The sequence below is a fragment of the Brugia malayi genome, assembly GCF_000002995.4.
Source record: "Brugia malayi strain FR3 genome assembly, contig: Bm_v4_ChrX_scaffold_001, whole genome shotgun sequence".
NCBI classification, from domain to species: domain Eukaryota; kingdom Metazoa; phylum Nematoda; class Chromadorea; order Rhabditida; family Onchocercidae; genus Brugia; species Brugia malayi.
This window is the reverse complement of record NW_025062479.1, coordinates 3195594-3308837: the sequence shown is the minus strand read 5'-3', so window position 1 is coordinate 3308837 and position 113244 is coordinate 3195594. Positions and strand designations below refer to the sequence as shown.

The 113244-nt window shown below is 30.9% G+C and overlaps 15 protein-coding genes and 1 non-coding gene across 20 annotated transcripts; 10 read left to right on the top strand and 6 right to left on the bottom strand.

Annotated features, from left to right (window-relative positions):
* Positions 1 to 11417: 11417 nt before the first annotated feature.
* Bma-seb-3 (Uncharacterized protein) lies at positions 11418 to 15892 on the top strand (the record flags this gene model as incomplete). Of its 2 annotated transcripts, none has more annotated exons than XM_043073443.1 (11): positions 11418 to 11494; positions 11866 to 11987; positions 12334 to 12452; positions 12690 to 12944; positions 13215 to 13259; positions 13610 to 13724; positions 14064 to 14206; positions 14807 to 14892; positions 15212 to 15338; positions 15526 to 15620; positions 15760 to 15892. In XM_043073443.1, 11 exons carry the CDS (start codon positions 11418 to 11420, stop codon positions 15890 to 15892), a joined length of 1317 nt encoding a protein of 438 aa, XP_042929377.1. The 2 variants fall into 2 exon arrangements, with proteins under 2 accessions (XP_042929377.1, XP_042929378.1); XM_043073444.1 differs by having other exon boundaries at positions 15526 to 15673; positions 15760 to 15782.
* Positions 15893 to 26134: 10242 nt separating this feature from the next.
* Bma-exc-5 (Uncharacterized protein) lies at positions 26135 to 31450 on the top strand (the record flags this gene model as incomplete). The annotated part of the gene is made up of 17 exons (XM_043073442.1): positions 26135 to 26230; positions 26335 to 26488; positions 26635 to 26753; positions 26856 to 27070; positions 27483 to 27568; positions 27714 to 27997; positions 28124 to 28275; positions 28588 to 28729; positions 28885 to 28971; positions 29119 to 29229; positions 29305 to 29406; positions 29551 to 29688; positions 29976 to 30052; positions 30153 to 30261; positions 30405 to 30590; positions 30934 to 31116; positions 31256 to 31450. The coding sequence occupies 17 exons, from the start codon at positions 26135 to 26137 to the stop codon at positions 31448 to 31450; spliced, it is 2436 nt and encodes an 811-aa protein (XP_042929376.1).
* Positions 31451 to 32309: 859 nt separating this feature from the next.
* On the bottom strand, positions 32310 to 54857 carry Bma-arg-1 (Uncharacterized protein; the record flags this gene model as incomplete). 2 transcript variants are annotated; one of them, XM_043073440.1, is made up of 60 exons in its annotated part: positions 32310 to 32324; positions 32448 to 32637; positions 32785 to 33089; positions 33265 to 33436; positions 33646 to 33812; positions 34266 to 34325; positions 34642 to 34911; positions 35008 to 35141; positions 35340 to 35507; positions 35645 to 35790; positions 36341 to 36492; positions 36831 to 36901; positions 37019 to 37103; positions 37347 to 37581; positions 37855 to 38020; positions 38142 to 38349; positions 38663 to 38818; positions 38944 to 39037; positions 39241 to 39406; positions 39498 to 39618; positions 39797 to 39939; positions 40354 to 40590; positions 40720 to 40831; positions 41147 to 41394; positions 41679 to 41924; positions 42095 to 42262; positions 42433 to 42888; positions 43151 to 43351; positions 43712 to 43864; positions 44080 to 44241; positions 44467 to 44622; positions 44909 to 44981; positions 45217 to 45405; positions 45700 to 45788; positions 45973 to 46191; positions 46409 to 46654; positions 46714 to 46913; positions 47121 to 47433; positions 47558 to 47777; positions 48018 to 48327; positions 48424 to 48473; positions 48546 to 48595; positions 48678 to 48825; positions 48958 to 49050; positions 49239 to 49399; positions 49551 to 49669; positions 50102 to 50234; positions 50448 to 50633; positions 50964 to 51158; positions 51679 to 51852; positions 51985 to 52110; positions 52199 to 52360; positions 52435 to 52623; positions 52730 to 52903; positions 53104 to 53335; positions 53483 to 53721; positions 53791 to 53929; positions 54131 to 54350; positions 54435 to 54522; positions 54749 to 54857. In XM_043073440.1, the coding sequence occupies 60 exons, from the start codon at positions 54855 to 54857 to the stop codon at positions 32310 to 32312; spliced, it is 10209 nt and encodes a 3402-aa protein (XP_042929374.1). The 2 variants fall into 2 exon arrangements, with proteins under 2 accessions (XP_042929374.1, XP_042929375.1); XM_043073441.1 differs by lacking the exons at positions 43151 to 43351; positions 43712 to 43864; positions 44080 to 44241; ... (28 more) ...; positions 54435 to 54522; positions 54749 to 54857 and having other exon boundaries at positions 42433 to 42880.
* A 2263-nt stretch (positions 54858 to 57120) lies between these two features.
* Positions 57121 to 58897, top strand: Bma-ceh-53 (Uncharacterized protein; the record flags this gene model as incomplete). Its single annotated transcript, XM_001899577.1, has 4 exons — positions 57121 to 57280; positions 57629 to 57786; positions 58450 to 58555; positions 58818 to 58897. 4 exons carry the CDS (start codon positions 57121 to 57123, stop codon positions 58895 to 58897), a joined length of 504 nt encoding a protein of 167 aa, XP_001899612.1.
* Positions 58898 to 62599: 3702 nt separating this feature from the next.
* Positions 62600 to 63149, top strand: Bm4200 (Uncharacterized protein; the record flags this gene model as incomplete). Its single annotated transcript, XM_043073439.1, has 2 exons — positions 62600 to 62716; positions 63009 to 63149. 2 exons carry the CDS (start codon positions 62600 to 62602, stop codon positions 63147 to 63149), a joined length of 258 nt encoding a protein of 85 aa, XP_042929373.1.
* Positions 63150 to 64063: 914 nt separating this feature from the next.
* Bm10922 (Uncharacterized protein) lies at positions 64064 to 68488 on the top strand (the record flags this gene model as incomplete). The annotated part of the gene is made up of 16 exons (XM_043073438.1): positions 64064 to 64189; positions 64472 to 64539; positions 64735 to 64823; positions 64881 to 65026; positions 65194 to 65278; positions 65585 to 65723; positions 65856 to 65990; positions 66087 to 66211; positions 66422 to 66588; positions 66712 to 66891; positions 67003 to 67149; positions 67387 to 67443; positions 67672 to 67746; positions 67823 to 67954; positions 68043 to 68170; positions 68320 to 68488. The coding sequence occupies 16 exons, from the start codon at positions 64064 to 64066 to the stop codon at positions 68486 to 68488; spliced, it is 1968 nt and encodes a 655-aa protein (XP_042929372.1).
* A 628-nt stretch (positions 68489 to 69116) lies between these two features.
* Positions 69117 to 70129, bottom strand: Bm10921 (Uncharacterized protein; the record flags this gene model as incomplete). The annotated part of the gene is made up of 4 exons (XM_001899580.2): positions 69117 to 69247; positions 69356 to 69441; positions 69774 to 69949; positions 70085 to 70129. The coding sequence occupies 4 exons, from the start codon at positions 70127 to 70129 to the stop codon at positions 69117 to 69119; spliced, it is 438 nt and encodes a 145-aa protein (XP_001899615.1).
* A 2537-nt stretch (positions 70130 to 72666) lies between these two features.
* Bm3961 (Uncharacterized protein) lies at positions 72667 to 75913 on the top strand (the record flags this gene model as incomplete). 2 transcript variants are annotated; one of them, XM_001899581.1, is made up of 9 exons in its annotated part: positions 72667 to 72771; positions 72951 to 73113; positions 73202 to 73292; positions 73565 to 73735; positions 73921 to 74090; positions 74437 to 74628; positions 74794 to 74930; positions 75180 to 75200; positions 75767 to 75913. In XM_001899581.1, 9 exons carry the CDS (start codon positions 72667 to 72669, stop codon positions 75911 to 75913), a joined length of 1197 nt encoding a protein of 398 aa, XP_001899616.1. The 2 variants fall into 2 exon arrangements, with proteins under 2 accessions (XP_001899616.1, XP_042929371.1); XM_043073437.1 differs by having other exon boundaries at positions 75180 to 75222; positions 75767 to 75777.
* A 1950-nt stretch (positions 75914 to 77863) lies between these two features.
* Positions 77864 to 80159, top strand: Bm6776 (Uncharacterized protein; the record flags this gene model as incomplete). The annotated part of the gene is made up of 8 exons (XM_001899582.1): positions 77864 to 77913; positions 78200 to 78278; positions 78482 to 78616; positions 78876 to 79023; positions 79468 to 79517; positions 79590 to 79663; positions 79764 to 79830; positions 79950 to 80159. 8 exons carry the CDS (start codon positions 77864 to 77866, stop codon positions 80157 to 80159), a joined length of 813 nt encoding a protein of 270 aa, XP_001899617.1.
* Positions 80160 to 83835: 3676 nt separating this feature from the next.
* Bm1496 (Uncharacterized protein) lies at positions 83836 to 84395 on the bottom strand (the record flags this gene model as incomplete). The annotated part of the gene is made up of 2 exons (XM_043073436.1): positions 83836 to 83932; positions 84388 to 84395. The coding sequence occupies 2 exons, from the start codon at positions 84393 to 84395 to the stop codon at positions 83836 to 83838; spliced, it is 105 nt and encodes a 34-aa protein (XP_042929370.1).
* A 682-nt stretch (positions 84396 to 85077) lies between these two features.
* Bma-mir-239 lies at positions 85078 to 85184 on the top strand. The gene has a single exon (XR_006228182.1). It is a non-coding gene; the product is annotated as a pre-microRNA Bma-mir-239 (primary transcript).
* A 3469-nt stretch (positions 85185 to 88653) lies between these two features.
* Bm13305 (Uncharacterized protein) lies at positions 88654 to 89658 on the bottom strand (the record flags this gene model as incomplete). The annotated part of the gene is made up of 3 exons (XM_043073435.1): positions 88654 to 88678; positions 89026 to 89093; positions 89620 to 89658. The coding sequence occupies 3 exons, from the start codon at positions 89656 to 89658 to the stop codon at positions 88654 to 88656; spliced, it is 132 nt and encodes a 43-aa protein (XP_042929369.1).
* Positions 89659 to 92129: 2471 nt separating this feature from the next.
* Bma-unc-9 (Uncharacterized protein) lies at positions 92130 to 96860 on the top strand (the record flags this gene model as incomplete). Its single annotated transcript, XM_043073434.1, has 8 exons — positions 92130 to 92235; positions 93523 to 93558; positions 93790 to 94032; positions 94361 to 94488; positions 94718 to 94891; positions 95429 to 95512; positions 96016 to 96176; positions 96638 to 96860. 8 exons carry the CDS (start codon positions 92130 to 92132, stop codon positions 96858 to 96860), a joined length of 1155 nt encoding a protein of 384 aa, XP_042929368.1.
* A 2446-nt stretch (positions 96861 to 99306) lies between these two features.
* On the top strand, positions 99307 to 103000 carry Bm5088 (Uncharacterized protein; the record flags this gene model as incomplete). Of its 2 annotated transcripts, XM_001899584.2 has the most annotated exons (9): positions 99307 to 99391; positions 99602 to 99739; positions 100004 to 100117; positions 100219 to 100392; positions 100729 to 100912; positions 101051 to 101246; positions 101447 to 101512; positions 102661 to 102837; positions 102893 to 103000. In XM_001899584.2, the coding sequence occupies 9 exons, from the start codon at positions 99307 to 99309 to the stop codon at positions 102998 to 103000; spliced, it is 1242 nt and encodes a 413-aa protein (XP_001899619.2). The 2 variants fall into 2 exon arrangements, with proteins under 2 accessions (XP_001899619.2, XP_042929367.1); XM_043073433.1 differs by lacking the exons at positions 102661 to 102837; positions 102893 to 103000 and adding an exon at positions 102388 to 102441.
* Positions 103001 to 103076: 76 nt separating this feature from the next.
* Positions 103077 to 104529, bottom strand: Bma-hlh-13 (Uncharacterized protein; the record flags this gene model as incomplete). Its single annotated transcript, XM_001899585.1, has 4 exons — positions 103077 to 103135; positions 103432 to 103630; positions 104123 to 104269; positions 104521 to 104529. 4 exons carry the CDS (start codon positions 104527 to 104529, stop codon positions 103077 to 103079), a joined length of 414 nt encoding a protein of 137 aa, XP_001899620.1.
* A 1140-nt stretch (positions 104530 to 105669) lies between these two features.
* On the bottom strand, positions 105670 to 112442 carry Bma-cutl-17 (Uncharacterized protein; the record flags this gene model as incomplete). The annotated part of the gene is made up of 20 exons (XM_043073432.1): positions 105670 to 105718; positions 105914 to 106019; positions 106163 to 106318; positions 106494 to 106614; positions 106710 to 106793; positions 107152 to 107308; positions 107499 to 107741; positions 107960 to 108105; positions 108310 to 108503; positions 108729 to 108840; positions 109075 to 109140; positions 109322 to 109408; positions 109485 to 109555; positions 109806 to 109983; positions 110154 to 110272; positions 110699 to 110829; positions 111146 to 111222; positions 111347 to 111420; positions 111868 to 112015; positions 112368 to 112442. The coding sequence occupies 20 exons, from the start codon at positions 112440 to 112442 to the stop codon at positions 105670 to 105672; spliced, it is 2394 nt and encodes a 797-aa protein (XP_042929366.1).
* Between the last annotated feature and the right edge of the window lie 802 nt (positions 112443 to 113244).

Below are 113244 nucleotides of genomic sequence, written 5' to 3'. Positions count from 1 at the left end.
TCTAGCAAGTTAGTCTTGAAATATCTAGTAAGATGGTGCAGTTGCTCCTACTACCAAATGCTGTAAATATTCAATTGCTTTATGTAAATAACTGTAGTTGATGAATATGTCAATAATTTTAGTAAAAGTAATCAATCATTTACAATTATTTATTAATAAACTATGAATTTGACCTAATAATAGATAAATTTAACATAATATTGAGGTATTTTGGAAAATGTTCGAAGGAGCGAGATTCTGTTGCAAAAATTTCTTCAATCAAGTATATTTCATTAATTGCATCCACCTTATTTTAATAGCATTCTGCTTGTTAGCTTATAGTAGTTGGTTAATCATTTTCATTTCGTGAAGTACATTTATTACTAAAAAAACAAATGCAGAAATGAATTAGATAGACAACAAGAACATTGGACATTATCTGATTTGTATTATCAACTATATTTCAGAATGTTTTTTTTTTTTCTTTTTTCTTTTATAATACATTAAAAATTTACAAATATCATTTATTACAGTCTTACAAGAAATAGTCCATTGAAACAATCGACTGAAATGAATTTTAAATAAATCGAGAGGTGTCTAAAAAAAATATTGCAGTATGTCAGTGGCATTAGTTTGTTATGTTGTTCTTTCAAATTGAAGTGTTAATATTCTTAGTTTCTTTTAAAAACTAATATTTAAATGTTTCGAGAACTAGTGCAGTTGAGATCAAGCAGACACTTTCAGTTGTCAAATAAACTTCTATTTATTAATATTCTTGGCTATTTTAAAGATTTGCCTTCTTCATTATAAATGGCTCATATGGATGATTAGTTATTTAACAGAACTTTTTTTTTTTTTTTTTACTATTTCTTACAATAAACATTTTTCGGGTGCAAAATTGGTTTTATCTTTTTTTCTTTTCTTATCTCATATTTGTGTTATAAAGAAATAAGCCTGAAATATGTTAGCAAATAACTTCAATAACTTTTCAGTCTTAGTAATGACCTCTTTATTTCAATTTAACGAGTGATACAGCGACGATTCCCAATTGGAATTTGGTTAACATCGTTTATTGTTAATGTTCTATTATCAGTTTATGGTTTCATCAATAATTTTTTTTTCCTCATTCACCTTCTCTTTCTCTTTCATCATTTTTTTTTGTTCTCGGAAAATAATTTCAAACTTTTAAATCATTTAGTAATTCCTTGATTTTCCGCTTTTTTTTTTTTTTTTTAACTTTGATATTATCTAGTTTTTCTCGTAGCATAATTAACATTTCTTTGTTATCTTATGAGCTTCTCATTAATCTCACAATAATTCCACTTTTACCTCTGATTACTTCATATATCAATCGTCCTTTTCTTGTTTAAAATAATTGGAAAATCATCAAGGTTTTTTTTTCCTGTTAAATTAATGATAAGCGTTAGCAAAGATGACAGGTAGGTGAAAAGAATTATATGCATTAGTGCTTTTTTCAGGTAAACAGTGATTTATTTTTAATTATTTTATTATAAGGTGTGTGACCTCATCAAAGAATTTCTGAAGGAAAACAAATGCTTCAAATTGTATTACTGTGGAAATAAATTGACCCTTTTCTCAACTGACAGCACCACAAGAAGGCTCTGATATGAAACACAAACATGCATTAGAAATTTGATTTTCATTTTGCCAGATTCAATTTAATTACCAAAAAATTTTTATTTACTATTAAAGCTATTAAATTAAAACTGACATTGCATAACCAAAAGCAAATGTAGTGTCAAAAGACTGATCACAGATTTTTCCTGACAAATGTGACAAGAAAATCACTTCCACTCTGTTAATAAGAAGGTAAAGTTGGGAACAGAAATGTTCAATTAAGTATGTCATCAGTGAAATGGCGCATGTAGAGTAGAAATGAAATTCCATAGTATTTCATGAAATCAAATTTTCACAAATTTTACTTTGTTGTTCGTAGCACTGATTTACTTTTTAATGTGTTCAAGTTAAATCACTAGAGACACAAAATGCATCACATCCTTTCATGCAGTTATCAGAGAAAGAATTTTTAATTTTTGTTTGTCATTCACTTAAATTTTTTTTTTGTAATCATTCACTTAAATTTTCATTGCATATTTTTTAAGAATTATTATCATAATATTTCAAGATTAATAAAAAAAAAAGTTATGATATGGCGTGCAAATGTTTTTTAAAAACTATTTTAGTTTTTTAAAATTAACTATATTTCAATTTATAAAATAGCTCATATCTAACTGCTGCTAGGTACAGTTGTTGGCCATAAAAAATAATGAAAGAGATGCTTGTTAATGAATGTTTTCGCAATGCAATTTATGGTTTCTTCATGCAATATAGACTAGAATCTAATTATATTTGAATTTGATTAGGCATAATTAAAATATCATACAATTTTGGTTATTGAACATATAGAACAAATGTTAATTTTTATCTGGCTAGCATAATATTTCACTCGAATTTTTTGGAAACTTGATTTAAATGCTTTTAACATTGTGCCTTGTTTTGCACGAAGATTTGCTGTCATAACATTAGCTTGAATATGCTAATCCTTTTCATTATATCCTACTAATAAGATTCTGAAAGGTAATACAAAATTCTTTATGCACTTTATAAGGCTATTCTTCCATATATATTTAGGAAAAAAAAAATTACAAATGGTATGTTGTTTGCTTTTTTTGCACTTTTCTTGCAACTAACTTTTCAATGTGTAAACTTTATGGAAAATAAATGACTTCATTTTACGTAACACTGTCACAAAGTAACGAATGACAACATCATAAATTGGATAAAAAAAGATTTGAATAACTAACAATGCTTTATATCGTTTCATTGGTTATAATAGGAAAATATTAGTTGAAGTTGAACATATCTGACATGCTTTTCAAATGATTAACAGAGATATCATTTCAATAATCACAATGATGCATTGCGACAAACGACTATCTATATATTATTATAGTCACAGATATGTTGTAGTTTTTATCAAAGCAAGGTTATAATTTCTATAAAGTCAAGGACTAATGGGGAAAATAATGAAAATAGACCGCATAAATGTTCAAAAAAATAACCCTAATTACTTAATCAAAATTCATACTGTATTTCGTACAAATTGCGATACAATTTTTCGTTTTTTTTTTTTTTTTTTTGAGAGATAGAAACGCATTATTCAATGAATTTCAACTCAAAATAAGATGAAAGAAATGAAATTTCACTTCGTTACGAAAAGAAAGTATTATTGCTTCTGAAATTCCCTTCTAACAATGTTCATTTTAATTGTTCATGTTGGAGCATTCAAGCTGCTATGTGTACATCATGCATTTTTCAATTTAATTCTTTGGTTCTCTGTTTTTTTTTTTTTCCTTTTTTTTTTAAAAAAAAGAAATTACTTCCTTGCTAACATCATCCACTTTAGAGATATAAACTGTAGTTTTAAGGTACTGAAATTTTGCAACATTTCCGATCACTAAAGGAAGGTATAGCCAATTAGCCAATTTATTCCCCGCGGTAGTTTTTTGATTAATATATTAATAGCAAAAACAAGTCAAAGAAGTGCAGTTGATTTTTCAAATATTTGTCTTTATTTAATGCACTGGAACAAAAACTACACTATAAAATTAAATCGAATGTCCAAATGTCATTACAGAATTTCACTGGAAGTATATCTGAGTGCACAATAAGCATTTCGTTCAATTGATTTTATCAGCAACTGCTGTTATTATCAAAATTGTTACATTAATATCAATACGGAAGAGAAAATTCTGACAATAAAAAATTCTGCTGATTAATTAAATTATTGAAGTGTTTACAAATCGAAATGTCATTGTTGCTTTGTTTCTTTTCATGCTTCAATCTTTGTTAAATCTCTTTATTCATCTCCTTTAAACAATCAGTATTCAGCATTTTTAATTCCAACTTTACCACATGAAACTTTAATGCTAAAATGCGATTTAAATGCCAAAATTCAAATATATCATTAGTTAAAATAAACAGAGTTAATTTCTCAACTATTAGTAATACGTTATTAGTAATAATAAAGTTATCGGAAAACGATATTAAAAGCAATTTTTTTTTTAGCGATTTCTCCAAAAATGCAATTTCCTTTTCCGTACAACTTGTACTACACTACACCTTCCAAAATAATTTGCTGAACCAATGTCCTTGAAAGCATTCAAGCAAAATATTTTCAACAGGTATTTTATTTGGTTTACCGGGCCTGTATAATGAAGTTGGATCTTGGAAAACAAAAAGCTTTCACTTAGTACTTCATTTATCACAACATATAAATTTTCGACATTCTAAAGTTTCCTATTTATTATACAATACTTTTGAACATATTAATAACAAATAAGTTGCAGGAATTTAGAGAACTTCTTATCCAATTATTAAGGAATTTGAATTTTTATTCTAAAATCTTCTCAAATACATATTTTCGAAGCCTATTCATGTGTTTTTAAGTCAAATATTTTCTTATTTTAAAAAGGAAAAAAAAAAAAAAAAAACGAAAGAAAACTCAGCTTAAACATAATAGCTGAAAAAAGCTGCAAAGAAAAAAACTATCGTTTTTTTTTTCTTTTTTTAAAAGCGATTTATGAAGAATAATGAAAAAGATTTTATTACTCAATAGAAATGTATACATCTCAAAAGTTGTTATAGTTTTTTTTTTGGGAAAAATTCCTTTTTTTTTTTGTTTAAATCTTTCACATAGACACAAATTTTTCCTATTAAAATTTTAAAGAATTGAAACTACTGACATGAAGTATATATGTACTATGATTCAATCTTAGTGATGAATAAGGTCACTTCAGTTTGTCGAATAGCATGCGGAGACTTGCTAATGACTGCATGTCACATGCAGTCAAGTAATCAGTTTTTCTGTTATTTAGAATTGTGTGATAAGGAATGATTTTCCACATTGCTTTTTAGAATATTTTCCATCGGTTTCTTAAAATTTTGCTTACAGAATTAAAATTTTTTTTTTTTTTTATTTTTGAAATATAGCTATTATTCGAAGATTCATCAATACGTATTGACCTGACGCAATTGAAACACCAATTAAACGCGACTGAAGCATAGTGAGACATTTATAATAAGAACTCCAGGCAAGATCGTTGATTTAAACTAGTTATCTGAATCAGCCACTACTACACTACTAAATCCTGGAATTATTTGAAATAAATGAACAGAAAGCGGGAGGCGCAAATTTTTTTCAGAGATCGGCAATGAATATACGTAATGTGCTGCCATACTTTCGGTAAAAGACCGAAAGTATTAGAACTAGCTTTTTTGAGTTAAAATTCGCAAAACACTTATCAAATTATTTCGCTAGCTTCACTCCGTAATGGAAAATAATATTAATCAAGCACCTGTCAGTTCTTCACTATTATGTCAGCAATTTTATTAATCTATCTATAATGTTTGAGCAGAAAATGTTTACTTTACTTTTATTAGCAGTTAATTTAAAAAAGTTGAGAAGTAAGCAATTGATAAGTGAGTGAGTCCACTGAAAACTAACGTATAGTAATGAGCTTAATTTGTGCTTGCAGTTTTTGCGAGAATAAAGACTTTTCATCATAACATAGAAAGAAAACAAAAATAGTCAACAAAAATTCAGGATGGATGGAAGTGTGTAAAAGAAGTAAAGAAAGGAAAATGATCAACAACAAAGAATAAATCATTCACAATAATATTCATTGAAATACTGCGGTAGTAAGGGATAATCATTGAGCATATTCTTTGATCACCGAGTATTTTTTCATTGTCCCTTGAGGGTAACTTGAAAGAAATGTTAACAAAATATTGCAAGTCTAGAAAAAAAAAAGGACAAGTTGTGTTAAATAGCATGTACTTGCCAGAATCCTAAGACATTTTGAAACATAAAATAAAAAACATGTAACAGAAAAAACAAAAATCCCTGACATTTTGGAATCGAGACAAACGAACGATTTCGCAATTACGCATATCGGATGGCGAGAAGAGTTGTCTGTCATAGTGTATAGAAGAAGCTTTTCCTGATTCAAACTAAGTGATATACGGAAGCTGCTTTGAATTGAGGCTAAGTAAAGCTTTCTTTAGTTAAGGTATGATGGCGATTTTGTCGTTGTGGGCTAATTATGACTGTTTTATTGCAACCTTTTAACTAAGGCAGAAAAATATATATAGAATTTTTCTTTTAAACTAAAAACAGAGCTTTCAACATCTTTTTGTTCTGAGAACTGATACAGACATTAGCTGATATCGGTATTTGATGAATCGATATTTTGCCAGCAGTCTTCATTTCATTTCGCTATTCATTTAGATTCAATAAAAGTAAGTATGATAATGGTCATTTTGGCGAGTGATAGGATCAATCTTCTACGAATTATTTAAGACCTCTACAACAATTTCAATAGTTTGTTCCATTTTCGTTCATTAAACGAAAAGAGACCTGGTCAATTATCATTTTATGGCAACAGTTAAACGTTCTTTGTAAATCCGTCAAATAGAAGAACATGGACCCAATTCCAATCTTTCTTGGATACTATAATCAGTGCACGATATTGTATATAAGAAACATATTTTTATGTGACGCTGTTTCAAAAGATTTTAATTACTGAAATGTTGCGTTTAATGCAATTGTTAATTAGTCTATCGAATGGTTAAATTAAATTTTTTTTAGATGCGCTTTAAAATTTAGAAATATTTTCCGTCATTCTTTTCGTAATTGCCCTAACGGAATGACAGCGCATATAAATAGTTCATAAAATATCTGATCTTATCATATTATAATTACACCAGAAATTCCTGAAAATTGATAAAATTTCCAAATATTTTGAGTTTTAAATGGTTGATTTTGAAAATATAAATGTAAAGTAGAAAGGAATTCGCTGAGATTAAAAAGATAGAGGAGTATAGAAAAAGATATATAATCACTTTCAGATTAAATTAAGCATATCCATTTAAAAGAATGAAATAAATAATTCCGAAAATTTTATGTAAATATTTAAAAATTTGAAGCTCAGTTGTATCATAATTACTAAACAATCCCACAATTTAGGAAACAATAGCTGTAATCATCAATGCAAAATCACTGACTCTCGCAAGATCTTTGCCAAATCAATTATGGCAGTAGCAGCTGTTTTCATCTTTCAGTAAATGCAAGCTATCCATCTATTCATCCTATCTTGTCCTCACAAGTGATATAACACAAAGAAAAGAAGGATGAAGTAAAAAAAAAAAAATTAGTCGACGATAAGCGACTAGGAGGAACATTCATAGCTAATAGGATGAAATAAAAGGCCTATTGCATCAAGCCTTATTTGAAATAAATGCTGAGAGGTTGTCAATGCGTACAAATATATTTTGATGGTCACCTCGACTTGTCACTTCCTTTTTTTTTTTTTTGAATTTTTCGAACTGATCATTTGATCATTATTAGCTTTTCAATTTTTTTTTTGACTAATAAACTTCGCTAAAACACAGTTTTACCTAACTTAGTAAATGGAAAAAAGACAGAAGGAATTAATAAGCGAATGCAGTTGGAGAGGGATTGCTCAACAGCTGAATACACTTACATTAGAAACACATAGTGAGTTAGAACTTTTTAAAACTTTTTGTCAGTGGCTTTTTTCCAATCTACTTAGTTATCCATCACAAAATCCTTTCATTGATATGTGGTAGATTGATTATTTTCGCGCCTTCTATTGTTTTTTTTTTCGAAATTTGTTTATAATTTTATAATTAATTGCAAGTCGCTTAAAAATTTTCACAAAAAAAACTGAAAAAAAAAGTAACAATTCATGTTGCATGTAGTTATCTATGTACTTATCTTTTCACTAAAATGTCATTATTTGCACTTTTTAGCTACTTTATTGTGAGATAATTTTTTTTTTTCTTTCACTTTCTTTTCTTTTTTTTTTTACCAAAAGAACGAAAGAAAAAGATAAAAATGCTTACACAGGTGCAAACAGACGAAATGAACGGAACAGACGGGATGAACGGAATGAACGGAACAATAATTAAAATTTCATTTTTTTTTTACTTCGTAAATCTGACTATGTTAAAAGTAATTGGAGTTGCGAATGTATGTCTGAATGATATCATTTCAGGTAGTATGTTGTTGTTCCTGTAGATGACATCACTAATATTTCAATAATATCCTAATTTTGTTTTTGTCTTTTTTTTTTTGGTCTGATTAAATTGCTTGGAATTTTTCATTTGAACGTTGATAAGTATTAATTTTGTTAAAATATTGAGTACTTCGATTATGGGAATGAAAAAATCGTTGAATAATGTGAAATAATTTACCACAGTGTGAGAATAGCACGTAATAGATGCAAAATGAATGAACTTTTAATCCTTTTTGTAAAAAAAAAAAAGAAAAAAAAAATGTGAAATAAGGAAAGAAAGATCAAACATATTTACTCATTTTTTTTTTCTTTTTTTACAAAGACTCAGATGCTCTTTATCATTTATTTCATTTAAAACATTGTCCTTTCATTTTTCAACAACTTTTTATCTTTTGATAATAAAACTATATGAGCTGTGTTAAATTTAAGACGGAAATATTTATATTCAATGAATTTATCAATTTTTTTGATTGGTCTTTCTTGATACTTCATCCAATTCACTTATGATAGCTTCTTACCACTTTTGTTAAAGTGATAAAACATATGATAGATCGATCATATTTAACAAGTCACTATGTCAAAAAATTGCCGTAAATAAGCGTAAGCCTATGAATAAATTTCCCAAAATAATAAAAATAGATAAAAGTTAATTAGTGAGGTGTTTTGCTTGCTTGTGGTACTTAAGGAAAGTGAATATTTATTTAACAAAGAGCTAACAAATAAGTTTGTGCTAATCAGTGCATAACTTGTTGTTTCGATCATTAACAAGTCACTATGTCAAAAAATTGCTCTTGCATGTAAACACATTGAGAAAAATGTTAATAAATTGAATTATTCAAAAAAAAAAGAAAGAAAATTGAAATGGAATGATAACGGATCATTTGTTGTAAAGTTTGACAAAAACGTGAGACTATGATATCATCTATCACAGTTCAATGATAATAATTACACATACTATCGCCTTATTTAATCAATGTTATAATCAATTTTAACATTGTTTTCGATAAGTACAAATTGATTTCTAAATGAAATATGCAAACATCACTGTCAATGACTCATTCATTTTACATATAATTTCTTTTTATGCAACATATCGTTTGTAACACTTCAAATTTTCATGCATACTTTGCTTCTTTCCTTTTTTCTCTCTCCAATTAATCCATTATATTTATTCGTCGTTGTAAAATGCCTTCAATAACTTATTCATTTTTATCGATCTGTCGCAATTTCTTCATAACGAACGGATTTTTAGAAACACCCATTTGTTGAAACTTTCAAAAAGACCTGCCTCATGGAAGAATGAAGTAAATCCAATACAAACAACACTAACTAATAATATTCTGGCGACTTTTAAGCTTTGCAATTTTCTTGCCTTTTAACTTATTTGCTATGATTTCATTCTTTTTTTTTTCTCGAAATAATATTTAATAATTAGTATACGACGAGAAATAAGTATGCCATTCTAGGTTATTCTACAATATTTGAGAGTGTTACAAAACTTATGTAAATACGGTAATTCGTGGCAAAAATGTCAATTAGACATTGTGGTAAATTTAGTTGAAATAGATAAACTGATTCGTTATTTTCTCATGCTTGTATGTATTCTTTCTAAATTCTGACTTACCACATTACTCTTCATCTCATGAACTTCTCATCAGTACTTCCGAGAAAAAAAAAGCAAGAAAGGAACCGTTTTTATCTGATATTTCTTTTCTTATTTGGGTTCTACAAGAACATAACTAACTGCTTCTGCTATTGTTCCCTTTTAGACTAGCTCATAATTATGGCCCAAAAATAGTGCAAGTGACATTGTCAGTTACAAATTTCATCAAATCAGTGGTAGACAAAAAAAAATTTCATTGTCTCAGCATTACTCAAATAAATCCATCAGGCTCAAATGATTAGTTTACTATTTCTTCTATTGTTCCCTTTTTTCCGTTTAGGTTAGTTCATGTTATTATAGCCTAGTATAAAGAAGTGATATTTCTATTTTCTTATCCCCAATTCACATTTCATATGAAGAATGTCATCTGGAGGGTATGGATTAAAAGGCTTGGTTACTAAAAAACAATCCTCTGTTTACGTCGTGATATTTGCCAAATGGCATATCTTAAATTCATTACTTTATTTCATTCTTTGGATATTGTCGAAAGAAATCTGATAAATGAAAAATCATTTGCATATTTTATTATTCAATTAAATTTAAGAATACAATTTATGTTTCATGTATTAATCATATCAGTTATATTAGCTTCAAAAAAAAAGGGAACGAAAAGCCTGTGAAGGAGCTAATGCAGTAAGAAGCATAAAAGAATAAGACGCATTTGAAGACTGCAATGTTATATATTTTGATTTTGAACTTTAGCAACTAATTTATAATTTGCTTCCTAGTAGAACTATTTCAGCTGCTTTCATAGTCAAAGAAGTGAAACTTAGTATAAGTCAAGAAAAGATATTTTATTCTATAGCTCTTCTAAATATACTCAAAAATGATGAGTGAAAAAGCATGAATGATGTCATAAACATTAGCAGTAGTTTTACCAATTAAAAATTTAACTCTTAGTTTATCTATTTACGCTTAAGCATTTTCCCATTATATCATGACTACACTTCCTGTCAACAGTTCTTTCTCATTTCTTGTTATTATATGCTAAATGTTACACACATGGATGCTTTATTACATTCCACTTCTAATTAAACACCTATTCTTGATTACACTTTCCACTCATTAGTTGTTTTAAATGGAATGAATAAGTTTTGATAAAAAAAAAAAAAAAGGAGATGGACATTCAGAGAATTTCTCAGTTCATAGCTTGAAGAGGAAATAATTTTTGCGAAGAACAATTCCATTTTCAAGATTACCACCACTTACACTACTTTTCATTATTGTATTATGTTATTCTTACAACTTCTGGAATTTAAAGTAACTTATTGTATACAAATACCATACAATATATTTGTGGTGTATTTTCAAAAAGTTTTTCGTTTCGATACAATTAAATTTCCTTCAAATTCACTGTTTGCATCTTTATCTAATTTTATATATTTAAAAAAAAAAAATAATAATAATAAAAACCTATATATCAAATGTAAACGTATTTCCTAGTACTTGATGCAGCATTATGTTCAGCGAAGTGAATTGAACTAAAGCTAAATTTAGAGAATAAATCAAAGCCTTACAAAGGTAGATTATGTCAGCAAGTACTCTTGGCAAAGACGAAACATCATTTGAACATTTCTAATTAAATCATTTAATTCTACTATGATCAATTATAATATAATTAAAGAAAATTAAATTAAGGAACTGAAAGTCGACGTATGAGTGGAAGCGTTATAGGCAGGGAGCGAAACATCTGTTTGGAATTGGTCAATCAGTACGTCCAAACAAATTCGACGTAAATTATTGTCTGTTAACTGTTAATATATCCTATATCATGATTGATCTGAAATCTGATTGATCTTTCATTCATGCATTAAAATTTATTGGATATAAAACTTTATAACTTGCTAATTGATGGCTGATAGAACATTAACTTCATGAAATTTTTGGACATACAGACATTTCACTTCACAAATTACTTACTGGAAGCTCTTGTCATTATCGAAAATTGTGCTAGCAACAGCACATAGAGCTGATGCTGAATTTTGGATTGGATTCCTAAAGTTTTACTAGACTTCACCATTTCAAAAAAAAAAAATGAAAGCAGAAAATAAAAGTGTATATTCGGCATTTTATGAATAATTTCTCTAACCAATTAAATTTTAGGTACTGCATGGCAAATTTTGATCGATCATTATGCTGGCAAAAAACAGCATCGGGTGAAGTTGCCCAAAGGAAATGTCCATTTTCGTACTGTCAAAATGTTGAGGGTTGTGAAGAAATTGAAAGTAAGTTGATTGAACGATAATAATCAATCATTTACTTACTTTTGAAGATTTAAAAGAATATCAAATCCATTGCACTTGAAAGTTATAGAAGATACCACTAATATTTGTGATAGCCGCGATTATATTGTATAGTTTATAATATTTATTCTATGGCAAATGCCGAGATTTGAAATTTATGAAAACCTGATGTGTTTTCGAAATCTTTAAATTGAACAGGAAGCTTTTTTTTTCAAAATTCTAAAAATTCTTTACTTTTATTTTCTCGCAAATGCATTCAGACACTTTACTGCAAATACTTGAATAAATGTTTTCGTAGTTTTACAAGTCTAAAGTAAAGTCGTTGAAGATAACTATACTGTGCAACGTATCTGCAACGAGAATGGTAGTTGGGCAGAACCGATGTATGCACAATGTATTGATGTTCTAAAGTATCATCCTCACTGCATCGTTGGATTCTGTAGAACGGTAAATTATATTTGAAAATTGTTTAGTGTACAAAAGAATGCGGATGGTATTCAACTATTAGTTCCATATAAATTATAAATGGCTTTTATAGAAAGCAATTTTAAATCGTTCAAAATTCTAAAAATTCTATTAAAAAAATTTTGAAATATTCATTAGAGATTAGAAAGTTATTTCTAATTACCAAAGTTCTATTTTTCTAAATGCAATTTTATTCTAAGTTTCTTCTAATATTTTCAGTGTCCAGATTTACTCCGTGAAATGGTTATCAATGTATCGTTAACATTAAGTATTGTTTCGGTGGCATTGCTGGTAACTGCCCTAATTTTATTTAGTATATTAGACTCCATCCAATGTCGTCGTCTTTCAATTCATAAAAACCTTGCCAGCTCTTTTGTATTTCGTTTTACTGTCCTGGCTTTATGGACAGTTGCGCAGACGACGAATTTTTTTCAGGATTGCTCTTATTACAACTCAATGCCTCTATATGAATACGTTAGCTGTGTTCTTATATTTCACTCTCCTTTTTTTTTTTTTTCTTTTTTTATTTATTCATAATCTTAGCAAAGAATACTTTTAAAAACATTACAAAGTGCCTCAGAAATATTTTCATGCTGAAATAATGACTTTTCACAAAAAAAGAATAAACAATTTTAACAAAGAATTTTTTTGCTAGTACTTAGATATATCGATCGATTCTAAACTAATAGCTTTTAAATAATAAGATATAATTTTGTTGCTTTTATTAAAATAATCGATTTTCAGGAATGGATTTGTAAGCTTCTGCTTTGGTTGGTCATTTACTTTCAGGTCTGTATTTACATTAAATGACATAAATGAAATAAGTTCATGGATAAGTGTAGTCAACGATATCTGTTCTTTTCATTTCCAAAAAAAGCTAGAGAGGAGTGCAGAAGCATGTTATTATTTCTAAAACGAGAAATAGCATATTTAGGTGTTATTTCTCGTTTCAGAAATATAAAAAGTAGATAAAGACAGAAGAAAGAGAAACAAAACTAGTCATCTTGTTTGATGTACTTTTATTTACCAATTTTTCAATTTAAGTTCTCCTGTCGCTGAATTTTAAATGTTTTTAAAATATGCACTATAGTGATTAATTTCATTTCAGTTTCATTTTTGAATAAAAAAAGAATTTACAGGTTGCATCGGTTATGTGGATGCTTATTGAGGGTGGTTATTTGTATAGTCGATTCACCGTGTTTGGAATGAGAAGTATTGATTGTCCCAATTATGCTTTCCTCTTTTGTGGTTGGGGTAAGTCAGTGATTGTCTGCGGTTGAAAATTGACAGTTAGCATCAGAAATTTGAATAGTAAAGTCCATGTTAAGCATGCACTTACATTGCATGTTTGAAAAAGAAATCCACTAAATTATTAATTCTTGATGATAATAACAATGGATATCAATACTGATAGCAATCAACATTGATCCAATATCACTAATGTTCCCTCTCAGTGTTTTCGTCCTTTTCTATCACTATTACTGTTATGAAAATAAATGAAATTAGTCGCTTTCGTGATATAACATTTACATAGTTCAAGCGAATAAGATTGATGAAGTGAGCAAAAATAAAGCGATAAGATAAAAGTTATAGGTGTACCGTTTGTTGTTGTTGTCAGTTGGACCATTATCCATCAAAGACGATCGAGTCAAAATCAAAATTCATTTTGTTGGTTGCCATATGCACAAGGTGCTCATCTATGGATATTATCCGCAACGATGGGCTTAGCGCTAATTGTTCGTCCTCATTTCATTATTTACAAATGAATTATTTTCAGTGTTTATGCTAACATACTTTTAAGCTATATTTGTGAAAATTATCATTTAAATATTTCATATCCAAAACACTGCTTCATTTTTGTATTTATCTCCTTTTAGATGTCATCAAAAAGAAGTTAAAAAGAATTTCGAAATCTTAAATAGTAAGAAATTGTACCAAAAAAATCTTTTAAAGCATATAACAATTTAAAGAGCTAAGACTAATAACAACACAAAGATTTGATTGAGAAGGATTTATGAATTATGCTGAAACATTCTTGCATTTGCCACAAATTGTTCATCATTCTCAGTTACTTCTTCTTTTTTATCAGCAGTTGAACTAGATGAGAGTTAAATAAAGTAAAATTAAAAATTTGTTTTAGTTTCCATTACTAACTGAAATTTCATTTTTTATTACAAGAAGCATCTCATTTTACCAGAAAACTTATACTTTCTTGGTCCGCAAAACTCATTAGAGTAGAGCTTTGCCGATCAAGAAAATATAATTCAAAAAAAGAAATCGGGAAATTAAGCAAATTAATTGAATAGTCCATTTTGCCTTTATTCATTTCTTTCCAGTTGAATTTATTGTTTCTGTTGGGTATTGTTCTCATATTGGTGCAGAAATTGCGCGCTGAAAATACTGCTGAATCGAAGAAAATATGGTTATTCGTTTCATAACCAATATTTTGCTATCTTGTGAACTTTGATGAGAATTTTATTAGAGATTTCATGAATTATACTGAAATATTTAATACTATTTCGTGTTAGAATGAGCTATCCATTTGCATCAACTTTCGAATTTCAGAGTTCCTACACTTCTATCTTTTTTTTATTTTGTACCTCTGTACTTTCTAATTACCATCTGTACTTACCGCCACTTTTCTAAAACCACTTTATTTTACTGAACTATTTAACCGAGAATCAATCTCAAAGTAATAAATTATGCATCTTGCCATTGATACCGATTTAATACTATTTAAGGAGGACGGTGAAGTCGACACTTCTACTAGTGCCACTTCTAGGTGTTTCCAATATACCTTTATTCTACGAGCCATCACAGCCCAGCAGTGTCTACATGCTTGGCTCTGCTATTTTGCAGCATTCTCAGGTTGTTTTCAACTAGTTTGCTAAATTAATGATATGATCGAAAATGGTCATATTCACTGAAAATTCATATTAGAATCATACTAGGACTAAAAACCAATTCGGCCAAATTCTACTTATAGATATTTCTGCTTATTTTAGGTTTGCAAATAATCCACATTTTTTAATTAACAAAAAGTTGCGTTTTAAAGGGCATATTTATTGCTGTATTATACTGCTTTTTGAATGGTGAAGTACAAAATGCGATGAAGCGACAATTATTAAGGCTAAAAATGCATATCTTAAGGTATTCAACCAGAAACAGGTCAATAATTTCCAGCGCGATATGGTTTATAAACCGTATGATTTAAGCAATTAATAATTTTATACTTTTTATGGCCAACCAATTAATTATAATTCTTATGTGACAAACCATCTATTTCCAGTGAACAACCGCGTTTTGAAATAGAACGAAGTTATATTCCCGATGAGATAAATGAACTGGACAGTAAACTGGGTATGCCCATGGGTGAGCTGAATTATACAGATGGCTCGAAAAGACCTCACAATTCTCATTAAAAGATGTACTTAAGAAATTATTGATTAAGTGATCTAACATTGATACAACTGTTGCTTTTTCGTTGTTGTTGTCAAATAATGCAAACCATATATATATTTATATAAGTATATTCGTGATAGGTACTCAGGTTGACCTAATTTAGTTTCAGTTCAGCAGATAAAAAGCTTGCTGAAATTTCAAAGCTAGAAATCTTAAATTATAAATCCTCAAACCTTAAAGTACTTATCAAAAACATTAGATATAATATTGCTTGGTTAAGTTTGTGCTCACACATTTGCCCTGATTTAAAATCTGCCAAATTAAGGTAGTGAAATAAACTAAACGCTTTTTTCAAATTTTATGACTGCTTTCAAAAAAAAGTAGTTTAAAGCAGCAATATTTAAGCTCAACAAGAATTCTGGATGTAAAAGATACAAGATTTGTGCGAATATTTGTGAAATTATACCATGAAAATATCTCATTTGTTTTATTATCTGATGATTTCAATGAAATAAATGAGATATTATTAAGGCATTGTTAGCAGCAAATTACCATTTTCTTTGGTAATTATCAAAAAATAATTTGAGGCGACATTTCCCTAATTTATAATCTCTCTTAAAACGCAATATGTTCTTGAGAGGTAATAATTTGGAGAGAAAAATTGTGACATTGCAAGTTGTAAGCTTAATATGATGTCACTATATAAATTATAATTTATATTACAATATCACAATTATATCACAATAGGGAATGTGTCGCAAGAATGTTGAATAAATTTTTTTGGGTGACAAATAAGTATAACAAATAAATAAATTAGTGATGATAAAGGAACTAAATAAAACATTGTGGAGCTTATATGCTTAATGAGTTAGCAACAAGTACTATGTAAAACAGACTATACATAAATTCAAATATGAATAATAACAATGTGTAAATAAGTGAAAGCGGATTTTGTGACTTTCCAACGGATTTCTTCTTTTTTTTATTCATTGTCAATCTAGTTATTGCTAGGAATTTGGTCGATAAATAGCTAAAATGAAATTTTAAAAAATACTTTTGTTCTAGCATTATTTATATATTTGAAAACTTAAATTTCGTTTTCATTCTCATTCTATTTTTTTTTCAAAGTTCAGATGTTTGCAATTTCTTACAATAACCAATTGTATAAAATCTCCGATTATAGAAATGATTATTGAATTGTCAAATTATTGAATTTACTCGTACATTTTAATATTTGTTTTTACTTTTTTTTCGAACTCAAAAAGTCTAATCAAAAATTTGATTAATTAGAGCTTTTTTTTTTTCTTGTGATAATGAATCTTCAAATTATTCATTAGATTTTGAAAAAGTATTGGAGGATTACTAACGGCTATTTACAAATGTTTCGTCTCTGTGTTCATTCGCAAGAACAATTTCATCGTCATATTTCATTCCAAGGTTACCAACTTTAAATAGTATTCTCAATAATAATATTTGTTATTTTTTTTCAATAATAATCGTCTATAATATTCAACTATTTTACTACTTTATTTTATTCCGTTTTTTCATCTACCCACTACTAGTAATGTAGTAAAATGATATGGATAATTGATAAAGATAATCTCTGTCTCTCTCTGTTCTTCGCTACCTATCCAAACCTTTAATTGATAATGTGATGCTTACATTAGTTGCATGACAATGTTTTCCTCCAGATAATTTAAAATAAAACGTAGTAGTAAGCTAATTTCGTTCTGATTTTTGACCTTAATCACCTATCTCGAGATTGCTACTAATTAGCAATAAAGCCTCAATATTTTAATATTTTTCTGATAGTCGAGTTATTAAATTGACAAAGTTTTTCTGTAATATAATATTTTTTCTAATTTCTTTTACCTTAACTTTCCATCTCTTATCATTATTTTCATTAATAACATAGCAAATAAGTTAACACTACATCGTAATCTTATTGATTTCATTACAGACTTCCAATATTTTACAACTATCTTACGCAATCGTACTATAGAGGAAGCAAATTTCTATTACGTATTCGAAGATCAAAGCAAAAAAAAAAAAGAAAATTCTACCGACGAAATTATTACTTTCGTCTTATACAATGTATTTTAACGAAGACATAATGGATTAAGCTTCAACATACCTGCTGAGATGAATTATTTAATTCCAGTAATATCATAATTGTCAGATATGTGACAAAATCTGTGTTCTATACCAGACTTAATTGCACATAAGACATTAAACCTAAGTTAACATCAACTTATCACAAGAGGCTTGGGACCCAGTCCATTACAAACTTATAACAATCATATTTTTGTCATTATTTCTCCTTTTTTGCTTTTTCTTTAAAAAAAAAAAAAAAACATAAAAATAAGAAATAAAAATCTGATTTCAAATTATATAAGATTTTGGCCAACATCTAATTTAATATTCGAACAAACTTTGACTTTTTAATTTATTTTCCAACAAAGATTTTCTTGTGTCGCCCTTGTAATGTCAACCATTTTAAATGAATTTCCTTGTTAAAGATGTTGCATTGGTGATATCACTTACTACTATTTTTTTTTTTTTTTAATGTTATGCAACGTGTTTTATTGATAGATATTTGTTTCAAAAAAAAAAAAAAAAGTGTGTGGATTTCAATCGTTTTGATCGGATTTCCATTAAAAAATATTTTATGTTTTCATTTTAATGCTACCATTTTGCATGGGAATATTCCATTTCATGAAAAGTTAACTTTCATCCTAGGTATATAACAATTAAACTTTGAATTTATTAGTATAAACAAATTACCGTTCAATGTGATCATGAAAATATGCAACTACAGTACGATTACATTCCTTCAATGTAAATCAGTGCTTCTAAAAATGCTCAAAAAAGAAAAGATCAACTTCTAGAATACAATAACATCTCTGATTGAGCAATGTTTTTCTTTCCGGAAAAAAAAAAGGAAAATGAATTATGATATATCAAAATGGAACTGATAAGTGAGAAATTGCTTCCTTTTTCGACCATTCAATTTTTTTTTTTTTCAGTGAATAAAGCACAAATCACTGAAAGATACCAAAGAAGTGCCCACTATACAATGCTTTCTATTGAAAAAGCAAAATTTTAGCAAGAAAAGAAAAAAGCCCATTTTTGCATCTTTTTAAGACTTATTTTTTTTTTCTTTTTATAACCAATTATTCCTTTTTTTGGTAGAAATAAAAATTCGCTGTAAACTCTTCATATGCATGATGAGTATTCTTAATATCATAATTACATGCTTCAACTTTCTGGATTTAAAAAAAAAAACAAAAAAAGGGGCCAGGAAGTAGAAATCTCATTGAATAAAATTCCATGCATAATGGATAAGGAAGAAATTGTTTGCGGAATTCACATTTAGCCTACAGAACATAGGTGGGCTTATTCAAATGCTATAAGATCAGTAAATTACATTTGCTCAAGCCAAAAAGCTGAAACAAATTGCATGCAATAATTGATTTCATCCAGTGGTAATTTATTCGTTAAGGCTTTACGCTTTAGTGAAATTAGTTTTTTATTTGAAAAAAAAAAAAAAGAAAAAATGACAGAGTGTTAATTCATTATATGTTCGCTTGGTTCCTCATTTTTTAAATTTCAACCAGAAATTGTAAGGAAAACGTTAAATAAGCTTAGCTTTTACTCAATTAAATGTTCGTTTTAAAATGCGATGGATGAGGAGTCAGTTGCTCTCTCTGTGTGTGTCTGTGTTTGTGTGCGTGTGTATATATATATATATGTGTGTGTGTGTGTGTGTGTCTATGCGTGTGTGCTCTTTATCATATAACTCGACCTTACAGAAATTTCTCAAAAGTTGCAAGAAATATCATCATTTTATATGTGTACTTACTTCAAACGCACAAACGCGAAGATGTCAAGATATTCTGTCGGGAAAACCTTTTTTTTTTTTTTTTTTTTCGACTTCAAAATTTGATTCGTTTTATAAATTTCTTATTATCATACTGTCAGCAAAATGTTGGATAAGCTTAACTTTTATTAAATGATAGCACTGCTTACTTTGTATCGAGAAAGATGAATGGAATATTTGAATTTTTAAAGAATTATATTATTTGATATGCAGTGTTACAAAAATCACGAATGCTTTTTATTTTTCCAACTAATCTTTATTTTAGAAAATTTGAATTGATAATAAACGCTTCATGAGTTATTTTTAAAGCTTAAAATTGTAAAAAAAAATTTCTAAACTGAAATATTCATCGTACCATGTTGCATTTTGTTTGATGCTTTTTCTTTTTGTTTCAAAATATTTCATTAAAAATTTCATTTTCTGAATAACTTTATCTTCTCCTTATGTTTCATGTCAATACTAAACTAATTCAGAAGGTACAAGGACATCATCTTCATCGAGTGTGGATTGGTAATGTAGTGCTGTGATAAATGATATGGAATAAAACAATAGCTAGTCATGAAAGCAATAAACATCTGGTTTGAATTAAACCTTTTTAGAGCTTTGCTTGAATTCTTCGAAAATCTCTCTCTCTCTCTCTCTCTCTCTGTCTGAAGAATTGAACAGCACAGCTTTCAAAATAAGCACATTGAATGCAAAAATTTAAGGACTTGTACAAGCCTTCAGCTAACTGGGAAATCATTTTGTTCAAAGTTATACATATTTGAAGTGCTAAAACGTGAATACGTAGAGAACTTTCAGAAACTGTCGAGTTTGCTTACAGAGTTTTTTTTTTTTTTCAAACTTTCAAAAGATAAAGGACGGTTGTGGATGATGTCACATTGAGAGAGAGAAGGATGACGAGATGAAACAGAAATAAAAAATTTTGCAAGAATTTTAAGATCGAGAAAATCAAAAACATAAACACATTTACTAAAAGTCCCAGGAATGTATTAGATTAAAAGAAAAACAAATGTCATAAACTTCAACTTTTTAATTCTAGCAATATGGAATAAAAATAGTGGGAAATTCGGAAAGCAAACCATTAATGATTTGGTCGTAAACTTAGCTCGTGAATGCGCTACCAGGAAATCGTAAGTTGGATGCTAAGATATTTGCGAAAAATTGTAGCAACTAACTAGATCCATCGGTCAAGAGAACAGAAAGAGGACGTGAAGTGAGTGAGGGAGGAGACACTACTTTACGTTTCGATCTAAGCTAATAGCACAGCCATCAACACCAAAGCTCTTCAATGAATTCTTTTACCAAATCAACCAAACAGTTGGAATGCTAATCATTTAACAAATCGATTATTCCTTAGATTGTCAGCAATTCTTCAATTCCAACCTTCATCTTTTGATCTATATGCTTTTAAATGAAGTGTTTGAAATGTTTGACTTTGACTCGAAATATGTTTCAAATTTCTCCACTACTCTTTCCTCTTCCTTATGGTTGATGTATCGCTATTGATATATCGAGGGACATTTGTTCCGTTGTTTAGCTTCACAATACCGAACGAACTTTTGTTGTGCTGTTAATACTTTATTTATTTTACTTAATTAATTAATTGATTAACTTATTATTATTATTATTATTAATTGTTACCATTGCTTATATTGATCATTATCATGTATTATTTATTATTATTAATTATTGTTATTACTACTAATTATTATTCTTGTTCTTTCTCACTTCTTCTGTCATCGCAATTTGCATAGTAATCCTTGGCATTCCATACGTTTTCAAATCATTGCAACAACATTATAGAATCAGTATTTTTTACAACTGTCGCTTTAGTAACTAAAATGTCGAGATTAGTACTTGGCAGTATTTCGGAGTAATAATTTACTCATTTGAATATAATTATGTTAGGTTTCTGCAATGCTTTCATCGATTCATTTGCTTTTTTTCTTGTTGTTTCTATTTTATAAAACTTCCTTTTTTTTTTTTTTGTTAAATAACCATAAAACGTTATCATCGATTGAATTATCATAAAACATAGAGGCGAAAAAGAAATAATGATTGCGTATCTGAAGCTCAGTTAAATAAGCTTCCCCTCAGATCTTCAGGTAGAAATTATAGTCTATAACATGCAAATAGTTAAAATTATTAATTTTTAAAACATATTTTGAAATATATTAATTTTTTGAATGAAAAACTTTTCATAAATTCCATTCCATCACTTCAAGATTGACCGAAAGAACTTAAGTTTTGGTGGTAAGCAAAAAATTGTTCTTTGAATTCAAAATTTTTTCTAATATTTCAAGCCCCACTGGGTTTTGCTCCCATTCTTCTACTTCACCGTGCTTAGCCACTCTTTTCATTCTTTGCTGCAATGCCCGTATGGAAGAACGCCGCTTACAATTCTCACTAATTTTTCACAAAAATGTGATAAAATCTATTGAATAAATTCTTAGACAGTTTTCTTCATTTCTACATATCATTTTGCAAATATTTCGACCTCCCCGCTACTCGTTCCCGACGTCCTTGTCCGTACGATCCGTCGTCCTCTTCTTTCCAGGTCTCCTTCCTTCCTTTTCTTCGTTTCTTCTTTCTTCATTCCAAATGTTTTTTATACGTAACTTTATCAGCAAACTGGCATACTCTCAGGAGTTATTTGACGTTTGCGATGGCGAAATTAAAGTAAGTGCAATCTAAAAGGCTGAACAAGCATAGAATTCTAATTCACTGAAGTACTCTGATCCAATTATAATGTAACTCAGTTTTTTCTGATGAACGATTATTGTTTATTATTTAATCTTAAATATTTGTTGTGTAATATATTCCAAAAAATTTGTTCAAATTTATGATGAATTATTGAGGAGATTTGTTAAATGTAGTATGGGTCCCTGTGGAAAATAGCGAGTTACGTTATTTGAACATTTAAGATTAAGCATTCCTTTTCGCTGTGATGTGACATTTGTTAAACTGGACAAGTGAAATATTTCCAGTATTTTCCAGAAAAACGATTAACGGAATTTGCAAAATCTGAGATAAATGGATATAATCATGATGTGATTGGCATTTCAATTCAGTTTATCAAGTTTTATTCTTTCATATTATTCTATCCATTTTTATTTTTCTCATTGCTAGTAACTCTATGAAGCTATCTGTTTGAATTTGAGCCGTAACATTGTTTTGCATATCATCAAAGTTTCATTATTTCCTTTTACGTTATCTCCTCCTTCCACCTAATCACCTTCCTGTTGCCAACGCCAATATTTATCTGAGCATTTTTTATAGAATTCTCCAAATAACGAATCACTTGCGTTTATGTATAATGGGAAGATCATTGTTCCACAAATAATAATCTGTTCTATGACAAAAACTACTTATAAACAAGCGGTGAGGTCGAAAGTCACATTGGTGGCGGCGCTTATTTACATACGAAAGAACGTAAGAGGAAACAGCTTGTTTGCATAATAATCATTTCTATACAACATACACACCACATACATACATACACACCACGTACACACCAAATACAAACCACATACACACCACATACACACCACATACACATACACACACACATACATATTTATATATTCCTCATATAACAGAGAGCCTTTTTGCTGTTGTTGAGTCATGCTCGTGGAGGATAGTTATGCCTCTTTGCTTTTTCCATAGGGCCATTTAGTGTGTTGTGCTTCTTTAGTAATATTGCGCCCTAAGCCCTGCGCCGTGTGCCATGTGCTGTATGCTTTTGGCGGTGTATTTCTTCATCTTATCATTGATAGGCTAATGCCTATCATGTTGGCCTTTCTCGTACTTCCACCAATAAATATCATTTGTTTTGGAAATTTATTTCACCAACAAGGAGAAATTTGTCATCAACATAATTGACCCTCTTTTTCTTGCCAATTAATTTTTCATTTTCAATTCTCTATAGACAAATAGATGTTAAAAAGAAATGAATTGTGGTTAAAGATGAAATTGACCTAACTTCCAATCTCACTTCATCTTTACCCTTTTCTAAATAAAATTAAACATCAAAAATTTTCGGTCAACATTTACCATCAACCCTTTCCCTCCTTTTTTTTTCCTTTTACTTTTTGATTGATTATAAGCTATCTCAGAAGGGAATTTCACGAATATTTTCCATGAGCTTTAGCAGTTAGTCTTCGATCACAACCATACACTTATAGTCGGCAATACTTGAAAAGGATATGTGAGACATTTTACATATTGAACCATTCAATTTTGAGAAGTTTTGAAAAAGTTTCATAGTTAATCACATGTTTCGTAGTTAATCCCTATTTTTGGTTAGCATTAGTTACTCCCTAAGGGAATAAGACGGGAAAGATGCATGTGTTGATCCGTTTCCGGTTCTTCTTCATCTCCAATGAATGATATGTTAGTATCACATGGAGCAAGTTGATGCTAATTTACCTCCTTTTGCTCTGCTTCCCCAGTTTCATCAAATAAATAGAGTCCATGTTTATACTTTTCATTAGAGGGGAATGCTTCATTGGTTCATTTTGTATTATTCTGCTTAATTTTTATTTTATGTCTTTTGAATATGGCAGTGATTTATATATATATGTGCATGCAAACATATTCATGCTTATTAGATCTTGCTGTAACGCACCATTTGTCTCCGTTATTTGAAGATATAAATTACTTCATTAGAAGTAACTAAGATAAGAACAACCGTTATTTTTAGGGAAATAATTTGTTTCTTGACGATACTTATAGGAAGTTACAGAGAAACGCGGGAATTATTATCATTTGATAAAAAGTGCGAAATTAAATGTAATAATAACACTGTTTACTCCTGTACCGTTAAATTTGTATTTACCCATTTAAGCAATATACCGTTCTCAACTTTACAATTATCTTTAACTCTATCTTTTTTTAAGTAATAAAAATCTCCTACTTAACAAACCGATCCGGCGATGACAGTCATCGTTTCAAATCACTTCTCCGATATGGTTTTGAAAACCGGCTGCTGTATATCACACCATTCATTCGTTTCGATCAATGATATAAGTATCAACAGACGACCACATGTTGTGGTATTGAAGAATTAGAATAGAGCAAAATAGAATAGAATTGATCATGATAGAGAGGAAACGGAAGAACATGAGAAGGTAGGTTGAATGAACGGCAAACACGAATGAATACAAGAAATGAAATTTGACAGAGCTGAACAAATGTTTAAAAATGTTCGAGTTTTGTTGTTGGTTGATGAACGACAGTGTTGTTTTTCCCTGCGCATCATCTTATCCATCATCATAGTGCATCTTTTTTGACATCACTTTTCTTGTCATGAAGGAAGTAATTGCTTGACTGATTGCTTCATTGATTGATATGCTTACTTTCATGGGACATTTATTTCTTTTCCTTTTTTTCAGCTATTATTACTGAATTAGAATTCTCATCTTATTTTCAATAGATATTTGCCTCATCATGTAATATTCATTTGGATGGTTTGATTTCACTTCGATGAACAAATTCTAAGATAAATGATAAGTGATAAAATGTTCATTCACACAGTCAAAAATTTTAATACATTAAAATGCTTGTTAAATTTATATTTAAAAAAATTGAAATTGTTCAGAATTGGATAAATTATTACAACTAAAAAAAAAAAATACATCACAGTCAATTGATGGAATTTATTAAGGCCAATGTATATTTCCGTTTTCATGAAAATATCCCAAAAGGCAATCAATTAATATGGTTGGTAGAATTTGATCTAAATAAAAAAGAAAAAAAAAAAAAACAAAAGCAAAAACACTAGTTGTTGTTTAACATTAGCACAATGTTAAATAAAAGTACAATTTTCAATCTTTCAGGTAGGCAGGCAATACCGTAGCATTTCTAACTTTGATATTCCAGCTGCAAAGAAAACAATTTCCTCTATATAAATTATGCAATATTTATCGATATCTAATTGCAATTGTTTACTTGTTTACTACATTGTCGTTTTCGTGATATCATGCGACATTAGTTTATCACCTTTTCTATGGAAATGCCACTGGAAGAGTCAACTATTGCTGTAGTAGTAATCCGGAAGTTTGAATACCTCTCTGATAAAAGCTGAATAGATTCTTCATAAGAATGACAGGCTCTTTAATATGTCTCTTTTAAGCTTGCCGTGCTTTCAGTTGTAAACGTTTTTGTTTATGATTTGTCCAATTACAAAATGATTTGCAATTACCGCTCTTTGTGAAATTATAAAATGGGAAGGAGCGATTTTTGGGAATTTTGAACAAAAGAGCGATTAAAAAATGTAGGGTAAAATAGCTGTAAAAAGATTTATTTGCAGGAAGAAGAGGTGACACGTACGTAATCCGAGCAGCTAATCTCATTTCCCGCTGCTTAATCTAATGTAAACATGGCTACCACTCCAGATGGATCACTCATTCTTCAGAAATTATCTCCACCCGCTAACGTAGATTTGCAAGGTGGAACTTTGCTGGATGTAAAAGAGGTTTCTTCTATATTATTGTGGTTATGTTGGTCAAAGTGCTCCCTAAATTCTAAGGGTTGGTTTACATGTTTGGGAGGCTTTTGATAATTTCAGACTGTTTGCAGTTCGATGAAGTTGATGAGACAGATGGATGCAAGGTACACGTCACCGAGTATCACATTCTTTCTGCGGATGGTCAAGAGGAGATGACGAAAACTTGTCGAAGAAAGTTAAAAATTGAATGCAATCAAAGCACTAGGAAAACCGAAATTGCTAATGGTAAATACAAATAAACCAACCACTTATTTTGTATCAGTTCTGTATTTAAATTAGTAATTAGCGCTAGTTTTGATCAATGTTAACAATAAACTTGGTGGAACGGTCGCATTTTTCAATGCTCTGAAGTTTGAGCATTGTGTTTTTAGGTCGGGAAGCTTTGATCGAAGAAAAAACAGAACGATTATTTGGTGATATCGATGGTTTCCGACAGCCAATAGTCCTCATTGATAGATCTAAGGCTCTTATGGATTTTTCTAATCCTGAGGTGTTACCGCATAGTTAGCAAGGAAAAAAGTCTAAACTCATGATTTTTTTTAATGCAAAATTATGGTTGAGGAAACAAGCAAAGTAAAAAATGAGTTTTCAGGATTCAGCAATTAGTGCCGTATTGCAAAAGACACAGGAAAAATTTCTTAACATGTTAAATGAACAGAAAGATCAGCTTATAAATAAGTTTCCTGAACTATTTTCTGAAATGAGAACAAGTTCATCGCTTTCGAATACTCCACAAACTGAAGTTGAAACGGTTGTTAATCCAGATGGTAGCACCACAACACGAATGCGCTCTTCCAGAGCCTACAGGTTAATTTAATTGATTATTGCACAATGTTTTCGAGCAAATAGTTATAATGGGAATAGTTCTTCATGTCGTGCTATAGAATGCCACGGGCCCACAATTTTCTTGAGAGAATTTTAGATTCAGATGTTTATGGACCTGTTCATCTTTTCGAATTTACTGGTTTTATTTAAAATTTTCAATCGTAGTAAAGCGTCAAACATATTAAAATACATATCGATGGAAGAAACATATTTTTGAAACAAATTGAGCATTCCATTCGTTTGTTTTTAAAAGTTTGGAGAAGATTATAAGTATTTCACTTCTCTAGCATAATTTCTAATGTAATGTATTAAGCAGAATTGCTGTATTGAAACCAATCATTTCATTTCGGTTCAAAAATTATTTGTGATTTTTTATAAAATCTCTCACTTGCAGTACACGTTTTTCAAAGCATGAAATGTACATAAATGGTGTGAAACAGGAATCGAAGAGCAAATTCAGAGCTTTCATGGAATATAAAGGTATATTTTTTCATTTATATATAAAATAAAAATTAGCTTTCATACTACGTCTAATCTTTAACGCCTACAGGTTTCTTGTTGTAGAAGTAGTTTTCATTTCACATCTAATTACTTATTATAAATAGTAGTTTTTATTGTCTTTCAGGTCCAGATGGAGGTTTCAAAGTGAAACTACGTGATACCTCTGGAGATGATGATCTTTCGGAGGAAGAAGCAGATGATGTGAGCGATGATGTTGTGGTAGATGCACAGTCGCAAATCTCAGAAATCCCAGACGCACAGTCTGTGGTAATTTCAGAAGGAAGCATGAATCGAGTACCAGCAATGAAGGAAAAAATCAAAAAACGTACCGAAAAAGCCTGGCTTGCTGCTAAAGAACTAGTTGATTCGGAACAGCGATATGTTGACAAACTACGTCTGCTTGATGAAGTATAATTTAAAAATTGCCAATATGCTCTACTTTATTTATTCAGTGAATTATTGGTAATTGATGACCATCCATGTAATAATAGTTCTACATGTAATTTCTATACCGCTCTAGCATTTTTATTGTAGACATTCCGCAAGAAAATTGATGAGGAGAAAATCTTGGAACGGGACAGAATAACACAGCTATTTGCAAATATATCCAGTTTGCATCAGTTTCACAACACCCATTTATTGCCTGCATTGATGGAAAGTTCACGAGATTGGCATACCACTCACAGGTGTGAAACAGTTTGTTTATTATTATTATTGTTGCATTTATTTCAAAAGCAGAAATTATTATTGTTGCATTTATTTCAAAAGCAGAAATTATTGTTGCATTTATTTCAAAAGCAGAAATGCATTTATTTCAAAAGCAAAAACAAAAGCAAAAACTGCAGAAATTTGTTGCATTTATTTCAAAAGCAGAAATTTATCAGACAATTCAGATAAATATTTTGAAGATGTGGAGTTGAGTTCACAAGCTTAAGGTAGGAGGACCTATGAATTTGTACACAGCGTTATTTATACGCTTTTATATTATCGTTTTTAAGAATCAGTGATGTTCTTCGAAAACGTGCTCCTTTCCTGAAAATGTATTCCGAATACACAAACAATTACAAACGGGCGACCAAGGTTTTCGACGAATGCTTGAAAAAGAAACGGCGTTTTGCACAAATTGTACACGAAATTGAGGTTGTTGTTTTAAAATGCTTTACTTATAAAGTATTAACGTCATGCGCAAACTATTATTACTTTCGCATTATCTGACTTTCAAAAAATTAGAAAGAAAGAAAGAACCATAGAATGATTCAAATATTGAGTAAGTTCTTTCATTCACTTTTTTGCAGATGAAACCTGAATGCGAAAATCTACCTTTAGTTTCACATCTGATATGTCCAGTGCAACGTGTCATGAGATATCAGTTGTTATTGCAGGTAATAATTTAGTTTGCCATTAGTAATAATAGTTCAATCAAAGTTAGCACTGAATTTTGCTTAGTGATCCTAAGTGATAAGTAAATGTCATTCTGTTCAAAGAAATAATTATAAGAAAATTGTTGACAGTTATTTTTCTTTTTTAAGGAATACAAAAAGCATTTGGATCCTTCAGATGTTGATTATGACGATACAGAAGCTGCTCTGGGTCTGGTCCTTGATGCAGCAGGTCATGCAAATGAGATGATGCGTAAATTGGTATGTGTAGTGGCAGTTGTATTCATACCGAAACAATTTAATTGGAAATTTGAAATTAGTAATGCTTACTTTTAGGATCGTTACAAAAACGTGCTAGAAGTTCAAGAGCAGCTTGGCAGTGCAGTTTCATTGGTATCACCAGGCCGCGAATTAATCCGCAAGGGAAAGGTGATGAAGGTAAATAGTTTTTATTATCTTTTGGGAAGTAGTAATTTGACGTGTTATACCATTAGTAATCCCATGCAATAACTTTGAATCGAATATGGAAATAAATGTAAAGGTAGAAGATATTTAAAAACAGCTACAATAATTATTTTGAAGATATTGTCATCATCAGAAAAGACTGAAGAACGGCATTTGTTTCTTTTCAATGATTTATTACTTCTTGCTTCGGAAAGGACACTGCCTGGTTTTGCTAAACTTAAGGTTCGAGCAATATTCGATACAACATTAGCACAGGTCTGTTTTATTACCATTTTCTTTTTTAATGTTTAAAAAATAACACATACTATGCACTTTCTTTTACTTATGACATATGTTGCATAGTCGACGACAACCATAGCAACACATTTGTGGTTCTTGTTAAGTCTGTAAAGGAGTCTTGCTTTACGGGTCGCGGGCAAGTATTGCTAAGGATATGCAATTTAAATTTGCAAGCGATATAGCAATTTTAAAAAATGATGGTAGGATTGGGAAAAGTTTTTTCTTTCATGTTCGTTTTGAAAAGTTGAATGGATTGCTTTCAGATTTGTGAAGGTGATAACCTTGAACGCGAAAATTCGTTTTATTTGCGTGGTTCCGACTCACCAAATGGTCCATCCCGGTAAATTTTTTTTTATCTGAATTTCTTTGTTTGAATTTTTTTATCTGAATAATTTTTTGTCTTTAGTGTTTTATCATGCCTTTTGATTACTCTTTTGTAGCTGCATAGAACTGATGACCGAAAACAGCCAAGAAAAAAGTGAATGGATAGATGCAGTTTGGAATGTTATCAGTGAAAGTTTATCACGCAAGAAATCCTTCAGTCCACCGGTATCACTCAGAGCATCCGTTTAGACACGATTATGCAACATGGTTGATTTATTTGCGTCAAAGTGAATAGAAAACGCAATATTTTAGTACAATAGCTTTAGTAACTGATAAGTGCGAGTCATAGCCTAAAATACTGTTTATAGATACCGACCATCATATCACCGCGATCTGAAAATCGCTGTTGTGCAAAATGTGACACCGAATTCTCATTCATCTCAAAGGGTACTGCATGTGCTCATTGCGCGCAGCGATTCTGTAAAAAGTGTTTCGGGAAGCTGCGCAACGAAGACAAAAACATGCGTATTTGTGACACTTGCCTGCGACAGCGTGTAAGTCATATAAGATGTTTTTCAACTGAAATAATAATGTGATTATATAATATTTTGGTAAGTGTGATTACACAATATAAGTACTTTTAAAGAAAGGTATTCCGTCCATTTCACTCATGACATTCTAAATTAGCTCTTTGATGACACTTCATTTTTATCAGGATTCAGACTGAACTTTGTTCAATTTGATTAATTAAAAAAAAAGCTGTGAATTTAGGACCTATGGATTGCATAAGTCACGTTTTAATTATAATTGATTAGAATGGATAGTCTCGGATACGAATCAACTCGTCCTTAATTTATTTGGTAAACACACTAAAAAACTGCTTTGTTAAATTTTAAGGAGTATTCCCAAACAAAAGAAAATACTCCGAAAACACGAACAAACCCGCTATTAATAGGAGCTAAAGAAGGTGAAATACTGTATGCCAGTTACGTTAAATTCCGTGGTTCATTGAACAAGCCGTTAAAGAGATATTTCGTCGTGCGTAAGGACTTCTGCTTATATTCCTACGCTTCTGATAGCGTGAGTTTCCTTTATTTGCAGTTACAAATTATAACTCATTCAAATTATTAAATCAAGAGAGCTTGCAACCAAAGTGCTTTTAGCTTTCTGTATGTGGTACGGAAGTCTGTGATATTGTAATATCACTAAATAGTTACAGGCAGAGAGCGCCCTGGCAATGCTTCCGCTTCCCGGTTGTGAAGTTAAAATGAATAATGAGCGACTTACATTTACCATAAGGCATATGCAACGACAATATATAGTTAGTGTGGAGAGTGAAGATGCGCAAATAAAGTGGATGGCTGTACTGGATCTCGCTTCTAATGCTGTACTCAGGGAGAAGACTAATTCGTGATCATCATGTATAACCCTGATCACGATGTTAACCCAACTGGAAATTGCCTCGAAATGCATAAATTAATAAATTTTCTCATTCTTCAATATGAATTTCTGTGATCATATTCCTCTCTTCCCCCTCGCCCTCCTTAAGATCTTGTATATCTTGTTTTTGTTAGGGTGGTTGATAAATACCTGGAAATTTTGAATTGGGTTAGTGATCTTTCTTCTTTAAAAAACCGCAAGAAATGATTTCGTTAAGTTGCAGAGAAATAAGAGGAAAGCAAGTGCACTATTGAAAAGCTAATAACAGTTAAGTGATTGGTCAGCCACACACATACTCCTCCTCCAAAAGTATTTTCATCCAAAATTGAATACAAAAACGGTTATTAGTGATATTAGATGCAAGTTGTTGATTTACTGAAACATTCAAAAGAGCTGTTTTTCCACTATCATCTTGCATTACTTCAACTTTAAAAATGATATTTCCTAGAAAAGAAAAAAACTAGTGAGTCTGGGATTGCTTAGAACTAAAATAGTTATCCAAAATAGAATCTAAATTATTCCAGAATTTTATTTGGACCTTTTTCAGTTTCAAAACTCCTATATTCTATTCTATATGCGGTTGTTATTATAATGCATTCCAATCGATAAAGATAATTTGTATATAATTATTGATCAGTGATAATGCGATTAAATGTTAAATTCTGTTTTTCTTTAATTATTTGCAAGAAATGAAGCAAAATAATGAATGGTTTTAAAAAATATTGCATATTTTCCTCCAAGACTTTTCCATTGTATTTGGTATTTCGTTTAGCTGCGGAATATTTTTTGATTTCAAAGGTCGAATTTGATCATTTCAAGAGCATTTCAAATGGTCAGCCAAAGTAGTCCTTAAAAAATTGCATTGTATTTAAGATAAATGAATAGGTGATGTAAAAATTTTTAAATCTTTCTTCTGCTTCATCACTTCACACCAAATGTACTTCTCGTTCATAAGTTTAAATAACACACACCTCATCATCGCTTTCTTCATTTTTGTTCTCGTTGTTTTTATTTTCCTCATTCAAAATGCCACTTGTTTTTTCAACAGATATGTCATTTGCTTTCGACAGAAATAATTTGTACTCAGTGGGCTCCATGTATATCTCATCCAAGGGTATTCGCAAATTCCAGTTTCGATAAGCATCAAGCCGTCGTTTAAAGCTAAATTGGAAATCAATACATTTATTAAAATTAAAACCAATGTTTCTAGATCTCCCAAAACAAAGTATTGCTTCATAACGAACTGTTTTCATTTCCGAAGTGCTTAAAACAAGGATTATAATATTAGATATTAGAAAAAATCTTTACCTCGAGATTTGATTTTCTTCATCTGAAGCTTCTGAATCCTGCCCATAATTCTTTGGAACTATCGAGTTACACTGGTCGGCATTTTCATAATCTGCTGAATCGATGGGGAAGCCGGATGAATCCATTCCCAACGCCTTCGGATTACCGCAAAATTCAGCCCTCAATGTGGTGTCCACTTCAAGACGAACTCTTGAAATGGGTCTGAGAGATTGACTCGAAGTCAATTCACTATTTGACACGTAAGATGTCCCTTCTGCCATACTATGCAATCCATCATAAATTTCCTGATAAATTTCCACCATTTCCTGCAATTATGAACGTAGTACCGACTTTAAGTTAGTATCTCCTTATTGTGTTTATTAAACTTAGAAAACTAATCCATTTGATGAATTTCATTCATATCAAACTTGTAAATCAATACATTAATTGTATCAAATCAATGAGTGAAGCAAAGTTCAAATTATATGCTAATACCGTTACCTGTGTTTCACGATTCTTTGGAACTCTATCCTCGCTGAAGTCTGGTGTAGCACTAGTGTCTGTTGGTGTTACAGTAACAATTGGATAAGTAAAAGAAGAATCACGGTAATAATTCAGTGTGGCCATGTGCTTTAACTGTGCTCCCCTTATCTTATAAAATAATGATCGCATCCTTAAATTAGTGAATAAACTACTTATTTAGTTAATGAGTGCATTATGCACCTGTTGGCGGTATTGATTCGAGGCGATTTACACTGGATAAAAGTACTCAGAAATCTCCTTTCAGCGACTTCTCCACTGCTTGAATTAACTTATTATGCTTACATTATGTTTTTTTTTTTTTTGAGAACATAGAAATTCTATGAAAAACACATGTGAAACCTTTGTCTCTGGAAATAAAGGAGAGCAAGAAACGCAATGGCACCGATAATACCAACAAATCCAAAATTTGGCCATAGATTCGAACTGAAGTACTTACTAATATCAACATCTGAACCTGCAGAGCTCCAAAACAATGGTTTCATACATTGCCGAGGATGTACAGAACCCTAAAAATATGATGATTGTTTCTTTCAATATCGTAAGCATATCCAAAACTATTAGCATTGCGAAACACCATTTGATAGTGATGTAACGCCAGTCCCATAAGTTAGAGTTTTTGTAGTTTTATACTTATTAATAAATGTGAAAGAGTAATGGATACAACAATTTTTTTCTGCTCTATGCTATCAGCTATTCTTTTTTCTTAAACAATTTTCTACAACTATCGACACAACTGAATGGCTAATTTTAATTAATGGACTGCCAAAAAAAAGAATGTTTGAAATAGGAATTGAAACCTTAGATATCCAACGACCTCAAAGCTATGAAAGGTTAAACTTAAACTTATTAGGGTACAACTACCATTTAAAAGTTAGGTTACTCATTTAGTAGATAAAAGAAATTAATGATTCGGATTTTTGCTGTAAAAAAAAAGAAGTAAACTGTGAGAAATAACGTACCATTCCCAGAGTAATAAGAGGTTTCATACAATGTCGACATTCGGTTTGATTTGATTTTTCCTGAAAGGGAGTTTACAGAAGCGCATAAGAAATATTTTATTAAATCCAATCTTTCGTTCTATCACATGCATTTTACATCTCGAAGATTAGTCATCCTATTTTTAACGTCTACTTTTTCTTATTCTCGCGAAATATTTGAAAATCAAGTTTTGTAGATAAATTTAAATCATATACTGTCTCATTGCTACACATCATAAATACCTCACCCGAGTAGTCGTATGTAAAATATCAGTATAGAAGTTTCTATTTCTTTTTAAAATCAGTTAGTCTGAAGATTCATTTAAAAGTGAAATTATAATAAAATATCTAATATTACTTGATAGTGGTCTCGAGGACAAAGGAAACATTCTGATGGCAATGACAAATTAATATATGTTCCTGGAGGACAATTCAGCACCGTGCAATTGTTCTGACTAATGCTTCCATTATCAGGTGTTGTAAAGTAATCAGGACATGGAGTACAACGGGCTTCAGTGGAATTTTCTTGCCGATATTTTCCTTTTGCACATTTGACGCATTGAGAATGTGAGCTCATTGACATACCTGCACCACAGGTAATCGTACAATTTGAAATATGTACTGAACCCTAAACATTACCATTACTCTAAAATATAAATTTAATGCATATAAAAGACTAAAAGCTTATAAATTCACACAAAACAAGAAGACAAAATAAAAATACTCTTTTCGGTGTGCTGCGAGATTCTGGACAGGCATTACATCTCAGTTGTCCCGGTCGATCTTGATACATTCCTTTTGGGCATTTAACACAGCTTCCATCTTGAATGCTGTAATGATAACCAGCACTGCAGTTTGCTGAAATATAATGATAATATAGGAAAGTTAGATTAATACTCAGATACATGAACCAAATTACAAATTATTAATAACGGAAAGTCAATATAGCATTTACTTAAAATAGTATATATGAAGTTTATTCGTTATGAGTTATTTTTTGATGAGTTTTCTTTTCATCGACACTATATTACAGAGTAATAAACAACAAAAGCTTACTATAACAATCAAAAATACTTTGATAACCGATGTCTTTAATTATCGGGCCAGTTATTGTATTATTTGGGCATGGAATGCATTGTTTACAACCAGCGTTTTTCTTAAACGTATTCTCTGGACATGGCATACATCTATCGTTTACACAGTACATCCCAGGTGGACATTTTACTAAAAATTCATTATTGCAAAAAACTGTGAAGTTATGTGATCATAAATTTAAACATTTCATTGCTTATTCATAATTTGTTATTTTAATAAAAATGCAAACAATAAAAATATGCAGGAATAAAAAAGTGAAATAATACCACATGAACGAGTATCACTTCCAAAAATTTGAGCAGGATAATTTTTTGAAGGACATTGCCATGATGTGTTTGTCTCTCCAATCTTGTTGCCAAATACTTTGTTCAAATTCTCCGTTACTGCAGGCTTTATTGATTTTCTTGTGGTACTTAAAATTCGACTTAATTTGATCTATATGAATGTGATTTAATTTGCTCCGAATGGCTCAAACCACTAAAATAATATAAAGTCTTAGCTGGTGGCGATTACCACCTTCCACTTAAGCTTGTGAAGTATACAATGTCCGACAATTTGGCTGAAGAAATTTAATAAAAATTGTTCAAGGAATAGTGAGTTAATCAATGAACATGACTTTCATGATCATGCTGCTTAATATAATTGAAAAAATTTAACTAAGGAATTCATTTCATTTAACATACAGTTTTCTTACTTTAAGAGTCAGTTGAAGAATTATAAAAGCATTAAGAATGGTAGGACAATGTCCCGCATTCAAGTTAATAAATCTCTTTCAAGATAGGAAGAAATGGCTCTTACTGTATGTAAGTTTTGATGCTTAAGTGAAAAAAATGGATTAATGTAAAACTTGAAAAAATATCATAATCATTTATGTACTTGTCAATTTAAAAGAAAAAAAATTACTGTTTTGGATTAATAAAAGTTTCATTTATGCTATAATAAAAGAATGAAAAGTGACGAACCTCACGGTAATCGAATAATAAAGATATATATTTTGAGCTGCTTCATTGGGATGCCTTAAAACTTGATTATCACAACTTGAATTTGACCACATTTTGAGTTCTTTGGTACAGTTCGGGGTGGTGCAGAAATGATTAAACTGTTTATTGGCAGTCTAAAATAACTGACATTTTCATTATGAAATATTGTGATTAAACTATTCAATCCATTTTGACAAAATAAAGGCTAAGTTGTACTTCTAGAAACGTATGTGTATTGTGATTGCAAATTTTTTGAAGTAAGGAAAAGAATTTACAAACGTATGAAATAAGAAACAAAAATTTTAATACAACTGAACTTATCAAATAATGTACTTAGAAATATTAAAATGTTATGATATAGCAGTTGGGAAATACCTTGAATAAGCTTTTCTAATATCAATGTAATAAATAACCAATTGGATACTATCAATGAAGCACATTCTTCAGTGCCAAAATAATATTACAAACTAACCAAAATTACAGCTGTTAAATTTTTCTTATACAAATCAAATTCACTACAATTTGCTGTTACGATTATCAAACCTGAAACAAGCACAGAAGACCGATAGATAAGTATTTTCTTTGGATTGGATTTGTAATATCACCGTAAGAGAGTTTTATATTATTTTCAACTTGTATCAAATTGAAAGAAGCACTGACCACTTAATTGTTGCAGTGGAGCTCGATACTTCAAACAACTTGGAAAATAGAAATTAATTCCATGCGACCAGCGAGTCCAATAACCCTGTGAAGATATGAAATCAAATATAAAAACAATCCGTTGCTGTTTACTGAATGTGACTCATTATTATATTACAAAATATAGAACAGACTTCCTGAACACCCTATGAAACTTCTAGATTTCTTAATGAAAGAATCGGCAAGTTCAGAATTTAAGATATAGGAAAGCATGATATCATTACATAAATATTTTAAATTCTTCAGTATACTCCAACATTTCCTGTTTGATATAATTTAAAAGACTAACCATTAAGTCACAGAAATAGAAGTCAGTAACCGGATGAATAGACACATAGTTTGATTTACACTCAACAAATGCCACTTTTCGAACGTTTTCTGAATGGATATTTCGAATTGTAAAATTAATGCCATCAGTCTTTTTAGGATTAGAACAATTCATTGTTGCTATGACAAGGTCGAATTGGCAAGTTTCAATATTTCCAGCTTTATCTTCCGCAATGTACACGATGTGATATTTACCCCTGTATTACTAATATTCAGTAAGAAATCATCTCTTTTAGTAACTTTTATTTCTACCTAAACAAAACTTTCCTTTACCATCCATTGTATGAATCTTTAATTTATCATATTTTTTGTAAGCTTATGATTTAATGCCGAATCTTCGATTTTCATTTGGCAACCAAAGCAACAATACTAAATATAAATACTTTATAGACTGTTGTGAACGTAAAAATATTAGATAACAATTTGACAAGATAAAATAATACTTGTTACAAATATGGTTTACACCTCACCAAGTAAAAACATCACCACTATTGTAATTTGATGACATCTGAATGATATCGTTATCAGCAAAAATTTCATTCGATTTCGATGGAGACCAATTTACGACCGTTAGTCTGTTTTTTGAGGTTACAATGATATTTGATGGACAGTTTATTACTTTTGGTGGCACTTTATCTGCAACATTTCAGGAAATTAGCATCATGTTTACCGAGACAAAAGTTAGTTATGCATAAAAAAAAAGTTTTGTTTAGCATCTTAACTGATTTTCTTATGAAACGAGTAAAATGAAGATTACCCATAGTTGAATTGCAGCGATGAGGATTTAACAAACAATCAGAAAGAGTACATATTCCCGGATAATTACGGTTTCCATGTTTCACACCTGAGAACTGATTCCAGTTAATAAGAGGAGTTTCGCCACTCGTTACAATAGATTGCAACCACTGCTTACAGTACTGAACAGAATCATTTATCTGTTTGTTACGAAGAGCTGTGCTGTACAGCTAAAAATTGATTAGTTTAAGTAAGTTTGCCAAATGATAAAAAACTATGACAAAAAAAGTCATCAAAAGATTCTATTCATTCAATTAAATTGTAAATCATTGTTCAACTTCTCCTACAATACAAAAAGCAGTCAGAACAGTCACGAAAGACAATAATATTTAAGAATCCACAAAAATTTGTATGTGCTTTTTTTTGCATGATGACATACAAATTATTAATACCTCTTATTTCAAATTATTAATACTTCTTAAATTATAGGTCATTATAAATGATGAGAAATGCTGCTTTGTTAAGAGAAATGCAAAAGCAAACCTGAACCATACTTATTTCTCCGTGAAATAATTCCGACGACCCCAACAGAATCCTCAAACTTCCATTAACCGGTGGTACGTCCCAATTCCTTTGCCAAACAACTTCACCATTTCGTATCCACTCAGTAGCTCCATTCTTCTTTCTGCGGAAGCAAAACTAAAAGAGTAAATTGCAGACATATTATAAATTGGATAATTTGTACGCATAAAAAAAACAAAAAAAAAAAAAAAAACCAAAATTTGAAAAAAAAATTAAAGAGATTTGAAGTTAACTTGCTGTACCTGTTGCCACTGATTTCGCGTCATATTAGCCCATGCCACGTACTCGACAAATCTTACTACATTCTCTGTTATTGATAAAATATTTTTTTCAAATCTAAAATAGCTCCATACGGTTTTGAAAATGAGTCACTTTATTTTATCCATCACAAAATGAACATTTACTTTTGTTGTTACACTGCAATTTTTTTTCTTTTACATCCGCTTTAAACGCATTTAGCCTTCTACGTGATGAGGCATAGGTGAGCTAAATTTTCCGGACAAGGTCCAAAGTTAAAATGACTTATTTGAAACTAATACCCTTGTTGATCGAAACGAAGAAAAGGAGTAAAAGAATTATTTCCCATTGGCAATATCCTGATCCAAAAACATAATGTGAATTGCTTCAATACACTGGCATCAAATAATGTGGATGTCAAATTTCGTGTTTGTTCGTTAAACATAACATTGAAGTCCAAATCTTTCTCTGTAAACATTCAATAGTTAATTGCTTATCGCTCATCAGAAATGATTGATAACACTAATACAAATAAAGTAACAACAATAAATGTTTTAACTGTTTTCACATCTGCGTCCTTCATACTGATGTGTACAGTGACAGATTGGCTCAGAGTTGTTAGAAATACATTTGCCATTATTCAAACAATAATCTTCAAAATTACTTATCGCACACACATTCTGAAAAAATAATCAACTATACAAAAACAAAAATTTGGTAAAATTCAAAAATGGATTTATCTCATCCATTCGATCAATGCCTATTTCACATCGTCAGAGAGCCATCAGTTAGAATTATAACTGAGAAATATATGTAAATTACAAATCATATACTTTGGAAATATTTCAGACAAATTACCTTAACCGCAGTGCAGTTAACACCTTCATAATATTGAGGGCATGAGCAGCTATAACTTGTTAACGACAATATTGTGCAATTACCGTTATTTTGGCATGGATTTGGTGAACATAGGCTATGTTGACAATGATCTCCTCGATAACCTATTATTATAAATATTTATACACGGTTTGCTGTAAGAAGTTGAATTTATTAACGTTTAGTTGTATCCAGCATTTCACATATTTAAGTTACTGATATACAGAATATCATCACTTCCAGCATATTTAATATGTTGAAACCGGAAGTTTTTTTTTTTTTTTTTTTCCTTTTCTGCACAAATCAATCATTAACTTAATCTTCTTTCTATGTTAATCTTTGGTACACATTTGCAAAATTCATTTGTAATCTTGGTAATATATAACTTTCCAGTTACTCTGCATTGCTTATTAAAAGTGTTGCTGCCAAATGTTTTCAACTTTTGCTACACAAATATAATATTAATATTTATCAACTACTGAATCATTAAATTTTAATGTATCATTGCAAAGTCATTGTAGTGAACAAAGTAAAAATACCTGGTTTGCAATGACATGCATATCCATCATCTTTCCGCTGACAAATACCATCATGTAAACATGGATTCATTGGTTTACAGTAATCAACTGATTCATTGCAAAAAATGCCAGCTTTATTCGGAGGGCATATGCATACGTAATCGACATCTCCGTTAACTCCAGATCGGGTGATACAGGTGGAACCAGAAATACACTGCGAATGAATGCAAAAGTCTATCAGCTCAGTGCAGTACTTTCCTACAAAATGATACATGTTGAAAGGTGTAACTAAAACATATCTATGCATTAACATTTCTTTGGTAGTATTACCTAGTTTTAAGGAAAATGGATTAAAATTAATGCACACTTATTGTATGTATACAGTACCTGTCCAACCCTCTGCACATTTGCATACAAATTTGCCTTTGTACCCATAGCTCAAAGTAAGGCATTCTGAATTGAGATTACATGGTTTTTCATCACATGGATCAATCAACTTCTGAAATTTAACACTGTCAAATAAATAAATAAATATAAATTCCTCTCTATTGTATGCAATTTGAATAGCAAGTGAAGCAAAAGAGGTCCAGATTTCACAAAACTTTAAAATAAGCTGATCAAAAATTATCTGTATAAGATCAGGAAAGCTGAACTATCGATAATTTAATTTAAATATGAAATTAAGTGAAATAGATCAATGTTGACATCGCAAGAGATTTGAAGCGCGGCTTTATATGCAAATGGGCATATTGCTGTGGAAGGCCTTTGATGGTATTACAAAAATGTCTGGACCAAAGATTAAGCACTGAATTACCTCGCATTGCTTTCCTTTAAAGCCTTCATCACAAATGCACGTGTAACCCAGAAATTTTGATTTACAAGTGCCATGTACACATGGTGACGAGTTACACTGATTGATCTCCACTGAACAATCGGTTCCAGTAAAGCCAGGATAGCATTCGCAGTATGCAGTTTGATCATTTTTACGACAACTACCATGTTTACAATGAATATTTTTGTCTACGCAAGCTGCGTGTGCAGTACATTTTTCGCCATAGTAACCTGAAATCGGAATACTATTCAATCTTACAGAACACATCAACACATTGAAAAAATTAGAACTTGATTTATTGTAGGAAAAAAAAAAGGATGTTATTTAAAAGCATATTTATTTTAAAAGTAAAGTGGGCTGTAAAAGCTGACGGAGAAGAAGAGGAAGGATACGCTCTTGAATAAGATATATTTAATTCGTATTTTTTACATAAAATTTAAGAGATATTATTTCATAAGTTTAATTTTATTACATAGAAATTAGATGAAATTTAAAGAAGCAAAAATTTACAAACCTGGATCACATTTGCAGAAATAATAAGGCCATAAATGATGAAATTGTGGAATACAGATACCATGATAGCAAGGTAAATTTTTACACGGTTCAACTTTTTCTGTGCAAAAATCTCCAAAATAAGATGTCGGGCATATGCACCGCGATTTGTAATCACACACCGAGATACCATTGTTTTTGCATTGGTTCTTTTGATTGCATTCCTTATTGATCGGACACCATTGTTGTTTATAAAATGCATTTTGTGCTATAATCGTGCATCACTTAAGAAGACATTTCATATATTTATGCAAAATTATTCTAAAGTAAAGCAATTCCTCAGCTACTTCTTTCCATTAAAATATTAATCTTTCGAAATTTTTGATTATGTAATACTCTTATTGGAATCTTAACCACTGTTTAGATAAAAATACTAACCAACTGAACATTGGCAGAAATAATCGTTGCCAATATTTATGCATAAATCTTGTCCACATGGATTATAATCACAGTTTTGCAACAATACACAGTTATTATTGCCATTAGTTTTATAGCCCTCTCGACAAATACAGTTAATAGTTCCATTGATAGTAGTTATGCAATTACCTGAAGTTCAATTATTGTATATTTTAAGAATACCAGGGAATATGTTAATATTAAAAACAGCATTTTCCTCAAGAGTAGATCATGTACGCATTTTTATTCATCGTATATTCATCCATGCATGAAATGTTAGAATTAAAAATATTTCAAAAGTTGAAGAAAAAAAATCAAACCGTTTTTGCAAAAATTAAGTCTATGAGAACAAGGAGTTTGTGGAACTGCGTAGGGTGCACTGACTGCTGCTAAAGCAGTTGATGCTGCTGAAGTAGATTGAATCTTATCTCCTCCATTCTTCCATCTTCGAGTAGCAATAATTTCTGAGGAAGTTAACTGATTAGAAATAAACTGCATCAGTGATTGAGATGGATCTGATATAATACCGCGGTTTCCGATGTACATTACTGCTTCTTTGTTCACTTTCCTTTTAATTCTTGGATTTTGGCTCCTTACTGGGAGCTGTTTGGCAATTAATTTTGAGTCTGTATGTAGCCTTACTGAAATGTTTGTAAATATCATAGCTGTCAATAACGATGACTCATTCGCTGCTTTTTGAATTTCTTCATCAAGCAACTGCTTCTGCTCTTGTTGGTTCAATTTCCATAAATTTTGCCATTCTTTCATTCCTGAATCTAAAATTTGAATTTTGTACTACTTTTTAATCTAATAATTTTCACGACAATGCAATTGTTCCGTTTGCAAATGATGTTGAAAATGTTACACAATAATGCTTGAGAACTGCATTTTTGGAGAATTATTGAAGAAATCCTTTATATCCAGAAAAAGAAATTGTCTATCAGCTTGCCCTTGTCATTACGCAACTCTTCCAACTAACTGAAGAATTCCAAACAAACAAGATCAGTAATTGATTATAATTCTTCATGAAATAAATACCTTCTAATGATGAATTGTTAGTAGGAAGGCAAGAAGTTGTCACTCCATCAAAATGACATTCTTCACCTCGAGGACAAAAATTAGCCAAGCACAAATTTAGGGCTACACTGCAGTCGAGACCAATATAAAACAATGGGCAAATGCATCGCCCATTTGAACATAGCCCATTATTTTTGCAGCCTAATTTCCTACACGAAAAATCTGAAGTATTTGAACACTTAATTGCTTTATATATTTTTTCTTGTTGTCTTCTTATTACCCAAAATTTTCTCATCTTTCTTATTATGGCCATAGATAAGATTAAGAGAAAGATATTCTGTCAAGATGACAAAGACTGAGCAGGACAACTTAATTAATGGATAAATTAAATGAAATACTTGAAGAACTTTCTGATTACAAGTAACATTGACTAAGATAATCTTTGACTTAACAACTGAACTTTTCAGTGACTAACCAATCTTATTGGCCTTAACAATTCATTTTCTGCCTTACTCCAACATTTTCTTGTTTCTTCATTCCATGCAATGATGTATTCCTTTCCGTGATAAAACATAGCATTACCTTTACAATGATTATTTACCGACATCTGCTTGTTGACATCAATGATGCATGCATTGCATGTTGTTTGTCCGGCTCTATCTTGATAAAAACCAAGCGGACATTTTATGCAAGGTTCAAAACCTGTACGACTAAACCATCCGGGCCTGCATTTTACTAAAAGCATGCAAAAAGCTGCAAGTTTTTTGATTTCTTTAAAACATGATCTTAACATCTCCTTAAAAAAAATTTAAAAATGATCTTATATTTACCACATGTCCTCATAATTATAAGTTTCATTGCTGGATAGATTTAAACAATGATTTAGTAACTATACAACTGATAATGTATCTTTACTAAAACAAATGAAAATACTAATCGAAATTACATACATACGCATTCGCTAGCTGAAACTGAGCCTACTGTTGAAGTTGTGTGAGGTGATGAACAATGATTGCAATATTGTAAACCATAATGCGATTGATAAAAACCAACTGCGCATGCTTGACATGGTTCTAAACCAGTTGGTGAGAAAAAACCAGGTGGACACTGTTCTAAAATGTCATGCTAACATCCATATTTGATTTAAGTTAGTGGAAAGAACGGAGATTTTAGTTTATCTAAAAACTAAGGGAATGAAGCATATCTGATTGTATGAAGCATTGGAATTTTTAAAAACATCTGCTTTGATGTACAAAAACAAAAATACAAAAATTTTTCGCCACAAATACCTAATTAAAGTAATAAAATCAAACTAGTGCTTCTCAACTAATAATTACTTCGACATAATTTAGAGGAATATGATCCTGTCTTTGCGGTAAATGTATTCTCTGGACATCTTATACAATTCTTGGCAGTAACAGTTTCAGAGAAGCTATGAAGCGGACAAGGATAACAGCCATTTGCAGCAGCATAAAAACCAGGAGCGCATTCATCTGAAAAATTAATAATTCTCCACATAACATATTAATTTTCTATTTTAATTTTCTATTAATTTTCTAAAACAGTAATAGAACTCCATATTTTAATTATCACTTCTAATTGTAATAATTAATATTATTTAAACATAATAATGTTAAAATAAATACAGATTTAAAATCACTGTGTTGGAATAAAAGTCGATTTGAAAAGAACCTGATTAAAATAATGGCTGATTTAAAAACTAAAAACTATCAGTTATGTGATGAAAAGGATTTTTTAAAAAAAGAGAGAAAAAAAAACCTTTAAAACAACCAGTGGAATAATTTGCAGACAAAGCATTGAATTCAATATCTTTACAAATAGTCTTTAATACCTGCAAGGATGATGCATATCAAATCTCAGTGCTTGCTTGCTTGCATCGATGTAGAAAGACAAAAAGTTTTCGTTGGCAAACTATAGTACTGCGTTTCTGAATTACTTCATAGTGCTTTTTCCTGAACACAAAATTGGGTTGCTAGAGAAGGCTACAAAGTTCATTCTTCCTTTGTGAAATTATAATTTTCGAGATTTATCAGATTATAATATCTTTGTTAACTTCAAAAATTCACATTAAATGCAAGCTTTCCTTTAATGATTTGACGGACAAATTGTGCAGCACAATTCAGCGTTGTTGATGTATTTTCATGGCGCATTGTATAGTTAATAAATAGATTATTGTCTGTAATTAATAACCCAGCAAATGTCCACTTTAGCTGACGACATCCTTTAGTTTCATGCATTTCAGGTAGTTCGTGCACCTGCAAAACTAAATTATGAGCTTTATGAGCAAGCCTTGACAATAATGTTCAGTAAACTTCCAGTGCGGTGCTCTACATAAGTTAATGTAGCAAAGTCCTCTAAACCGTTAGTGCAGTTTATGATTATTCCTTGCTTGACATTTTCATATCAATATTATTTTATTATTTATGGTGCAAAGAGCGATACTTTCTGTTCCACTACATGTATGTTCGGAACAACTAAGAACCTAAATATATGAAGATAGGCAAACTTTTCTAATCCTCTGTGATTGATTATTTATAAAATTTAGTGACCTTATCAACCAATGCAGCTTTACACGATTCATTCAGATGTGAGCTAATGGCGAGATTCACAGATAAGCGAACATCACCAGCAGAACTTTCTGAAATTACAAAAAACAAATTTGAATTCAGAATAAAGCGCAGAATGTATGTAAGTAGAAATAAAAAGAAAATCAAAATGACGATGCATGAAATCAGTAAGCAAACAAAGAAACAAATAAAATATGAAGTTTGAGAAAGTGGTAACATAAATTTAAAACAAAAAAGAAACACAAAGATACTAACGTAAGCAAATTGGTGTCCGAAATAAATTTAAAGGGACATTAACAATGGACTGAGGACTCATATAACTCCATCCTTGTCCAGCCATACAATTTAAAGATGTCACTTGGCTAGGAAATTCTATTCCGGGACATTTATGTCGTCGTTTACATACTCGATGATTCACTGAACCCTCACATTCATATTCTGTTTCATTTACAGGCCATAATGGACAATCAGCCACTACAAAGATTGTACGACATGTTGTGTTTGCAAAAAAATTTGAAAATTTGTAGAGAACTGATGTAGAATTTACCGAACGTTTTTCGTTATCACGAAAGCCACACAAATAGTAACAATAAATCTACTTACACTGATCAAATAAGATGATTTCTAACATATCAGTTATGCTTCACTAGTCTACATTATTCTACTACAAAGTCAATTTAATGTGGCTAACCTTGCCCGATATACCAAAACACACATTGTGTTGAATTGTTACTTTCATTAGTTGCAGTAACCGTAACTTGTAGAGGTTGACCAATTTCCGTGATTGTGCCATTTGGTGGAGTATAATGCAATGAAACATGTGAGCCAAAATCATGATAACTAATTTCTGGAAGACGCGACCTGAACTGCAGCGATGTCGTGTTTGTCAAAAGATCAATGTATAGCGACGGACAATCAAGCACAGGCGCCCAGTAATCTACAAATTTCATCACAAACTTTATAGTTTAGGTAATACTTAAAAAAAAAAAAACAAACCTTTGCAAACAATATATGTTGAGCAATTTCTAAACTGTAGCATCCGATTAGTCGCTGTCCATATGATCACATTCCTTTCTTTAATAAACTGCACTGTGCCGTTGAAGATATTCTGATCAACGGTGAGATTGTAAAATGGCTCATAATTGTATATCAGAGGAGGTATTATTGTTGCAGTAGCTAGTAATCCTTTTGAATATCTGCAAAACTTTTTGTAGGCAACACACTAATTGTATATTTTAGTGGTACAAAAATTTTAAATAAATTTCCTGATAAGTCATTATAAAAAAAGCATGTTTCTGTCAGTTCTTATTATGTCATATAATTAAATTTTTAATTTAAATATCATCCTAAGGCTAATACGATACACTCTTTTTTTTCAGATCTTTGAATTTTAAAGAAAGTACCTCAACACTGCAATGTTTCTGGGACATATAGCTTTAAACATCGGATAAGGGCGCAAGTGTTCTCCATAAACTTTAAGCGTATTTTTCCAACTATTACAATAATCCTGTTGACAACACATTTCACAAGCTTCTTCTCTTGTCTTACATCCGATACGGTTTGCATTACATTCGTTCGTACAACCTTTCAGTGTCACATCACCTTCCAGAGTCTTAGTTATCTGCGTGAAGCAAAACTGATTCTTATCACAGAAAACAGCAAAAGAATCGTCACAGTTTGTTTTATTATTTCCCGAACAAACGTAACAAATTGGACCTAAAGATATGAATAGTTACAATAATATTTGGAACACTTTCTGCTATGCAACTTTAAAATCAATTGTCTCAATCAAACAATTTAATTCCTAATCAAGTATCAGTTTCAACTGATAGTTTTTCACCTCGTTCTACACATGCGTCATTTTCCGAGGTGTAATTTGCACTGCAAAAGCATAAGTTTGCACTTTGTGCATTATAAATCCATTTTCCATGTTGTGTGCAGAAGAGCTGTGGATGTTGGCCTTTGATATTGGTATGCGCACCGTGTAAGCATCGTCCAGAAACAATACTGCCATCTTTAGCAGCAGTTGTTTCCGGAAAAAATGCAAAGCTCACTCGTACCTGACAACAGATAATGATAAGGAATCACTATCCTTTTCATTATGCAATATCTCAACTTTTTCTCCACTTAATTAGAAAAAGAAGAAAAAAGTTTACGTCAGATTTAAATCCTCTAACACAAATGAACAGAATCAAAAATCTGACTAAAGCGTAACAAATCTAACAGGAAAACATACTAAATATAAAATATTTCTTTGATTTCATCAATTATAATAAATATTAGAAAGATTAATATTGCACCTCTGGACATTTTATGGTATAAATTTTAACGTTTTCCACTATCACGCTATTGACATCACCACGAATTCCAACAAACAAGTTTGAATAGCGTGAGCAAATTTCTTTTTGGAACAAATTATCGCTGAGATCTATTAAATCGATATTTGATACATTCAAATAAGTTGAAAAGTGGTAATTTGCTATATTTGCATTTTGTATAGAATGTGAAATTAGTTCCAAAAAGCATGTTGAACAGTTGTCTGATTGATATTTCACTTCAATGATATTACATCCATGTGGCACAAAGACAACCTGTTGAAACAGCCAACTGCTGCAACAAAAAATTTTAACGCTAATTGCTATTATCGCTATTTTGAGATGACAATGACTTTGTTACATTCGTCTGATCACTGCAATAGAAACATACCTATTAGTTGATTTTGTTCCGTTCAAAATACTACTGTTTTGCATTGACATCTAAAAAGACTTTGAAAGTATTCCAGATCAATTAATTGCACGTATGTGGAGAGTAAACTGATAAAAACTTACAGTTCTCGAGATAATTGACCACTTTGTATTATCAATGGCAAATAATATCTCTAAACAAAAAGTTCATTTCGAAAATCCGTTATTATTGATAAGCAAGATAAGAAAAGAAAATGAAAGATATGAAAAAAGAACCTTTAACTGGTTCACTGTTTTGAACAATATCGGGCCAACTGCGACCAGTTTCAAAAGTTTGGTAAACAAAAAGATCTACTGGATGTTTTTCCAACAGTTCGTTATTTGTGTCTAGTGCAACACAGTAATATCTGCCATCATCAATTACCTACATAATTAGTAATAATTAAATTCTGAGAAATTCATAAACATAAACATAATACATACTAAAGCCAAATAATCTTCAAATAACTAGCTTTCGATAATTTTATGAATTGCACCAGTGTAAATTAAAATCAACCTTGACACTTTCAAAAAACAATCCCCAACTGTCGTTTTCACCTTTTAAAGGCATGCCACTTATGTTTTGTCGATTATCACGATACCATTTAATCTAAATAAAAGTCGATTTTAGCTAACATTTGTAATAAAGCCATATTTGCTAATTAATATATATATATATATATATATATATATATATATATATATATATATATATATATATATATATATATATATGATATTAACATATCGATGTACTATGCAATCAATATTATATATTATCGAGAAAGGTTAACTTACTAAAGTAATATTAGTACATTTAGCACTAAGAAAGCACCATAACATTGCAGAGGTATTCACGGCGACATGTATATCACTTGTAGTATTTCTGATACAATTTTTAGAGTATCTTTTCTTGATCATTGCATCACCATTATCAGAATAATTTCGTTGAATATCTTCTATATGATGATTACAAGTGCTATTGCAAGAAAAAAAAAAGTTAAAATTCAAAAAAATTTCTTTCGCGGAAAACAAATCTGAATACATATTTTGCTGCATAATGCATGAATTACCATGATATTAAACGATTCAATAAAGAAGAGCAATTACCCTGGTGGATACATGCTGGAATACTATCCAAATTCCAGGTGTAGTTTTGCATGCAAAGTAAAAAAATCTTCGTTTGACCATTTGCAAAATTTGCACCATTTTTACATTTAATAAATAAACTGAAATAAAGAGCATATAAAAAGAATCTGCATAAAATAATAACTTAATGTATTCTTCAACTGATTCTTTTATCCTATAAAACCGTTGCATTATTTCATGCACTTATCAAAAATGTAAAAATTTTGTTAGCAAAATAATTAAGCAATGATTAGATATTGTCGGAACATAGCAGACTTAGAAGATGAGTCATTTTGGGTGTTAAGATCGGTAAGTCTGACGATACAATACATCAACATATTTAGTTATCAATCGTGTTGGTACTTAATGGAGAACGAACAACTAAGAAAATCTTATAAAAATGTGACATTTGTCTTCTTTATAATGATAGTATAGTTGTTAGAAATGCTATTTCACAATCCATTTTAAATTTTTCCCATATTTTAATCTTGCAAAGTTGTATGCTGTCTAAAAACAACTTTAAGTACAGTTACCTGTATCCAGGTGTATCTTTAATATGTGTAGCTGACTCAAAAAACATTCTCAAATGATCCTCGGTAATGTCTTGTTTGTTATTAACAGGAATAGTTTCATAATCATCAAGTTGCAAGCCAGGACACTGTCTTACTAAAGAAAACCTTGCTATATTTTTGTTTACATTAATTCATTCAATTAAGAATTAATTATGTAATCTTGAAACAATACATACATGAAATTCAAATTTCTCTCAATTATACTTGAAACTACTGAAAATTTGAGAGGTGTCAATTTGCTAAGAAGAACAACGTTCGAATTTCCACTCTAATTAATATTGAATATTATATGAATTTAACAACATACCAATACAATCTGGTAATTTCGACAAAGACCACTTGTCAACATCAATGCAATACGATGAAGATGGGCCATTCAATTCATAAAATTCGTCACAGAAAAAATAAATTTTATCTTTAAATTTGTAGCTTTTTTTAATAGGCCAAATCATTAGATTTTGTTTTGTAATTTCTAATGGCTTACAAGTTACATCTGCAAGAAGATTGAGAGAATATTACAATATTGTTTTTTTGGAATTTTAGGGTGATAAGATTATGTTAATCTTTTATTTGCTAGACATTCAATCAAGATAATTCTAAACCATTTAAGAATATGTTTAAACTAGTTTACTTCAGTAATCGACAATAAAGATAACTTCAACAAATTCTTCATAAAAAAAAATTTTAAGTTTTTCTAAACAAATTATGCATAAAATTTAAAAGTAGCAATTTATTTTAAATCACAGGATTACAAAATATATCTTTTTTCTCAAAATGTTTTGAGCACATTATTGCTCACTTCATAATATGAACACATACCTACCTAAGCAATCATTTAGCATTACCCATGATTCGGTCTTGTCACAAATGAAGCTCGTATAATTATGTGCAGAATGATCGCAAGCAAAATATACAATTGTACCAATTTGAACGAGTCCATTGTGATATGAAAAGGGATCCGTATATAATGGGTAAGGGATGACGTTTGGAGGAATCTCAGGTGCAGGACATCGTTTCTCTGTAACATTTCATTTCTGTACCAAAAAAAGGGAGAATCTTCCGTGAATACCGATAAAGACGCAAGTATTTCCTCTATTTAAACAATTTGACATAGTAATATGTTATCACTTATTACATGCAAAATGATAAGTGTTCTGATACAAATCTGTTACAATTTAACATGTTCTACTATATTACATGATTTTAGTAATAGGCAAATTATACTGAGTAATAATATCATTATGAATCATTACGATCTAACACATTACTGCTGTACTGTTGTAAAATATAAAATCTTTGCCATTAATTGAATCTGCTATTTCAAATATTATCATAATGATAAAGCAGTTAGTAATGTCGAATGAGGAAAAACGAAAGACATAATTTAAGTAATGTTGCAAATATACTATAAGTAAACTATATACCTTAATAAATTCATTATACATTAATCAGCAGATGGGATTCAATATGGGAATCATTTCGTACGCAAAGTTTACATGTTTACTTTAGCTTACATTTGCTTCAATAAACAAACGTACCGATGCATGTTCTATTTGGAATCAAAAATTCGGTATTGCTGACGAGATTGTTCACGCTATTTGGATCAGTATAAAGCCAATGAGTATCAGGACATCTACATTCATAAGAACCTATTGTGTTCACACATGTGAATTCGCAAAGAGAGTAGCCCGGTGTGGAACATTCATCGATATCTAGAAATAAACGTTGATTATTTTTAGGCATTCATAATATGTTTTAAAAAGTAATTTACAATATCAAATCAATATAATATATTAGTGTATTATTAAATGAGTGCAATTACTAAAGGAAAATTAAAAAGGTACCTGAACATGTATAGCCTTTGGTTGTGGAAATCATCTGAAAACCTTCATAGCAAAGACAACTGTATCCACCAATTAACTTTACACAAGTTCCATTTCCACATGAATTATAATAGCAGTAATATTCAGCTATAAATCAAATAGTTACAATTGAACAAAACTGAAATTGTAACAAAATGAAATCATAGTTAAAAAATCAAATCACTTAAAGACTAACGATAACAATAAGGTACGCCTTTCCATCTGCCAGATATACACAATGGATCAATGTCTTTTTGATAAAATCCTTCATCGCATACATATTTTCCTGCTGTACCATTTGCATAAAATTGATCCAAGAAATGTCCATATGCGAATGAAGTAGCATAACAAAGAGATGCTATAATTCAAGTTATTTCTCAAACGTACCAAAAATCAACTAAACCAGTAACCAATAAAATACATCATGATTACCCTGACAGAAAAAATCCGGATTGCTCCATGTTCCATTCTCGGTACATAACCGGAACGGTGGAGAGCTGCCTTTATGTTGTAAACCGGTTTCACAAGAATATAATGCTCGACTGTACAAAGTTGCATTTCTAGTATAACCAGTAAGAATTGCATTATTGTACACTACACTTGCTGAGCCACAACTCAAAGCTATAAGAAGTTCATCTTTAAATTATAACAAATATCTATAACTGCTAAAATAATTCTTGTCAACAGGGGACCAAATGCCAACATGAGCAATAATCTAAAATAATACTCTGACACTTCGGTTTTGGCGTCCATTCACCATTGTAGCAGTATGATGAAAAAGACTGTCCAAATGGTATCTGATAACCCAAATGACATTTAAAGTACAACTCATGACCTATTCCAAAACCTGTTACATTTACTACCGAACCGTAAGCAATAACCGGCAAAAAGCAGTACATTCCTGAAAAGAACTCAAATACATCATTAAAATTTCTTAAAATATGTATTTTTTTTTTTTTTTTTTTGACTTTTTCAGTTGCATTTATTCGATCTGATTAAGAATTTAGGGAAAAAAAAGACAATTAGGATAATATATTTACTCACCGAAGGAGCTTTTTGTGTCTTGTAAAAAATAAAACTTTAAAAGAAATGAAAATGAACCTCGTGCAATGTATGAGAACTTCAGAACAACATCAAGCATATTAGCAACTGATAGATTGGTGTTCTGAGATCGAAAAGTGATTATCACCGTATTATCAACGGAGATATATTGTTCTTTCACTGTCGACGTATTCAATAGCATTTGTGAAATAGAAGTGCTATTACTCACAGTATTATTTTGAATTCCACTAATAACCAGTTCATCACCATCTCTAATAGTGATATTAACCAGCTACAAAGATATTACTTGAGAAGGGTGATAGATGTAGGTAATAATAAAACTTATTTCCGAGAATATAAGATGAAAAGGATTCAATTAAGTCATTTATTATGTAAATAATTCAATTCTTTTTTTTTTTTTTCAAAAGTTAGAACGAACCGTTAGAATGATTTTATTGCCAACGGGTTGTCGAATGGTCCATTGACATGAAGCATATTGAGCGGAATTTATTTCAAAGCTTATTTCGTTTGTTGCTTCTTCGAACAATGTTTTGCCACAGCTAACACGTTTCTTTGAACAGCCCGCTTCATCAGAATTATCGCTACATTCCTGTATTCCATCACATCGGCCTTTTCGTGGATAACATTTACTGTTATCATTACATCGATATTGGTAATCTGTAGTTAGAATGTTTGCAAAAAGTATGAATTTAAAAGCATTTACAATCAATTTAGAAAATCGCTTACCTTCCAAACAAGCAAACGTTTCACAGATTGTTGAATGCTTTATAGAACAATTTTCCATTTTCCAACCATAGTTTGTTTGATCCGAAAAATTAGCATACATATAGATGCAACTATTTACAGCACAATTTTCAAGTCCAGACTGGAAGAATTAAGTATTTGATATGATATTTGCTAAAATATTATTTTTTTTTTTTTTTATTCACTTTCACTGCACATCTGCAATATCACCAAAAAATCCTACAGTATCAATGTTTTTTTTTTTTTTTTTGTAGAAAAAAAGTTCCACTTTTTCTCTAATATTTATTCAAATTAACAGTTCTAGAAAAGGCTTAATGAAAACCTGGTGTGATGACCAGAGGGGATTATAAATTGATGTTGTATAAGAATGGTATTTTGCATGCAGCACTGCATCATGTGCACGACAGTCCTGTCTTTTTGCATCTTTCGTGCCTCGATAATAAAATGCTGTCCAATAATTGTTTGTTGAATTAAGTAAACTAACACTCATGTCACGCATCAAAAACCAATCATATAAGGCAATGCTTCGACTATAGTTATATCTGAAAAGCGAACATTACACCACATAAAATCGGTACTTTTTAGAAATAAATTAGAAGATGCACAAATGAATGCTAACAAAATACCTCTGAGAAGCACAAAGATTGTTAGCATCTATCCAAGAGAGTTCTTGCTGAACAACTATATAGCATGAATTTCCATACAAATTCCATCCTGTAAATTTATATCTTTTTAATTTGTAGATTTTCTCTTTTTGCTTCACTTATAAATTGATTCCTTTTTTGTCTTTAAAATAACAAAAAGAAATTCTTCCTTTTTTTTCTTTAAAAATTCAAGTATTCGCTAGCTTGGAAGTGTCATTGTTTCTTATTTTGTCTCTGTACTATCATTTAACGAAATTGTTACCTTTGTCACATTCTTTTTTTTCACAGAAACTTACCTTCAATGCAAGAGAATTTCACATTTCCAATATGATAATTGTATTGAAAATTTGCCAAAAGAATGCCAAATAATACTGATAAATAAACGATAGATGAAGTTGAGATCATATCATTAAAGGGGAACTTCCACTTTTACTGCTCGAAAGGTATTCAATAAACAAGAAATGACATAAAATTCACTTTAATAATTAAAAAAACATTACCGATGTTCACCTGCTAGGCAACACACACACACACACACACACACACACACACACACACACACACACACACACACACACACACAATACTATCCTTGTCTTCACCATTCAACTAGTCACATATTTCACATATTTCAATATTAGTGTATACCGTAAGTACCTTCTTAAGCGGCAAGTTGTATGTTTTAAATAAATTTTAATTGTAAAAAATAGATGATAGATTATTCATTATTTCATGCAACAACTGATTCGGTTTTAATTAGATAGGAAGTTTTTCAAATCATTATTATTGATTACTTAAAGTATTTGCATTATTACAAATAAAAAGTTTTATCATAATGAGTGAAACAATCAGAAGATAATTTATGACATCATCCGATTACATTTTCTTACTAAAACAAAATATTTAAAATTTCAGTATTCTATTTTTTATCTTGCTTTAAATAAAGTGATGCTAGATATCTTTTGATACAATCAAATATTCAACACTGTCTTATGGACTATTGGCTTCTAACCCCAATTCCTGATCATCACCGCATATGCACAAGAGTTTCTCAAATCACTGGAATGATTGTTATCTTTTAGTTACGAGCATTTATCTTTTCAAATTCTCAAATGGATCGGTTTTTTTGACTACTGTTAATATGCTTACAAATACCGGAGCAAAGCTCTTCATTTGGTTGAATTATGTCGTAATTCGCTGATCTTATCTGAAAACAATGACTCATTAGTTCTAAATTACTGTCATTGATTTAGTTTTTAAAAGATATTCTAAATCAGTACACTTAACCTTTGAAATGATGCAATGATGTGATAATGAACACTTACATACAGTCACTATTATTTGCGAATGAACCAATAAATATGTCAAATTAGTAATGCAGTGATTATCAATTTTTTAGCTTTTTTAATCATTTTTTTCGTAATTGTTTTAATTATGGTAACTATATCTTCTGCTTTTGCTGATATGAGTTGAGTGAAATGCAAATGGCTTCTTTCATCGTCCAAATAAAATTTGCTTTAAAAACTTGAAAGCATAGAAATATTACAAAGCAGTTTTATCACTCGAATTGATGAAATTATTAGGAAGAAAGCGATAAAGAAATTGAAATAGATCTTTTAATTTTTAAAGTGAACTTCAGTTTCGAGTAGTGGAAGGTACAATGTCCACAAGAAGGGATTCAACATTTCCACTTCAGAAATTTAATTGCAAATTCATAATTATACCAAAGTTCGGTTATTCGTTAAAACTGGACAAACTTAAAATATCAAGGAACACTGATTTCAACCATATCATTCTTGTCAAGTTTCATTTTATTGGCAGATATAGAATTGATATGTTGCTTGCTGTCATAGCAGCTCCTATAATATTTTACAGTAAACTATTCAAAAAAAATTTGGAAAATATGTCTAAAAGAGTTGTCAGTATAGGATATTAAAGAAACATTAGGTCATCTTTTGCAAATAATAGACGTTTTACATCCCGACTACTTCGGAAGAAATAGAAAACTTGGGGTTGCCACAAAATGAACAAAACTAGTCAAATCAATGAAATATACTAATGTGGTGACACAAGAAAAAAATTTGTTCGATATTATCTACCATAAAGTAATTACTCTGAGTCTGAGACATAATTTTTGATATTTCTTTCTGATTCTATTTTCATATATGCATTTTTATTTCAATCCTTGCATTCCTTTTAAAAACATTGTTTTGTAATCTTTTTGCAGTATAGAACAGGATGAAAAAAAAATACTAAGAGCAGTCATGAAAAAAAGGATAACTCATACTAATCTTTTTTTTGGTGAGCAAGAAATCTATATTCTTTCTAACTTCTGGTGCTCATTGAACTATGGACTTATTTGCATCAATAACACTTGTCAAAAATACGTAATGCGCTTTGTTCTGGTTCCACCTTTAATTTATTTCAGGGTTAGTTATGTGTAGTTTTGAACTTATTTCAGTTGGTAATTTCTAATAGTGCCACGTTTGAAAAATCAATCATTTGCTTGAAGTATCCTTGAAATATAAGAAATACATAACCACCAGGATTTCACTGTATTCCTGTGTCAACAGGAGATCCTGTCCACATATGTAAACTTTGAAGACTAAAGACCATAGGCGTGGTTAGTCAACCTCTTAATGAGCACTATTCTAATTGATTGCTATTAATGAAGATCGAACCGTTGGAACTTACTTTCTTTCCTTACGACTTTTTATCAACAACAACAATAACAACGATAACAGCAACAACAACAACAACAACTACTACCACTACTACTGCAGCAGCAAACTGTAGTGCTATAATCGAGAAAAGTTACCATTCAAAAGGTAGCTTTTCTTAGATATTAATTACACTTCTTATTTATGTTTTATTAATGAAACAATTGTCATAATGTTTTCCATTTCAAGTATGTAAAGTTATAGTATTGCCTGCAAGTCACTTGTCTTTGTTGCTACTTATTTTTAATTTTAATTAATGAGGCTCTTATTTTCCTTCTTTTGTTATCCCCAGTTGTCGCTTTATCACTCAACAGTTTTTGACTTTCGCTTTTGAGAGTTATAAAGAAAGCCTATTGCCATCATACCAACTGCTTAACTCAGTAAAGGAAAGCATTCAAGGACATTCATTAATTGAAAGGTAATTTCATTAAATTTACAATCTTTGATACAAATCAGATGACGCAAAGAACAGCAAACTACCTCGTAGACGAACTGCATTCACTGATCAACAATTGTCACTGCTCGAAAATGCATTTCAAAAGTGTCAGTATCCAAAAATGGATGTAAGGATGAAGTTAGCTTCGGAAGTGCAATTACCAGAAAAGCGCATTCAGGTCTTGTTAAATCAAATATTTCAACCACTTGTAAATATTTAAACACATAAAACTACCTTCTTATTTATACACAGTAAAAATTACCAACACGTTGTTTTGTTTCTTTTAATGCTTGAAAATATAACCATTTCTGCATAGATTTCTCCCTATTAATTTAATTGTCACATATTGATATGAAAAATTAGTTAGATTAGCGTAAATTTATGCTTGCTAAGTTGCTAAATCATTAGTATAACTTGAATTCGCTGTTGCTGATGATAGTATTTACCAATGCATTACTGTACTATGCAAACAAATCTAAGCTTCTGTTGGTGGTGATGTGATTAGAGCAGATGTGATCGGATAACATCTTTTTCACAACCACTCAAGTATCTTCTATCCATCAAATACAACTGTAACTGCTCTAATTACTTCAAGACCTTCCAGTGACCTCATTTTATATATACCAAAAATTTCCAAAAGTTGAAAGGAGGATATTTTGAGATTTGTTGATTACGAAAAAAGAAAAACATTCAAAATTTCAAGTAGTAAATTATATTGGACGAATCCTTGCTTTTTCTTTCACATTATATAGTATTACTCATTATACTGTTTTTCATGGGAGCAAAGAATAAAAATATTTGATGAACGAAACCAAAATTTTTGAAATAATAATTAATTCAGGTCTGGTTCAAAAATCGGCGAGCAAAATATCGAAAAAGATTGCGAAATATTGCTGGTCCGGAAATTGCATATGATACTTCCGTCTCTAAATTCAATGCCGTAATTAGTGAGTTGTGCTTTCAAAAACGGTTTTAGTCAAAAAATAAACTGTGTTAGTATCGTGTTGAATTTGAGATTTTTTTTAAAATTTTAATTCCCCCTTTCTTTTAATAGGCTCTAAGAAATAGCTGTGATACGGCATTAGTCGATGCAATTATTTGTCAAATTCATAATTTACACTTTTTTCTAACTTACACTTTATTTCTAAAATTTAAAAGCTTAAATTCTTATTTCTTAAAGTTTTTCAGTTTTCACAACCTTTTTTATAGCATGGAAACCGAATGTTGCACTTGTTTTTGTGACATCTTCCCAAGAAGCCATGGCATGCAGAAATACATTTCTAATATAATGACCAATTAATTACTTTCAGTAAGAACTAATTAACTTTACACATTCTATTACTTTGTAGTTGTAGATACAATCCAGTTCATGGTAGCCTAGTGGGAATTTTTACACAACTTTCGTTCTAATTTAATATTAGAAAATTACATGTTTAAAGCATATTTTGTTCGTGAGAAACGAAATTCTAATTTATAGAATCTCATTCTTTTTTCAAATTTTTTCTTTTTTGTTCAATCCACATAATAAGCTTTATCTCGACGATATCCAAGCATAGATGTGTGACGCTAATTACTTTACTGACCGAAGAATTCAACTATTTGCAAATATATATATATATATATAGTGCACTTATAAGGAACCTTTTTGATTGGGTTATTTTTTATGCGTTCATTGTTTGTTACTTTTAAGGTTTTGCTAACGAATATTGATTAATAATATATATTGATAATATCCCTTTTTCCATTTCTTTTTTTAATAAACAAAACAATTTCAAGAGAATTATTTCTTTCATAGCATGAATTAATCAATGTCATCCCTATAAAACCTTTAATGACAATCAAAATTCCCAAGCTATGATGATGACATTCCAGATCTTTCAGCAAATAAATCGAAAGATTCAGTGCCTTCAAAATGTAAATGTAAATGACGGAAAAGCTCAAAAGTGCAGCCACTAACATTAATCTTCCAGCATTTGTTACCGTTTTCAGAATATGAAAAAATGATATAGTGATATCATTTATCCATATTTGAAAATGGCAATAAATGCTGGGAGACCGAGAAAATTTGTTGAAGGAAATATTTTCACAAGTGATTTTTTAAAGAATTATTCACAACATGACTTTTTTTTCACCTACAAATTTGAACTTAAATTTTTGCTTTTTTGAAACTAATGAAATACAAAAAAGACATTATATTAACAGAGCAGAATAAATAAAAATAATATACTTAATACGGAATATTTACAATATATTCCATTTTATCCTCACACTTGAACTTTGTCATAGAAGATAAATTTGCTACAGTACATAAAATGCAAATAAAGCAACAGAGACAAGCCTTGATATTGGCATCAATAAAAACTTTATTGGTTAACCTGTAATTAACCGAAATTCATTGTGATTTTTACTAATTCAAAGCAAAATTAGTCCAACATAGATCAATGATTAATACCTGAGGTTCGTCATATCCTAAAAGCCTAAAACATTAATGTTTTGTGATAACAGAAACTTATTTCAATTATTTTGAAAAATTTTTTTTCCTGTGGCGAAACAAACACTGGATTTTACTAAAACATTTACTTAAAAAATATTTTAGTGAAATCCAATGATACTATATGAAGTTCGAATCATCTGGAGAATTTTGCAAACAAATTACAATGGAATGTATTGTGTTGTATTTTTTTTTGCAACCGCTTATTTATCTTCCTTCATCTGACATGATGCACTGATATAATAAACCACTAGCAATTTCCGTCTCTAATTTCATCTAATACATATATCATTTTTGGTGTTGTTATTCTTTAACTGAAGAAGACGAAAGTTTTTTCCTTCCGCAATTGATAAAATTTGACTGTTGGTATGTTGGCAAACTAACTAGCAACTATGTAAATAACTTGACAAATGCGATTTTCTTTTTTAATGAAACTAGCTTTACTAGAAGAATTTGGTAAAGCAGTCGTAATTAGCAGACATTTAACGAGTTCACTAATTACCTGTTAGTGATAGCAAAATGAACAACTTTTACCTGCACATTTCTTCTCATCTTTAATTCCTCTTTCCTAATCATTTTCATGCAAAGCAACTGCAAACCGTATTTTTATGTTATCTCCATTTTTATAAAACTTCGTTTTGTTCAAGTTCAGAACTTCTTAACTTCAAATCATGCTATAACAGTTTATAATTTATCTTTCTCTCCTATTTACTTTTTTTCTTTCTTTTTTCTAATGATTCACAAGTGACTTCATGAAGCATAGTATGCCGATGACTATCTTGCATTTTACTTGAATCATCGTAAGTAGAAATTATAGTTCTGAAACGGGATGAGCAAAATTAAGAATAACTGCACTGATATGTTATTTGAAGAAATTAAAAAAAAAGATAAAAAATAACAAGACTTACTTTCCGAAATACTTCCCACATTCTAACTTTCAACTGTTTTATTTATACCTAATAAGAACTTATAATTAATAAACTACTCAGCTTATCAATTTTTTTACTTTCATTTTTATTTCAGTTTTCCCATATTTTTTAAATTTTATATCCATTTGAATGTTTTATGTGTAAAAGTTTAAGCATTAAATATTTTTCTCATTTTTTTATGCATAAAATTTGATTCATACATATAAATTCGATTTCAGTTTCATGCAAGCAACCAATTAAATATCCAATTAGTTAATAAGACGATAGGCTGAGAAGAATGCATGACTGATATATTAACTATTTCACTTAAATATTAGCTTAGCTGGAACACTTCATCATAATCATTATATTCACTATCTTTTCAATCAGTTTTATTGCTCTTCTTTTTAAAATGGTATTTCTGATTATCCATGAATGGAAATAACCTGAACATCAAATATTTGACAAGCATCATTATGTGATGACAAAATTTATCTCAGGAATGGAAAATTTTTTCAAACAGCTAATAGCACATGTTCTACGGTATCTGTTTGAAGCATTTCACCGCTTGACAACACTTCCATTTATTTTTAGGCATCTGAACTACTTGAAATTTCTATTTAATTCATATTTGTATGAACGGGTCGTTCACGGTATCTAAATTGATCCTCTTCCCGAGGGAGGATTTAGCTATCAACCCCTTAATCCTGTAGTGCTTAAATTTCTTACGATTCTGATTTCACACTTTCCTCTACTGCTGAAAAATATTTCACTAACTTCTAAAAAAGCATTTTCGATGGGCTACTAATGCTGGTAAGCTATTAGTAAACTCTTTAATAACATATTTCTTTTTGAAATAATTTAATGGTCTTCGTTAAACTTACATTTAAACCAAACTAACACTACCGAAGTTTAAGGATTTTAGCATTATTGCTTAGAAGTGCTTTTCACATTTTTTTTTGTTTGGTTCTTATATTTTAGAAAATGAAGGGATGAAGCTAGAAAATATCGAAATAAATTTTTGAAAAACGACTTACTTCTGGAGAGTAATAATGCTTATGCAAAAACGGAACGGGAAATGGGCAGGTACTTGTTTTGAAATTGTAAGACTTTTTCAAAATTAGTACCTATCCACCACCCAAAGCGTTCCACCTTTTTTAATTCCACCTAGCATTTTTCATCTTCCACTTCGTCCTAACTCCAAAAATTTCAAATATTTGGGGATGAAACATCAACTATAAATACTACATAATCGAAACAAATTTGTTTTAGTAGATTACAAGAAATTGACAAAAAGAATTAATATCATGAGTCATTTTTTGGGATATTAAAGAGTTACAAAATATAATTTAAAATTTACGAAATATTTTAACTTGGGGTTATACTTAATATCTACTTCTTCAGATAATTGGTCTTTGATTTTGTCTTCCCACTGATAAAGCTATTTCTAATTTACCTTATCTTCACCTCGTTTACGAACACAGTAATTTACATCATTTAAATATTTCACTTTTATTCGCTTAGAAAGAAGTACGGACGTTACGTGAATCGATAATTAAATTATTCATTGTGAAAAAAATTACTGAACAACAATGACAACAGCAATATGTTTATTAATGGTTATGATATTGCTATCTTATCGCACTGAATCTCAATATGTTTCACGTCAAGGAAATTACATCGATTATAATAGAGGTGATTTGTACATGGTTAGTCTTTCATGTACCTGCTAAACTCATTTCTTTTTTCTGAAAAAAATTCTATCTAAAATATTCCATTCTTTCTCACTTATTCAAAATTCGAAAATATAACTAAGAAATTTAGAACATTTTCAAACTCGTATCGTTAAGTTCCAAATTTACAACTTTAAATACCTTTTAAATGAAAACTGGTACTTCAGCAGCGAAATAGCAAAAACGAACGACCAGAGGGGATGATAAAAGGACATTTGATCATTAAAAATAAAATTTGTGAGTTTACTGAAGACTGTCAGTATTGCAGCGGAATTTTGGCATAATCAATCCATTTTCCGATTCAGACAGCAGAAGGATACGGTTTGACAGTTCTCGTGAGTTGCCCAAACGATATTTTGATGCACTGGCGGGTCAATCACTGGGTAAACGATCAACAACGATACTATAGCCCCCCTGTGGTACTATTTCCTCCAATCTTTGGACATTCATTCACAATGAAATGAATACCTGTTGTACCTTCGAATTAGTAATTTAAAAACTGTTGCATATCTTCATTGTTTTGCTATCCAGTACAAGCATGCTCATGAAAATATCGTTCACAATAAAAATCTAACTGTTCTTGAAATCAAAACCGCTACAAGCTTCCAATAATTCAAAATTCCGAATTCTCGAATCTTTAAACAAATTTGGAAGAGTCCCAAGCGGTACATGGAAAGTAAGGATGAATGTTCGAACGGTATGATAAAAAGTATCACATTTTAATTAAAATCAGACTAGGTAAATAGCTAAAAGTTCATCCGAAATAAAACGTATACTTTTTGGATGTGTCATTTTGTCAACCGCGAAACATAATATACTCCTCCTTCACCTCAAGCATCCATTCTTCTTCATCCAATCCTTATCGCAAGAATATCTGCCAGCTCGAACATGTGGTCAATATGCGTAAACGTAGCAATGGTTGAAAAAAAAAAAAAAAAAATGCAGCATTGAGTTTTGAGAAAGACAGAGATTAGTAGATAGCGGAATGGACGACCGATTGATGTATTTAAGGATTTTTGGTTAGAAGGGATAATTGGGTGAGAGAGGTTTTGATTTTTTTAATTAAATTTAGTTAAAGATTGGTCTGCAGTCTCGGCTGTCTTTTTTCTCCTTTCTTCCTACCTTCTCCTTCTTTTTTTTCTCCTTCGCTTCCTCTCCCTTTCTCTTCTTTTCAGTTTCTGGTTCTACAGGAAAATAAATGAAATGTAGGAATGCAAATAAAAAGAAAAGCATAGCTGTGATACTTTATTTAATTCCTATTTTAAGCTAATATTTCTGTTATTTGTCGGATATGCTATCATGTATGATTAGATGAGGAATTGAATGATGGAATTGTCGGCTAAGGAACACTTGGTTCGTTGTTTAACAGAGGAACATGATTACGCGGTCGGGAAAGCGCACTGTCGATTGGCTTCATTGTATCCTGATTTCGATTTATTGCTGTGTGATGTAAGCCTTATGTAGGTGTGCAAGACACTTTCAGAACCTTCATTTGTATATATGCATATTAGGTGCGGCTCATATCCGGCAGTCAAGATAAGAAGTGTCCGGAAGAAAAATCAAAAGTTTACTGAAGAATAATGGTCTGCTTTTATTAGGAATGTTAAAGTATATCGCAGAGAGAACTGTTCACTAATGATGGTCGACCAACTTGAACATTGTAAGCAAAATGATATGAATTAAGTGAAATGCAATTCGAGTCTTCTATAAAACTTTAGCTTTACTTTACAGATTACTGAACTACGATTTTATATGAAATGGAATCGTGCTACAGAAGCTGTCCCTATACTGGAACGGCTGTAGGTTTCCATCATTATTATTATTCCAGGATTTTACAATGGCTGTCATCATATGACAAAACCTTACTTTTTGTTATTTCTTCTATTTATGTTATCATTCAAACCTACCCATAAATTTCTAAACTTACAGAACATACAAAGATTTAAAAATTTTCTCATCTTCAAGGTAGCCAGTTACTGAGTTCATTATTTTAGTGTAAAAACACATCCATCAGATGAGGCTTGGACATTAATACATCAACTTTTTGTGAAAGCATCGTCTTCAGAGAATTCTACTGAGAAAGGTACTTTTTCAATAAATTTATTTTTTACTGATAGTGTCACAAAGAAAAAAATTCCAGTTTTGTTTACCGAAATATCAAACGATACATTTGAATTCATCATTGGTGGCTTAACAAAGCGTTTTGACAACGATGATCTTTTGAAAACAAAGTTACTCCTTTTTTGTTTACGTAATGCCGATGAAAACAAATTCAACAAACTATTGGTTAGTATAATTAATTTTTGTGTCCGTTGATTCTTTGAAAATTTATTTCATTATTTATTAGTAATAATCTTTTCTTTCAGATTCTTGCTCTTTCCAAATGCAAAAAATTTGAATCACATATTAGAATCTTACAGTAATATTAGAATCTTACAACTTTAACTTTGTAGAACCGTGCCGTAACATTTATAACGGAAAGAGCGAGCAACGACAAAGAGCTCGAGAGTGGCATTGGCAAGTACCACGTTTATTTAGGTATTAAAGTACGAAATATCAGTTTTTCATGCTAGGAATATTAAATACTATGTAGGAGTGCTAGGAATATTAAATACTATGTAGGGGTAAGACCACTGAGTGTTTGTGCTTACTGCTTAGTATCCATTCAGTAAATGTTTGTAAAGTAACAGTTCTCAATTTCGTAATATATGATAACCGTGAGCATAATAAATGATAACTATGAGCATAATACACCCAAATTCAAGGGACAGTTACTGAAAGTGAAAACAGCAGTCTTGCGTAACACTTCTTGTATATTATTTTATCCATTTGATTCTTTTTCAGCCGTCTTTGTTGCTCCTGCTCTCTTGAAGCTAAATTTTTCAAATATAACAGTGTGCAGAGCTTTGAGTATTGTTATCACAGTTCTTCAGGTTGGAATTGCTTGGCCAACGCATAGTGGTAACTGGACTAATCTTTTACGGTTATTAATTTTCGTTTCTTTTTTGCACCATAAAAATGCAGTAATATATATTTTTATGGTTCATTCGCGCTGGCTATTTTTTTGATTAACAGTTGTTTTTATTCTCTGCAAAGCTACTGCTAATCATTTCAGGGCAGTTTCAGAAAGTTATGAAGCTGAGGCACAGTATTTCTCACAAGAGAGCTTTAAAATAGGGGCTGCACTGTTCGACAAATGTGTCATTTTGTATGATCTGGGAGTATCTGTCAATTTATCTTTAAATATGAGGTATGGTATTGTTATATGAGTTTTCCTTTCAAGAAAAGCGCCGGGAACTTTACTGGACAGTATATAAAAAATATGTACAGTTTACTACAGTTTCAGTAGATGTAGCGTTCTATCAAGTATCGTGGATAATGCTGGCAGTTTAAAAAGTGAAGCTCGTAAAATCGTATTTCCATTTTTTATATGGTATGCTTATAAGCAGTGGAGGGCAAATATTGATGAAGGTGTCTTTTTACAATTTTTTTAAAATGCATTTTTCAGTTCCGAAGCTAATAGTTCTTTTAAATGAAGCATTATGTATATATTGTGACTAAGACTTTTTGTACATTTTTGGTGTATTTTGTTACTATGCATACCTGGAAATGGGAAATTCATTTTTTTTTTCTTTGAGCTAGTTTTAATGTTATCAAGATTTACATCGCAAAATTCAATAGGTGAAGTACTTGTGTGGATCCCAGAAAATAACTGGGCTATGGACGTCGACAAATTATTGAACAGTAATGCTGAGTGTTTAACTCCTTCAAAAAAAGCAAAGCTCAGGGAACGAAAGGAGGAGATGACAACATTTCAAGTAGAGTATTTGATATCGACGCGACCTGAGGTGTTTTTTTTTTTTTTTTTCCTTCAAGAAGTTTTTATTAGAAGTAAATGATTTTTTTTGTTTTTTTTTTTTTGAGATTTCTTATGTTCTTGGATATAAGCATATAGTTCTGTATTTTTTCAGTTATGTGAGGCATACGAACTTTGCTGTGCTGCAATCTGTGCATCTATAACATCATTTTCTATAGACGTTGTTGCAGAAAGTCTGTATTTTGCTTCTTTTTACAGTGACATGCGACAGTTCATCACTGAATCTCTATTATTCAAATGCAAAATCAATGAGCTAATAGCCTATGTTGACGATGTGGGTGCCGTCAATAATTTTCTAAGTGTTAATTTTTCTATATAATAGTAGTTTCATTATCGACCAGTTAATTCCGTACCTTACATTTATAACCTCATTTTTTACTTTTAGCAGCTGGAAAATAGTGATTGTTGGACGAAAGAAGTGCTTTATTTCCAACTTGCCTGTGCTCACTGCTTGGACCGGAGTTGGCCTGATGCGTGTGAAAACGTCATTCACATGCTTAATATTTCAGCAGAGAGCGATATCGGATCAAAAGTGATTTTGTGCCTGTCACGCACATTTTTACTAGTTGTTTATCCAACCAGAGCCAAATAATCTTATTTTCATATTTCGCATATTTCATGCATGTGGAGACAAGCTTCTTGAATATTTTAAACTATGTGTTCAAGTTTTTTTTTTTTTTTTTTCTTTTTTTTTTAAACGGATTTTTTGATTTTTTTTTAATTTGAATAAATTAGATATTAATATACGCTAGTATATATCCATTTGCAGCCCATTTTCGATACAGATTTGTCAAGCACATTTACTAATAACGACTCTAGCATTCAGGTTTGTGTAATTTTTCTGCATATTCCTTGGTAGAACTTGCTACACAGTAGTGTGACATTATATCATTTACAACCCATTCACTGCTGATAATGTCAGAGAAGCATTACTTGGTGTTGCCTGCATTTTATGTTAAGTGGTAAATTGTTAGAAATCAGTTTCTTATTTGGAATGGAGTGTTGAATCAATATTTTATTTCAGTACTTATTTTTACCATGCTTTTATTTTTAGCCGGCTTTCACAATAGTCAAACAAGAACGATTAAGAAAATTAGTGTACGATATTGCGTATCATATTTTATTTCGGGTACTTCTACTACATTTTTGGAATCGCAGTAGATTGCAACAATTTATGAAAGGTATAAATTTCTTGTCAATTAAAGGTTTATACGTCAACAGCAATGGATCACGATAATGATCAGCTACTGGGTGCTCTTCTTGTGTTGTCTCAAATCGATTTTGCAACAAAGGGGTACCAGTGTTTTAATCGCATTATGCGACATGTGGAAGCAAAGGTAATATTTGTGTTATGAAGAAATAAGATGTGAGGGAAGTGCAATAAATATTAACCAGTTGGGATTTTAGATAGTAATCTGATTTCAGGGATCGCTAAGAAGTGCCGGGCTTGTAAAGTACATAAGTAACATAGCAATTCTGGAAGAACTGTCAAGAATTCAGGACTACTGCTCCGAATATGTCTCCATTCTAATAGCAATACCACAAGTGCAAAGGTTGACCACTCATTTGGTCTCACTTCTTTTTTTAGTGACAAAAGTATATAGGCCGTTTAGATCACAACAAAATAAACTTATTTTGTTTACATAAGTTCACAAATACTGGAAACCTAAGATTTTTTAAATGTAAAATTTCGTGTTTCCAGAAGGATAGGACAGTCAACGCGTCATAGTGTAAGAGGGACGAAAGATGGTCAAAAACAATCAATAGAAGAGCAAATTAAAAAGTGTGGAGAAGACCCATATGTCACAGTGTCGACATATTTTACTGAGAACAAGGAGGGAATACTGAAAATGCTCGGAGCTAAGTTTTAGGAACTAAAAGCTATCACATCGATGTTGTTCACTTGCATCAGTATGTACACAACACCAGTCATGCACACTTTCTACATCATATGTTTCCTCCTTGGTATCTTTATGTGCTTGCCATCATAATTCTCATAATCATAACTTCAAATTTAGTTTTGAGAACATGATTTCATGAACTTATCTTGAACTGTGTAATTATGTCTTTTATCACAGAGAGAGCTCAGGTCGGACTTTGCGCATAGTTAGCTTTTGCTTACGTGTCCGAAAACTGTAACATGGTAAATGAGAATATGCGAGTCTGGAAGTGATAAAGTAATTTTGATCACAATCGACGACTTCCATTTGCGAATTGAACAAGCCTGTGAAACTGCAGAACACATAACTTGAGGAGTTAAAGGCATCCATTTTTCAAGGATTTAATATCTAATAGTTTCGTGACCTTGAACATAGAATTTAAAGTGGAAATAAGACTGAAGTTGTTTCTTGATCATAGCCAGTATTTAGGCCAATAATTTAAGGTAGAAACGCATTGAGGAAGTTATTTATTACATTAAAACTAATAAGAAAACGAGAATAAAAGAGACGATCAAAATACAACGAGCTAGCGAAGCATCCACACTACGCATCATTCACTTCAACAAGCACCTTCTGGTGCTGATGCGGCTCTCATTTTCCCATCGGAGTTTGAATCCATATCAACCATCGCCTTTGATTTGTTAGCTAATGATCGTTTCACTTGCTTCTTCGCGTTTCCTAGCGGGCGAACTAAAACTGTGCATCGATTACACGCGGATATTTCAATTACTTTATTAGTTCCTTGAGTGAAGGAAAAACTAGGTTTGAAAATTTGAAAGTGAAACGAATACAGCTGACCAAACTTTGTAGAACGCACAACAGTGAACATTTTATTTTTCCACCCTCCAGTCGGAGCTATAAAACACGTTTCATCATGATCCATCCTATAATGTAACCGAAAAATAAACCAATTCGTTTTATAAGAGAATAATTAATTCAATAAATCCGCCTTCAATAATTGCTTGTTTTGGAAGGATGACAAACCGCTTAGTTCAGAAGGTAGCCCAGCGGGGACTGCGAAACTCATTTGATCTGCCGGATAAGTCCTTTCCGGCAGGTTCATGATGACAATCATGGGAAGCGTCTAATTTTGCTTTTGAGAAACAATGATTTGGAGTGACAGTCATTGATAGCTGATATCTTTTTCTCTTGAATGGAAAACAGAATCTTACCACTTATATTTACCACGGTATGAATTGGCTAATACAAAACATACAAGAGTACTCTATCAAGGCCGGTATCGGGGTTTCGATACTTTAATCCTGTGGCATCCTTGAAAACATTTTTTAGTGTCCTGACATGCAGCACACCATGCGAAGGACATAAAGGAATCTCGATACCTTTGCTGCCTATAGCGCTCGACACCACAACCCACTCTTCCGGTGCACACACCTACAATTACCAAAGCTATTTCAACACAGTTCTAACACATGTATAATACTAATTAGTACTAATAATAGCAATAATGGTAGTAGTAATAATGATGATGATAGTGGTAATAATAATAATGCAAATTTAACAACGCACTGATTTTAATGATTCATCCGAGCTGCAGATCTGTTCCCCATCCATCTTACTGAACCTGCAGTAAAAGCGATAAGTTCGTCAGCTCGCTGTTCTGATATATCAATATTATTATCCCAAAAACCACATATTTTGCAAAATCAAACAAAAAAAAAAAAACGTATTAATTGGAAATATTACTAAACCAGTAAATATTTAAGTGTGATTTAATCGTATTTTATCACGTACAGAGATTTAGTCGTACTTCATTACGGGGAAATATATAATTTGCAAAACTTTTAATTATAATAACTTACCTGGACGATAGTTAAGAGAGAATGATGACGATGAAATCAACAGGGAGCAGCAAAAGCAAATTGATACAATGAAGAGCCTGGGATGCTCAGAGCATGCTCGGCGCCATTTCTTGAGATCATAGCTGAAGTTAGCGAAAAAAGAGAAACCCACATATTCATAAATATCCAAATACAAGCCGTTTGTCGAGTCCATCTCTATGTTACGTTACAGTCAATATGTTTATGGTAGACTTATATCGATAAAGTGACTAGAAGGAATTCTGCAGCATGCAATCAATTGATCAAACTAACTGGACTTCATCCGATTGATATTCAACACACTTTCCGCGGTTCACTTTGATTTCTAAGACATAGATTTTGTTATATTTGTATATTACATTTGTATATTGCCAACTATATACATTCACCCATACGAGGACCCATTTGAGTTACTGAATGACTATGTATTCCGAACGTTAGAATATCAAATAGCAATAGAAAGTATATTTGCGGTAAGAGAAGTTGTCGTAGCGTACCCGTCAAAGTAGTCCAATAATTTTGCTCTGATGCAGTAACATATTGTGTACGATCGAACACAAGATGAGCGGATGAGCGGGCGGGCGTGGGCCATCATTGATTGGGGGTTGGTGGCTCGCGGACTTTGTATGTCGCTATGACAATAATTGATCTGCGGCATTTCAGTCCTACTACCTATGTGGTACGCACACGTGTGCGGGACTCCACCATAGATCCTACTGCCAGGGCAGTAGGATGTGGCGTTAACTATACACGCACACATACACATAGGGCGCAAATGCGTTCATGTGATGTATGCGCTCGGGCAGCCTAGAATATCGATAAACCTTAGAAGGGTGAGAGGGCCAGGGTCCGCGATGTTTACATATTTTGGCCACGGAAGGTTGTTATCAAATGTGGATCTGTGCACAAAGATGTACGCACATATTTTCTTGTGATCATTGCCATTCCAAAAGCATTGAAATGTTCGGCAAAAAGAACAGACTCCATTATGGAGTTTCACAGATTGATCGTGGTATGGTGCTTGCATCAATGCTATGTGTGTATGTGTATGTGCGTATAAATGTGTATGTCTATGTATGTAATGAATATAGTGGAGTGGGTTATAAATGGATGTGACCTGGAGAGACGACACCTTCCTTTTCGATACAACCCGATTGTTGTAACAGCTAGAACTGATACATTACGCCAGTACCACGTTGGTAGACTGAAATAGGAGGAAAGGGCGGTTTGTAAACTAGTTCTTCAAATGCATTTTCATCAATTTCTTTTTATCAAGCACTCGCATTTGATTGACCGACGTAATTTGAATGACTCTTTGGATGATTGCTTTCGAGGTAGTTCTTGAGTGGGCTTGAAGGAAAGCCTTTAAGGAAGGATAACGGGAGTGCTGGGAGTTTTCTTTTTTTTTTTAGTTATAGAGCCTTTTTTGAAACAGGTTTGTGTTTTAGTTGTTAAATATCACTTCCACATGTGCTCTTTTGGTAACACATGCATCAAATAATTCTTACCAGGTTGTTATCTAATTATGTCACATTCAGTGGTGATGCCATAATATTTTCTGGATGAGCTTTATAAAAGCTTTCACGCCTACAATTGTAGGTCCATCTGTCTGGTCAGTTGTTAATCGCGCTACCGGTCTTTTAAAACAGCTGGTTATTACCTACTAGTACACAACAGTATCTTTTTCGAAGCTTCGAGTTCATGTCTACTTTAATTTGATTTGCCTCTAGCCTAGTTTGATAGACCAAGTTACATTATTCTTTTGCCATCTCAGCGTCAGTCATAGATTTTAAGGAGCAAAAAGAGTGAAGAAGATATTACTGGTAGCTTAATGTAATGACAAACTTTTCCTCAGTTGAAGCATAAATTTATTAGCACGTTTGTTGTATACAATTGCAGCACATTGGTTCCTCTCCTGCGTTGTGGTACGTCACGTACTTGATGTTCTCTCTTCCCTCGGCTTAAACAAATCAGCTTTTTATGTTGTGCTTCCCATCAGTCGATTATTGGCTTTCTACCTGTACGTTCTTTTGCATTTCTTCAGACAGTATTTCATCCATTTATTAAATCACTTGAAAAAATACACTTACACAAATTAAGTGGTGAGCTTCAATCGCATTAAAAAAAATTAAGAAATTGATTTTGGGACTCTTTTGCGCCACATACGACTGCTTTAAAATGCACCACAGTTAAATCGTCTTCTGTTCATCACTGCAGTATATATTCCATTTTTCCATCGCTTCTGCTAACTAGTCATCTTTGCAGGCAAAAATGGTGAATGGAACGATGATAGATGATTTGTTCCTTCGTTCCACGTTTGCTCGTGGCATCGCTGGATTTTTCACTTGGGCAGCTCTTATCATTACTTCTTATCAGGTACTTATTATGCAGTTAGGAAATGTTGCTGATGTATACTGCAAATCTTAATCATGGAAAATTTCTGCGGGAATTCATCATTGCGGACATTGTTGTTTTGCTTGCTTTCCTGCTAACGAACACAAATGAATTTTTTTTTATAATTTCTGCAGAAATCGTACTGTTCCAATATTTTTCAGATCTACCAACATTTACGATGGTATACTTGCCCAGTTGAACAGCGATGGATTGTGCGTATTTTATTTATTGTACCTATGTATTCATTAGATTCGTGGCTGAGTCTACTTTTTCTTTCTAACAACGTATATGTCTATTTCAATGCCATTCGCGATTGTTATGAAGGTAACAATCTCATTCAACATTTGTTTTTCACAGATTCAAATTTTTGATGATAAGAAATTGGATAGAAGTTTACTTGGTACATTTTCAGCGTTCGTTATATACAGTTTCTTGAGTTTATGCTATGAATATCTTGGTGGTGAAAGTAACATAATGGCTGAAATAAGAGGGAAACCGATTCGGTTAGTTTTCCATTTCTTACGCTGCGAAACTTTGTAAGGTTGTTTTTTCCTTTGCCTCATTTTGATTTCTTTACCGAATTTTTTAATCGCTGCAGCAGTAGAGAAGAACATAGGACTTGGATATAGACATTAGAAAGTAATGCAGTGTAAAATGGGACTATCGTAGACTTTTTTATTCTTTATCGCTTAATTCCTAGTCGTAGTTAATGATTGGGGATTTGTCATATGAAATTGAACGTTTTTTTTCATATATGATACGTAGTGACTTTCAGGCCAACTACTTACTACACATGTACATGTTGTTTAGCGGGCAAGCAATATACAATTGAATTCTTGCGCTTTTGCAAGCAGGCAACACTCCAGTTTTGTATTATCAAGCCATTGATGGCTACACTTACCGTTATTCTAATGATTCTAGGGAAATACGAAGATGGAAACTGGAGGTGAATTGCTTTCTTTATGGTGTTGTAATGCTTTCAGCGTGGGGTAAATGAAGAACTTTGTTAGGTATAGTCAATATATGAAAGTGACTTTGGAAATAGATAATGCTTCTAATTTGTCCATTAAGTACGTCTTTTTCTTTTTCGAGTCTTTTCATTGTTGAAAAATAATCTCTTTTTGCTTTCAGTGGTGATCAAGGCTATCTTTATATAACTATTGTGTACAACGTCTCTGTCTCTTTGGCTCTTTACGGTCTATTTTTATTCTATACAGCTACACGTGACTTGCTTTCACCATACCGACCTGTTTTAAAGTTTCTCACTGTTAAATCAGTTATTTTTCTCTCTTTCTGGCAAGGTTACTTGTATTGATGTTACTTTTTGAAATATTCAATGTATTTCATAGCCTTGGTTGAAATGTATAGAGCTGAAAGGGAAAAGTTTTTTTGTTTGCGCTTTCCAGTATTGGTCAAGATCATCTACGTATGACACTGAGTGTTTATAAATCATATTATTATAAATATACAATAAGCAACACAACTGTAAGAGTTATGAGGGTTTGTTAGGGTATTGGAAAGTATGCAGTCTTTAACCGTTCTACATTATGTCATGCAATAAGAACACCGTATTACTTTGTAGTTTTATATGGAATTGCCGATAGAATCTAATTTTGTTGTTTGTCACTTATTACGGTCGGCTTTCAGGTTTCTTGCTTGCTGTTCTTGGTTCTACTTCGGCTATTGATCCAATTTACGATGCGAAAGGTTATGAGGTTATATCCCGTGGCACTGTTGCTGCGGCTTGGCAAAATTTTTTTATTTGTGTTGAAATGTTTTTCGCAGCGGTGGCCTTAAGATATGCTTTTAGCATTAGTGCATACATCGACCCTAACACAGGTTTTGTTCATCTTTCAGATATTTTTACCATCTGTAGACTTTTTTCGAATATTTAGTTTGATGCGCTCTAGCTTTCTTTACATTTTTGAGTCTTTTGACGAACACGAACTAGAAATAAGGTTAAGGTCACCAGAGTTAGAAGTCAGGAATGTACAGTGCTTTTAGTGCTGAATGGTGGTGTTGGTGGGCGACCGGTCACTCTGCAAAGTATTAGCAGCTCGCTGAAAGAAACAATGAATCCTAAGGATATTATGCAGGATGCAATCCATAACTTCCATCCACAATACCAGCAGTATACACAGGTTTGTGTGGTTGTTCGCTGCTATATTAAAATAAATTTTAACAATATGACGCGCTCATTTTCTCCTGTTTATTATAAATTGCTGTTGTGCAAAACGTGGCATGACTTGATTCTTCTAACGTAGTTGGATATATTAGGATTAGGTCAGGAATATCAGAGTTAGAAGTAGAGTCATTTCGAGCAGATAAGGCTTAGTTCTTTAGTGTTATTTTTCTTACTGGGATTCTTTTTATGTTTTGTTTTTTTGCAGCATTCAAATCCGACTCGATCGGTCAGTACTAAAACGTTTCCAGGTTTTTTCTTTCAAATAAATGCTGTGTTTTTTACCTTGAGAGTGTCTCTTACACTCCCGGTGCATATGAGAGTTAGATCACCGGAACGTTTTGTTCTTCATTGCACCCTTATTATGGTGTTGCGATTTAGTGGCATACTACTTAGCATTTAAGAACTGAATACTGCAGGAAAGGGAAGTGAAAATTCGACATACTTTGCTTTGAGATTTGGGAATAATGTGGTGTGAGTTTTATCTTGGACTTACGCTCTTTGTATTTGTTACCGAATGTCTGTGGCGAATGATTGCAAGAAATTGTGTAGTGCTAGCTTTTGTTCCTCACTTGAAAACAGAATGCTGCTCTTTTTAATTTTATTTTGCACATTGCTGCAATATATTTATAAAAAATTTTTCTAGTATTTGCTGATAGCTTAATTGAGCAATGTTTCCATTTTCCTGCGGTAGTCACTGTTCATGTGCTTGCAAGTCTTATCACCTTTATTTCTTTGTTGTGTCCAAATTTTTTTGTCGTTCTGTTTGCTATGGTTTATTAATCATAGTTTCAGGGAACTGTTGAAATAGTGCCAGGAGATGGACGGCGTTTGGCCGCTTCGTCAAGCGGCCAAATGGGAGGAGGTTATTCAAGCATGGCGCACACTGGTGCTAACGGAGTAAGTACTCCAACTACACCGCCAAATGCCAGTGAATGGTAACTTTTCGTTTGCAGCCTGCATTTCGACCGCAGCATTATTGAACTGTCTATCTTTGGATGACATTCTTGGACGTTCAGTTAAAGGGTGGCTTCTTGCTTTACTATATCTATTTTTCACCGTCACGGAAAATTTGGTTTGGATGAATACTTATGAGGAAGCGTAAAGAAAGAAATTGTAATATTTTCACGGATTTCATTTCATCGAGTAACCGTTTTGGTATGCTTCTAATTATAATCAGTTGGTTTATACTTAGTTGATGAACTTTTTCTAAATTAGTAACAGCTGTGTTTCTCCATATATAAGAAAGATTTGAATTTAGAAAAAAGATATGAATTCTGGTTAACAAAAGAAAATTAGCTGCACAGAAACAGTTTTTTTTTTTATGATTCTTGGTTTGCTTTCAATTTCTTTGTAACTTACCAAACTCTCCAGTACATATTTTGTGAAATCTGTATCTTTCGTCTTTTTTTTTTCTGCTCTTTCGGTCTTGGTAATTTCACTTGCCAAGAAGTTCCTGCTATCAACGAATATGATTTTTGATATCTTGTAGTGGTGTACTTGTTATAGGTCTCAGCTGTTTTAGTTTCGGAAATATTACAGTTAGGAAAATGGATAAAATGATGGCTTTTCGAAGCTTCATACCTAATTTATCCAGTTTTAGGATGGTTGATCCTGCATGTGGCAGTTTGTGATTTTTTGTTGTTGAATGTTGACAGTGATTGTTTCTTAGATCTCAACGTGTCATCATTTCATGCGCTATCCTAGAACTGTTTTTTTTTTTTTTTCTTTTTTTTGTTTAGTATTGGATATGTAAAAGGAGGTGCAGAAACATGCATATTCTGTATGTTTCTGTGTATTTCAAGCAACTGGGCAAATCTTGAAAAAAACTGGTGGTATGTATGCTTTTCTGTGTATATCATCATTCGTCTGTATTTTATCGGTTTGCAGGACCTTCATATTTTTCTGTTTTATTAATTTGTGAGGCGGGAAATGTGTGTAAAGCAGGAATTGAATGAGTGATGGTACATTAAAATACGAAATGGCCTTTTTTATAGAATTTAAAATATGGAAGTCCGATGTATTATGTCCGCAATGCAGTATCCATTTTCCGTGTGAAATAGTGAAGATATTTTAAAAATGTGTCATTGCCTAAGGAATGGCATTTCACTGTATAATGGTACATGTTCTCGTAATATTTTCTTTGGTCATCATTTTTTTTGCTTTTGCGTTTCGTCCCTCTTTATGTGTTTTGTCTCTCTGTATTGCTGCTTGTGTATTTTTAAGCAAAATTAAAAGCAGTACGTTTCGTAGTACACCAAATAATAAACAAATGATAAAAACTTAGGGAAGGCATATGGAGAAGTACACACGTTGAACTTGTTTCTTGTAGCCATGTGCAAACCTAGTCATTCGATATTCTAGCCGTCGTTGTTAAATACCTTTTCTAATGGACGGGTCTAGTGTCTTATAACAGTGGAGGAAAATCAGTGTTGAAGTTTGAAGAGAAGGAGAAACTTATGCATTGCGGGAGGCCTTGAAGTGCAATTCTGGCTTAGTCACAAAAGAGAAATAAAATTACAAGCGGGACTTATGGATAAGTGGGATATGTTGAGGACGAAACAATCTTCAGATTTTTGAAAGCATATGAGCATGTTGCATTTGCTAAAAAATATCTTGTACTCGACTGATTAACATGTAATTGCTAAACTACCAAAAGCATATTACTCTTATTGAATGAGTCTCAGTAATAATCAATATTCTGTCCCGTTCGTTAGCAAATAACTGAACAGTAAACCATTGCAAACGAATGAGACGATTCGGATCAGATGGGATGCAATAATAGCAAAGAGAAGATTGGTCTGAAACGATGGGAGCGAGCATTAAAAAGATTGTCGGGCGTGTCGCGTTGTATTTGTTTAGGAGGTAATCGATTGTGATTGGACTGCCCGAATGGTGCCGGCCAATCAGCCAACTTGCGATGCATCGTCCGCCAATGAGATGTAAGTGGAACGCGGATTAGTAGGCGGGTGCTGGTATATGCTGTTTTCGGGCTTTGGTGGGTTTCATCCGCGGGAAACAGGAAAGAATGGGAGTTCTATCCCCATTGTTTTATTGTAGATTACTGCTTCTTTTTGACTATTATACTAATTTTTCTTTTCCTTCCATTACTTATTATTATATTATCCTCTTTTTTTATTAGTAAACTTTATAAGTTAGTACATATAGCATTATATCCAGTATTTATGCAACAGTTTATTCAGTAATACATAAGTGATTTCGGTTCAGGAACAACGACAACACATCAACACATCAGTATGCTGTTGCAGCTGGTAGTCAGCCTACGTCAACTTCGTCAATCCCTCAGGTTCATTTGGAATATCTCAACCCCTCTGGCTTTGTTTTCCTTCTGATATCGCGTGAAAAAATGTGATAGAATAGCCTAAATTTAACTGTTGTATCACATCATTTTTTGGTGGCACGTTTGTGTTGATATATTATGGCAACATTATTTAACAATCAAGCACATAGATTGTTGGCAGAATTCATTGAAAGTGAAAAAAGTTTCAGTATCAACCATGTCAAGTACAGGTGGTTAATTTGGCTACTGATCTTGATACTGCAGTAAACAGTAATGATCAAAAATCGTATATATTGATACCGAATGCACAACAAACATTTCAGCTCGGTGGAAATTCTCTGCAGGTCATTGTCATTCTGTTCAGTTACTTTTTTAAGAAGCCAATAGTAGTTGACAAAACATCCTTTGATTGAAACTAGTTTTGAATCACAATTTCAATCGCATCTTTCTTACTTGTGATCTTGATGGTAATGATTTCCTGATAGTGTTTTTCTCTTTCTGTGATTATTCGTATTACATTACATTTCTTATTGCATGTGCTTGAAAAATCTGCTACATATTACATGCACTATCATATAGCAATTATAATTTATTATGATTCAGGTATTACCTAGTAATGTTCAAGTGATCAATTTGAATGATGTTGCGTCATACATCACTTTGCCGAGTTCACCCTCGATATCTGTTAGCGAGCAGAGTCAGCAACCTTCAACATCTTCACCTATCGTAAGCTCGCCGTTTCTTTTCACAGGTATCTCATTTCATTTGACTTGCTGTGCTGAAATGATTTAAATGGCTCTTTTTGATATCGTCATTTTTCGTCATCAGAATGCTTTGTTGAGTTGTATCGAGTACTAGTTTATAAGGACCTTTGTTCATTACTCTCGTTATCAGTTCATAATAAGTTGAACGTTTTTAATGTCTTTAATTCTTTCTTACCTACTGTTTGTGATTTTAATGCAATGAATGAGTAAGGGTTGGCTCGAGGCGGGTATTGTAGACTTTTTCCAGAAAGTTTCGGTTAGTAATAGAGAGTCATGCTGGTCGTAAAACGTGCTTTGCTGAAGATTCAACTGCTTCCATTGTTCATCTGCTAACAAAAGCAGAATTGAACTAGATTACTAAGTGCCTTATGTTTTGTTTAGAAATATCTTCTGTTTCTATTTATTTTGCTTTCATGCTATTGCACTTTCAGATGCTAAGGGAATTGATATCGCAAATGTGGTTCAACTGCTAACAACACAGGTTATTTTTCTAAAACTCCCAATGCTCAAAATATAAACATATCTCGGTTTTTAATTTATCAAATTGTTGTAGGGAACGTCGAATAATCCTCTTGTCACCAAACCTGATGAAGAACCTCTTTATGTTAATGCCAAACAGTATCATAGGTGAGTGTTTTGTTACTTATTTATAGCCATGTTTTTCTTTGTGTCATCAGTTTAGTGGAGTACAATTTCTTGTGTATGTATTACACATAGGTATTTACAGAATTATAAAGAGAAGAGCAGCTCGAGCAAAACTGGAAAGCGAGGGTAGAATTCCTAAAGAAAGGCGGGTAAGTAATAATGCTGAATGTTTTTATCACTGGTAATGTTTATGAATATTTCATGAGTAGTGGAAATTATGGATACCCTCTGATAGTATGTAGTGAAGTTATGTACGCATCATTTCCAGAAATATCTTCATGAGTCCAGACATAAGCATGCATTAACGCGAGTGAGAGGTGAAGGAGGAAAGTTTGATCGTGGTTCACGTAGTTCGCCAGTCCCAGATTCATCACAACAACAGCGGCTAACGGAGCAAATACGCACAGTGTTTCGACCTGCTTACATTGATTGTGGACCGTCCAAAAATTCAGAATCGCCAAACATGGATCATCGATAAACTTTGTACATACATTTTTTCGATTAATAAGTTACGGAATATTTGAAAAGAAGATAGCCAGCGCAGTTTTCTTGATCACATAGAGATCATCGTATATTATGTGAAATTAGACTTGAAAATTCTACCATTTATGTGCTATTCCAAAGTGAATCTTAACCAGTAACTTATACAGAAGTCTACAGCTTATAAATTTTTTGGTTTGCTTCATAGAAATAAAATTATCCAACGAAATATCCGCAGTAAGACCTGGTGCACACTATGTTCTTTTCTTGTTTGCAAGTCTTTCTTATCGTGTAATAACATATTTATACTATTCAATGATTTTCGTGCCATATATCCATCTGTAGGTACTATTATGTAAGAGCTTAGGTCTTGTGGGCATATTTACCATTACTTACCCGTATGGTAGTTAAATGTAACCATTATTTATTGTCAGTTCATTTTCTCTATTCTATAATTTAGTTGGTTGATCAGTTTTCACAGCAGCCTATTTCGTCTGTTGCAGGTCATTTATTTTTATTACTTAAATTTCTTGCTAATGATATGTTTACTATGAGTTCATATAACGTTTATTTGGTTTGCAGGTTTGCAATTTTCTTAGTAATACTTGTGTCGTTTTAAATGTTTTGGGTTGTACCTCTTTCTGTTCTTTTGTAACTGCCCCTGTTGGAAGTTTAATGTTCTATGAATTATCAACAGTATCAGTTACAACGGATGTTCCATTCTGTTGGCTGACTTAAGGGTTGTTTGTTACCCACTACATATGAATTCTATTTAAATGGTTTATTTCATGAATTACAAAATAAAGCCTTTCACTTAAACATAATATTATTTGTTGTAGTGCTACTTATACATTTGTCGTCAACAACACAATCCCTTCATTACTAAAGCTGTGATTGTTCACCGCTAACTGGAACAAGATGTCAAAAATGCGTTTTTCAAATGGTACATCCTGTGTTTATCAAATTTACATTTTCCAAGATACAGATTTTTTGAAATTCTTATCGAAGTGCTAAAGCCGGTCCCTTACGATTCCTTCTAGTACCTTTTATCATTGGTGGACGAGAACTGGTGTCACGTATGCCAAAACTCTTGAAAAGTTTGAAATTTGGAGAATAAAGAAAAATTCTTTGTTTATGGAAGTTGTGAAAAAGCAACTTTACTATTTTGCTACTCACTACCATGGCCACAGCCGGAAATAATTTCATATTCTAAGCGAAGTGAGCAAGATATTTTTGTATAAATACATAATCAGGAGAGTGGGAAAAGCTCCACATTTATGTATCTTATATTTATATGTTATATATCTTATAAGTGTAGAGAATTCTTTGTGTTTTTATGATCATACAGACTAAGATAAAATCTATTATAACTTTAAGCATTTGAATGAAGAAATTGTTAAAAAAATCCCGAGAATAAGATTGTTATTTATGATACCAGTAGTTCAGTGATGAGTAACCTAGTACTTTAGTAAGGGGTTCATATGCAAATAATTAACGTGTAGATAATTAAGGAATGAACTGACTTGTAATTTTATCATTTTTAATCTTGGAATTAAATCTCAAATTTAAGAAAGAAGGAGATTTCAAGCTAGCTAAAACACAATGCATCCTTATGATCTTTGATAGAGATGATTTGACTATCAAGTTTTCTACTGTAATACCATATAAATGAGTGAGCTTGAACAATGAGAAATTTTATGAGGCATTAGTGATAGTACTGATATCTGATTTCTGGAATTCTTTTTCGAAGAATGCCAATTAATCGGTCATTGAGTATTTCTCTCTTTCCAAAAATGGTGCATGATTTCATTTTTCTTTTTTTAAGGATGTAAAATGTTACGAGATAAACAATAATTGATAAGAGAGAAATAATGTTGGAAAACAAATAAATGGTTTATAGATGAATTAACATCACTGACAAAATTGTATTGAAAAAATAGTGAAAAACACGAATGCATATGAAATGAAAATATAAGTGTGGAGTTGAGAAAACTGGTCGATGACGCCACATTTTGAAACATTTGTAAAACTACCGATTTTGAAGAAATTGTCTTGCCTTATTAATACTATGATTATCACAATGTAATAGTGTGTCATAGGAGAAATTAGGAATTACAATATCTAACTCTTACTTATCACAATTTGTAATTGTGTATCACATAAGCTTTAATTCATCATACAACTTCTAAATCTTGCAGATGATAATACCAACTTTTTGAGAAATTTCGTTGTTAGTAAAGGTAACAATACTTAACATGCGACACTCGTTTCGTTACTTTTTTAATCTCAAATGTGCTGTGAAATTTTAATCTATGAAAAACGATATTTGGATGAAACGTTTTCGTATTTAATTTATCATTTTATCAACTATTTGCTAAGTCTCATCAAACAACTTATTTCTCTTTGTGAATATTTGGTAGTTTTTATCAAAGAAGCTGAAATTGCCGATTTCTTTTTTTCTTGCAAAAAAAAAAAAAAAAAAAAAAAAAAATAATTCTTATCCAAACACATGTCTGTTAAAAGTAAAGTTCTTTTCTATTCGGCAGAACTTTATGTTCGTTATTTTATATCGAATTTCAATTTCGTATACCGATAGTTTATTTACTTGATAGATCCAAAGAATGGTTTCTTGTCATTAGTAATACATATTAGTTTAATACAATCAAAAAATTTATTCGGATATGTATGCCAAAAGTTGTATGCAAAATTTATTTTTATTGACTACACAATGCTTGAATTCAATATTCAAAAGCAATCAATAAAGAACAGAAATACTTTATCACCAGAACCGGATTCAATTCCGAGGATGAATATAGCTTCACATATTTTTGAAGTTTAATGCGAATCCTTAATGTCTCCACAAACTAATTAGGATGTAGATAATTTGAGACTATATGGCTAATATCTTTGAAATTCGGGGTGAAATATCCTGTTGCGTCATTTCGTTGTCAAATCACTAAAAATTTTTCATCATGGCGAAATATTTTTCAATAGAAATGCTAATTCTAAGAGCAATCAATTTCTATCAGATATTAGTTCTGTCTCAGAACAAAATATTTCACTGAATTTAACAATTAGTTACTAACAATATCACTTCTCTGTTTATGAATAATATCATGCAATGAACAATGGTCATATGGAGCGAAATACAATTCATTACGGGTACACTTAGGTCAACAGTACAACCAAAGGATTCCGTTAGTTCGGTTGTTCAAAAAATTATTTCTTTCTGAATTTTGTTTCATTCCAGTTTTAAATCTAATCAGGAAGAAGGAAAGCACTTCATTCAAAAAGATTTGTTCCGGAAAGCTTTCCAACTATCGAACTCAGTAATTGAATTTCAAGGTTGTTGCTGAGAACAGTTCTTTAAATATACTTAGTAGACCATCTCAAAAATTAACATTTAAAAATCAGTTTAAAGAATTACTAGAAATGAGTTGCAAAATATTTAGAACTTTCTTCTTTTCTTCAAAATTTTGCTTTTAGCGTAGAAGCATATTTTAAATTCTTGTTTCTCTGCTTGAAATCACTTCAAGAAAAAAAATCTATGTTTTCAAAATAAACTTCAAAAAAAAAAAAAAAAAAATCAAAATAAACTTGAAACTGAGAAAAAAATATTTTCAAATTCCCAATACGGATATCGAACTTCTGTAACTACGTGATTTTCCAAACCCTCAAAACATCGGCCGACTTCCCTTTCTAAAAGGATTTGCACCGTTAGCAAAATTATTTAATTGAAGGTCTTTGAACAAATTGTCCTCTTCCATTCCACTGGAAATTAAAGTTTTTAATCATATGGTTAAAAGAGTTTTAATTAAATTAAATTAAATTAAGTACGTCACGATAGTTTTATAACCAATCTAGTAGGCAATTCAGAGCAAGTAGTTAAAGTGAACGCATTCTATGGACATAACATATTCTATCTAAATCTGTAATCGATACAAATATTTGATCAGATACGGAGGAATACGACTTATTCAAAAATTTGAATTTCTTTTTTTTTTAATTTCATTATGTATATTGCGACGTTTAGCGATATAAAAACAATTTTTCTCATTCTCCACTTTTATTTGAATTGGCAGAGCTTTTGAACTTAAATGTAAAGCCTTAAAAATAACTAGATGAAAGTTTCTAATTAAGTTTCATCAAAAATGAATTGAATCTAATCAATACGACATCAATTGTAGCTATCATCATAAATCCCTACGATGATAATCAAAACTAACTTTTGCATTGCATAACCAATAGCGCATATATTTATTTCCTCATACTATTTCGTTGATGTTCTTCTGTTAGCATGCACTCTTTGGTGCAAAGGGAGTGTGAGTACCAGGTAGGATTCGTGAAACACGTCACCTCACTGCATGCATGCAATAATCGAGGAGAGTGACACGAACGGCAACAGGGAGAATTGCAGATGTTGATGATGCTTCACAGTCACGTTTAAACAAAATGGAGAGGAAAAGATGACTCATTGAGGGGGGAAGACGAATTTTTCTTTCAAAACAGGCATTCATTGCACAGGCATTGCTTAGGCCTTCCTTTCAGTAGAGATGACGAAATATTTGTCATTTAGGATGAATATGTTATATATACATATATGTATGCGTTAAACCTGGATATTGTTGACATTACGGGTAACATCGGGTATCTTCCCGTGGGTAACGCTCATTCACTTATAGAAATGCAGAAATAGACGCCCAGACGTACAGAGAACAATAGACGGAGAGACCCCCCTCCCCCCTCTCCTTCCCCCCCCCCTCCCCCGTTTGCTGTCCGCTCTCCCGCCGGGTCACAGATCGCATCTATAAAAGAGTGGGTTTACAACTGAATGATGATTCATTTTCTGGTGGAACGCTTCCCAAGAAGAATGTTCACCTGCTTAGTTGTGGTAGTTGTCGAGATTGATTACGACCCATAGCTAGGCCCTTTGTGAAGCTTTGTACTTCGGCTAAGGTGCTGCTACGGTTACGGGACAACACCTTGGCTAGGTACAATGCTCAACATATCGGCTACCTTCCCTTTCGGGTATCATTCATCCAATTAACCTTGGCATAAAGTTCTTCCTTGTCATCTATCAAATAGCCCACCCATTTCATCAACTTTTTTTTTGTTTTCAAACCAAGGCACTATATAATAAATTAAAACAATAATGCCACTTATTGCTCATTCATTTTTTATAATCCCTCAACTTATGCAAAAATGACGAAAAAAGAAACATTTAAAAAAAGGCATATTCAGCCCACGAAAATTTATCCGTTTCACAAAGCTTTAAACTTTTTCCAAAGTTAAAATTCTCAGAATTAAAATTCAAATTGCAATTCTTCTGTAATTCCGTTCAAAATACCCGGCAGATATTCGATATTCCTTCTTGTCTTTTTCATCATAATAACTTCACATTAATATTCGTTCTTCAACAGCTTTAGTCTTTTCTTTTTGGAATATCTGCTTGCTATATAGGAAAACTAAAGCTATGACAAAACATCCAAATGTCGCATTTGTCCATATGTTTTAATACATTGCTTTAATTGCGTTTGTGTTTGTTTGTATGTATGTGTGTATGTGTCCTGCTACAATTAGCTAAGTCTTTGCATTTTTAAAAACTTGCCTAGAATCCATGCATCGTTATACAGCCAGAAAATGTCATGCTACATCATAGTATTTCTTTGTTATTTGTTATTGTTACTTTTGATTATTTTGAAAAGCAATTCAAAATTTTGACATTAATCAATCATATAAATAAAAATAAAAAAGCGCAAGAAAACAAAAATGTCATGAGAATAAGCGGCAGGGACTTAGCTTGGCTAGACAATAATGATTCATTTGGACGGATAATCATGGCCAAATATACTAGAAGGAAATTACGAGTTTTCATGTTTTCTTTTTAATAATGTTTCAATTTCTTATCTAAAGAAAAATATTTTATATAATAGCAAAAAAAAAAAAAAAAAAAAAAAAAACAAAAACAAAAATACAAAAAAAAAAAAAGAAGGAAAAAACATCATTCGTGATGATACTTAATCCGCTTAATGTAAAAATATTCCCATATTGATTGGCCTATGATTCATTTGTACGGCACAATTTTTATTTCATTAATTTTCATTTTATTTATCCTTTTTTTTCCCCCAACTGCAACAATTCTTAAAATTTCACTTACTGTCTATCATTCTGAAATTAAATAGTCAATTGATTTCTTCATAAATGAATTAAAAAATTCACAAGTCAAACTGTATTACTAGGTGAAAAAATAGATTCATTCGAGTGAGCAAAATATCACAAGCATTAACTGACAAAATTAAAATTCCTGTTTAACTTATTAAGGAGGCAAAAAAAAAAATTATTATTCAATCAACATTGAACGTTTTTTGTAACATATTGACTGTTCATTACAATATATACTTATGAGTTGAAATTATGGATATTAGGCATTTTTTTTAGATTGGCAGAAAAAAAAAAAAAAAAAAAAAAAAAACTAAACAAAATAAGCAAGCGGAAGAGAAAATAAGTGAGAGGACAACTGTATGACTCATCAACAGCACAGTTTTATTTTTTATTTACGTTAGAAGTGCAACTTCAACAGAACAATTCACGATTGGTTTCTCGATATTGATGCCGTTGTAATGGTGAGTTAATGGATCCCCACCGTTTGAACACCATTCAACAGCTAGCTTAATAAAGACTGCGCAAAGTGATCATAGAGATTGAAAAAGTTTATTTTCCAGATGTGATTATCTTTATCTGCTTATCGATTTCTATTAAACTAAAATTAAACTATAGAAAAGCATCAAATGTTACACTATGAGTTTTTTATTGAAATGATAAATTAAGTTGCAAATCTGAGTTATTTAGAACAGTTTTGTTGTGCTTTTTCATTATTTCAATATTCGGTTTACGCTTTTCTTGTGTATATTGTGTATTTTAATTAATATTTTATTTATCTTATAGAAGCTATTCCTCTTTAGTTCCTACAAGCTATTTCTCTTTGAATAAATTAATTTCTGATCATGTCGACTTGCCATGTTAAAATGAAAGGTATCACATTCGGTTGGTTAACATTTTAAAAAGAAAAATTGAGTGTGGCCAATTAATTGCAACGATTTGTGTTAGAAATGCTAAAGTTACAGATTTTTCTTAAAACGATTTATCCGAGGGAAAATTTGCCTCCACTCATCAAATATATAACAAAGCTATGTACTTAAAAAAAACAAAAAAAATGTGAGTTGAAATAAAATATGGCATAAAATTCGAATTTAAAAGGTAATTGGTAATTAACATATTATTTTTATCTGGCGTAATGTTAGCTATACGGAGAAAGAAATCGACTTATTTCAAGAGATTTGAACATTTGCTAAGAAAGTATGATATTTATTTCACTGTAGCGAATATCAACTCAGTCAATCAAATGGATATGACGTTTTTCGTTCACTGATTTGTAGCATTAAACATTAAACGGATCAACAAAAAAAAATAGTCAACAAAATCGTCATCATACAATATTACGGATTTCAACTTATTCCTTTATTAACATCCACATAGACAGTATATGTCACTGTAGCAATATAGTTACATGAATATGTAATTGAACTTGAAGATAGTAAACAGGTTACAAAAACCTTCCATGAATTCTTGAAAGCAAGTTATGGTCAGAAAAGAAAAAAAACATCGCTGTGACAAACTTCCTTTAGGAAACATTAGGAGTCATCATGGTCGTCTATTTTTTCCATTTCAAATTTAACGCCTTTTTATGATATAATGAACTGAAGAGTTAATTGGAAGCAATTTGTACTATCAATGCAATTCGTAATGCGTTAGGTTTCATTAATATGAATACTTAATGTATAAGTAAAGTTTTCAGTATTTCACTCCTATTCTCTTGTAGCAATTTTCTTTTTGATGTTATTTGATCAAATTTAATAAATTAATAGCATTTCACAAGAAATTACTGTAGCACGTTGAAATCTCCTTTATTAGTTGTGGCACTCTAATTTACAAACATGACAGTCTTATTAATTGATTCAGTATAATAATGAAGGTATTGGTTAGTTTGTTGACAATATCACTAGATGAAACGAATCATTATTAAATCTAATCTAACAAGCATGAATGCCGCATGACTTGCCATCACAATCAAGGACAATTTTATATGCAAAATTTCTTCAAACATATCTCTCAATGTTTTTTTTTTTTTTTTTTTTAGCTAATCAAAGGAGTAAAATTGAAAAATCATTAAATCATAGCGTGATGAAGTAAATCGACAATACTTTATAGTGTGATGCTCGAAATAAGCCATATATTATTTATTTCTTGGCTATCAGTGCAAAGAATACCAGTTCACCAGTTTGCAATTCATTGTGAGGATGTCGTATGAGGCTCTTCCGCTTCTACCGCTATCGCCGTTGCACCAAAATACGGGAGAGTGTTAGAGGCGGAAGCGGTATCGCGACTGCATCAGCAATTGTTAAAGTGCTCTTAACGAGAATCCATTTGATGCTTTAAGGCACATTCACTTGTGACTGCCTAAATGAATAAATAAATAATAAATGAAATGCGTTAAGAGGAATTATTTATATTCCTAATATAACATGTTAGGTGACTGACTCACTGTTTGTTTTATATCTATTTCTATATATACATAAATATACGTGTATATATATTATATAAAACTTTATATGTATATATATATATATATATATATATATATATATAACTTTATATATAAAACTATGTATATATAATGTGTGTGTGTGTGTATTAGTCAGTCAGTCAGTCATCTAGGGACAAGCGAATGTGGGATGTGGAATAGTTTGAAAAAGGGCAGATGTTAGTCGGAGTTCGCCAGAAGAATCTTACTAAATGGAACACACCTCAAATATCCAGCGTAACTAATGAAGCAGCTGATAGGGACCATTAGATGGTGAGAATGAAATGGATGCTATTGGCTACTAGTCTAAACAATGCTTTCTTGAAGATTGAAGCAGAAATGGGGTAGGTGAGAGAGTTGTGAATTGAAATGCGGTAAAGCTATAACAGAATGGAAAGGAAAGTTTGCGGAAAAGGAGGAGGAAGAGGAGACGGAGAAGGAGATATGAAGAATAGACGTAACTCGATGGTATGTATAGATTGAAGCCAAAGCAGCAACAACAGCATCTAATACGTCAGATCGATCTTGTGTGAATAGAGGCCTTCAGCCCATTTTCAAAATCACTAGGCCAGTTATTTGTATGTTGTTCGTTCTTCTACTTCGTCCTTCTAGCGTAGTCCTTTGTAGCTCATCCTTATCATCATTCGTTCTTGCATCAAGGCTAGCTAATTACTTCTTCCTTTTTTAATTTCTCTCGTTTACCCAACTTTTTACTGTTTCTACAGGACAAATATTAGTTTTTTTTTTTTTTTTTTTAACTTTCGTTTTCAAAAGTGCATGTCTCTTATTCGTCCAACCATTTCGTTAATTCATTTACATTTGCTTGATGATATTGCATTTCCCTATCATCATCCATTTCAGTTTCCTTATTAATATTTTACTATTATTTTGATATCATGCTTCGTTTTCCTTTCTACACTTATTTTCAACTTCAGTAAAAACAATCAAATAGTTTTACTTTGGCTACCTCTTCTCAAACTCATTTCTCTATTTTAACCACTCGAAAATTTCGAAGTTGGAAGGAAAAAAAAGTGCTTCAATGCAAAATGCGAAAATATTGGTTTTAATAAACCAATATTTACTTCAATACATGATATGAAAATCGTTTGAATGAATATGGGGCCTGGTTAAGTAGTACTCTGGCTAAATAGCTTGCCTTGAAATGCCAAGAACATACAGGGTGGAATCATTCCTTATATAACATATATTCACTTTTTCATTCTAGTTTTCAGAACTTTAAATGTATTATTATCTTGCAGAGATTAAAAAGAATTAATGAGATAGTTTAAGTCAATATAACAAGAATGCATTGCACAATCTCTATAAAATGAAGTAGACACTGAGCAATAATTAAACAAGGATCAGTTTGGCATGAAATGTTCCTTAAAAAATCGAAGAATACTACAAGAAGACAGTTATTTAGTTTAAGCCCAAACAATGCAAACTATCCTGTTACTTCCATTTTCAATAATAGTAATTATGAATTGTTAATTAGGGATAGCTTAACTGACTTCAAATATAGCAAATCAAATATGATAAAATGAACAGTGAACAAAATAAAATTATAAAGATTAGCATAAATATAAGTGAGTTCAAGAAAAAAGAAAAGGATTTCAGTTAGCTGTAACAGTTAGCAGTTGTAAGAGTTTATAAATTATGTATTATTAGTTATGAAATATTGGACTGATAGTGGTGCATCGAAAGTTATAACAACTGGTTGCTACAAATAACCGTGATTTTGGAAATGTTACCTATCTAATTAATGGTCAGAAAATGGAGGACAAGGGATAATTGATAGGAGACAGTGTATCTTACTCACCACCATACTTTTAAGCGCCATTTATTCATTTTGAATTCAAAAAGAATTAACAATCTTTTTTTTAAAATTGTATAAACACATAGCAGTGATCAGATCGTTTCATATATCCATAATTTTTTTTTCTTTATTTTCCTTGATATCCTCCATATTTCTGTATTCTTAATAATTTCGTTATCAGTTTTGAAAATTGACAAATGATAAAATGAAAACACATCTATAGCATTCAAGATAAATTGCACCGTGGATATATTTCCGAGATAGAATATTTGTTACATTGAAAAAAAAGGTGTGCAAAGCGATTAAACATGCTTAATGGTGTTGCATACATAAATCAGGTTATCCTGTAATTGCTTATATAATCGAAATACACATTTTGCACTGAGATATCAAATCACTGATATGTATCATCCTCTCATCTTTTAGTCTTAACATCATTTCACTCCTCAAATCCTCTTCATCATCACTATCAATCAAATGAGATTCATCACCAATTCAATTATTCACAAATATATTGCAAATGTTCTCACACCAATTTTTCTTTTCTGCCATTAAAATCTTACTCAAAATTTTAAGCAAAATTTTCAAATGGTTTCCCAGTGGTCCATTAATATGACAAGCCTCTTTCTCTTTGAAAAATCGATAATATTAACTGAAATTCATGTGCAACTTTATGCTTTTTTTTTCCCCGAATTTGCAGCAGATTTAATGTTTCACCATGTGTTAAAGAAAGCATTCAATTTTATCACCAGGCAATAATGAATCAAATTGGTTTTAAACGTCTCAGTAAGTAATACTAAACATTAGGACAAGAACAATTGGTTCTTTGGCATTAAATTAAGATAAAGGCGAAAAGGAAAAAGGCAATATTTGCAATCACTTCCGAAGCATTCTAATATCTGAAATGTTATAATGTGTAACGGGTAAGATGTTAAATGATATTTTAAAATGTAATTTAATCGAAAAGAGCGTATTCTTTACTGGTGTCTTTTACTTTACTGTGAATAATTTTAGTAACACGAATTTCACAACACCGTCATATTGCATCTCTGTTGGGTAAATAGCAATACAACAATCCGAAGAAGCATTATCTTGAAAATAGGTTATGACTATTTTCATCATATACTCGAATTCATCAGAATCTTGCAAATTCATACTGGAATCATTGTCCCAAAACGATCAGTGATACAAAAATAGGTTATAATTATTCTTATACTATATTCAAACTCATCAAAATCTTGTAAATTCATTCAAAATTAGCATATCAATCGTTGATTATTTTAAAACGATGAATTTAACTGAAATTTAACTTATAATTGTAGAATATTTCTGTGTCTAAGGATTGAAGATTGATTAATCGATCAGACCTTTTTTTCTTCCAATTTCCTTGTTTTTGTAATATGTTTCATTCCCTTCAGAATTAAAAGATTTTGGATCATTTGAGCAAAAATGGTGTGATAAGAAGATAAAGAATAGCGGACAGTTGTGGATTGGTGGATTGTAAAGAGGCGATGCTATTGTATTATTTTGCTAGTGCTGTTAAATCAATACAATTTCATGTGGACGATGATATTATCGATAAACTCAACTACTACTATACCACTTCAATCATTACTGGTAATTTATTATTCATATTAGTTATTTTGTATTAACATAAAATATATGTATGGTAGGTATATATGCATATGTATGATGGATATCCGATTGTAGTCAATGTAGTAGCAGGTTAAAATATATGCTTAGAATAGGCATTAGCTTTTTTATTAGCATCTCATAATTGTTTTCCTCTATTTTCCCTTTTAAAGCCTTTCGATTCTAACTTAACTTAAAATGTAACAGTAGTAGTGTGCATTAAGTTTAACGATATTTACTTGAATTATATAACCACCTCTTCTAATTATTAATTAATGATCCTCAACATTTTTAAGCCACTTTTTCATAGCTTTCAAATAAAAGTTTTTAAGATTCCTTTTTTATTTCTTTTTTTTTTTTTTTTTTTTTGCAATTCAAACTTATGCTTTTCTTTAATTATTAGCATCTCATAATTCTTTTCTTCTAATTTTTCCTTTTAAAGCTTTTCAATTTTAACTTAATTTAAAATGTATTCAAGATTATAAAACGACTGGTAGAAAATTAAACACTTAAAGAAATATTTCAAAGTAAAAAAGAGAGAAAAAGAATAAAATGAAGTATGCACTGATATTTTTCTTTTCATTATGAATAATGAGAATGTTAAGGCAAAACAATTGGTGTTATATACAGCATAGTATTAACAAATGAATTGAATAGTGCGAGTGTGAAGCAATCAGTGGAAGCATTTCAAGTGAAAGTAGTCACTTTTTTTCATAGATAAAAAAGAAATCATTAAAACGAACTAATTATGTCCTTTTTATCTCACCCCCTCCAATTCTTTTTTACAGTACGAGTGAACAAGTCTATAAGTTATGCTTGAAATTATTGTTTACTAGAACTGAATGGAAAACAAGCAAAAAGTGAAGTACTGAAATTATATCAATGCGCAGTTAACATTCGTTTTAATATAAATAAATATGAGATAAAATTTTAAATTTGAATTTTTCTAAAATTTGATAAATGAAATAATCTTTAATGAGATAATCTTTTAATTACGCTATTTTAATTTTTTTTTTTCATTATTTCAAAAATCTAATTACTGAAATTTACTATATTTTATAGTAAAGTATCAAATAATCCAAATGAGGTTATTGAAGAGTTGAAAAAAAAAAAAAAATGTTTAGTTACACAGAAATAGAAATAGCTCTGTGCTTAATAAATATCATAAATAGCTTTATAACTTACAAATATTATGAAAAATAGATAAATATGAGGTTAAAAAATTGAACTGATCTTTCTTTACATCATTGAATTATTGTATATACATTTTAGTGTTCGCTATTCTTGTATCTGCGAAGCAGTATGTTGGTAAGTTACTCTTTCTCAATTTACATTTGATATGTTTGATAGTAAGTAATACTTAGTAATGATTTATTACTTTCAAATTCTCCATTCCTTATCTTTCAATTTGTATTCCGTATATGATATGTGTCATTTCTGCATTAAAGATTATTTCTATTTTAATATCATAGGAATAATGCCATAACTATTAAAAATGATTACTATAAATAATCGTTAATCATTTCTTAACTTATCTAGGTTTCCCGATACAGTGCTGGGTACCTGCAACGTTTACAGAACCAATGGAACAGTATACAGAAAATTATTGTTGGGTACAAAATACATATTTTTTACCCTTGCACGATTATATTCCTCATAATTATGCTGAACGAGAAAATAGGCAAATTGGATATTACCAATGGGTACCATTTGTACTTGCTTTGGAAGCACTCCTTTTCTATGTACCTACAATCGTTTGGAGGCTACTTAATTGGCAATCAGGTTTATTTCACACTAATTATTCATTCTACAATTGATACATTTATTGCTTATTAGGTGATAGCATTTGTGCTAAATTACATTTTCATTTTAATTAGCATTACTTAATATCTAAATTTGCACAAATTTTTCTTATTCAAAATCATGAGAATTACAATAATTTTTCACTCCTACCGTATGACAATTTTTATGCTTTTGAAGAGCAAACAAGATAACGCAAAAAATTATTTCCCGAATTTTGATTTTCCATCTAATGAATGCTTCTGAATTCCTCATTTTTCATTTTGCATATTCAATTTGCTCGTTTTTCGTTTGCTAAATTAATTTTCAGGCATCCATGTGCAATCATTGGTGCAAATGGCATGCGATTCACGATTGTTGGATTTGGATTCCAGAAATAAAGCCTTGCAAACGATTGCTACAAACGTCGAGGAGGCACTTCATGTGAAACATCAAGTGGTTCGTTTACTTCATCAACTTATTAAGTTATTATTTCAGTTTGCTAAAAATTGTCAAAATTTTCATGTATGTATCACTTGTTATTTATGATTGCTTTAAATTTGATTTCTTAAACACATCTTTGAAATGATGCTGGCATAATGCTTTTGATTTTTAACAGCTTTATATTGTTCGAAGGAACGAGAACTGCTTATACTTTTGCATTCTGAACCTAACAAGTTCCTTTCAGATGGGTGGAAATCGATTGAAATTATTAAATTTGATTATTTGTACCCGTAGCAGTGGCGCCGCTGTAACATTTTTGTACATTTCGGTGAAAATCCTTTACACGGTAAATATCGTCGGACAAATTTTCTTGCTCAATACATTTTTGGGCAATCGTAGCAAATGGTATGGATTACAGGTTGGCTTTCGAAATATGCATTCTTTTCGACAAATTTCAGAGCTGTTTAAATACTTTAAAACACACACTGTTAAATGTATGCTGATTTATAAGTTTTCGCCACTTAAATTCGTTTCATCGTTTTTTTTTTTTTTTTGCTAATGAGCATAACTATGACGAGTAATTATCAAACCATAGAAATTTGCAAGAAATTTCCCTCTTTTTTAAAAGAAAATACTTTTGCATATTGGAAGATGGATAAGTTAAATCATCGTTCTTTCTTTTTCAAAATTATAATTTCTGAAAATTTAAGATTGCCTATACATACGAAACACTGAATATTTGAAATGTCAAGTCTTAGCGCTACCTTTGTAAATATTATAAATATCCAAGCTAAGAATCATTACGAATAACTTCAGTAATTATAAAAGAATAGGAAAAATAATTGCAGTGAAGTTCACCTAACTGTGATGTTTAACAAGTTAATGAAAGATTATTAATCATGAGAATAATAAGAAAAAATAATGATTCATAACAATAATAAGATTCATTTGACAGGTGTTGAATGATTTGATGAATGGACGAGAATGGGAAGAATCTGGTCATTTTCCACGTGTGACATTGTGCGATTTTGAAGTGAAAGTAAGTATTTACTTTTTGTGGGATATTTATGTGCATAATTATATGCAAAATATTTCTATTTTATACATTAGGTTAAATGGAAGCATATAAAGTTGGAAGTATGTAATTATACAATACATTGATTTGATTCGCCTATTTATTAACTTAAAAACAATCTTATCAATATAAGTTCGCGTAATATCTATGCGAACCTCTCAGCTACATGTAATAATCTTTGTTCCTAACTTCGATATCTAATCATATCATCTTCAACAACTGGAACAAAAAAATGCTTTTTCATTAGGAACGGATGATGTCATTATTTGAAAAGATGATGCTTTTTTGCTTTGTTCCTTTTTGTTATTTAGCAAGTTTTATGCAGTAGTTAAATACATGTCGAAAAATCAATGAATTTTAATTGAACTCAATTTAAATTGATTTTATTCGATTGTATCACATTGAAATTATTCAGTTCTTTTCTTTTCAATTCACATTTTTTTTAAATTTTTCACTTTTTTTTGTAGGTACTTGGCAATGTTCATCGACATACCGTACAATGCGTTCTCATGATCAATATGTTCAACGAGAAAATATTCCTCTTTCTATGGTTTTGGTATTTCTTGCTAGCTGGTGCTACAGTTTGTTCTCTTTTGTATTGGATATATATTTCCATTGTCCCTAGCAGGTTCATTTTTTTTTTTTTTTTTCTCTGTCCCTCAAATATTTTATATTAACTAAACCAACTTTTTAATAAATTACAAATGCCATTTACTAGACTTCTCCTTGTTTTTTGATTAGTATATCTTGTTTATTTAAGCTTCATCAAAATAGTTAGACTTCTATATTCAATCATAGTACCTTCAGCAACTGAAACAAAACAAGAAGCTTTTTCATGAAAACGTTTTAGAGACAATCTAAATGATATTTGAAATACAATTGGAAAATTGACATAAATATTCAAGTTATTCTATCTAGACTCATATTATAATGCTGTCATGTTTAATCTGTTATATTTCATTTAGTCAGCCAACTTCATTCAGCTTATTAGAAGTATTTAAATACTTTCGTTTTTGAACTCTACTTGATCATCATTCTCAGCAGTAATTTCCCAACTATTAACTAGCATTTATTAGATATCAATTACAGGCAATTGAATTTTGTTGGAAAGTATCTGACAGGCATTGAAGGTTACAAAATGGTAGACAGTCAATCACTGCGACGTTTCGTATTTCATTTTCTTAGACAAGATGGTGTTTTCTTATTACGTATGGTTGCAACACATGCAGGGGAGTTACCGTGTTATGAACTTGCTAAAACTCTTTGGAATAAATACTGTGATAATAAGGAAGGGAAAATGCATGATGTGTAGCAAGGCAACTTTTCATTATTCCAAAAAAGAAAAATTTTTTTTGTTAAATAAATTCTTGGATTAAGTTATCACTTCTATGTGTCTTATTCAAGTTCAAAAATAATGAATATTAATGAAATTAGCAAAATTTTTATGTGGAAAAATAGCATTCAATTTTTTTTTCTTTGGGAAGAGACAGTTATCACACAGTTATACTCCTTATGAAGTTATCATACAGTATACTCCTCATATTTATGTCTTATTAATCATGTGGCTCCGAGCCTCCGTTGCGAATCTATCGAAGGATACAGATGCGAAAGCGTTTGAATTTCAAGCTCACGCATACGTATCATAATTCTGCATCGTTAACGTTAGACTCGGAGCATTTCTTCCATTCACTTATCACTTTCCTCAGTAACACTCCCTCCATGATCCTGTCCAATGTTATGTGATCAATAGCATTTAGCAGGTGCTGATCTTGCTGTTATTTATTGAATTCTTTAAAGGATTTACTTGCAAACAATTTATTATTGTTTAATTTTTCATGAAATTTTAAAAATACCTAAAAAACTGATAAAAACTTCGAATTTTATCTGATGAAATATACCAGGAAAGAGGAAATAACTATTTTTTTTTTACTTCTTTTTAAAGTATATAATTCTATCTTTTTCAACCAATTCTGGCAAAATTTTGGAAAATTTTGATAGGAAAATTACACCGAGAAAGACAAATGCACAACATATATTCAAATCGAGTTGCGATAATGAAAAATTGAATTGAGCAAAATTTGATTAATAGCAATATATCGTTTTTCGTCTTTTTTCTTTTTGATTTTCTTCCTATTTCTGAGGTTTAGTTAATTTGCTGCCTACCACTGTTCTTTCCATTGTTTCATTCTTTCTTTTTAAGTAAAACTGGTTCAACATTTCCATCATTATATCAACAATTGCATATGATATAAAATTCGTTTTAAAAAAAAAAATTCAAATAATATTTGGATTCAATTATTTTATCGTTTTGCTAATCTTCATAATTTTTTTGTGATTATGATGCATATAAAGGGAAGGAGAAATAGTATAGCTCATTTATTTGGATGCTAGGGATGATAATTGATAAGTGTCTATTTTTTAAGTTGAAGTAACAGTAGAGAAAAAATCTTATATTTATACAAGTTAGAATAGCTTTTAATAAATTATTTCTAAACAGTAAAAAATATTTTTATGATAGTTACTGTTGTCTGTTTATTATTAGAGCCGAAATACAGAAATTTATTTATTCTCAAAACTGCATATGACTGATAATTTAATATTACATGTCAGCTTGAATTACTAATAAATGGTTACTCATAGCAAAGATACGTTAAACAGAAATTTGTTGTATTTATTTTTTGTCCTTTAAAAAAATCTGGTTGTCTTTTAGGTAATACTTGAAAGATGTGTTATAAATGGATAGATTATTTGCTTTTTTCTTTAACCATTTATTACAGAAAATCAACGTTTTCAAAAAATGAAAAGAAGACAACATTATTTTTTTTTTTTTAATTATTAAAAATAAATGAAGCTTGTGTTCTTATGATATTTCATGTTAATTTATGCAGATGTCTTGACAGTAATAAAAACCACTTTCATTTTTGAAACAGATCAGTGTTTATTAGAAAGTATTATTAGCAATAAAATCATTTAAATTATACACTATAACTATCCAACAACAATAACAGTGTCAACTGGAAAAAAAATACAGGTTAGGACTCGTTTAGGATGAATCAAGATACTAGATTCTATGTTTCATCTTAGCAAGTTTCATAATAATTTCAACATGCCAGAATAATTCAATTATTCATTTAGCAATAAAATCATTTAACTTATAGCTATACTATCCATCATAATTCACTGTTGAGCAGAAAATATTTATCATCGCTTAAGTTATTGAAGATAAGCAAGCTTAGATGAAATGTTTTTGAAATAAAAATGTAAAAATTATTGGTAAAAGATTGGTTAGTCTTTTTTTTTTTTTTTTTTCATTTACGCAAGAGACGAATATTTCGAATATTTCAAAAAAATCGAATTCTATCAATAATGCTCACCAATTTTTATTATTTATTGAATTGTCTTCTAAAATTTTACCTTTTCATTACTGTGCTTAAAATGCCTCGAAAATTATCAATTTCAGTTTTTCTTATTAATAACATAGCTTGAAACAATACAACAATCATGGATCAGCTTGCTCTGTGTGCGCGTGTGTATACCTTCCAGGTATTTGGTTATCGATGTATATAGAAGAAAAACTTGTCACATTGATGGTCGCTCACCGACCCAGATCTCCCTAAAGATGTAATACATTCTTCATCTCAAACAGACACACACACACACACACACATACACACACATACATACACATACATATATGCATACACATATACAGATACATGCACATGTATTATCGAAACGAATAATTCCATTGAATGTAAATGGCGACGTACTATTTGAGTGTCATCACAACAGCCTTACTTCACTTTACCAAACTTTCCCATGGTTTTGATGTACCTTGCACACGTAAGTTATTATGACGAAATTCATTAATTCACGTATAGCTTTTCATTATATCATCCCTTTTCAGTTATGGGAAAATATTTCCGGATAACTTTAATAAGTAGAAATGATAGTAGTAATAATATTTAATATGCTAACGTTTTAAGATATCACAGGGAGAATTTCAGAGATTGGATATTAATTAGACTGGTGTTGTAATGATACCGATTATAGAGAAATTGATTGGTAGTAAGTGCTTATTTGATGAAGATTGTTATGGTATGAATAGTGTTTGCCGGGAACAGCGATGTACATGTCCAACAAATTTCGAGGAATTTGATATTGATGGACAGACGACTATATGTAGATTAGGTACCATTGACTTTTTTTTTTTTAAATTTTCACTCGAATGTGACATTAAAATGATTTATGATTAAGTAATTTATGAAAATTTTCTTTGGTTGATATAATTAATATAAAAAATTTCTGTCTCACTTTTTTTTTTTTTTCAAATTAAACATTCTTATCAAAACTTTTTGGTGGTTTTACAAATTTTTGATCACTAAATTCTCCAGTTCATTTATTATTTAATATTTTTGATAGTTCTTAGCATTTGAAGATCACAATTTTGTTCAGCACCGAATAAAATTGGTGACAGCTGTCAGCGAGATTGCAAACCACCGCTTCTTTGTCGAGATGGGAAATGTGAATGTTGGGGTGGGAGTATTATAAACGGAAAATGTGTTGTATGTAAGCTTTTCCATGTATAAATTTTAAATTTCTAAAATTTTTTTCTTGCATAAATTTTATTCCATATGCTGGAGAATGTTTTATAGCTATATACTTTTCAGCTTGCCCATCAGGGCAGCAGTTATACGGAGTGGAATGTCAGAAAATAGCACATTGGGGACAAAGTTGCGAAAAGGACAATCAGTGTGTTGATGTCTTCAATGCATGTATCGCTGGAGTATGTCAATGTGCGCCCGGTACTACACGTGATGTAACCAAACAGCGATGTTTTGCGTGTATATTTTGAAAGAAATTTAATTTCATCTAATTAATGCAATTTAACATTTCTATCCATAGCTTTCTTCAAGAAAACATCAAAGATAAGAAAGTGATTTCAAACATCTTCTAATGTTAAGTTTTATTTCACAGCATTACTTTTGTATTAGTTTTCCAAAAAAAAAAAAGTTAAGAAAAACTTGAAACTAGCTTTTTTCATACTGTGCAGTGATTTAAAATGCATCATTTCATATATTCGAGATGAAATTTGGTAGAAATCATCATTGCTTAAAGTTATATAAAATGTGCAAGAAATTGAAGCGAACTTGTAATTCCTTCCAATCAAAGATCTTCAGTATGTCCGGATGGAACAGAACCTCAGCAAGCTTGTCGACGTCTTTTTATCAATGATATTGATATGCTCGAAAATGCTGCATCAACAGATAGCTGTCCTTTGGGTTATCGATGCGTAGTGTACGGCAGTCCGTACGTCGGACATTGCTGCAAATTGAAATGTCCTTATGGAGAACCTGATCTAATGTGTGCTATATTCTTTATCATAATTCTTCTTTTAGCAAATTTAAGAAAAAATTTATATCGAGTTAAAATTTTCAGTTTATCCCCATGAATATTACAATTAATTATACTATAAGTGAACCGCTATTTCCAAATTTTAAGGCAATCATGCGATATGGGCGTCTCCGAGAAACATCGATGTCGACCACTTACACATCATTGTTACACAATCTCAGAGCCTGGCTGGAAAACGAGTTTATGTTGTCCTAAACCATGTCGTGATCCCACTCCGCTTTATATTAATAATCAATGTTTAAGCATAGCGCATAGAGAGGATCCTTGTCAGCTTCATCAACAGGTCTTTTTTCTTTTTTTGTCATTCACTTTATCAGTTTGCTAATTTTGCCTTAGCTTATTTAATTAAATTTATTTCAACAATTCAACAAATGATGAGTGTCTGAGGACTACATATTAATTTAAATAATATTCAATATTGGATAATCATTGCAAAACTTTTAGATTAAAATAATTAGTTATTACACTAATTTCTAATTTCAGTGTGAAGGTGGTGTAACTATGCATTGTATCTTAGGATTTTGTCAGTGCAAAGATGGCTTTCATCCTGTAAGTTCCGTTTAAATTTACATTTAATAAGTATTCGTCCAGATACTTTCAAATATTTGACAACTCGAATCTAATAGTGCAAGTCAAACAATAAATATTGAAGTTGATAGCATGCTAGAATATTTTTATTGATATTCATCTCCACCTAAAAATTGCTTAATAAAAATTTTAGAACTGATTTTTTGTACGTAAACAGGCAGTCTAATTTGAATATCTTAAGTTCAATTTTTAATAATTTTTGTGAATCTGGTTTATAAATAAAATGTCCTACATTTGCCTACTTTCTTTTTCATTCTAATTGTTATCAAAAAGATGGTATAATTTTTTGGATGAAACATCTTATAACTTTCTGGATCATTCAAAAATGGAAAGATATATATTGTATAAGTATTAAGAATCAGGTATAAGAAAGTAGGGTGATACGATGTGTCTTAGCTGTCGTTGTTGCGTAATACAAAATATGATTTTTTTCTATAATTCTTCTTTTTTTTTCTTCCAAATGACTAAGCTTTACTTTCTTGATGATCAACTGTTACATTGGAACAGTTTTTTTTTTCTTACTGCTACTGTATATTTGTGAATGCAATGCGTAGTTTATTCCTTTGAAATGATTCAGGAAGACTCAGCGAGACAAATTTAGGCATGAAAAATACGTGAAAAAAAACTGATTTGTTTGAAAATTCTGGATAAAATAATTACAAGCGATCGTTGACAGTAAGATATGAAGTTATGCCCAACTGAATGGAAAAGGATGCCTTATTGTGACATTTCTTAGAAAAGAATAAATCAGGTTGTAGCTATCCCTTTCTGTACCACAAAAATATCAATAAATCAAAGATTTTTACAACGAGGTAGGTTTGAAAAGGTGCTTTTAGGGTGTTGATGAATTTTCTGAGCAATACTGGTTCAACAAAAGGCTCGCTTCCTGAACAATGATGATTATTGTTGTGGTTCTCTACAGTACTGTCAAAACAATGCTGTCGGTGAGATGTTTTGATTGTAGTGCAGGCTAATAGTAGAGCTTAGTCATTTTTTTTTTTCATATTTGTGTAAATTAGTAATGACATTAGCCGCAACAACGCAGCTTAGACATTCTGTCATTTTTCATTGCTGTGATTTAATTTGATATGATCACCAGTTTCTTGTAGAGTAATGATGGTCGATTTGCAACGTGCGAGAAAAGTTGTGGAATCGATGAAGTCTCTGTCATGGATAAATGTGTACGGCGAGTACATCTAACTGAAAGATGTGTGACCAGCAAGCAATGTCCAAATTTCTCAGAATGTCGCTTTGGTACTTGTCAATGTTTATGCGGCTATAAGCAGGTAAATTTCTTCTTGTAAATATTAGCATCTTGATGTTCATAAATCGATCTTCCAGGATTCCTTGATCGGATCACGTTGCACTAATCCAGATGATCCGTTCAGTTTAAATGCAATTTTGACGGGTGTTGAACAAGTATTTGGCGGCAATGCACGTAATCCATAATATTTTCATTGTTTATTTAAAAAATTTTCATTATTATTATTTTTCATTGCATAAAAAATTAAAAGTATATATAGTGTCACATCGGTTTAATGCCCAGTTTTTTCCAATTAATCCAACTAAGACGTGCTATGAGATCTGTAATATATTTGAATTGAAGTTAAATAAATCATTTGAAAAGGCAAAACGAATGATACGATGTGGAAGAAATTATAAATAAAGTTTGTAAATACGTTTTTCAAAAAACTATCAGGTTGTTACGAAAATTTCTTTGTAAAGAATCAGCTTGAAGTTAGCTGATTCATTCACATTAAATCTTATTAAACATAGCTGTTAGATCTGAGCTTTTTCCTTTTTGTATTGATAGGAGTTGTGTTTCTCTTTCTAGTTAAAAACTTTTATCAAAAAAATCATTAAGAAAATAATTAACAAACCACTGGTACTCCAAGGTGGTGCTTGTGGATTTCCGGATCGTGCCATTATAAGAGCTTCTTTCAAATAAGCATGCATGTTTTGATGATCACTATTCAGTAGATTCTCAAGAAGTGAAATATATGCAATTGCTAGATTCAATGTATCTATTTTGGATAGACGTTTTTCGTATGGAAATGTTGGAATATATCGTCGAAGTTTCTGCAAATGACATTTTATTTTTTTCACAGAAGCGCAATATGATATATATGTATCATAATTTCACTCATTCTATTATTTCAATAACAATTTTTAGCATAGATATGGGATATTAGTGTTAGAATAGTTAAGAAGTATCAATTTCCTATTCTTATTAAAAAAAATATTTGTTCAGTGATAAATCAACTGAAGTTTTAGTGAAGTTTTCTACTGACTGGTTAAAGCCACTACCAGTTTCTTTTATTATTTTTAATTAATCATATAATATTGAAAATTTCATACTGATGCAATAAATTCTGCTATTCCTCATATAATTGTGAGTTTTAGGCGAAATTATTACATCAACCGATTAAATTGTACGCGTGATTTGTTTCATTTATAAGTTATTTTTTTTTTTATTTAAACGGAGGTACTGGAATATGCCATTGAAATCGATTTGTCATGAAACTTTCATATTAGCATCACAAATATGCTAATTAAATAAAAACCATTTACCATAAAAGCGACATTGATACTACACATTCGTCGACGTTCTCGATAATTTGCAGCACGACGATCAATAAACCAATCCATATGCTCATTTTCCTCTGATTCCTCTCCCTGTGAACCAAATTGTACTTCGATTTGTTGTGCGGTTAATTCCTTAAACATGATTTGTAGCTTCTTTTATAGAAGTTAAAGTTAATACAAAATCTTGAATAGAATTGAAAATTTAAATTCTCTAAAATTTGAAGACTCTTTTGTTTTAATCTGAGTTAATGAAGGATAATGATTCCGTTATAATGATTCTAAAATTCTAATCACAATTATTTCTATCGATTAAAACGATTAGATCATAAGTACGCTTCAGTATTCGTTGAAGTTATTCAAATGTAACAAAAAGAAGAACGTACCAGTTTCATTACGATCAGCTGATAGCACCAATTTTTCTTCTTTCATACGCTAATCCACAAATAATTCTAAGATATAAGTGTTAGATATAAATATTTAGATTAGTTTAATATTTTTTACAAGTTAATTTAAACTGCATTAGTATGAATAGTGAACGTCCAGAAAATAAAATTGTTTAGGATTTTATTTGTTTGACCACTTGGTACACTATTCCACATTTAAAATATTTGATAATAAATATTAAGAATTAACAATTTCATTCTTTTAAAGACAAATTTTCCAACGAAAATTTCTAATATTATGACAAAATTGATAAATTCGATATCAATAATATCATACTCATTCTTTCATTGCTTTTTAATTTTATTCTAAATTAGCCTACTAAAAATTTCGAAGTCGATCAATTTATGATGAATTATGAAATTCCCAGAAATTGTTTAGAATTTTAAAGGTGATAAAGAAATGATGATATCCAATGAATAACGATAATGGTGAGGAAAAAGCATTATAATTATGAACTGAAGAGATTTTGAGAAGGCAAGGCAATTTGAAATAACAGAGCTTTTAAATGGTTTGTAATTTATTAGTGGCATTATTTCATATTCAGAATGACTGAAAGTGACATGATAAAGTGGATAACACAGATATACTTTCATGAACAATTCGAGAAAATTCAATTTTGGCTCACTGAATGATGAATGTTTAATAGCATTGGGATGAAGAAGACATAAGCAGTATGATAGCCTATTTTAATCACCTTTCTTGTCATGTAATCCCTTCTAAAGCTCACTAACCAACTAGAAAATTAAAACTAATTCCTTATATTTTCTTAGAAAAAAAAAAAATCAATTCTTATTTAGCCAAGTTTTTTTTTCTAAATACATATTAATAAAGGCTAATGTCTTCAGGATTATCTCAGTTAAATTTGCTGAACTTCCTTTTTTTGTTTTTGCAAATCCGAAAAGAATACATATTTGCTTATTTGGCAATATGCGCATTCCATCAGACCAAAAAAATTACAATACAAGCATAATAACCATGACATGTGTCACATTAAAAAAAAAAAAAAAAAAATGTATATAAGCGAGAATGGTGACATTTTTGCCCCATTATTAAGCCACAAATACACTGTTCTCTTATAGCACACTATATCACGTTACAAAAACACGTCTTCTATTACTGGTGTCCTCATTTTCCGTCCTAAAATTTTATTTTGACAAAGATAAATTAAGAAATGATCATCAATTATCATTAACAGAATAATAATGTTACCGACTGAATCTCTTAATAATACTACTACTTTCTTTATTATCATTTGTAAGATACAAAAATACAACTGAAATGGATTCAATCGATAAGAAAAGCAAATAAGCATAAGGAAAAAAAAATTTCTGCCTGATTATTTTGGATAATGTTATATGCGATTCCGCAGAACAACATTCCTCATGACCAAAATAAACATGCTGAGGAGTTGATATGATATTACAGTTTCGTTCATTACCTGAATTTTGTAAAATCAGTAATGGTGATGGATGGCAAAATATTGCAAACATAAATTAGTGGCAAATAATTAATTTTTTTTCCTTAATAATATGCATAGATGTTTATCAAATTTTGAGAAACTTAATAGAAATAATAGCTTACCAGAAAGAACAGATTCTTGAGTTTTAAGCCATGTATACTTACATAGCAGAAAGATTTGCGCCGTTAAAAGTATTAATGTAACTGCTATAAGAATGAAAAATGAGAAATTTTGAACACAAAATTGATTGTCATCAGGAAACTGTAATGGTACCATATCTGCAAATCATTTAAAATTAAACCGAAAATAGACGAATATAAAAAGTAACGTTAGCTTCAAAGGTATGTAATTTACATGCTGTTTTGTTTATTAAAAAATGAAGCCGAAAGTTGGCGAAGTAAATTAAACTCGTTTTCTCAAATAAAACAGTTCACAAAATACCAATTAGCTTACTCTGATTTACTGATTGCTCATCAATTTTCGTTACATTTTCGTTAGCCACTAGATCGCCATTTTCTTCGACAATCGTAAAAGTCCCACTGATAATTTCTCGTTTAATTCGTTGATGTGAGGCCTAAATTAAAATTTAATCTAATTCATGTCATATGCAAAAATTGCTTATTATGAGGTACTAACTTGTCAGCTGCAAATTAAATCAAATAATTTTACCTGTTGAGTCGGGAAAACAAAAGTTTCACGTTTTTTCTTGTCAGGATTTATCAAACTGCCACTTACTTCTTTATTACAAGTAACCTGTAATTCATAGTTTTTGCTGATGTATGTAGTTTTTTGCGGCACGAACTATTACGCAACTGATAAATGGCAACTTGAAAAAGCAGTACGCCTATTTTTAGTACAAGTATCGAGCTATTCAGGAAATTTTGGCAATACATAATATTCATTTCGTTTTACACACATAATTCAATGAAACCTCAGATTAAATTTATTCTCACTAAAAAACTAGAATTTATTTACAACCTTTTTCAACTTTACCATGCTCCTTTTTTGTTATATCAACAAATGAATCGAACATGACGTGGTCCGTCAAATCGAAGAAAAACGTCTATCCCCTTTCTCAACGTTTAAAAATTCAAAGTAATGAAATACAGACCGGTAAACACTCTTCAATACAAATATCCACAGAACAAAGAATTCGAACACGACGTGACCCGTCAAACCGAAAAACTTTAATTTTAGTCCTTAAACCACCATCAAATTGTGTGATTGGATGCTGCATTAGCAAGCGGCTTACTTTACTGTCAATACACCTAAAAACTCTTTAAGTAAACGTAGGTTTTTTTTTTTTTTTTTTTTTTTTTTAAACCTATTGACAGCTTTCAGCAATACTTTGGATAATAGTTGATCTCTGGTTACTTTTAGGTTCCAATAGTTAAGGATAGGACTAACTTATCCAAGGTATGAAAAAGTTTAGGAAAGGAGTGAGTAAATAATACTTGCCCGTCAGAAATAAGCGTAAGTGGAGGTGGTAATGGTGGTGTTCCATCCAAACGTTCTGCGATACATCGATTTACAAACAATCCAATGTTATCCACGCGGTCTTGCATCACTGTCCATCTCATTTCCAATTCTTCACCCATCACAGCGGTACTCACAGGTTGATCACCACGAAATACCGTCAATCGTACATGATCATTAGAAGAGGTAGTAGATAACCAATCTCGTGATACATCTTGTAGAAGTCTGTAATGAAGTTACAATAAGTACTGCAATATTTATACAAATTTTCTTTTAAATTCATTTAATTAATTGAAATTAGCATAGTTTCAACTTCTTGAATACTTATTATACAATTTTTTTTTTTTTTTTTTCACATCGAATTAGAAACACAGATTATAGACGAAAAAAATAATCTAATCTAACTTTCAGCTATCATAATATGTTAATAAATGCTAATATACATGCTATCTTCAGTCGAATCATTCATAGTTTGACCGTTTGAGTAATCGCATGTAATATTGAATACTCGATCTTCATCGGTCATCAGTCCTGGTATTCCCAGACCATTTTTTTGAACTACCACAATGAAAGACCAAGTTGAGGGATTCTAAAGAAACCATATGAAGTAAAAAAAAAAAAAAAAAAAAAACAGATATGATTAGCACAACAATTTGCAACAAAACTTGCATGATAACCACTACTTTTCCCATAAATTTAAGTTTTCTAGAATACTGTAATATTATTTTCAATCCTTCTAAGGCGAACGTTTTGAAAAATTAAAAATCTGAGGTGAAATTGCGATAAAAGGAACAGTTTCATAGCCGGGACACGGTGGATTATCTTGACGAAGAGTGGACAGTGCAATTTCCATTGTTGCATTCATTGCATTGTTAAATTCAGAGCGGCATGTTGCAAAATGATCCTTGATAAATATTGCGCCAACTGTTGGTTTAGAAAACAATACAGATATTAAAATGCCAGCTGCGCCACATTCTGTTTCCAGTTCTGAATATCTTTTATTTGTTTAAAAATTTTCTTTTGTATTCTTTCACTAAAATTTGATTTATCTACTTTACTTCAATTTCTGCTTCATAAACATCCAGCTAATGATTATCCAACTTTCATCAGTTGCTTCAACATCATGCCTTCCATGCTTATTGAAATCAAACGAATCAAAATTATTAGTAAATGATATAAATCATGTTCCACACAATCACAAATTTTTGATACCATTTAACTGTCTGTGCATTGTTGGTATTCGCGTTGAAATTTCGATCATTTTATTTTCCAGAGACATGTTTATAGCAACTCTATAATCACACACATTATCGAAATAATCCACCTGTAACAAGAATCTGTAAGCTTATGTTTATTAGTTCATTATCATTTTAAGAAACTTTTCGATTTATGCATCCATTTAAATGTACATTTGCTTCAGAAGAAACTTTACAACATTGCTTCTACCACTACTAATTTATCCATAAAAACGCACTGAAATATTATTGGATTTTATTCCCGGTGCAAAATCAATTTACATAAGATATTTTGATTAAAAATAATCCCTGAAAACACTGACTTCTGGAAAGTATCGAAGTTGTTCATTGCTTGAATACTGACTCTTCTTGCTCAGAACACACTCATCCTAAAAAAGTTCATAATCTCCCCATGTTCATACTTATGAATATAGTTACCTTTCATTGATAACATTTATCTTTTTAGCATTTCATCTGTTATCCTTCGCTATCTAACCAATTATTTTTATCTATTTACAAAAATATAAAAAATAACTGTCAACTAATATATTAATGAATATTAATTATCACCTTAGCCTTAAAAAACATCACTGAACTGCATTCTTTACCAGAACGTAAACAAATTTCTAAGCAGCTTGTCATACTTGTTGTTATCATCTGTAATATTATAAAGTTCAAAATTTAAATCATCATATATCAAGGGTGGGTATCATAGAGACGAAAAATAGTCAACCTTATTTTCGATATTTAATAAAGCACGATTTGAAACATGTTCAAAACTGCTATCCTGACATCGCATTAAACCTGGAGATAGAAAAAATTAAAATTTAATCATTTGAAAAGAACAAATAAAAAAAGAGAAATAAAGTCTGAGATTTGTGTGAAAAATCTGATCCTGTCAGCTATCTTGCTTGCTTGAACCGTTCATTTATTAACTATTTTGTTTGACTTATCAAAATTGTCTTTTCACAATATATTTCAAGAAAGATAGTTGATTAGTAAGCAATGCTTCGAAAATTTGTTACTATGTAGAATATATTTTACGTTCAGTTACCTTTCAGACAAATTTTTTCATAATAATCATATTTTTGTGAATCATCAGATATCTCTTGATTATCAACAAATGTTGTTGAATGTATCAGACCGGATTCTGAAGTCAAATGACATGTCATTCTATTTTCATTATATGCGTACAATTTGCATGGAAAACGTTGGTCATCAATTTTGTTTTCCTGAAAAAAATGGAAAATTAAACGATACCTATTCAAATCAGGAGGAGCAAGACATTTATTTCAGTAATTACATTAAAAAAAAGATCTATAAATTTTAAAAGACTTGTTAATCAGATAATTTTATTATTTTTTTTTCCGAAAAAATCTAGAAAGAGATTCATATTAGGTACAAGACAATAATTGAAGCATTGTTCCTTAGTCACTTGCTTCATTACAAGATTTGATTTATCACTGATCGTGAATCTTCCCACTTTGACCCAATGTGTGGTAAAATCAGCTGAACACTGCACTGAAAACAGAAAATGTGAAATTCATGCAAAATTATTTAATTATTCGATAAATTATTCGTATATTTAATGAGAAAGTTTTCATTTGCTTAATTTCATAATGCATTCACTGAGTTCAATTCCTATAGGATTCTAAGATTAAAAATTGTCAACATCATGTTCTGCTATCTACGGCCAAATTTTCATCAGAAAAATAGGGAAAAAAGTCAAATACTACCTGCAATTTCTATTTGATAAGTTATGATTTAAAAAATGATAAGACAGATATTGTAATGGTACCTAAATACTACTTCATCGTTTTCAAAATCAGCTCTTCCAAAAAAGAAAAAAAAAAAAAAAAAACGAATATCGTTATAGAATGAAGGCACAGCATCATTCATACAAAATTATTTGCCAAAAGAATAAAACAATGAAAAAAAGAAAAGTACCGTCGAAGCAAGTATTTTCGAAATAATCGACACGCATGTCCATCGTATCATTAGTTATCATACCTATACTTGTTGCTCGATTCTCATCATTCAGAATACACTCCCCGGTATCATAGTAATACATTACTGACCTGAATAGTTTTCATTTCAGAAATGGCATCATAGTGTGATCAAAAGATCGCGAAGAAAGCTTACGCTTATTACACTTTTCTCAACTATCCTCAAGAAATAAAAACATAGTTACATTATTAAAATAAATTTTTACTCTTATAATGAAATTAGTTTCTGTGAGATACTTTACTCCAACATTGGCTAGAAAATGAGTAACAGTTTCAGATAAAGCTATTTTTTTTTTAGAAAATAGCAATATATGAAATTTTCTAAAAAACATCTAGTTTTTTTGGACGTTAAATTTAGCAAATTTAGAATCTTGCAGTATAATGATACCTGCACTCGATTTCTATTGTCATTTTAGCAGCTAAGCACATGTTTAAACATTCCTCTATAGATCCAACTTGCATCACCTACAACACTTCGAAAGTATACCTATGCAAAATTCACAATAGAATATTAAGACAATATTGACTCAGAAAAATGCAATCTTTCAATTCATTTCATATCTTTCCATGGAGGAGCAAACAAACAAACCTCTTTGGCGATTCCCATCAGAACATGTCTCGGAAGACGTTCGAAGATATATGGCGATGGACATATGTATTCCTCTGAAATATCTCCAAAAACATTTTTAAATAAAAAAAGTTTAACCATTATTTTAACCATAGCAATAATTTTCCATACTTAAAATTGTTTTACTATCGACTTTCATTTACTCAATTTGGATCGTCTCTCAGTTCATTTCATTGACGATTTTCAAAGCTTCCTTTAACAACATTTCACTAACAATACAGTTATAGTTTTTATAGCAGAAACAATCTTGCATGATAAGTAAGTAGACGGAAGCGGAAAAGGAAAAGAAAAATCAGTGATCATAAAATCGTTTGTTATTCGCTTACAATCAGTCCTACTCGGAAAACCCCTAATTTAAAAGTCAACTATGAATTCAGGATGTAAAGCATAAAGCGTATTTTCTTTTCCATAGACTTCTTTTGTTAGCTACAAAAGTTTTGGAAAAAATCATACTCTCAAAGTTATTTCAAAAATTTACATACCAGAAAGGCAGAATTGCTGAAATAATGATATACTACGGATAGTTTTCAATGGTAACAGACTACCATCACTCATCATATTTCCGCTGCCCTCTTTCAGTACACATATCAATTGCATTGCATCGTATTCAAATGAGGTGCAATTTACTCCCTAAAGAAATTAAATTATACAGCGGTTGAATGCAAGCGTATGTGTAAGTTCCTTTCAAAATAGCACATAGTAAAGGTTTGCAATTAAAAAAATGATAATAGGAAATTGCGTAAATATGGGTTTTATGTAAATCCTTTAATCCATTTCTAATTTCATTTCCTTTGCTTTCAAAAACACAATTCATTATAGCGAATTGATATAATTATTGAATAATTCAGTTAAAAATTAGTTAAACTATTATTGTTTTACTGTTATTTTGAAAATTTATTGAAATTTTTTTATGCTAGAAGTTATTTGTTTCATCAGGAATACTTCACCAACTAACGCTAATAAATCAAGAATCTTCTTCCACCTGTATTTTGAATGTACATCGATCAGCACATTCCGAAAGTGTTAAACCTTTAAATACTGCTTGTTCTCTTTCCATTGAATAGTAACCTTCACTTCGAACATAAATTATCTTATTTCGTGATGAACATTTCATGCCTATGGATGATTACGAATTGGAGTGAAAATTATTTTTCAGAATGTAAATTAAGAAAATGATTAAAATAAATATTTCAATTCATTAAGACTTGTCAATTAAAATGAATGCATAACCCAATATCTTAGAATCAACTGAAGTTACCTTTTAAGTGATGGTACTATCAGTAATATAATAATCAAAATCTCAAAAAATATTAGCGTCATACGGCTCTCAATGTCATCTGTAGGGGGGATGAAAAACGAAATAAAATGTACTAACCAGTGATAAATGTATAATAAAATAATAAAACAAGCATTAAAATTAGTTTGAACTGGTTGAGTGAGCTCATAAAAGGTGACAAGATTCAGTGTTATCCTCGAAAAGTTGGTATTAAGGGACGTAAGTAGCAATATGTATTACCAATGCATGGCTAAAGAAGGAAGGAGGAAGTGTGACCCGATTCTACATCAAGAATTCATCTCTGCATGCAATTATTCAATCATTGAGCTGCCTACCAATTACTCCTTCTCTTGTTGAATAAGGATGAGTTCAGTTGATATAATACATCATCGTCTAATATTCTTCCCATTCTTGTTCTCAATTAATTGCTACATTTCTTTGATTAAACCTGGTAAAGGCATTAATTACATCGTGTTAATGAACTGCTCCATCTTTTTCGTATAACATTAAACATCTTTTTGCATTGTGCTATTAAAAATTGATATTCTTTTGAATACATTTACCACTTTTTAAGTTTAATTAA